Below are 141,710 nucleotides of genomic sequence, written 5' to 3' on the forward strand. Positions count from 1 at the left end.
GAGTGCTGTAGGCCGGGGCAGACACGGAGCTCTGAGCAGCAAGGTCAGGAAATGATCACCTTGGGAGGCGTTCCAGGAGCTGGAGCTCAGCCCACCACCTCCCTCCACTACAGCCTGCGTGGAAACAACTGACCTCCGCAGTGCCTGCCTCATACCTGTTCTCAGACTCCTATTCCCAGGGGCCCAGGCGTTTGCTAAATTGGCAGTTTTGACCTATCTACTGACCCCTGAGAAGCATCACTGTAGGGGAAATGAAAATCGGGAGGCTGTCTGTCTTCTCTTTCTTTCTCTCTCTGTGTCTCGAAAGACGATTTAAGCCATTTCTGGATCTAGCAGCCTTTTGCAAGGACACTGGAGTTGGGGGGTGGTGAAGAGGGAGAGGACAGTGGAAGAAGAGGCTGAGGTGCAGCTGCAGGACTTGGGGAGGAGAATCATAGGCTGACTCAAAGATTATGAAATATCTCAGCTAGAAGGGACCTTTGAGAAACTGAGGTCAGAGAGGGAAAGTAAGTTGCCCAAAGTCACAGAGCCAGGACTGGAACATGGGTAACCTAATGCCCAGCCCAGGGGTCTTTCCACTTCACCATTTGACTTCATGATCAGGGACAAACTGGAAGGGTGAGGGAAGAAGAGAGACTTCACCCCTATCCACCTGCACCACACACACACACACACACACACACACACACACACACACACACACATTTAGATTTATTCCAGATCCAGTTCCTCCTGGACACTGGAGAAAGGGAAGTGTTAAACCCTGGTCAGGTAAAAAGAACATCAAGGTAAGGAGGTATGTGGCTCTGACCCTGTCCTTCCATTGGCATGGCCTCTGAAGTCTGAGGCTCCTGGAATGGCATGGTGTGGTACATGTCTGCCAGGACCCTTCTCCCAACAGCTGATCTTACATGACTGGTACCTTTCTAAGTCCCAGACTTAGATCTTGGGGCCTCTTCATAGGAAAGAGGGACTTGGACGGTTTCCCATTCAGGGATGATTTTAAAGATAATAACATTAATAGCTAGTATTTATAAGCACATTATATGTGCCAAGTACTGTTCTAAAAACTTTTTGTATATCAACTAATCTAATACTCACACAACCCTTGGAGATAGATACTATCATTACCCCTATTTTAGTTTCAGTCAAAGAAACTGAAACACAGACAGGTTAGATAGATTGCCCAAGGCTACACAGCTAGTAAACAGTAGAACTGGGATTTGAACCTAGATACCCTACCCTTTGGGCTCCTAGTTAAGTGCTTCTCGCAATGTGACATCTTGATCCCCATCCAGTGAGGTTTTTGGTTTTGCTTTTGTTTGGAGACAGGAGATCTTGTTCTGTTGCCCAGGCTGGAGTGCAGTGGTATGAACACGGCTCACTGCAACCTCACCTTCCTGGGCTCAAGTGATCCTCCTGCCTCAGCCTCCCAAGTCCCAAGTAGCTGGGACCACAGGTGCACACCACCACACCTGGCTAATTTAAAAAAAAAATTTTGTAGAGACATGGTCTCACCATGTCGCCCAGGCAGGTCTTGAACACCTGGACTCAGGCGATCTGCCCATCTCAGCCTCCTAAATTGCTGGGATTACAGGTGTGAGCCGCAGAGCCTAGCCTCCAGTGAGTTTTTAGTTGAAAGCTACACATACTTCTACTTCCCTCTGATTCATCTCCACCCGCCTCATCCCTTACTCCCCACACCACCTAGGTGCCACGCACCACTGCCCAACTAGGAGGTAAATCTGAAGTTTGGGAGATCTGCTTCTCTCTCCTGAGTGCCCCTTTCCTGACCCTCAGAACACCCCTTCATGGCATATACTGCCACCTCCTGGCCACCAAGGGTTAAGACTGACCCTGTGTGCGTATTTCAGGACTCTGTCCCTGGTACTCAACTTCTCTCTGGGTGATGACATCCTCGCCACAGCTACGTGACCACCTATAGCAAGCTAGTCCAGCCTGCAGCCCGTGGTCTGCATGTGGCCCAGGATGGCTTTGAATGTGGCCTAATACAAATTCATAAGCTTTCTTAAAACATTATGAGATTTTTAAAACCTCATCAGCTATTGTTAGTGTATTTTATATGTAGCCCAAGACAGTTCTTCTTCCAATGTAGCCCAAGGAAGCAAAAAAGATTGGATAACCCTGATCTATACTCAGTTGACTCCCAAATGTTTATCTCTCTCTGTTTTTAAGAGTCTCACTCTGTTGCCCAGGTTGGAGTGCAGTGGTGCGATCTTGGCTCACTGCAACCTCCACCTCCCGGGTTCAAGTGATTCTCGTGCCTCAGCCTCCCGAGTAGCTGGGGTTACAGGTGCACACCACCACGCCTGGCTAATTTTTGTATTTTTTAGTAGATACAGGGTTTCACCATGTTGGCCAGGCTAGTCTCAAACTCCCGACCTCAAGTGATCCACCTGCCTCGGCCTCCCAACGTGCTGGGTTTACAGGCATGAGCCACTGTGCCAGGCCCGAAATGTTGATCTCTTTTGAGATCCAGGTCTATCCTGATGCAAATGCAAATGGCTCGAGCCCTCCAGCACCTGTAACTTCCCTCAAGTCACAGGGCTACAAAACGCAGAGCTGGAACCAGACCCCGGGGCACCTGGATACTTACTCAGTGCTCACATCACAACACCACACTGCTTCTCCAACACTAGCATGAAACATGGACACAATGAGTGCCCAGAGAGGGAAAGGATAAAGATCACATGCTCGCTGGTGGGAGAGTCAGGATTTAGATCCAAGTTAGAGTGGTGGCAAAACCAGTCTGCTTTCTCTAGCGTGCCATGTCTGTCCTGAGGGTTTGGAGAAGGCAAATAGCTCTTTTTTTCTTTCTTTTTTTTTCTGAGACAGAGTCTTACTCTGTTACCCAGGCTGGAGTGCAATGGCACAATCCTGGCTCACTGCAATCTCCACCTCCCGGGTTCAAGCGATTCTCATGCCTCAGCCTCCCAAGTAGCTGGGGTTACAGGCGTCCACCACCAGGCCTGGCTAATTTTTTTTGTATTTTTAGTAGAGATGGGGTTTCGCCATGTTGACCAGGCTGGTCTTGAACTCCTGACCTCAGGTGATTCACCTGCCTTGGCCTCCCAAAGTGTTGTGTGAGCCACTGTTTTAAGAGCAAATGGCTCTTAAAACACACAGATGTTGAGGTGAGGTGTGAGGCAAGCTGAAGGATGAGTGAGCTGTCGGTGGTCGGAAAAGGCTTTGTGGCTGAGGAGTGAGGGCAAAGGGGCATGTGCTGGCACTTCCTGCGGCCAACTGTGATAACGGAATGAAAAGTCCCCTGGAATGGAGAGGACAGAGAGTTGAGGGCAGAACCTTGGGTTCTGGCATCACAGAGGGCACTGGAAGAAGAAATGGAACAAGGGAAAGGGACTTGAAACAGTCACATGAGAAGAGCTGAAGTATCAATACTTCAGAGATGGACTCCTGCATCTTAGGGCAGGGATCAGGAAATCACGGCCTGCCTCTGTTTTTGGACTGCCTGAAAGCTAAAAATGGTTTTTACTTTCTTACATGGCTGAAAAAAAAAATCCAAAAAGAAAAACAATCTTTCATGGCACATGACAATTATATAAAAACTTGAATTCTAGTGTCTATAAATAAAGTTTTATTGGAACGCTGCCGCGTGCTCATTCACTTATGCATTGTCTATGACTGCTTCCTGCTACAATGGCAGAGTTGAGTAGCTGCAACAGAAACCACAAGGCCCACAAAGCTTAAAATGTTTATTATCCTGCCCTTTACAGAAAAGCTTGCCAACCCCACCTCAGAGGATAAGGGTCATGGGCCACAGATTCTGCCCCCATGTTGGAAGGGAAGTTCAAGCTGCAGACAGAGACAGAGGGGAAGAGGGTGGGTTTTCAGGAGGCCTTTGCCAGAACACCACCTGTCCTGATTTTCTTTTCTTTCTTTCTTTTTTCTCTTTTTTTTAAATTTTGAGATGGGGTCTCACTATGTTGCCCAGGCTGGTCTCGAACTCCTGGGCATAAGCATCCTCCTGCCTCGGCCTTGCCTCTCAAAGTGCTGGGATTATAGGCATCAGCCACCGTGCCTGGCTTTCCTGACAATGAGCCCACATCTTCCGCCCCCCCGGCTCCATGATACCTGGCCTAGAGGGACTCAGACACCCCCTCCACACACCCTCTGGCGCGGAGAGGAAGCCCAGCCCCACCGTTATGGCTTTGAGTGATTCCATACCCTCTAAGCCTTAGGATCCACCTCTGTAAGATGAGAATAATAATGCAAACCTTGAAAGGTTGTTGAGAATTCCAAAAGATAACAAAGTTCATGCCACAGTTGTTGGTGCCAGATGGCATCCTGCAATCTGTAGATCTTGCTGCTTGTTAGGCCAGGCAGTCCGCAGGCAGCGTGGCTTCAGGAGTGGGTGCACCTCCTAACTATGTCCACTAGAGGGCAGGAAGGTCCTGCTGGCGTCCAGGAGGGTGTCAGATGGAGCTGGTCCGCAGGTCCCCCTGCCTGGGGAGAGGTGCCCTCCCCTGCTGTTTACAACCCTGGCCTTTGATCAGCTCCTGTTCTCCCCATGGCCTGCTGAGGGCCAGACGGGCGCAGAGCCTCCCGCTGGGGGCGGGCCAGGCTTCCTTCTTGCCCTTTCCCCTCTCCCACTGGCAGGCCAGACTTAGGCCAGGCCACTGGATAAACACTCCTTGGCCAGTCTATTTGCAGAGTTTTGCAAAGCCCTTCCATGCACATTGCCTTATGTGCTCCTCCAACAGCCCAAGGATGCAGGCAGAGCAGGTAACATGATACCCCTTCACCGAGGTGAGAAAACCAAAGCTCAGAGAGGCTAAGTGACTTCTCCAAGATCCCACGGCTGGAGAGCAGGGTGGCTGGGATCGTAGCTGGTGTCTTCTTCTTCTCCTCCTCCTTCTCCTCTTCCTCCTCCTCCTCCTGCTCCTCCTTCTCCTTCTTCTTCTTCTTCTTCTCCTTCTCCTCCCTCTCCTTCTCCTTCTCCTTCTCCTCCTCTTCCTCCTTCTTCTTCTCCTTCTTCTTCCTTTTTTTTTGTGACGGAGTTTCACTTTTGTTGCCCAGGCTGGAGTGCAATGGCCTGACCTCAGCTCACTGCAACCTCCGCCTCCCAGGTTCAAGTGATTCTCCTGCCTCAGCCTCCCAAGTAGCTGGGATTACAGGCATGCACCACCACACACGGCTAATTTTATATTTTTAGTAGAGATTGGGTCCCTCCATGTTGGTCAGGTTGGTCTGGAACTCTGGACCTCAGGTGATCCGCCCGCCTCAGGCTCCCAAAGTGATGGGGTTACAGGCGTGAGCCACCATGCCTGGTCGTAGCTGGTGTCTTCTGATGCCAGGTTGTGGCTCTCTCCTGTAAGCAGGCTGCCCTTAACAACCGCACCCTCCCTGAGGAGGCTCTAATGTCTGCAGTTTCTTTCAATGGTCCTGCTCCTGACATCCTCCCTGGTAAAACACCAAATCACCCTTTCTGCCCTCTCAGAACTCAGAATGGTACAAGGTGCTTCCATGCACAGGAGCTCATTTCTACCAAGAACAGGCTCCCCCAGGGCATTTGAGGACAGCGACTCTTATCTCAAGGGGCTTTGGATGCAGTTGGGAATACAAAGGCAGACGGTTCTACACACACAAAAATGGGAGGCTGGGCAGTGACTCTGAGGGCCAGGCAACTGACCCACACAGTGACAGAGAGACTGTGAGGCTGGGCAGTGACTCTGAGGGCCAGGCAACTGACCCACACAGTGACAGAGAGACTGTGAGGCTGTGGTGGTCAGGGAAGGCTCCCAGGAGCATGGAGGCCTTTGGGAAGCTACAGGAGAGTGAAGAGGCAGGAACGCTCAGGGTCTTTCCAGGTATATGGTGAACCAGACAGACATCTGTACCAGACGGCAGAGTGAAGCCCATCAAGTTAGAGGAGGCTGGTTCTCAAAGAGCTTCAAATGCCAGGCGAAGGGAGGTCAGTTTGGTCATGTGAGAGATGGGGAGTCATTGAAGGTGTTTGAGGGAGGGGGGACAGGGAGCAGTGGCATTTCAGGAAGGCTGACATCCAAGTGAGGAGGAGACTGGGAGCATGTCTGGGACTGAAGAGTAGACTAATTTTTCTTTTAATTTTTGTAGACTAGAGGAGTATGTTTCTATGGCCCAGGCTTAAGGTAACTAATTGTAGATGCAACGGAGAACTGCCAGGGTGTCCTGCAGGACGTGATGTTGCGGGTAAAGGAGAAGGACCAGTCCAACATGGGAATAACTGGAGAGTCAAGCAATGTGTGCATGTGTGTGTGTGTGTTTGTGTGTGTGTGTGTGTCAGGGGGCGGGCGTGTGATGTCAGGGAAAGGACCATTAGTTCTTTTTATATGAGGGCGAATTTGAGGACATCAAGTAGAAATGCTTCGTGAACAGATCAAGATACAGGACAGGATGTTGGAAGAGAGTCAGGGCTTCAGTGTGGATGAGGAGGGAGTCAGCCACAAGGGCATGGTCTTGCAGCCAGGGAGGGACTCTAGATGTCGGGGGAACCAGTGTGGAGAGGGAGGCTGAGGCCGGCAGGAAGAGAACTAGAGGTGGGAGGGGTCAGGGCAAGGGTATGTGTTGAGGTCTCCCCAGTGGCCAGTCCCCTTCCCCACCTCAGCAGCTCCTATTTTCATTTGGAAGATCCTGGCAACTCTGGGGACAGAAGGGATCTCTGGCTGTGGAGTGGAGCACATGGTATCATGATTGATTCGAGGGGGACATGTCTCCTAAGTCTTGCCAACCAGAGACTTACAGGGCTTTTGAATGACATCCTGGGACAAGAAGCTCTTTCTATCAGTGTGTGAAGGAAGAGGCAGGTGGCACCAAGAGCAGCAGCCTGGGAGGGAGTATGAGGCTGAGGAAGACAGAGGGGCAGAAAGAAAGAACTAGCCCTATGTGACATCCCTGAGTTGCTCCATCAGTCCTTGCCGGAACCATTTGTGAATGAATAGATGTCCTGTATTTTTTAGCCTGTTAGGTAGAGAGGTTTTCTGTTTCCTGCAAATAGAAGTTTTCTAATTCCTATGGATGATGCAAGAGAGCCTGAAGAATATTGCTTTCAATAATTAAGGAAGAATATTTCAAAATGGAAGGAGGGGTGAATAGCATCAAATGCTGAGAGTGTCAGATCAGAGGCTTTTCTGAGGGGGAGCGGTTCTGAGGGGGAGCGGTCAGGGAAAACAGGGTCTTGCTCTGTTGCCCAGGCTGGAGTGTAGTGGTTTGATCGTGGCTCACTGTAGCCTTGACGTCCTGGGCTCAAGCGATCCTCCCACCTCAGCCTCCCAAATAGCTGGAACTACAGACATGTACCACCATGCCTGACTAATTTTTTTTTTTAAATTTTTGTAGAGATGGGGTCTTGCTATGTTGCCCAGGCTGGTCTCAAACTCCTGGGTTCAAGCAATCCTCCTGCCTCAGCCTCCCAAAGTGCTAGGATTACAAGCATGAGCCACTGCACCCAGCCCAGAGATGTTTTATAGTTACTCAAAAACTGTGTGACAGAAAAGGAACCTGCGGGTCAGAGTCTTCTAGAATCTGGCAGCCCCTACAGCCAGGACTCAGAACTCCCAGTCTGATCAGTTACCTCAAGGGGGAAAGGGAGCTGTTTCCCCTTGGGGGAGCTATTTCCAGAGCTCCTCCTCACCCATGTCTTTGCTGTAGCCCTCCCTCTCCCAAGCCCAGCCCCACTCAACTCCTTTCCAGGGGCTCAGTGGCCATCTCCCTGCCCCCAGGCCAAACTCACCTGATTGTACCTCAGATAGAAGAATAGCTAATATTTTTAAAACTGTTTAGGGAAAAAGAAACCAACCTTCCTCTTTACTTGCCACCCCAACACTGGGACAGTTCTTCCTCGTGTCTAACCTAATTCCCTTCAGCTTGGAGGGACCCATCAGTGCTCCCACTGACTGACCCACCCTTGTTGGGGGGCCTGTAGGGCATCTGAAGGTGACACACTGGACAAGGAAAGAGAGGCAGGCAGGCAATAGGAGTGGCTGCAGAGGCAGACGGGCTTCCTGCCCCAAATACGGCCCCCCGGGCTGCTGCGGTGAGGGCTGGGCTCTTCCTGAGCGGATTACTGCTGTGGTTTAAGTGACTGAAGCTGCTGAGAATGCTATTGTAGCAAGAGGCTTACCGAAATGTAGACACCCAGCCCTGGCATGTCTCGACACACAGATGGGAAAATAAGCAGAATAAGCTCCCCGTGCTAAGCCGCTCTATTGTCCTGTTGCTGCTAAAACACCTTGCTGGGTTTTCTGCCAGGCGCCCACCCCTCCAGCACTGCTCACTGTAGCTCTGTGGGTTCCCCTGTCCTGATGGCGGAGAGGCCGCCCTGCAGGAGGGTGAGACAGGGAGGTCGAGAGCCCAAGTGTACGGCTGCCAGGCTATGCTGTTGAGCCTGAGTATGACAGAGGAGATGCATGCAGTTAGGTAACATGCCCAAGGCCCAAGGTCACACAGCAGCGCAGTAGCAGGGCCAGGGTTCTAGCATCTGGGTTCCTGACCTCTGGTGAGAGGTCTCTCCCAGGCATCCTGGGTCCCATCCCATCCCAAGCTCTGTCTGCCACAAATCCCCCTTCCTGATTCCCCTACACACCCAGTTCTTTCCCTGCCACAGCCCAGGTGGCTGCCCTCTAGGAACCCTGATGAGCAGACTTGCAACGGATCAGTGTGCAGAGCGGCACGGGATCTTCCTCAATTCGGTGTTGGTTCACTTGACGGGGATGGAGTCACTGGCTGTGGCCACACAACGTGGAAGGAGATCAAGTCCCCACTGCTGCCAGGGGAAAACAGACTAGAAAAGTCCCATCCCAGCATCTGAGGACATTAAGGGCAGGCAGGAAATGGGGGCGGATCTGCGATGCCCACTCCACAGGAGGCGAACTGTTGCTTCAGGGAGGAGGCCCTGGTGCCACACAGGTGCAGGGCCTTGGGAACCCAGAGGAAGCACTGGGGCTTTCCAGGAATCTGGTGGCTCTAGGGTGGAAGGAGGTGGGGGGTGAGGAAGATGGGGCTGGGGGAGAGGCAGGGTGGGTGGGGAGAAGATGGGTCTGGTGTAGCAGCAGGGCTGTGGGGTTCTACTGACTGCTGTGCACCTCCACCTGGGTGTCCTGCAAATACTTCCAAGACAACACACCCCAACCTCAACTCAGCGTCACTCCGACAGCCTTTCTCCTGTGTTCGGTGGCCTGGCCGGTGGCGCACCCTCCCCCAAGCACTCAGCCAGAGATCAGAAAGCCCCTCTTCACACCTCCCTCTTCACAAGCTTTCACTTCCGGCCAGTCACACATTTTGCCAAGTTTACCTTCTTGGTTTTTCTCAAATTCATCCTGTCCTCTTCCACCGCTGCCTTGGCCCTCTTCTCACCTGCTGCAGCAACAGCCTCCTGGCTGCCCTCGCGCCTCACCCCTGAAACCCATCCTCCATGCGGCCTCCAACCTCATCCCTCTTTCCCGTTCAAACTTCCAGGGTCACCCCATCCCATGGGAGAGCATTTTAGGCTCCTTAGTATGACCAAAAGGGTGTCTATGGTTTGACTCCTGCTTGCCACAGCCGCACAGTATGGTGGTTAGAAGCACAGATGCTGGAGCCGGGTTTCCTGGGTTCAAATCCTATCTGTGGCTGGGTGCGGTGGCTCACACCTGTAATCCCTGCATTTTGGGAGGCCAAGGCGTGCAGATCACTTGAGGTCAGGAGTTCGAGATCAGCCTGGCCAACTTGGTAAAACTCCATGTCTACTAAAAATACAAAAAATTAGCCCAGTGTGGTGGTGCACACCTGTAATCCTAGCTACTCTGGAGGCTGAGACAGGAGAATAGCTTGAACCCGGGAAGTGGAGGTTGCAAGAGCTGAGATCACACCACTGCACTCCAGCCTGGGTGACAGAGCAAGACTCTGTCTCAAAAAAAAAACAAAAACAACAAAAACAAAACAAACAAAAAAACCTACCTGTTACTTTCTAGCTGTGTGTCCGAGGCAAGTCACGGAACCTCTCTGTGCCATGGTTTTCTCACCTATGAAATCGGTATTTTAAGAGTACCTGTCTCATAGACTTGTTGTGAGGATTGAATGAGTTTTTCTGTGTAGAAGCAGCTAGAACTGGGATTATTACCCCCCCACCCCTGCCAGCCTGGCTTCTTCTCCTGCCCCTCTCTGTCTCACATGTTTGCATCCGCAGCTCAGCTTTTCTTGTAATTCTCTCTCTAGCAATTGTGACATTTCTCAGCTCAGTGTCTGGGCCCCTCAAAGGGATAACTTCACCCTGCAGTCTTCAGTCCACCCCCAAGAGCCACTGGTCTCCCCCGTGGCTTGGCTGTCCCTAGCGTGTGGCTGCCTGCTTTCTTCTCTGTCTCCCCTGCTGCACTAGAGCTCCTCGAGGGCGGATCTGGGTTCCTGGTGCCTAAATCCTGCATGGTACACAGGAGGCCCTTGATATATATATGTGGGAGGAATGGATGCAACATTGTTCCTGGAGAGTTCTCAGAACTCTCTGAGAGTTTGTAGTGAGGAGTGAGGGTGCTTACGCATGAATCTTCACCCCGCCCCCCCACCCCCCACCACCCCAACCCCCTCCCCATCACCATGGTCCTGTGGATACATGTTAACCTTCATGCCGTGCCCAGGTGTGATGGCTCATGCCTCTACTCCCAGCACTTTGGGAGGTTGAGGTGGGAGGATTGATTGCTTGAGCCCAGGAGCTCCAGACCAGCCTGGACAACATAGCAAGATCCCATCTCTACAAAAATAGTCCTGGCTATGCCAGAGGCTGAGGTGAGAGGATCACTTGAGCCCAGGAGGTCGAGGCTGCAGTGAGCCAAGATTGCACCACTGCACTCCAACCTGGATGACAGAGTGAGAACTTGCCTCAAAACAAAAACAGGGCTGGGCGCAGTGCCTCACGCCTGTAATCCCAGCACTTTGGGAGCCTGAGGCAGGTGGATCACGAGGTCAGGAGTTCAAGACTAGCCTGGCCAACATGGTGACACCTCGTCTCTACTAAAAATACAAAAAATTAGCCAGGTGTGATGGCATGCACCTGTAATCCCAGCTACTCGGGAGGCTGAGGCAGGAGAATCCCTTGAACCTGGGAGGCAGAGGTTGCAGTGAGTCAAGATCGTACCACTGCACTCCAGCCTGGGCAACAGAGCGAAACTCCATCTCAAAAAAACAAGAAACAACCCCACATTTTTATCCCCCAGGCCACGTGTCTGCTCCACTAGTATGGGCATCAAGCACACAGTGATGGGCCAGGCCAGGGAAAGGGACTACAGCCTTCTGGGGGGCCCAGCAGAGGGAAGGGGCAACAGAGAAGGAAAGTAGGAGCTGTCATAGTGAGAGGTCTCCACACCCAACTTTGTTTGGGCCTTTACTGGTTCCTGTGACCCTAGGGACCTGCCCCCAGAGTGACCCAACAGTGTTCCCTGGGCTGGAGTCAGAACAGGGATCTGGTCCCATAGTTCTGCCATGTCACTTCCCAGGGCCCATGACATGGGGATAATAATACCTACTCCACTTCCCAGGGTGATTGGAAGGCTCACGTTCATCCACTCGCCCATTCTTCACCCATCCATCCATTCATTCGGCAACTTCATCAAGTCATTATCTTCTATGCCATGCATGGTACTTGTTGCAGGTGACACGACCTTGGTTAATACACACACAGCCCCTGCTCCCGGGAAACTTGGAGACTTAGGAGATAGGCAATGAAATGAGTGTGGTGATCAAGAAAGTATCGAGTATAATGGAATGAATAAAATAAATGGGGAAGAGGCCTCATTGGGACCCCCAGGACTGCCCTCTGCACATGTGGTGATATTGGCACCAAAGACAGGGTGTCTTAGCCAGGAGTAGTGGCTCACTTCTGTCATCCTAGCACTTTGGGAGGCTGAGGTGGGAGGATTGCTTGAACCCAGAGTCTGAGACCAGCCTGGGCAACATAGCAAGACCCCACCTCTGCAAAAAATTAAAAAATTAGCCTGGCATGGTGGCACCCACCTGTAGTCCCAGCTACTCGAGAGGCTGAGGTGGAAGGACGGCTTAAGCCCAGGAGTTTGAGGCTGCAGTGGGCCAAGATTGTGCCACTGCACTCCAGCCTGGGCAACAGAGCAAGACCCTGTCTCTAAAAAGAAAATTTTTTTTTAAGACACGGTGTCTTGTAGTTACAGATTCTTGGCACCATGGCCCTCCTCCCTCCCTGCCCTCCCATGCCAAGGGCCAACATTGCTGCCCTTTAGTACCTGGAAGGGCTTCGCACCATTAAGGGCTTAATACTGTGAGGCCCCAAGGCCCCTGCCAGCTCACTGTGTTTAGAGCCATATTTAAATCAGTTCAATGCCTCTGGGAAGAGAAAGCCAGCTGCCCGGTGATCCCTCACTACCTCTCCAGGCAGCTCAGAGATGCCCCCTGAGCTTCTTCCTCCTGGGTTCATCTGGAAGCAATCTAACATTGTTTAAAAGCTAGCCTTGACAGGCAGATCAATTGAGGTCAGGAGTTTGAGACTAGCCTGGCCAACGTGGCGAAACCCTGCCTCTACTGAAAAATACAATAATTAGCCAGGTGTGGTGGTGCACACCTGTAATCCCAGCTACTCTGGAGGCTGAGGCAAGAGAATCGCTTGAATCCAGGAGGTGGAGGTTGCAGTGAGCCAAGATACCACCACTGCACTCCAGCCTGGGTGATAGAGTGGGACTCAGTCTCAAATAAATAAATAGATAAATAAATAAAAGCTAGGCTTGAGCTGGACAGCTGGACAGCCTGGGTTTGAATCCTACCTCAACCCTGTACTAGCTGGGTGGCCCTGGACAAATGTGCTCACCTCTCTGAGCCTCAGCTTCTGTATTTGTAATGAGACCCGCACCATGGAGCTGTGCAACTACATGACCTAATGTACATAAAGTGCTTACAGCAGTGCCTGCATGTGGTTAGCTCTGTTTTATGAACAATGCCCTTGCTTTTACTACATTGCGTTCTGTGTTACTTGCTCTGCTCTCCTGAGTCCTTGTGGGCAGTACCCTCTAGCTTCCTCATTCATCTTGGTATCCCCAGGGCCTGGCACAGGGCCTGGCACAGTGCCTGGCTCAGAGCAAGGAGGCCAAAAATATTTGTGGAGTGACGTCTGACTTAACCATCAGAATGAGCACTGGGATGGGCTGGGGCCAACAGCCAGTGCTGCCCACAGGTAGGCGGGGGCACGCTGCCTGGGGAGGGGTCTGAGGGAAGCGGGCCAGGGCCAAGGGAGGCCCAGTCAGGGGACGCTTGGTGCTGCTTTTCCTGCTTGCAGATCCCAAGGTGCAGTGGCCATCTGCCGGGGGTGGGAAAGGCAGGCCCGTCCTCCGAAGCAGGTGCCCAGGCAGGTAGAGTCTGGAGCCAGCCTAGAGGATTTACACTTCTGCCACTGAACGCCTGGACCAGGGACAGCTAGAGGGAGCCCACATGGCCCTGCAGAATGGAGGGGGCAGCTGGCCAGGCCAGGCCTGGGACAGAGGGCACCCCTGGAACTGCCAGGGTTTGAGGAAGGAGGGGCAGTCCTGATGGTTACCCCCTCAGGGGGAAGGGCAGAAGATGTACCCTGCTGGAAGGACTCGGAATGTCAGCAGGCAGCCAGCCCTGTGCCTCACCACACTCCGAGGAGACCGGGGCCAAGGTGGGAAGGAGCCTGCTCTGAACCTTACGGGGCCGCAACAGTCCCAGGGCTCACACCCTGCTCACCAGCGTGCTCCTCACCCCACATACAGCTTCGCAGGGCACACATGGGGCCACGGGGTCTTCACCCTTGGAGCTCAGCTAGGCCTTGGCAGGTAGGGGTGGGGGATAGGGGCAGGGATCTGACAGCCTCACTCAGTTGAGGGGGATGTTGAGTCATAGATGTTGGGAAGCCCATTCTAATGGTGATGGGAGTGTTCTAAGTCCCTCAAGGACTGGCTTTCTTGCTAACAGATGAGAAAGGGTCTGGAATGTTGGATCATGGGTGAGGGGTGTCCTCTGCTCTAAACCTGCTCAGGGTTGGGCTCCATTTTCTCTTCTCAGCCTTTGAACCCCAAAAGATGGGACTGGCCAACCAATGGACGGCTGAGGATGTCGGCCAAACCCCTGCGGGTGGGGACACCCTGCAGAGTGACAGTGACCTGCTGCAGGAACCCCATACCACACACATATAAACACACTACACGTATACACACACATGCCACACATACACCACACACATACACACACACAGGCATATGTACAGCACACACCATATATATAACATACATACTACATACACACACTGTACGCATACACACACGCCACACCGCACACATATACACACACTACACATATATACACACACACCATTCACAACACACATACTACACACACATCACACACACACACCCCCAACCCCATACACACCACACACATCCCTTTCCCTCCCTCACCATCTCACTAACACACATACACACCACTCCTCTCCTTTCACAAGCTAACAATTCCAAACGGACATGCCTGCCAGACTTGATGTTTCCAGTAGGGAATGAGGTGGTGGTCGAAGCCTGGCTTGTGGGAATGGAGGTATGGTTCTATTAGCAGTTGTGTGTGTGTGACATGTTAAACGTGAGTTTGCTGTTGTTCAATATTCAGTCAGTCATTCAACATGTGTTTCCACACTGATTAAACACTTACTATGTGCTAGGCACAATTCTAAGTTCTAGGGAATCCTAGTTTAGGTTTCCCAAGAAGTGAACCTTGAGACAATGGCTTTAAAAAAATTAAAAAGCTTTATTGAGATGTAACTCACATACCATATAATTTATCCCTTCAAAGTGTATAATATGGTGATTTTTAGTATATTAAGAGTTGTGCAACCATCACAATTTTAGAACACTTTCATCACCCTATAAAGAAACCTCATACACATTAGCAATTGTTCCCATGCTCCTCTTCCCCTGACCCCTAGCAATCACAAATATACTTTTTGTCTCTATAGATTTCCCTGTTCTGGACTTTCATACCAATGGAATCATACAGTATGTGGCCCTTTGTGCCTAGCTTCATTCATCTAGCATAATGTTTTCAAAGTTCATCCATGTTGTAGCATGTATCAGTACTTCATTCCTTTCTGTGGCTGAATACTATTCCATTGTATGGATGTACCACATTTAGCTTATTCATTCACCATTTCATGGACATTTGGGTGGTTTCCACTTTCTTGCTATTATGGATTATGCTGCTATAAATATTTACGTACAAGTTTTTGTGCGGACATAAGTTTTCAATTCTTTCAGGTATAGAAACCTAGTGGAAATGTTGGGTCATATGGTAGCTCCATATTTAACATTTTAGGAGCCTGCCAAACTATCCTTCAAAGCAGCTGCACCATTTTACATTCCCACCAGCAACGTATGAAGCATTCCAATTTGAAATAAAGTTTTAACTGTAGAATTTTATTTAGGAAGTGATCCCAGGATATACCAGGGGTGGAATAGGGAAGGGAAACTGGGAAGGGAAGGCAGCCAATAAAGTATCATTATCAGGCAAATTACCCCTGGGAGTAATCAAACCTCAAACCTCAAGGCCACTGAGTAACTCTAGGAGCCAGGTTAGAATGGAAACAAAGGGGTAGAGGTATGTTATACTCCAGCTCCCAGCAATGATTAGTTTCTACCCTAATCAACCTCACCCACTGAGGCAACCAACCATAACACCTCAATCCAAGCTCATACTTCTTATTTTACACACTAGTAGGATCCCTTCCTCTACTTATAACACTTGTTTATACTCAAAATACCTCAGGTTCACTAAGTATGCTAGTAATAATACTTGCTACCCGAGAGCTATTAACTGCCATTGGTTGAGGGTTTCTGGGCTGTGTGTTAGTTTCCTGAGAATTACCTTTTGCTGGATGCAAGGTGTATTAGTCCGTTTTCACACCGCTATAAAGAACTGCCTGAGACTGGGTAATTTAAAAAGGAAAGAGATTTAATTGATTCACAGTTCTGCAGGGCTGGGGAGACCTCAGAAAACTTGCAATCATGGCAGAAGGGGAAACAAACATGTCCTTCTTCACATGGCGGCAGGAAGGAGAAGAATAAGAGCTGAGCAAAGGGGGAATTCTGCCCCTTATAAAACCATCAGATCTCTGGTGAGAACTCACTATCATGAAAACAGTATGGGGGAACCTCCTCCATGATTCGATTATCTCCACCTGGTCCCGCCCTTGACACATGGGGATTATTACAAGTCAAGGTGAGATCTGAGTAGGAACACAGAGCCAAGCCATATCACAAGGCAAGCAAAGCAGGCACAGCAGGAGAAAGCCATCTGGCAAAGAAATGCAGATGCTGGTGGATGGTTAAGCACCACTCTGTAGTTAGAGCAAAGGAGGTGAGCAGAGTACCAACAGCATCTACTACCTGGGTTCCAGGAACCAAAGTTCCTGCCCTCATGGAGCTTACACTCTAATGAAAGAGCCATAAACAAACATATGTACTGTACAGTCAGGTAGCACCAGAAGCAAAAAAGCAGGTCAGGGGATGGAGAGGGATGGGGGATACTGTGTTAGCTCAGGTGGTCAGGGCAGGCATCTCTGAGGAGGTGAGATTCTAGCTGAGACCTAAATAGAATGAGGGACAGGCTGTCTGAAGCCAGTTGCCTGCCTGTATTTTTTTTTTGAGACAAGAGTCTCACTCTGTCGCCCAGGCTGGAGTGCAGTGGCGCGATGTTGGCTCACGGCAACCTCCCCCTGCCAGCAATTCTCCTGCCTCAGCCTCCCAAGTAGCTGGGATTACAGGCACACGCCACCATGCCCAGCTAATTTTTGCACTTTTTAGTAGAGACAGGATTGCACCATACTGACCAGGCTGGTCTCGAACTCCTGACCTTGTGATCCTCCCCCCTCAGCCTCCCAAAGTGCTGGGATTACAGGAGTGAGCCACCGTGCCCAGCCAAACTAGGACATCCGAACAAGGACTTGAACCCTGGACCCTCAGATTAAAAGTCTGATGCTCTACCAACTGAGCTCTCCGGGCTCACCTGCCTGTATTAAAGTCTGGGCTGTGGTGCTAAAACACTGAGTGGGGAATAACCTTGGTAGGTTGGGACAAAGGTTGGAGCAGCTGCAAGAGGTCCACAGTGGCTTCTGCAGAGTGAATGAGGCAGAGCTTAGTAGGAAATGAGATGAAAAATGCAGCCAGGGGCCTCATAAAGTTGGGCCAGGTTGGGAAATAGTTTGAGTTTTATTCTAAAGGTAACAGAGGCCACTGGATGGGTGAGAATCAGAGGAGTTTTTAAATCTGGTTTCTGCTTTTGTTTCTTGGTATTGAAGCCATTGGATTTCAGTACTGAAACTTCCCTATCCCAATCTTTAGTGAGGCTGTTAGGCACCCAGAAGGTGCCAACACTGCTGCTGGGCGTCCAAACCCAACACTGCAACACTCATTCATTCCACTTATGTTCCCAGCACTGTCCTAGGAGTGGGTATGCAGCAGTGAACACATCTGACATAAGCCCTGCCCTCCCAGAGTATTCTACAAGGAGGAGACGAATAAACAACATAAATATGCACTATAGGTTATCCATACAGAGCCCATACTAGACAACGGTCAAGGGTTTAGACTAGAGAAAAATGAAGTACATGCAAGGGATACCAAGTGCCGGGGGGTGCTTTGAAATTTCAAACACCGGGTCAAGAATGTCTTCCCCATGGGGCTGACACACTGAGATAGCCCGTCTCAGCCCGGCTGGCTTCCAGGAAGGCTTCTCCACAGCTCCAGGGAATGTGTCCATTTCCTCCCTAGCAGAGACCCTGCGGCCAGGAGGGAGGGCCATGGTTGGATCTGCTGAGGAGAGAGAGGAGAGCAGGTACCCCGGAGCGGAGGACTGGGGTGTGCTCATCAGATGGTCCAGGCACATGGCCTTGGAGGATGCTGGGGGGCTGGGGTGGGGGCAGAGGAGGAAAGGGGCTGGGTCTGGCAAGCCACAGGGGAATATTGATGAGTTTTCTGGCAAGAAGTGACGGGGCTGGTGGGGATGGTGTAATGAAGACAGATGATCCCAGGCCAGCTCTGCTCATCTTCCTGTGGGAGGAGGAGAAGCACAACCCGGGCAGGGGGTGGGGAGTGGGCTTGCCAAGTGCCCGCTGTGCCCTCTCCTCTGGCACGTTAGCTCTCCAGCTGCCTCAGCTTCTCCCCACTGCCCCTCCTTCCTCCTCTCACCTCAGCCCACCCTCTTCTCTCCTTCCTGACCCGCTTTCTCTGAAGAGAAGGCCCTTTCCCCTTCCCCACTTTTCTCTCTTCTTTCTTTTCTTTTTCCCTGTTTCTCCCATTTGCCTGTCTCTCCACAGCTCTCTTTTCTCACTTCTTTTTCTCTCTGCCCACCTCCACCCCCAGCCTCCTGACTGTGACCTCCAGAGCAACGCACTGTCTTTCCGCTGGGGATTTCCTACAATTCTCTAAAACAGCGGCCACCACCGATTCTATCGACAATTTATTCAGTGCCCCCTGCATGGTAGGCACTTGCTGTGCCAGCCTGCAGACCAGGGCTGCACAGTACCAGGGAGGAGGGAACATGGAATATTCGACTTTCCCTGACTTCCTTCCTTCCTTCCTCCTTTCCTTCCTTCCTTCCTGCCTGCCTGCCTTCCTTCCTTCCTTCTTGCCTTCCTTCCTTCCTTCCTCTCTCTTTTTTGCTTTCTCCTTCCTTCCTTCCCTCTCTTTCTTGCTTTCTCTTTCCTTCCTTCCTTCCCTCTCTCTTTCTTACTTTCTCCTTCTTTCCTTCCGTCCCTCTTTCCTTCCTTCCTTTCTTTCAATTGTAGCAAAATACACAGAACATAAAATTTACCACTAGTGACACTTATTTTTTGTTTATTTATTTTTTTGAGACAGAGTCTCGCTCTGTCACCCAAGCTACAGTCCAGTGGCGTGATCTCGGTTCACTGCAACCTCCACCTCCCAGGTTCAAGCAATTCTCCTGTCTCAGCCTCCCGAGTAGCTGGAATTACAGGCGTGCATCACCATTTCTGGCTAATTTTTGTATTTTTAGTAGAGACGGGGTTTCTCCATATCAGCCAGGCTGGTCTTGAACTCCTGATCTCATGATCCGCCCACATCAGCCTCCCAAAGTGCTGGGATTACAGGCATGAGCCACTGCGCCCGGCCACTAGTGACACTTAGTACATTGGATGTGTGTCATCACCACCATCTAGTTCCAGCACATTTCATCCCCCCAAAAGGAAACCCCATTCCCATGAGCAGTCACTCCCTATTGCCCCCTTCCTCTCAGCCCCTGGCAACCACTCATCTGTATTCTTGTCGGTGGACTTGCCTATTCTAGATATTTCATATAAATAAACATGTGCTTTTTGTGTCTGATGTCTTACACTTAGCAGAATGTGTTCAAGGTTCGCCATGTTGTAGCATGTATCAGTATTTCACTCCTTTTTCTGGCTGAATAATATTCCACCATAGGGTTATACCATATTTTGTTTATCCATTCACCCATCAGTTGATGGAATTTGAGTTGTTTAGGACACTGAATTTTGAAGCAGAAGCCCTAGTGTTGAGTTCCATGCCACTCTTACCTGTGTGGCCTTGAGCAGCCATGTATGTCTTGGAGCACTGATAATTTCACCTATGAAATGGAACTGTAAAATTTTAAGTCTCTATGCTCTTATAGAGCATAAGAAAAATGGTCTATGAGCTTCTAGCTTGATAAGTTGAAAACTGCCTCTCACCTCTCTCCTTCTGTACCTCTCCCATTTGCTATTGAATTTGGGATCAATGCTGAGTAAAAAAATTCATGTGCCAGCCGGGTGCGGTGGCTCATGCCTGTAATCCCAGCAATTTGGGAGGCTGAAGCGGGTGGATCACAAGGTCAGGAGATCGAGACCATCCTGGCTAACGTGGTGAAACCCCATCTCTACTTAAAAATACAGAAAATTAGCCAGGCATGGTGGTGGGTGCCTGTAGTTCCAGCTACTCAGGAGGCTGAGGCAGGAGAATGGCGTGAACCTGGGAGGCAGAACTTGCAGTGAGCCGAGATCGCACCACTGCACTCCAGCCTGGGCGACAGAGTGAGACTCTGTCTCAAAAAAAAAAAAAAATTCATGTGCCAAAGTCAGATGGACTAATGTTTATTGTTGTGTTCATTGTCACCTAGACCATTTTCCTGATTTATTTATTTGTTTATTTTTATTTATTCTTTTTTAGATGGAGTCTTGCTCTGTCGCCCAGCCTGGAGTACAGTGGTATGATCTTGGCTCACTGCAACCTCTACCTCCCAGGTTCAAGTGATTCTCCTGCCTCAGCCTCCCGAGTAGCTGGGATTACAGGCACCTGCCACCACACCCGGCTAATTTTTGTATTTTTAGCAGAGGTGGGGCTTCTCCATGTTGGCCATGCTGATCTTGAACTCCTGACCTGAAGTGATCTGCTTGTCTCGGCCTCCCAAAGTGCTGGGATTGCAGGCATGAGCCACTGTGCCTGGCCCATTTTGCAGATTTAAACATGCATTATTTTTCAAATTTTGGTATCTTTGAAATTGGCACATAGTTTACAACAAATGGTTGTATAGTAACTAATAAAGCTCTTTATTTTTCTAGTGGTTTGTAAAATAATTGTGCTTATTCCAGTCAGCGGTTCAAGGTTAGTGTAACATGCTAGGAATAGGTCAGTGAACATCACCATAAACAATAAGAGAAATAAAAACTGACTTCCTAAGGAAACATTTTTGATGTAAGTTAACTGATATCCTGGTATGTGAACTCTCAGCTAGATGAGTTGGTTGGCATGGAAATATTGATTTACTTGAGCTGACATAATGTCAACATCATTTAAAACACCATGCAGACACACCTTGCTGGCACAAATGGTTCTAAAACACTTGGCCGCCGTGGTAGGGCCATAGATTCCATGAGAAAATACATGTGAATAGACTTTGTGAACTGAGACGCTAGATGGTAATGCAAAGGTGCGGTTATTAGTCTCTCATTCTCCCAAAGCCCCGCTCCCCGCCCTGCCCCCTCCCACCCTCTCCAACATGGGAGAAGTCGCACACAAATACTGAATATTTTTGCCTTCATTAAAACAGGCCAGATATTGTAATTACATCCCAGAGAGCAGAGGGCTCCATCTGAAGGGAGGAGAGGGAGGTGGATGAAAGTCGGTCAGACATGCAGAATTCATGAGATTGGCTAATTGAGCACCTCCACTAAGAACAGATCTTAGCTGACTGGGGAAGAAAACCGTATCTGGTTGTCCTGGCCCTGCTAAAACCTTGTCTTCTCCCGGAGCCTTGAGCTGGGCCAGCCTGCCTCTGAACTCCCATGGCAGGCCCTCGGTCAGGACCTGAGCACTAACTGCTCCTGTGGCTGTCTTCTGTCTCCAGCTAGACTGTGAATGAGTTGAGAGCAGAGGCGTTCTGTGAACTCTTTTCTGTGAGTTTTGTCATGGCTATGTAGCAGGAATATAGTAGAAATATGGAGAGAAGTCAGGAATCATAGCAGTGTTCTTCAAAATGTCCATCCAGACCACCTGCATGGGCTGTCACCTGCTGGAGCTGGTTACAAATGAAATTCCTGGGAATCCACCCAAGAGACTGTATTTCAGTATGCAGGGCCCCAGAATCTACCACATTTAAACAATCTACCACAAATAATTCTATGCTCAGTACAGTTAGAAAACCACCAAGTCTAAGGATTAAACTAGGTGATGCTGCAGGTGCTTTCCAACCCAACAGCCTGTGATGTACTTTGCTGTCTTCTAATCATTCAGTCCTCCTCTCTGTCCTTGAAAGCCTACTGTGTGCCTTGCTTCTGCCAGTGTAGGAAACTGATGCTCAGCCAATGCTCAAGAAAAGAGTCAAAGGGGAGACTAGCATTGCTGTCCCTGCTCCCAGCAAGAGAGCAAGGAGGGTGGAGGAGGACAAGATGGGGCTGTGGGGTGGGGAAGGGGAAGGACCAGGACAGGAGGGGGCTGAATGAGCCAGCAGGAGATGCCTTGGACCTTGGCAGTCACTGGGGGCCCTGCTGGTCCCATGGCCCCTGCACTCCCTGCCCAACCAACTAGCCCGCCCAAAAGGAGGGAACACTGCTAGCCAGACACCTTTCTGCTTTGATCACCAAGAGAACTCACTACCACCAAGAAGAATGGGCTGCTGACGTTTAACAGGACTCATGTCAGAGGATGAGGAACAACTTGTGGGGCCTTTGGCTTCACTAAGCTACCACGCAGAGCTGTGACTCTGGACCGGTGCCATGGAGATCCCTGTCCTTGATCCTCCAGCCATGTCCCTGATGCACCCCTTGTCTGAGGTGAGCATGCTCAGGGTTTAATAACGGCTGGTGCAGCTAACGTTTATTATGTCCGGCCCCCAGCTAAGCACTTGACATGCTTTCTCATTTAATCTCTATGCCGACCCTACTAATAAACCGCTTTTGCAGATAGGAAAACTGACGTTGTGATGTATGGTGTAACTTGCACAATGTCACCTAGTTCTTTCTTTTTCTTTTCTTTTTTTTTTGTGACAGTCTCTCCATTGCCCACGCTGGAGTGCAGTGGCGCAATCTTGGCTCATTGCAACCTCTGTCTCCTGGGTTCAAGCGATTCTCCTGCCTCAGCCTTCCAAGTAGCTGGGATTGTAGGTGCCCACCACTGCACCCAACTAATTTTTGTATTTTCAGTAGAGACGGGATTTCACCATGTTGGCCAGGCTGGTCTTGAACTCCTGACCTCAGGTGATCCACCTGCCTCGGCCTCCCAGAGTGCTAGGATTACAGGCATGAGCCACTATGTCTGGCCTGGTTCTTTCAACTGGTGAGTGTTTTACCTCTTCCTCAGATGTCCATCTCTATCCCTGTCGCTCTCCTCTTTATCCTCTCCGGCCTGGCTCTGTCCCTCTTATAGCAAGTGGCCTGGAACTCAACCTAGCGTGAATGCTCTAAGGGTTCTGTCCTGGCGTGGGACACTTCCCTTCTGTTGATGCAGCCCTGTGGTGGGCTTTTCTGGAAGCCTCACCACACTGGTGTTCAACCTGAGCTTGCTGTTAGGTGAAGCCCCTAAATTGATGCTTTCTGATCCTAACTCTCTATTCTATTTTTATATAGTGGGGATTCTGTGCCCAGGTACAGGAATTTACATTCATCCCTATTAAATATTTTCACCTACACACTTCTTGGTTCTGTCTGTTACATCCCCTACGGACACACAGACACAGACACACACACACACACACACAAACACACACACACACTCCTCTTTCCCAGAAGACTGATGTGTATTTTGGACAATCTACTCCATGGGGACTGTTTTCCACTCTTACCCTTAAAAGTAAGGAAACACAAGTTGTGTACATGTTTCCTCCAGGGTTTTCCTGGTCACATTGCATACTCAGGCAAGAAGACTTCATGACCAAGTGTGCAGGCTCTGGGTCAGACTGCCTGGGTTGGAATCCCAGCCTGAGCACGGAGCCTTGTGACCTTGAGATATTAATGTAGCCTCTGTACTTCAGTGTTCTTCTCTGTAAAATGGGGATAACTACATCTATCTCACTTGTTACTCTGAGAATTAAATGTGATAGTTGGCCAGGTGCAGTGGCTCACACCTGTAATTCCAGCACTTTGGGAGGCTGAGCAGGTGAGTGGCTTAAGGCCAGGAGTTCGAGGCCAGCCTGGTCAACATGGTGAAACCCCATCTCTACTAAAAATAAAAAAATAAAAAAATAGCCAGGTGTGGTGGCGTGTGCCTGTAATCCCAGCTACTCAGGAGGCTGAGGTATGAGCATCGCTTGAACCCGGGAGGCGGAGGTTGCAGTGAGCTGAGATCGCACCACTGCACTCCAGTCTGGGAGACAGAGTGAGACCCTGTCTCACATACACACCAAAAAATGTGATAGTAATTGGGCAGTAAATATGTCGGCCTCCTCATTGCCTCTTCTGGCTTCTCTGGGTCCCCCGATCTTGCTTTCCCATCCTGACACCCTCCCACATCTGTTTGACCTTAGTTACAAAGGGAAATACAGAATTTCTGTGATGAAAGGGCTTCAGATGCAGTCCAATCCAGCCCCTTTGTTGTACAGATGAGAAAACCACAGTCCCTCCTGCCATTCCTCTGTTGCTTCATTTTGTTCCAAAGTCGTTGTATTTCCAGCACTCCAGTTACCACCTTTTCTCTCTCCAGCTCACATAGCAATCAGATCAGGCTGCTTTTCCCCAGTGCAATCAGTGAGCTCGCAGCCTCCAGCTTGCCGGATTTATGGCTCTCTGCCGGCTCACGGGGTCCTTAGGGGTCTGTGCAGCTCAGGAGTTATGGGCCAGCCGAGACAGGGCTTTCAGTGCACTTGGCCCAACTTGTCAGTCACCTCCTGGGGCCAGTTGCATGGAAAAAAGAAAATCAAATATCAAGGCCAATATGCTGACCACATTTTTATGCTCTTCATTCAAATCCAAAATGTTCCCCATGGAGCATGCTGGGAGCTGTTCAGAAGAGAAGGGTAGAGAGCGTTCTCCAACCGGCCAGGAAAGGAGGACTACAGGGAGGATGCCGCATGTCTGAGCAGTTTGTGTCCCTTCTCAGAAGACGTTGTGCCCATGTGCCAGGGCAGTGCAATGACAGAGGGTGGTGGGGTAGAAGCTCCGATTTCTCTGAATTCTCCATTAATTCCTTCAAAGAAAGGTTAATAGTTATGTAACTAGCTTTTAGACAATTCCTCAACTTCCTCTTCCCAACCAAAGCACCAACTTTAGCCCCTCTAATACAGACATTCTGGGGCTAGCCCTCTGTCAGAGATAAGGAGGGGCAGCCTACCTAGGCTGTTTAAGGCAGTTTTGTAATGCAGGGGGTGGATGTTGTATAGCTAGCTTTCTTTCCAAGTAAGGAAAAAATACAATAATCATTTCTTAAGACAAAGGACATTCTAGGCTGGGCACAGTGGCTCACGCATGTAATCCCAGCACTTTGGGAGGCCAAGGCAGGCAGATCACTTGAGGCCAGGGGTTCAAGACCAGCCTGGGCAACATGGCAAAACCCCATCTCTACTAAAAATGCAAATAATTAGCTGGGTATGGTGGCACATGCCTGTAGACCCAGCTATTCAGGAGGCTGAGGTGGGTGAATCACCTGAGCCCAAGGCTGCAGTGAGCCAAGATCGTGCCACTGCACTCCAGCCTGAGTGACAGAGTGAGACCCTATCTCAAAAAAAAAAAAAAAAAAAAGAGAGAGAAAGAGAGATAAAGGACATTCTAACAACACTAAGGGCGGTGGGGAGAGAGAGAGAGAGAATGGACAAAATGTCAGACTAAGGAACAATCTTTAAATTGAATTAATTCGGCATTATTAAAATGCCAACAGATTGTCTTCGCATTTGCTTTTTGCAGTAGCAGCGCAATCCCCTGGGGCTGGAGTCTGAGATATGGAATGAACTCAGGGCCTGCCACTTAGCAACATGTGACTTTGGGTAAGTTAACTGACAGACTTGAACATCATTAGACTTGCCTTCAGTTTCCTCACCTGTAAAACAGGAAGGATAGCACTTATCTCATCAGGTGGCTGGGGAGAGCGGGGCAGAGAAAGGAATGGACCATTTCCTGAGCAACTATGAAAAGACAGGCATGTTGATATAGGATGTTTCGTTTAATCCTAGGACAACCTAATGAGGTAGGTGTTATCATGACCATTTTACAGATGAGAAAACTGAGATTCAGAGGTTAAGTAATTTGCCCAAGGTCACTCACAAACCCACAGTTAGCACCTGTGTTTGCTTGAGTGCAAAGCCCACACTCTTTCCAGAAGGGCAGGCAGAAAGGAGGAAAGGGAAGCAAATAGGTTGGGGCAACAGTTCCTGGTCCAGACCTCAGTTTTCTCTGCGAAGTAGAAAGCAAGATCATCTATTGAGATGGGGAGGCAGGAAAGTGTCAGGAGTAGTGTAGGTTTGGAGAAACTTCTGTGGCCCCAAGACAAAGAACTTACCCATCCTCAGAGATAATGTTGCTAACAAGTTGTTCAGCATCTGGTTTTCTCTGGGACATGCTCCCCAGGGGAAGGGTCACTGTCTTGTTCATAAAGAAGAAACATATTTTACCGCCGGGCACGGTGGCTCACGCCTGTAATCCCAGCACTTTGGGAGGCCAAGGTGGGCGCATCACATGGTCAGGAGTTCGAGACCAGCCTGTCCAACATGGTGAAACCCCATCTCTACTAAAACCACAAAAATTAGCCAGGCGTGGGGTGGGCGCCCGTACTCCCAGCTACTCAGGAGGCTGAGGCAGGAGAATTGCTTGAACCCGGGAGGTGGAGGTTGCAGTGAGCGGAGATTGCACCACTGCACTCCAGCCTGGATGACAGAGCAAGACTCAGTCTCAAAAAACAAAAACGAAAACAAACATATTTTACCATTTGCTTATTGCAAAAGCAATACCTAGTACAGTGCCTGGCATGTAGTAGTAAATTTATGTTATTTAATAAATAATATAGAGTCCCAGGCTGGGCATGGTGGCTCTTGCCTATAATCCCAGCACTTTGGGAGGCTGAGGCAGGCAGATCACGAGGTCAAGAGATTGAGACCATCCTGGCCAACATGGCGAAACCCTGTCTCTACTAAAAATACAAAAATTAGCTGGGCGTGGTGGCACATGCCTGTAGTCCCAGCTACTCGGGAGGCTGAAGCAGGAGAATCACTTGAACCCAGGAAGTGGAGGTTGCAATGAGCCGAGAACGCGCCACTGCACCCCAGCCTGGCAACAGAGTGAGACTCTATCTCAAAATAATCATAATAAAAAAAATAATATGGAGGCCCTACTATGTACTGACTCTGCTGTAGATATTGGGGCTCCTTACATTCTAATAGGAGAGTCGGATAGTAACATAGAAGCCAATAAATAAAACATCCTCAGTTAGAAATAAAACTATGAATAAAGTAAGATAGAGTAAGGGGATAGAGAGTGCCTGTTGCAATAGGGAGCTTCTCTCAGGAGGTAACATTTGAGCTACACCTGGAATGATGAGACAAAGTTATTCATGCCAAGATGATGGAAGGGTGTTCCAGGCAGAAGGAACAACAAGTGTGAGGCCCTCAGCGAGAACAATCTTGGAATGTTCAGGGGAGCCAGAAGGAAGGCTTGTGCAGCTGGAGAGGAGGTGAGTGTGGGGGAGAGTTGTAGTAAACGAGAGAAGAAGGGTCAGACCGTGTAAAACCTCATAAGCCAAGTTAAGAAGCTTGGATTTTATTCTAATTCCAGTAAGAAGTCTTTGGAAGGTTTTAAGCAGTGGGAGGGATGTGATCTGATTTGTGCTTTAAAACACTCACTCTGGCTTTTAGATGGAAAGTAGACTGCAGTGGGAAGAATGAGTGGAAGCAGGAGGCCAGGGAGGAAGCTGGCGCAGTCAGCCAGGAGAGGGGCAAGAACACTAGACTCAAGGGGCAGCCAGGGAGACACACAGAAGTGGTTGGATCTGAGCAATGGGTCTGGCTGATAGATCAGCTGTGGGAGGGTGAGAAAAAGAGAGGAATCAAGGATGTTCTCTACGTTTTCGGACAGCGCTGATGGTCCTATTACTGAAGGAGGAGCGATTGGGAGCAAAAGGTATAGAAATCAAGAATTCCATCATGGACATGTTAAATTCAAAGTTCCTAGTGGACATCTGTTATGGGTTGACTTGTGTCTCCCCCAAAAAAGTCCTAATTCCCAATACCTGTCAATGTGATCTTATTTGGAAATAGGGTCTTTGCACATGTAATAAGATAAGGTCATGAGGGTGGCCCAAATCCAATATAACTATCATCTTTATAAAAAGAGATCGGCCCGGTGTGGTAGCTCATGCCTGTAATCCCAGCACTTTGGGAGGCCGAGGGGGGCAGATCACCTGAGGTCAGGAGTTTGAGACCAGCCTGGCCAACATGGAGAAACCCCATCTCTACTAAAAATACCAAAAAATTAGCTGGGGGTAGTGGTGGGTACCTGTAATCCCAGCTACTCAGGAGGCTGAGACAGGAGAATCACTTGAACCCAGGAGGCAGAGGTTGCAGTGAGCTGAGATGGAGCCATTGCACTCCAGCCTGGGCAACAACCGCGAAACTCTGTCTCAAAAAAAAAAAAAAAGAGAGAGAGAGAGATCAATTGGTTGGGCACAGTGGCTCATGCCTGTAATCCCAGATACTTGGGAGGCTGAGGCAAGAGAATTGCTTAAACCTGGGAGGCAGAGGTTGCAGTGAGCCGAGATCACACCATTGCATTCCAGCCTGAGTAACAAAAGTGAAACTTTGTCTCAAAAAAAAAATAAAAAAAAAAAGAGATCAAGTTCAGCAAAAACACACAGAGAAGAACAGCATATGAAGACATAGACACAGAGAGAAGATGGTCTCACAGTGAGGAAGATGGCAGAGACTGGAGTGATGCTGCTACAAGCCTAGGAACGCCTGGGGCTAGAAAAGGCAAGGAAGGATCCTCCCCTAGAGGAGTCAGCCTGGCCCTGCCAACACCTTCATTTTGAACTTCTAGCCTCTAGAACTGTAAGACAACGCATTTCTGCCATTTTAAGCCACACAGTTTGCAGTACTTTGTTAAAGCAGCTCTAGGAAGCTAATACAACAGCTGAGTGAAGAGGTCAAATGAGCATTTGGATATGCAAGCCTGGAGCTTAGGAGAGAGCTTGGTTTCTAAAGCCATAGGAATAAAATTGCCTAGAGAGTGGGTTTGGGAGAATTGAGAGGAGAAAAGAGTCCAGGGAGAGACAGAGGTATGGCCAGTGAGGCAGGGGTACCGGGTAGTGTCTCAAGGGAAGAGTTGGAAGCAGGAGAGCGCAGTCAATTATGTCACACACTTATGACGATGGGTGAAATTGAACTGGCTTCAGCCTTTGGATTTTGCAAGATGGAGACTGTCGATGATTTTGACAAGAGAAGTGTCAGCAGGGTGGTGAAGACAGAAGTCAAACTGGAGTGAGCTGAGGAGTGAATAAAGGTAAGAAAGTGTAGAATAATTACAGAGAACTATCCTGAGTTTTGCTGTAAAATGATAAAGAAAAGGGCTATTACCTAGAAAAAGGTGTGGGAGCCAGGAAAGTTTATTTTATTTTATTTTATTTTTTATGAGACGGAGTCTCACTTTGTCACCCAGGCTGGAGTGCAGTGGCATGATCTCGGCTCACTGCAACCTCCGCCTCCTGGGTCCAAGCGATTCTCCTGCCTCAGCCTTCTAAGTAGCTGGGATTACAGGTGCGCACCAACATGCCCAGCTAATTTTTTGGTATTTTTAGTAGAGATGGGGTTTCACTATGTTGGCCAGGCTGGTCTCCAATTCCTGACTTCATAATCTGTCCACCTTGGCCTCCCAAAGTGCTCAGATTACAGGCTTAAGCCACCGCGCCCGGCTGTTTTTTTTTTTTTTTTAAGGTAGGCAACATTAAGGCATGTTTTCTGTATGTGGGGATGATCTAGGGTTGAAGGAGAAACTGATGATTCAGGAAAGACAGGGTATAATTTCAAGGAGCAAAGACACAGAAGTGAGAGTGGATGGGATCCAGTGCAAAAATGCAGGAGTTGGCCCTAAGTAGGAATGGAGACTTTTCATCTATTACAGCTGCAGGGAAGGCAGAGAATATGAGTAGAGATTGTGTAGATGGGTTGGTGGATTGTGATGGGAAAATGAAGTAATTCTCACCTGTTTGCATCCATTTGTATTTATTATGTCAGTGAAGTATGGGTTGAGGGATGGTATTGCCATGCCTGATACTGTCATCCAGGAAAGTGGATGGTCAGTTAAAGCTACACACAGTCCAGACTCTTAGGTGGCAATGAGGACTCTCCTGAAGAAAAGGATGAATGAAATGAATCCTTGTATCCATGAAGTGTCTGGTGCTGTGCTAGGCACATGACATATTCATTGATGAAAACTGTGGCTTTCTATCTGGATCCCAGAGCTAATGCTCTGGTGACCGTAACAAGAATAGGCTCTAGCCCACTGTGCTACACACAACAGACTCAGGATGCTGTGAGTGACGGTAATTTCTAAGTACTTCTGATTGGTTAGCAAGGAAAGCATTTGCATTTTGTCCCTTCTGATGTAAGTTATCCCTGTTTTCAAGACTGACCAGGGACTGGGTTACAGTGTGTTTCGTGTTAGTTAGTAGAAGAGGGACAGGAGGCAAAGGTAGGGGTCAGTAAGGTGACCTGTCCAAAGTTGGAGCTGAAGGATATCCCTGCCCCAGACTAAAACACTGCACCCTCTGCCTCCGAAGGGAAACAGAGAGCTTCCCTCCTCTGGAAGCTCAGGGCAGAAAAAGGAACAGCCACAATTTTTCTTTAGATGAAAATATGGCCACCCAGTCCTGGGCCTTTGCCTTCCCTTTCTTTTCCTTCTTAGTTGCTTCTTCTCCAGAATAAATTATTTCTATTTCTATTTCACTTTTTTTTTTTTTTGAGACGGAGTCTTGCTTGGTCGCCCAGGCTGGAGTGCAGTGGTGCGATCTTGGTTCGCTGCAACCTCCGTCTCCCGAGTTCAAGTGATTCCTCTGCCTCAGCCTCCCAAGTAGCAGGAATTACAGGTGCACATCACCATGCCCAGCTAAGTTTTGTATTTTTAGTAGATCTGAGGTTTCACCAGGCTAGTCTCGAACTCCTGACCTCAGGTGATCTGCCCGCCTCAGCCTCCCAAAGTGCTGGGATTACAGCTGTGAGCCACCACACCCGGCTATTTCTATTTCTTTTAACTCCTTTTATTTTGAGTAGAGACGGGGTTCCACCATATTGGCCAGGCTGGTCTCGAACTCCTGACCTCAAGTGATCTGCCCACCTTGGCCTCCCAAAGTGCTGGGATTACAGGCATGAGCCACCGTGCCCATCCAACTCCTATTTTTCTAGCCTTTCTGATTCCACCTGCCCTCCTCCATTTCACTGAAGCTGGGGCCTATCTTTGCCTTTTCCTCCCCAGGATCTCCCACAGAATGCTTCCTTCCTGTCCCAACCCTTCCACCAATACCACTAGATGTGAGAGCCCAAAGGGTTTTTTTTAAGATGCCTCTAAATTTCCCACTGATCTTATGCCCCAGTGTCTGAGGTGACCCGACCTAGTCTCTGTGTGGCTGAGAGAGTGTCTCTTTGTGCTGACTGATGAATGGCTGCCCTGCACTGTCCCAGGACCTCAATCCCTGGAGGGTAACAGGAGAAAGCCCACTCCCCTCCTTAGGCTCTGCACCTGCTGCTCTCAGCTTTCTTTGGGGCCACAGGGTGGCTGGGCAGGGAGCTAGCTCACTAAGCCAGAAAAGAGCAGCACCAGGTCAGCAGATCAGGAGTCTCTCTCTGCCTTATCCTCTCTGGACAGAATGGGGCCGCTGAGGGGCTGCCCAGACCCACAGCCTTTCCTCCCCATGACTCCTGCTTTGTCCCCACACATCTCCTATTACCTGCAGGGATTTGGATTCTCAATAGAAAGTGAGCCTGCTGGGATGCTATTTACCTCTGTGAACGAGGGTTTGAACTGTAGAACTTCTGGGCTGGAAAACATCTCACCTGGTTAGCCATCTTCACCCCTGCCTGAAGACACAGCACTGTGCAAACCTTCAGGCCAACATCACTTTCTGAAGGAGACCCTGTGATTTTCCTCGATAATACATCTCAGTGCTTCAAACCACAAAACTCCATTCAGTTCAACAAAAGTGCAAGGAGTGCCTATTTTAGTATTGTTTTTATGTTGTTTTACATATTATTAAAGTATTTCACTATTTATTTTGGAAAGGTAATACATGCAACATGGTACAACATCACAACTGCTAGAGGGGGAACCATGAAAGTAGGTGCCCCATCCACTCAGGTCCCCTTCCAGAAGTACCTGTCATTAGCAATGTCTTGTGTATTTTTCCATAGACATTCCACACAGATACAATTTCACTTAATCTTCACGACAGCCTTCTCAGATGGATATCTTAAATCCCATTTGGCAGATGAGGGAACCATGGCTCAGAGCATGTTGGTAACAGTGGCAATTCCCATCAAAGTGCATGTTAAGTCCAAAGCCCAAACAGTTTCTGCTATAACATGTTCCCAAATCTACCATTTAATCATTTCCTTCCCTTCTACCACAGCCACTCACATCAGCAGGGTTAGCTCCAGAGCCTGGGTGTGCAGGGCCCTGTCCTAGGTGCTGAAGGCTCTGGTAGAGGCAGGGGATTCCTTAGCCCCTACCATCACGGGCTCGTGGATAAGCTGGGAGGCTAGCAAATACCTGAAGTCTAGTAGAGAAAAGGCAGGGAGCCAAACAATTCTGCTGGCCAATGAATTTGTACATGGTACTAAGCAAGCCACTGCCTCTTTCTGACTGTTTCCCTATCTGTCCGACGGAGATAAACTTAACTCTCAGGGCTCTTGTGAGAATCTAGGGATAGTAAATGTATAGGAAAGCATACAATCCCAGAACATAGAAAGGAGTCTACCCAGTGCTATTGATAGCTTCCCCCAGGTGAAGGCCAATGGTCACTAAATGAGGAGGTAAACAGAGTGGTGCAGGCCACCGGGGAGTGACAGGTTGAAACAGGGATGTCATCATCTATGTTCTTTATTTTGGGGATGTCTTCAGCAGGGACAAAGTTGGTCCAATTGCAACCACCAGACACTAGAAGTTAAAGGGGACTACAGTGTGGGGTTGGGCTCAGAAAGAGCAACACACAGGTAAGCCTCTTTCAAAACATTAGTCTTTGGAACCTGGAGAAGTCTGCCTAGATTACATCTGCAAATACTACTCTGGGCAGCTCTCTAGTTCCTGCAGGTCCTTCCCAGGCCCACCTCGCTCTGTTGTGTGCTCCCCCTCTGCAAGTTGGACGATTCACTGCTTTCTCATGAGCCAGTTACTAGCAGCTCAAGGGCCTCTCTACAGGTTCCTTCTGACCAGAACTCTTCCCTTGCCCCTCACTATCCCATCTCCACCCAGCTATCTTTCATCCTTTAGATCTCATTCCTCAGAGAAGCCTTTCTGGGCTCCCCAGTGAAGAGTAAGAGTCCCCATTATTCACACTCCCCAAATGTCTCCTGATTAGCTCATATGGCACTAGTCAGTGTCCATCTTCTCCACCAGACTGTGCACTCCAGAGGACTGGGCACCACACGCACTGGTTCACCTGTGTATACCCCCAATGCCTAGCACAGAGCCTGGTATGGAAGACACGCTACATTATTATTGAATGAATGGCTGAAGTTACTCAATCCTGCCTTTTGGGTTCAAACCTTGCCTGTACCTTAGTTTAGCACCTCTCACACTGGGGTAACACCTCTGACTCCAGTATTTGTTGCTTTTTTAAAACATGATTGTCTCATCTGGATCTTCTTCTTTTGCATTCCTGGCACCCAGCCCGTGTCATGGCACGGGTGGTGGTGGTGGTGGGGGGATCCTGCATATTTCTTGCTAAATGAATGAATTCTTGGCAGGAAGCTGCTTTGAACCAGAGGGCATTTCCTTCCAGGCAGTTAATGAGCTGTCTGCCAAGGTGGGCCAAGGAAGGTCCAGGAAATTAGTAACAATATTGGACTGCAGTTGAGGGGGCTGGAGAGAGGAGAAAAGCAAAGATCCTTAGTGCCATCTCTTCTTTGTCATTGTGTGTGGGGCAGGACATGGGCCGTGGTCACTGAAGGGATCCTCCCGAGGGCTCTAAAAGCCCTCTCTAACTGAAGCGGGTTGGGCTCAGGTGACCAACCCCGGCTGCCCCCCCCACTTCCGCCTCCTTGGGAAGGGGGCGGGGCGGGAGAGGAGGAAAGACACTGGGATCTTCGGCCTCTGGGCCTTTTTCCCTAGTATCTTCGTCCCCAAGACCCAAGCCAGAATTGGGAGGGGAGGGGGCTGAGGCTCAGCCGGGTGGCGGGGGAGGGGAGGGGCGGGGCGGCGCGGCCAGCCGGCTGGTGTCCCCTGGTGTCTGGAGCCGAGGCCCCAGGCTCTCGGCCTCCACGAAGCGAGGCAAGCCGGAGCTGTGCGGTGAATGCAAAGAGCCGGGAGAGCTCCCAGCCCGGCGCCGCCGACGGCGTCCTCAGCCACAGCCCAATGAGAAGAGAGCAGATAATTTATTCTCTAATCCCGGTTCGGGTACCCGGCGCTGGCGAGTGGCGGGGGTAGGAGGGGTGGGTCTCCTCTTCCTCCGTCCCCTCCCCCGCCCTTGCGGGCTCCCGGCCGCACACACACACATTTCCTGACAATTAGCGAACACACCTTGGCCGCGCGGCCTCCGGCGGCGGCGCCGCAGCTTTTGTCTCCCGCCCGCCGGGCTGCGAGGTGCGGGCGCTTAGGCGCGAAGTTGCAGCTCCGACGCGCTGCTCCGGAATGCCGGCCGACCGCGGCCGTCGGGGGGGCGCGGAGGGCGGGGTGGGCCGGGCACGCCGGCCCCGGGGCTGGGGGGCTGCAAAAGAGAGAAGAGAGACAAAAGTAAGGCAGCGCTGGCCCCTCTTCCTTTGTTAAAACCCTGAGTGTGTGCGGGCGTGAGCGCGCGCGGGAGTGTCTGTGTGCGCGAGGGTGTGCATATGTGTGTGTGCATGTGCGCGCATGTGTGTGCGCGCGCGTGTGCAAATGCCTGCATGTGTGTGCGGGTCGGGACCGGCCGGGGGCGGCGGGACCCGAAGGCGCGAGGTGGCTTCACCGGATTGGGAGTTGAATCGCGTCCCGGTCTTTCTAGCTGTGCTCGGAACTCGGGCGTGCGGGCAGGTAGCCGTCCCGCTCTCGCCAGTTCCTCCGAGTACTGAGCTCGGAGTTTGTTCACAGGCTGAACCCGTGCTGGGGGTGTCGCAGCCTGGGCCCGGCCTGCAGGGGTGGGGAAGGAAGAAGCTCCGGCTGAGGGTCTGCCCCTACCGCAGAGGGCGCACGAGGGGGTCTCCCGGCAGCCGCGCGGCGCCCACGCCGCCACAGGGGCCCCTTGAAACCCGGGTAGAAGCTTGTGATAGGCGTTGCGTGCCCGGGAAGGCGCGAGGCTGTGGAGGTGGCTCGTGGGGCCATGGAGGGAGTGGGGGGCGGCGAGATGGAGTCCGTCTAAATGCCAATTCCCTGAAGTTCAGCGTATCGGTTGTCATTTCCTACCTTAATGCATATTTATGCCGCGCCGAAATAGGCTTCATAATTAACTCCTGGAGTCATCCGCAGAGGTTAAAGGGACCCCGAAGATTTGTGCATTGATTGGGTACCTCGGCGGGGGTGTGTGTGCGCGCGCGTGTGTGCGTGCGCCCCGTGCGAACCCATTGAGAAGAATAATTATTTTTCTCTACTGGAAGCTACAGCAGAGAATCGGACAAGGAGGGAAGAAAGAGATTGGTGAGGGGGAGAGAGAGAGAAAGAGAGAGAGAGACACAAAGGAAGTGAGTGCAAGAGGAGCCGGCTTAGCATCTAAACTGTGAGTACTGAGAGAAAACAAACAGGCAGAAAGTGCTGCGAGTTGGCGACCCCTTGGCCGGGTTGGGGGCCCGAGTGCGGCTGAGGGGGACTTTCCTCCCCGCCCCGGGCTTGGCTGGGCAAAGAGGGGTCCCTGAGGCATGGGCGGGATGCGGGTTCAGGCACTCACCTGAAAGCTGACCGGCGGCGGGCTGCGTCAACCGCAGCCCTAGGTCGACCAAAGAGGAAGCCCCCTCCCCGCCCCCATTGCCTTTGTTTCTTTTAAAGGATTTTGCCGCTGGTGGGATTGGGGAGTGTGAGAGGGAGCCTTGGCTCCGGAGGTAGCCGATCCTCCTGTCCCCGCTGAGTGAAACCCGCTTGGAGTGCTTCCTCCGTTTCCTTTATACTCCATGGTATGGAGTGGTATGAGGAAGGGGCTGTAAAGGGGATAGGGATCAGGGGTTTGTGACACCTGTGCATATGTTTGTCTGGTACCCTTGGAACAGAGGGCCCCAGGAGACCCCAGTTTGGGGCCTGGGAGAAGCCATGTCTGTGGGCAAAACCACCAACTCCAGTATATGTGGAGGCAAACATGGTCCCAGGCTTAGAGGAGACACCAGCTACTCCCCACACACATCAGAGTCCTTCCTAGCCATTGTGTCTGTGGGGTCTAGGTCTGGCCAGACCTATTGGCCGTAAGCCTGCCTCCCACTGCCTCCCCATCCCTGGGGCCCTTGCGTGCCTAAGAAAGACCGGAGCTGGGAGCCCACCTGGAGGAGGAGCTCGGGCCGGGTGGGGGCCCAGGAAGGCAGCTAGACGAGGATAGCTGCTCCCTTTCCTGAGAAAAGGTCCATAACAGGGTGCCCCAGGGGAACAAGAGCTGGCCAGCCCTGCCAGTACTGAGCTGGTCAGGAGAGGGCGTCTGGGGGCCCAAGGGAGAGCCCTCCCTTCCGACCAACATTCCACAGCCTCCGTTTGCAAGTGCTTGTATACTGCCTGCCTTTCCTCAACCCTCATTAACAAATTCTTCTTTTGGTCTGATTTAATCTTTCCTGATGATTTTTTTTTTTTACATACCTTAATCTGCCAGTGAACAACTTTTCTCAACTTGAGCCTTAAGAAGGGCTAACTTTGGAGGAAAAGTCAGCTCTTTTGAGGCTGGGATGGGAACCCCTGGTCAAAGAGCTCTGAATTGAGGGGAAAGGGATTGTCCTCTAAGAAACCCCCTTCAGGGGTAATTTTGGCGGCTTATGCCCTCCAGGAGGACACAACGGAGGCCTGGGGCTGCAAACAACTTCTATCTCTCAGTCATTCAATGCCAGCTTTCCATTGCCCCACTGGGGCTGCCACAGAGGCAGGAAAAGAGGATCTCTCTAACACACACACACACACACACACACACACTCAACACCAGATAACACTTCCTCCAAGTAGTAATGGGCACTCTCTGAGACTCAGGGCCCCTCCCATTGCCCATACACCACCACCCCCACCCCCATCCCACGCACTCCACACACACAAAGAGAACATCCAGGAGTCTCAGAGCTGGGGACTACCTGAGGAAGGAGAGACCCTCAACTAGGGAGGATCAAGTTCAGTGTAACCCTGGAAGAGGTGACATGAAGACTGGGTGGCGGGGGAGACCACAGTCCTGCTGACGTGACTGCTCTGAATTGCAGTCATATGCATATGGGCCTGTCTTCCCACTGGACTGCCTGCTGGGCCTCACTGAGTGCTGTCTCCTGGTGCCTAGCACGGTGCCCATCCCACTGTATATGCCCAGTGCATGTTTGATAAATGAGTGGTGTCCCTGAAGCCATTCTCCCCACCCTTCATCTCTGTCTGCCACCTCCTCCAAGAGGTACTCCACAGGGGCTTGGGAGAGCCCCAGCTCCATAGTTCTTTAGGCTGGGGCACCATCACCCCATGGGTGTTGAGGAGGGACATGGAAGAAAAGGGGTGGGGGCAGGAATAATGCTTGGGCAGACACTGAGACATTTCGATATTCATAAATTGCTCAGGTTGAAATGCATGTGAGTTTGCCAATGACCCATTCTTATATTTTTCTTTAACAGCTTTATTGGCTGAGAGGCAAAACTGTGGCCTGGGTCCTGGACTTGGGGAGGCTAGATTCTTGTAACACAAGAACCTCCCTGTGTCCTCCCTCCCACAGCCCAAGCTTGGAGCTTAGTGGAGATCAGATGCAGAAGCTGGGGGTACCCAGGCTGCAGAGACTCCCCCAGCTTCTGCCTGTCTTTGCTCTCCTGCCCCTGAGTCTCTTGCTATCTTCATTGCCTGGGACTATTGCCAGGTCTCCCGTCTCTCCCTTCCCTAAGAGCCCAGGGCTGCCAGGCTAGGACCTCCCTCTGTTTGCCTGGGAAGGCTCAGAACTGAGGCTCCTGGAACAACTAGAGAAGGCCCTTGGGGGAAAAACTGTGCTTTCCTGCTGAGTGGAGCAGTGCCCACCCCACTTTACCTCAGGGGGCTGGGGGCTCCCAAGCTGTTAAATGAGAGGGAACCTGAGCTGTCCATCCTTTGGAGTAGAGATGGAACCTGGGAGCAGAGGGGACCGGAGTCATGGGGAAAGGCTACCTAGTGGCCTTTCTCCGTAGCAAGCACACTGCTGATCTAGTGCAGGTCTGGAGGACAATGTATGTGGGAGCCTGCTGGGTCCATCTTCATGAAACTAGCCTTCTCATGCGTTGGTTCTGGGCCAGGGACTGCATCCACAGATCCGTCTCAACCACAACTCCAAATCTGCAGGCTTGTTTGGGGCAGATAGCAGAATCAGATCCCCTGAGGCTCTCTGAAGTTTCAGCAGTGCCTTCCCACCCCTATGTGAGTGGAATTAGATTTCCAGGCTTTGCTGCCCACTCACACCCCATAACCTGTTCCAGCCCAGGGACTCTCTTCCCTGAGGGGACAGGCATAAGGGAGCTTCAACCACACACCAAGCCTGAAATATAGGAGAACTTAGATCTCTTGCTGTTGTTTCCAAGCTTCATCAGCCATTCATTCATTCATTCATTCATTGAATGTATACCTACACCATTCAGCCAACATCCATAGAATAATGTGAAGTGCTTCTGATTTAGTCTTTTTGGATTGGAGTATATGTGGGGTGGTAAAAGCAAGTGGCTTTTATTTAGTATCTTCCTAATGTACTGGTTCCCTTCCACCATGGGCAAAGACAGGTCTGCTGAGCTCTAAGTCCCTGCAAAGGGTGCATAAGTCTGTGAAAGGCTCTGAGAGGACGAGTCAGCTCCAACGTAGACTCATGAAATTTTGGAGGTGTTGGGACCTTAGGTTTTGTCTGTCTAACTTAATTCCAGATGCAAGGATCCCTTCTACATTAGCTTACCATTTATTGAGCAGCCACTGTGTGCCAGGCAGTGAGTCTGAGAAGTGGCTGTGCACCCTGTGTTTGATGATCTCTGGTGACAGGGAGCCCACTGGCTCCTGTTGGAACAGTCCTACTTCTTTCCTTTCTTGGACTGAGCCCAGTTTGCCCCCCTGGCCCTTCCCTCTGTGACTTTCTCTGCTGTGGAGGGGTAATGGTTCACTTTTCTGGCAAAGGAGTTCTCCTTCTGGCTTAGCCTCAACCAGAGCCATCTCCAACCAGTGCCCTGATGTGGGCTGAGGTCCAGGGTGGTGACTGTGTGCCCTTGAAGGAAATGGTAGCACTGGGGGCTCCCTAAAAAGGGAGTTGCTGCAGCCTGCTCCCCAGTAAAACAGGCTTTAGTTTTCATGCTGGACCTGGCTTCTGCAGCTTGCACTAAGATTAAGGGACTTGTTACTACAGAGGAGGGGAGGGCACACCCGCCAGCCAATCAGGCCAGGGACACCTGAGGTCTCTTCTCCCCAGCCCTCCCTCCGCCTCTTCCCCCAGGCCCCCTCATCTCTCCCTGCTGCCTCCGGTTCTGCCTGTGTTTCACCTCTGCCTCCACTTTCTCTTTGTCAGCGTTCTTCTCTTCTGGCTCTCTGCTTTCTCTCTCTCAGGCTTCTCCTACCCTCTCCTCTAAGAGCAAAAAATGCCCATCCAGGCAAGTTGTAACCTCCATCAACCTCAGTTTTCTCATCTACTAAATGGGAATAGTAATAAATATTTGTGTTACTGAAAGATTATCATTAAGGGGGACCTAGATGCATGACACAGTTTTCACTAAAAAAAAAAAAAAAAAAAAGTTTCTTTTCCGCTTCTCTCCTTTTTTCTCCTATTGAGTTTCTTCTACATTTCCATCTGCTATCACCTCTGTCCTCTTCACAATTTCTCTCAGTGTCTCCGTTCTGTGTTTCTCAGTTCCATCTCCCCCTCACTCCTGTTTTGTCTCCCACCTCCTTTTATTCCCTCTTGGTTACCGCCCCCCGACCACACTCCGAAACTGCCACAGGCGGCAGGGCCCAGGCTGTGCTGACAGCAAGGGCAGGCAGGCAGGGCGGGTGGCTGTCTCCACTTCTCATTAGAGGCCCAAGAATGTGTGGAGTCATGAGGGACAATGGGAGCCTGCAGCAGAAAGAATAGGGCCTCTGTTGGGGCAGAAGTTTCCCAAATCCGGCTGAATGGGAGTACCTGAGGACCAGGGAGGGGTGGAAACTCCTGAAGTGGAGAGGAGGCCGCTGGTGGTAGGTGTGGGGGATGGGCAAGGCTCTAGAATTGGCCACCATGGGAATTCTTAGCATCTGTTGGCATTTCTGGGGAGAGCTCAGACCTCAAAGGTGACTGCCTCTCTCCCTGGAGTGGCCAAGGAGGAAAGGGATCCTGGGGGACAGAGCCAGGGGAAGCTAAAGAGAAAATGTTCCAGTGGCCCTGTGAGGTGGCCCTTATACACAGTGGATATCCCTTGGGCCCCTTGGGCTGCTGGGTCCCAGTTCTCACCACCAACAAGCTGCAGAAAGGTTGTGGTGGCTACAGAGGAGACAGAAATCGTGGGCATGGCCCCAGCTTGAGGAGAGGGAGTCCTCGAGGTTCTCGCCCAGCAGTGGCCTTTCACTGCCCAGGTTCTCGGGATTGGAGGAAGCAGGGTTTTCCTCGGGAAAGGAGGTGAGGCTTGACCTGCTTCCTCTTTCTCCATATTCCAAGTGAGGTTCAGTCCGGCCTAAGACATGATGGCTGTCCCCACCTCCATCCCCAGCCCAGTCCCTCTGGCCCAGACACACCTTAGAGAGAGATGCCCTACTTCCACAGCTTACTTGGGGCTTGTCAGGTGGGCTGGGATTGGTAGGCAGGCCAGGGGCTGAGCCCTTCATGTGCCCAGGGATAGGCAGCTGGGATTGGCAGGCTATGGCTGGGAATCCGAGCGCAGGACTGGGTGAGGGTGGGTGGAGGGGGCCAGGCTGGTCTGAGAAAGGAAATGGAAGGACAGACAAGTGCTGACCTTGTCCTCCCAGGGCAGGGGAGTGCTGGGAGCAGAATAGGGGTATGGGTGAGGAGAGGAACCAGGGCTGCGGAGAAGGGGAGGGGGGGCCAGGCAGGAGAGGGGGCCTGCAGGGAGCCGTCTCAGGTCTCCTGCCAAAAATTAAACTATAAAAAAGCTGGAGGGGAGCGGCAGGGGAAGGAAGGAGAGAAAGGAGATGGGGAGGGAGGGAGGGACCAAACAGCCCCTCTGCACCAATAGCCCGGCAGGGGGACGTGAGTAATACATGGCTGGTTCAGAGGGAGTGAGATCAAAAGCCAGTAGATACAAGAGGTTTGTGCTTCACCGACCAGACAGCCAGAGGCTCAATGAGACCTTTGTTACTCAGGCCCAAGTCAGGGTTGAAGGAATACCTGACTGCTCCGCCTGCCCAGCCCGCCCCCACCCCCACCGTCCTCAGGGCTGGGGGAGGGGCGGGTCACAAGTGAGTCAAGTTGAGTTGGGTACAGCTCAGCCCTGGCCGGTGGTGGGCGGGCAGGGGGAGGGAGGAGGCCTGCCCTCGCTGGGGCGTGGAGCTTCTCGGGGTGAGTGGAGGAGTGAGTGGCTGCCTGGAAGGCAGGAAGTGGCTCTGCGGGAAATTGTGAGGAGGACTGCGAGGGAAAGGGGGCCTTGTTGAGTCCGCCAGGTGAGCAGCCCTGGGACCCCCAGCCCCTGGCCCAGCATCCCTTGGGAGGGAGCTGAGGGCATTCTGCCTAGAGTCCATGGCTTTATGCAGGGCCTGGGTCTGGGGTTCTGGGGGCCCATGAGAGAGGAAGGAAAGGAGAACCAGAGGGGGTTGGGGCTGGGGCAGATGACCCAAAGTTCAGGTGGGAGGCTGCAGGTTGCCTGGTTGTTTGGCCCTTAAGGTTGGGCATGGCTGGAGTGTGTGGAGGGGCGTGCTGTGCTGTGCTGTGCTGTGCTGTGCTGTGCTGTGCTGTGTGCTGTGCTGTGCTGTGCTGTGCTGTTGTTGGGGAATGCAGGATTCCTGTCCAGTGAAAGCAGGTTGCTTCAACTAGGGTTGTGCAGGGAGCCAGCAAGTGTGGCCCTGGGGCTGAGGGTACAGTTGGGGTGGGAGTGGCAGCTACTCCCTGGCAGAGGCAGGGCCTGATCTGGGCCTGGGGCCTCTTACCATCTTGGGGGCCCCTGGGAGAGGTCTGAGGCCCCTGGGGCTTTCCTGAGCCTGGGCTAGCAGGAGCCCTAGAGGCCCACTTCTCTGAAGCTGATGCCTGCAGCTGACCCGTCACAGAGGAGGGGGTGGGGAAATGGTACTTGTGATTAGAACACACCTTTTCCAGGGCCCTGAGACGTTGGTTCCCCTCAACTCAGCTCTTCAATCCAGTCCTAGAGATGTCTGTGCTAACCCCCATGTCCTGCCAATGACAGCGGCAGGGCACTGCGCACCCCTCCCACAGCCTTGTCAGGGACGGCTCCAGAGTGAGCTGCCCTCAGCTTGGGGAGGTTTCAGCTGAAGCCGTCTTTCTGACTCCAACCAGATCTGGAGACGGAGATCTCACTCTCCTCTAAACTATGCAAGAATGGGTGTTGTCGGTAACCACCCAGACTGGTCTGGGTAGGGTGGCCCAGCCCCCACCCCTGGGGGCACTCAAGAAACCTATTTACCTCTCTAAACAAAGGGCAGGTCCTCATCGCTGCCCTCCTTTATCCAGACCCTCCTTTGCCCTCTGTGCTTCCAGTGGCTGGACTAGAAAGAGTTAAGCTTTGTAAAGAGGGAGCCTAACCTGGGGCCCCCCATCCTGGGTACTGGCAGCAGCAGCCTTGAAAAGATCCGGCCTTATTCTCTAGGGGAGGGATAGTTAAGGACCCTGGGCAGGGGGCTGGAAGCTAATTAAGGGAATTTGAGGAGGTCCTTTATGGCCAGGAAGCCACCCCTCCTCATACCCTGGAGTGAGGACCATTGTGTGAGGCCTTTGTAGGGCAAGAACGGGAAACTCATTACTGGGATGGCTTTAGTGCAGGTGGTGGAGGATGGTGAGAGAATTTAACCTGGGGGGCCCAGTCCTGGAGGGAGGCAGTGTGGGTGGGTCTGGGGTCGGGGGTGCTGAGAAGGGGAGTGAGGGCTTCTCAGGTGCCCCAGCTTCTCTCTTCCCTTTGAGATTCCTGCCGCTGGACCCCTCCACTCTGCTGTGGCCTATGGCTTTTCATTCCTATGTGATTGCTGTCCCAAACTCATGTAGGGCTAAAAGCCATGGGCTACAGTGAGGGGCAAGCTCCTTCTCCTGCAGCAGCTGCACCTCCCATGGGACCAGGTTCGGAGCCAGCCACCAAGGGGCACCAGAAGGAAGGAGGCTTTGCTTGGGGGTGGGACATCACAGGATCTGGTAACCTGGGATCGGGGCTAGGCCCTGTGACCTTGGCCCAGTCACTTCCCTTCTGGCCCTGTTTCTTCATTCTGGAATGAAGAGACTGGGCCAGTGATTCCAGAGGGAGATTCCCTCTGAGGAAGGAAGGAGACCTTCAGAGTGTGCTGAGCTTTCTGAGTCGGTTCCTTCCCCCTTGCCAAGTTACTGAGGCCTGGCTTATGGCCAGAGATTTGGGGGCTGAAGTCAAGGGCCTCAGGCCATGAAGACTTGGGCCTTTGCTAAGTGCCTCCAGGAAAACCTCACTCCTTCACTCCTTTCTCTGAGGTCAGCTGGGAATCCGCAGCCTTTTTTCTGTGTAAGGAGACCTCTGGACTCTTTCTGAGGCTGAAATGGGAACACTCCATGCCGGCCACGAGGGAAGAGGAGGTATCTGCAGAGTGAAACTAGGAAGGCAGGCCCTCCCCCTGGGCGACAGGCTGGACTCCAGGGTCCCTCGCTCCTGGTGTGCTACCATCTCCAGGAGCTGCCCCCTCCTGCGGTGTGTGAAGGGCACCAGCCCTCCCTGCCCCTGTCATGCTTGTCACTCAGCTTGCCTGGCTCCTCCCTATGCCTGTCTCCACTCCCACATTCCTTCCCCTGCCCCCTTTTAAATCGGCCTGACTTTATCCCTCCCATCCAGGAAGATTCCAACAGGTGGCTGTGGTGGAAGAGGAAGCATCCTTGTACCCTGCCTTCTACCCGCTGTTCCAGTCCCCAGTCTGTCTAAGACAGGTCACTGAAGAATCATAGAAAGCACTAGATTTGGTATTGACAATCAGAAGGCAAGTTTCTTATAATATCTCAGAGCCCTTAATTTCACCAACCAACATTTACTGGGTACCTACTATGTACCCCATGATTCTAACCGCCTTACCTGCGCTAACCCATTTCATCCTCAAGACAGTCCTATCTACTGCTAGCCTATTTTACTTACGAGAATTCTGAGGCACAGGGAGCTAAGAAATTGGCCCACGTTCATATGGATAGGAAGGAGCAGAACTGGGACGTGAACCCACATGGTCTGGTGCCAAAACCCATGCTCTTAGCACATCATGCTGCGTATTGAGAGAGTCAACGCCAGTGCATGGGAAAGTACTCTGAAAACCAGGGAGTGCTGTACCCATACGGGAGGTTGTTCTCACGAGATCTCTATTGGATGCACGTCCACAAATTGGCCCCGTGGCCCAACTCCAATCACCCTTTGTCCATCACTGGTTTTGCTTTTCCCACAGGAGGTCGGGGGGAGCGGGGGGATCAGAACAATAGGAGAAGCAAAGAGAAATCCCAAGCCAGCTGGGTTTTTGCTGGGGCTGATCCAGGCTACTTCCCCTCCTGCCCCAGCTTAGATGGTGAAAGGAACAACGCATGAGAATTGGCCAGGGTTTCTTACTTGCCCTGTGGGTTCTCTCATCCAGAGTTCAGAGATGGCTGGCACCTTCCTCCACCTCCCTCATTGTCCAGCTGCCCTGGGCCCACAGTGAGCCTATCCTATTCCCTACTCTGCTCTGAGGCTGTCCAGGCACCTGATTTGCTTCCCTTAACTCCTGATCTCCTAACTGGAAAGCCAGGTTAGAGCCATGCCCCTTTCCTGCCCCCTGCAACTGGGCCCCTCCCAGGAGTCCTGTTGTTCAGTTTGCCTGGGTAGTCCCCAGCACTGGGCTCGGCCTGGGAGGAAGGGTACAGACGAGCCATTCCAGAGATTATACCTCTGTAAAGCTTTAGCAAGGCAAGGGACTTCATAGGGATGGTTGAATAAATGTTTGTTGAATGAAGTGCGAACTGGGAGAAAAGATGGATGGGGTAAAAGAGGTAAGTTGCCACCAGCAGGGACATAGAGCAAGCCCACAGCTCAGCAACTCACCCGAGACAGTCCTCGCTTTGCTGGGGCTGGGCCTGGCTTTCTTCTGGGGGTTACAAAGGTGGATCTCCATTCTATTCTTTGTCTCTTGGCTACTGCCAATGGGACAGGCCTGGAGAAGATAAGCAATTGTATATTCCACATGATTGTTCAACTACATTGAATAAGCAAGTTGCCCTCATGTCCCTTCTCCCTGGAGGATTCACAGATCAGAGGGCTGTGTGTGTCCTGTCCCCTGCCTGCAGACGGCTGAAACTTTATTCCCAGCGATCTAAGTCTTTTTTACAGTCCTCAGATATACCCAGCATAAGGCCTCCCTTGCGAGAGTGGGCCCATGTTTAACAACACTGAATTCAGATGACTCTCTCTTATTGTATTTGTTCCATTTTTAGTGGAAATAGAGTTTGACTGCTAAGCCCTACTCCTTCCTAAATATAAAGACTATTGGGGACAAAAAAAGTCTCTGTCCCCATCTTTCAAAAGTTTGACATTAAAGTTTGACCTTCGGGGTTCATTCTGGCGCTGACAGTCTGGTCCACCAGGTTCCCAGCTGCTGCTGCCTGTCATGTTGCCCATTCTTAGAGTGGGCCAGCCTCTGCCGAGCCAGGCTGGAAAACCCTGGGTGCAGGTCACAAAGACATTTCAGGACTATTGCTGCTCTGACCTCTCCAGCTCCCAAGAATCTCAGAACCACTGAGAATGCTTGGCTGCCCTTGCAGTCTGGAAAAGTGGAGGGAGCTTTCTCCATAGGTGGGCAAGCAAGATACAAGGGCCGCTGGCCTGGCAAGCTAGGGTCTGTGGTCTCTGAAGGCCACTGGAGGCAGAGGCCTTGGCCTGTGATTCCAGAGAGCTCGGTGAGCCAGAGGCTAGAGCTCAGGCTCAAGCAGGCCAAGAAGGAGTTAACCTCCAAGGAGAATGTGGGCTTCTCCCAGACTGGAGGTCTGTGCCCAGTTTTGCTGGTGCCAACTCCGGGAAGAAGTCCTGGGATCTGTAGTTTGTGCCACCACCCACCCCTGGCCTGCCTGTTTATCAACACGGTCTTGTAGACTACAGTTCCCAGAAACCTGCAGAGGCTAGGCTTTGGGGGAAGGGGTGGGGCAGGAGGCTCCGTGGCGGCCAGAGGGAGAGGGAGAGGGAGGAGGTGGGGAGAGAAAACCCAATTCACCCCCTTCCTTTTTAATTCTTTCTCCTGGTGTGTCTGCTCCACCGCCCGAGCTAATCCCCCAAATCCGGTCTCCTAAGCCGCAGCTGCTTCCCTTCGCAGTGATGAATGGCTCAGGGAGGGAAGGTGAATTCATATTTTAATTACTGAGGCGCGGTGCTAAGGGAGCCGGGGAGGGGGCGGAGGGCTCAGCTTTGTTCTAGAGGCGTCGAGGGCACACCCTCCTTACTGGGTCACTTCTCTTTTGCCCTTTACCTGGGGTGGGGGGTGGCAGGGAGTTAAGGTGGGGGTTGCCTTGCTGAGAGTGCCTCTGCTCTCTGCCTTGGGAGATGAAGGGATGGGTCATGGGGGGCGCAATATCCCTCTTCTTGTTTATCAGAGAATTCCTGGCATGTCCCAACACTTTTAAATAGCTTCCTAGCCTTCCACCCCCGCTGCCGCCCACTTTGATGAAGGACATTGCCAAAATTCGAGACACCTAGGAGTTTGTGGTCTGCAAGCCTGGGGCCCTGGATTTCTCTTTATCTTACTTTCTGGCCTGCTCTGAGTCTCCTCTTTCTCTTGGTTCTTCCACATGTTCATGCTGTCTCTGACTCACTGCCCCATTTTTGCCAGAGGTGCAAGGGTTGGAGGACCCCGGGAGAGTATCTGGCACAGAGAGATGTGGGGGTCAGGCAAAAGGAAGGGATCAGCAGGGAGGCCGAGGAACCTCCTACTGGTGGGGGAGGATGGATGCTCTATGGATTGGCATCTCTTCTGCTTGGCTCCCACAAAGCTGGCTGGGCAGAGCATCGTCTGTGCCCCCAGACCGTAAACCGTCTTGGACCTGAGCTGGGAAAAAGCCAGAGAGGAGGATGGGGAAGAAGCCAGGGCCAACAGCTTGCAGTCAGATGCAGCCAACTGTGTGGTAGCAGGAGGTTTGTCCAGTGTCCACCCTGCCTGTCCGTCCTATTCTGGGCTTCTGTTTTTCTGGGGGCTGTTTTTCCATTCCTTAGTCCCTCCTGGACTATGGGCATGGAAAAGGAGGGGGAGGATGGGAGGGGAGTTCCCATGATGAGCTCTGATGAGTGGGGAGTGGACCCAGATGCTACTCCAGACTCCTCCCCCTCAAATAGACGCAGCAAGGGGACCTGACTTCAGGGAGCCTCCAGCTGGTACTAGAGCCCTCTGCCAAGGGTGAAGGGGTAAAGTCAGGGAAGAGAGTCACAGGACTCCTGCCCGAGTAAAGCAGAGAGGAGCAGAGACCACAGCCTGGCAGAGAGACTCCCCATGTACCTGCTGCTGGGGACTCTGAGGGAGGAGTGGGGTTCACAGTGGGCAGGGACACTGAAATGGGTTGGAATTCTCTGCCCCATGTCCCCCCACTTCAGGGGCTGGCCCAGCAATCTGCATGCTGCAGACAGAGCCCAGGCAGCCTCCAGGGCATGGAGTTGTGCACCTTACAGTGAGGACCCTTTTAGAGATCCTGTTAGAGAAGAGGAAGGATAACCAGAGCACTTTAGAGCAAAGATCTGAGCAGAATAACCAGGCCCTGTTTATGATACTTTCTGCTCTTAGATACAAGGACCCAGGAATCCCACTGAGGCAGCCAGCCCTCGAACACCTCTCGAGAGCCAGGCTGCAGCCCCTAGCCCAACTCCTGGCCAGCTTCATTAGCTCTTCTTTCCTCTGATGTGTAGGTTCTTGTTCCTGTGACCTCATACCCCATCCTTCCCTACAGTGACAAGCTGAGCAAAAAAAAGCCAGGATTTTCTTAAATTCCCCAAAGGACTCTGGGGAGGAACGGGTTATTTAAGGGGGTATATTTTGCTGTTTTTAAGAAAAAACAGTCATTGAAAAGGAACTGGGGTGAAAAGGGAAGGGGATCGATGCACCCTGGGGCCAGAGACCCTGAGCTGTACCTTGACCTGTTTGTGGGGCTGCTACCTGCCTGGCTTGTTTTAGTTGTGAGTTCCTTCCCAGATTAGCCTTGTGCCTGTCAATTTCTCCCCGTGTATTTTTCAATAATCATGGGAATGCTTTGTTGATCATACCCTTGACTTACACACCCAGCAAGAGAAGTGCACGAGTGACAATAACTGATTAGGTGGGAATCCACCTGCCCTTCCTCCCTCTTTCCTGATCAAGTTAGGATTCCAGCCCCTTAGGTTTGGGGTCTTAGTGTTAAACCTTGCCTAATCTCCTGGTACGCTGAAGTGAGGTAATGAAGGCCCAGAGAGATGTAGCCACTTGCTTAGAATGACACAGCATGTTAGCATCAGAGCCAGGAATAGAACCCAGGCCACCTAAGTCCCAGATTGGATCCCTGTCTCTCTCTAGGTTTGTCACAGGAGGGATCCAGAGATAGCTGCAGGGGATAGATCTAGAAATATAGTAGTTGTGTCTCGGCTCTATATATATCCTGGAGGTTGCTCTCTGCTAACTATATATACTCCACCAGAGTGGGTGTGTAAATGATGCTGGAAATCGGGTTATTAAATAACCAGCCTACCTACCCAGGCTGACTCAAGCTGGGCCTCCTGCCCATCCAGCTGGCCAGTGGAAATGCATTGCACCTATTAATTACAGCTATTAGCTGTATTACTGGGACACTGAGAGGCTGAGGGAGGGGAGAATCTTGACAGGACTTGGCTCCACCGGGCACCGTGCTCGGTGTGGGCCTCGGCTCTGTCTGGAGAAACACAAAGGAAGTTTTTCCAAAAGGGCAAGGTTGTCCAGACCAGTGGAACTGTCCAGAGAGCCGCCACCTGGGCCATGCCACGTTCCTCAAAGGCAGTGAAACCACTTTGCACATGTGCCTTGCTAGGGTAGCCCAGGACATCCTATGCAATCTCTATTGCTTGAGATTGGAATTGCTCTATTGGAATAGGCGCCTCTTGCTTCCCTATTCCAAACCTCTCTGGCATAGCCCTGTGCCTCCCTCCTTCCCCGCAGCACTTGGGCTTCACTCACCTGCTTGCCCCCATGTTCTTCCTGGAGAGAGCGGTGATTCAGACCAGGCCCGGGCCTGACCTCCATGCAGGGCGCTTTCCTTCCTTTGTTCTCAGCTTCTCCGCTTGAGTGGCTTGAATGCACTTCTGCTCCCTTTCCACAGGCCCAGGGGCAGAGGAAGGGCAGAGAGGTGAACTGGAAAAATCTGCAGGTGGCTAAGGCTAGGGAAACCTAAATGAGCCTTTGGAGAAAGGGATACTCTTGCAGACTGAAGCTGAGCTCCCGAAGCTCCCTCTCTTCCCCAGCCAGACTGCCACAGATACCAGAGCGGCCCCTGGCTCCTGCTGAGGGCCGGGTCAGCCAGAGGTGGGGGACGACGTGTCCAGCTGGGGCAGATCCAGCCTCAGCCTCTACCTCAGACTTATGTGCCAGGGAAGAAACCATGTCTTTACCCTTTTGTATCTACCTCTCAACCCCTTTGCCCAGCATAGGTGCTAAATAAAAGAGCCTGTTGGCTAAAAGAACCCTCTTTGCTGTCTGTTCTCTGCATGGTGAGGATGGGATTTGCATTGCTCTGAGCAGTCAAAGGAAGGGCATACTTGCTCCCTATAGGCTTTCCTAGGGTGTCAGACAACTTGGGGTTGTTAAGGAAGGGAGGAATCTGACTCGGTCCCAGGTGTCAAAGTAAAGCTACACTGGATGAAGGGGTCCGCATTTGGATGGAGGAGGGCCTGTCGTGTGTGCAACCTGCAGAAGCGAGTGGAAGCCCCCAGCTGGAACCTGGTGGAAGGTGGCACAAGCCAGAGGCTATTTTAAGCCAGCTTGCTTCCTGTTCCCCAACCACAGGTGTATGGTGATGAGGTGGGGCAGAGCGGGTGGGAGGGGAAAAAAGGAGGCAGCAGCTGGGCCTTCTCTTTCCTCCCTTGGACTCACCCAGTCTCCAATGTGAGGAATGACATCAGCTCCACACAGATCAGGAAACACTGAGGTTTCAAAGAGCTGTTGTTTGGAGGCCTGACTCCTCCCCCAGCCGGTGTGAGAGACCTAGTGGGCCGCCTCAGGGAGTGGCAATGGCTGGGCCAGACCCAGAGGGTTGTGGGAGCATTAACCCCAGCTTGCTTCTCTCTTCCTGCCTTTCTCCTTCCCCTCTCCCTCCCCTGCCTTTCCCTGCAGATCTCTGGTGAGTGTTCCCCCAGCCTGGCGTAGGGCATGCCCCAGTTCACTTTCGCCTGCTTCTGTGGTCTCCACGGCTTCTGCAAAATGAAGAGGAAGAAGGAGGAAGTTCACAGAGAGCGGGAGACGGCGGTGTGATCAGAACCAGGGCCCCTCCATCAAGCCCCCAGCAGGTCCCAGGCCTGATGGTGCCCGCTTCTGGCTGGGGCTTGGAGCAGGAAGCCATGTGTGTATCTTTAGTCTTGATTTAGCCAGTGCTCTTCTCAGCCTGACTCTCACCCGAGGGCATCAGCCTCCTGTGTGCCTCTCATCCTCCTCATGCCCACACCCATTAGCTTCCAATTCTCAGCCCTCCTTGGAGAGAGGCCCCAGCCACACAAGGGGGAACCCCAGGACCTGCCGCATGCCTTCCAGAGACTGAGAAGCCCCAGGGAGGCCAAGGAGCGAAACTTCTTTCCTGCCCTGACAGCTTCGGGGGACTCTTCTCAGGGTAACCGCATGAGGGATGTGCCGCCTTGGGCTAGGAGAGCTGTTGATAAATGGGAAACTGGCTGCTCTAGCAGAGAACCTCCAGCAGCCCTGACCCTGGAGAAGGCCTCCAGGGCGGAAGTGTGAGACTCTCCGGGGATTCCAGGACCTGGGGCAAGAGTCCTTTTCCAGCCCCCTGCCAGCATCCTCCTGGGCCAGGTGGGGCCAGGCCTGAGGTGGCCAGCCCGGTGAGGAGGAAGGCAGAGGTGGCCAGCGGCTCCGTGGCTCCCTCTGTTCTTGCTCTCCAGAAAGCAGTGTTTCCTCCAGCCCCAGTCCTGACCCACCCACGTTCATGATGCCTGTGCCTCCTTGCCAGCATCACAGATGTTGGGAGGCCTGTTCCCCAGGCCCTGACTCCCCTCCTCAGGGACTGTCTTGCCGTGGCCAGACCAAGGGACCCCTTTCCTGGACTGAGTCGTGCCCTCCCTCGATTATCCTGTCTCCCCTGCCTTTTTCTTCTCTCCTCAGAAGCCATAGAGGGAACTGCGATCGTATGTAGTGCCTTCAGTGGAAACTCTTGGGGTAGGGGGACCTCTAGGACCTTCCTCGACTTTTCCCCTCATCTCCCACCCCAGCCAACCTTCCAGCTTCAGCCTCTACCCTTAGCCCCAGCCCATTTCCAGGAGGTAGGAAGCAAAAGAAAAAAGCATTTCCTTCTCTCTTTCCTTCTTTCTTCCTTCCTCTCTCCCCCCATTTTGGTATAATTTAGCCTTTTGTCTTTGATCCTGGAGTTCTCCGGGGCTAGAAGACATGCAGAGAGGAATGCCAGCGGCAGAGATGCTTCAGGCAGATTCTGTAAGCCTGTTCTCCCTCATCAGGAAACAGCTCAGCCAAGGAACAAAGTCAGACCCCCTCTAGCTCCCCAGGGACAGAATAGCCCTTCTGACAGATAAACAGGTGACCTGGGTAGAGAGGTCAAGGCCCCAAGATAGGAGAGTCTGGGCTCCTCTTTCCTTGGAATGTGGGCCTCTCTGGGCAACTAGGGAGGGCAAAAGGCTTCCTTGGCTGGTTCGCCCAGAACCTGGGAGAAGCAAAGGCACATTCTATGCTGGCAGCCTCTGCCTGCCCAGCTCATGCCCACACTCAGGGGCCTTTCCTGGGCTTTGGGCAGATTTGGTGGGATTCAGGTTGTCTTTATGAGGCTTGAGCACAGCTTGAGTTCCTCCTCCCATCCTCCAACCCCTTCCTTTGCCCCTACCTCCCAGCCCCCACCTTCTACAATGTTATTTCCTTTTATATCCAAAGAATTATAAACAGAAGTCCTTCCCTCAAGGGAACAGTGAGATTCAGCAATAAAGGCCAGTGGGGTCACAAAGGACAGAAGAAAAACTCCCTGGTTCTTTGTCCTCTTGGATAGTAGAGGCCTTGGATGAGGCAAAGAGATGGGCAGAAAAGTTACCTTGATACAGAGGCCAGAGAGCCTCCTGGAGGGCATGTGTGTCCCTAGTGGTCACCTGCGAGGCTGCAATCCTAGAGAAGTCACTTCTGTGGCAGAGGATGAAATTGTATCCCCGGAGACTCAGAGGTATTGGGTATTATGTCCTGACCACACGGGCTCACCAAGAGGACAGGTCAGGAAAGTGGAGAAAGTACGTCCTGGGGAGCGGGTGGCCAAGGAGAGCTTTCCCCATGTGTGCCTCTCAGATCTTGGCAGGGATTGCAGCTGCAGGGGTTTGGCAGTGAGCCCATCCAGAGAGCTTCCTCCCCCGGGAGAACTCCCTTGGCTCTAGAGGGATACTAGATATCTTGAGCCCTGGCTTTGGGAACATGGGTGGGGTCCCAAGGTCAAAGTGTTCTGAGTGGAGGTCCAGTTGTCCTCTGCCTCCAAGCTGGCAGCCTCTTCTTCACCCAGGGCTGAGGTTGGGGCCAGCACTGCAGCTGGAATTGTCTGAGTAGGAGATAGCAGCCAGGCACACCCCAACCCCACATTCTGTTGTCCCTCAGTTTCCTTCTCAGGGAAATGGGGACTTTGCTCCTTTTAGCATCTCAGGAAGCAGTCTGGACACCTGTGCCCTCCTCTAGGCCCTTGGATGAGCCCAGGGAATAGGAAAAGGCCAAAGCAGCCCCAGCATTTGCAGACCCTGCGCCCTGGGCCTCTGACTTCGGGCCAGGCTTCTGCTCCTTCTGGGGTGGGCCTGGCTGCCCTGCCTCCCCATCCTCTCTCCATGGTTCTCTCCCAGAGACTCCACCTTGAGGTGGGGGCCCTGAGCTCTTGGGGTGAGGGAGGGGCACATGGGTAGACGATTCTGTGGAGGAGATCAGGCCTCTTGTTCTTGCTGTGTGGCACTGATTCCTCCTTGCAGATGGATGAGGGGGTCAGTTTTCCCCATCTGTAAAGCGAGGACTTCCCATGGCCATTTTCCCTCTTGGGCTTCAGGCTGTTGAATGGAAGATCGAGAAGTGTGAAGGGTGCTTAGGGTCTTTGTGACTTGAGTGTTGCCTAGGACCCTGGTCCACAGGACCCAAGGGGTTTCTTGTCTCAGGTTGAAACCTTTTCATTAGAATGTCATTTCCTTCTCTGCTCCCAGGGAAGGGCTTTTTGCATGTAGCATATGGGTTCATAGAAATATATAGGGAGACTGTTATTTTTAGAAAAAAAAAAAAGAGCAATAATTAACTAACTGAAATACACATGAAGTGTTAGAGTGGGATGCAAGGAGCACTGAGCTGGGAGCCAGATCTCCTGGCTTCTAGCCCTGCTTGGAAACTAATGACCATGTGACCTTAGACTAGTCATGTCTTATTTCTGAGACTCAGGTTTCTCAACTATAAATAGAGGATTACATGAATTTCCTCTTAAGTCTCCTTTGGAGTCCAGGGCTCTGTGAGTCTGGGAAGTTGAGCCTCAGTGGGGCATAGGGTTGTGGAACCAGAGGGTCGCAGGTTTCCTCTGCCCTCATAGATGCACTCTGTGCAGACAACAGACATACCAGGAGGGTAGATGGAAGTGGTATGGTGGCTCTGAGAAGTGAGAGGGGGAGTGAGAGGGAAAGGCAAGTCATCCAGAGCTTCTGCTAGAATCTTCCCCTAGCCACAGCCCAGGACTCCTTGCAGTTCTGCCTCTCTTCCCTTCTACAGCCAGGCCCAAGGGGAGTAAGTCAGTTGGCCTAGACTCTGACTCCAGGTCCTGTCTAGGCCATCACAGGTGCCACTCTTATGTACGTTCTCACTTTCTCTCTGTCACATACACACAGCATCACCACCACCACCACCACAACCACCTGCAGATAGATGCTTAAGTGATTCTAGAAGAGATCTCAAGGACTGGCGTTCTGCTCCAGTTATGTAACCTATGGGCTTCCCTTTGCACAGCTCCTCATGTGCCCATCTCCATGCTGATCAAACCACCCCACCTCATTCCTTGCCTTCTGCAAGGGGAAGTACCTCAGGCTGGAGTTTGTCCTGTCTACAGACTGAATATGCATTTTGCCCAGTGGCTGGGGATGTGCTGGTGGTGGAATGTGCTGGTGATCATTTCTGGATGGAGAGCCACAACCCCCCAGTGTTCTGCCATGACTGACTCCTGACCTTGGCAAATTGCCTCCTCCCTCCCAGCCTCCTCCATAACAGGTGGCGATGAGTCCCATTTCCTCCCTACCTCACAGGAAGGCACGCATTATAAAGGGCACACTTATCAGATGTGCCCAGATGTGGCTGGAACTTTTGGAGACAGATACTTGGTTCACAACTGCAAAGGTGGGCTTTCGCCAGAGAAAATCTCTGGGCTGCTGAGTTCAGTGGGCTCCTTGCAGGCTGGTCTAGGAAGTCTGGTGTTCCTCCTGAAGGTGGCTGCTATGTCCAGCAGGTGATCAAGCTGACAGTGCCACAAGAACCAAGAAACAGAATCTGTTCCCAAGCAATGAACGTTCTATCTCTCTGACCCAAAAGCAAGAGCAAGAGAGAGCTATCACCATCATCACCCTGCTCCCAACACAAACACAGCCCCCCAAGTCCATATTGCTGACAAGGGTGTCTGGCTTGTCAGGGTGAATCCTCTGGACCCCCAGGCCATCCCTGGAGTGGTCAGTGCCCACTGTGTCGGGGTTGTTGTGGCCAGTCTGCCTGGGTTCCCTTCTCTAAATTTCCATGGGATAGGAACTATAGATCATGAAGAAGAAACAGGAACCTTGACTCTTCACAGAGGAGCCCAGGAGGTCAGAACCATCCACCAGGAGGGTGAGCGGTAGCTGCCCAGGGCATCCCTGGAGGAAGTCGTCATACTGAGGAAGAAATTGCAAAAGCCAAGAGCTCCCAGACCTGGGCAGCTCAGGAGCTGGCAGAAACCCAGCCCCCCAAGTCTGGAGTTCAAGGGTTTTCCTCGTGGGCTGCTGGGCTGTCTCTTTCCCTTCTGGGGCAGCTGTCTCTCCTCCTTCAGCTCATTCCAGTGTTCCATCTGAGGGGCGGGAGGAAGGCAGGAGGGGGAGATGGCAGGACCCAGACAGATCCTCAGGACTCTCCCAGCCTCTGTTGCCATGGCAACACTGCTATTTTTATCCCGTTGTTCATGATGCTCAAAGCTCTAACTTTCTCTGTTCCAGAGAGGCCAGGCTGGCTTCTGCCCTCATCCTTTAACACAGCATCTTCTCCCAGAGGCCTGAGGATGCGAAAAAGTGATGGAGAAAAGGGGAACCCCTTAGGTCACCTCTCAATCAGAGGGAACTGTTTAACAGGGGTTTGTCTCTGCCCTTTTGAGCCTTTGGTTTTCTACCTGGCTCAGGCACCCAGATTTATGTTTTCTAGATCAAAACTCCGCATGGTCTCCCTGAGAGACTGCTCCAGAGAAAAAAGAGCTGCCAATCAGGATGGATTTTTTCCTACACAGGTATGACACTGCAGCCACTTCCCTTCTTGGGAAAATTAAACTTCATTCTGAAGAATGTCCTGTTGGTGGTATAAGCCAACCCCTGCCCTCCTAAAAGGGGATAGATAATTAAATTTGGTTAATTAGCAATCGGATTCACTGGGGAATTGAAACCAGTACTTCCCTTTCTTCTGTCCCTCCACCAAAGAACCGGAACAAATGGCTTCATGTCTTTGTCCAGTCTTTCTGCCTAAAGCAAAATAGCATATATTCTCCAGGCTGAAAAGTAGATTCCTCCCCACCCCTACTCAAGACGGCCACATTTTAATCCAGGCTCTTGAAGACAGGGTCTAATGAAAGGATTTCTGTTCTTTCTCTGTCTGTTCCCTCTGGCCCAGCTTCCAGTTCTCTCCTTATGTCCCCACATGGCAGTGGCAAGAGACCCCTGAGAGTCAATGGTGCTAACGTTCCCCACCTATATACCCCTAAGTAGTTTATCGAGATTTGAACCCAGCACCTAGGTGGCTGTGTTAGGTGGATACATTTCACATCCTCAAGACCATGACCCTGGCGACAGGTCTGGATTAATTCTGTAAAGTAGCAATCTATATCATGCTAAATTCCTGCACTGAGGTTCTACCTCGTCTGAACTGACTCGTGGATGGTTAAGTTTCCTGGGGTGGCTGGAACCCATTTACTAAGCCTCTAATTGGTTTCATTTTGGCTCAAGTTGCATGGTTTCCCGAATCTATGCACCTGGAGTAAGCACTTTTCTGGTTGCCACTGAAAAGCATGCCGGCAAACGCTGCTCTGTTAATTGCTGTAATAAACAGACTTTATTATATCCCTTTGCAGTAAATGGATTATGTTGTCAGGGTAGAAGGGGCATCCGTGTTTATTTCGCACTGTAATACACTGCAGCAGCAGAAGCTAAACATTTGTTTCCATCAAATCTGCTGAGAGGAGGGAGAATGGAGACTGGGGGGAAGAGTCAGGAGAATGGACATAAAGTGAGGTTTTGGGGCCAAGAAGGAGGCTTTGGGAGACACCCCAGGTCTCCTGGAACTCCGTGAGCCTCACTTGTGCTATCTCTAAACTGAAGGAAGCCAGGCCTCATGCCTCTTACCATCTCAGAAATAATAGTGGGATAAAGCCAGCTAGAGTGGGTGGGTGTGGGGAACACGGAAGGTGGTTTAGGACTACAATGTGATCATGTAGTCTTAAAGGTGCTTTTAAGAAAGAGAAGGGGCCAGGTGCACTGGCTTATGCCTGTGAGGCCAAGGTAGGAGGATCACTTGAGCTCAGGAGTTAAGACCAGCCTGGGCAACATAGCCAGATTTCGTCTCTACTATATATATATATATTTAAAAATTAGCCAGTCATGGTAGCATTCACCTGTAGTCCCAGCTACTTGGGAGGCTGAGGTGGGAGGATCCCTTGACCCTGGGAAGAGATCATGCCACTGCATTCCAGCCTGGGCAACAGAGCGAGACCCTGTCTCAAAAGAGAAGAAAAAAAAAAAAAAAAAAAGAAAGAAAAGAATGCTTAGTTGGGCTTCTCAGAACTGAAGACTGTATTCACAGAACACATGGGAATTTTCAGACATAAAAGAGAGAAAGATGCTGTAAGATGGCATAACATTAAGAACAAGAATTATTACATCATGTATGTGATTATATATCCATAAAGCTGTTTGAAAAAGAATTATTATGTCATAACTCCACTTGGATGGGGGGAACAGAGATTCCAATGATCTATGAAGCAGGAAGCCCTGAGAGAGGGCAGAGAGATCAGGCCATCAAGTCTAACCCCAAAGCCAGTCTCCTATAAGGCAAGAAGTGATTTGGGGCAGGATGAGACTCAAGTATCACACAGGCAGCTGTTGTTTAGAGCGGTGGATTGACTGCTCCTGAGAGGGCTGGCTGCCTCTTTTGCAGGCTCGGCCACCATGACGCCTAGCACAAAGCACTCACTAAGTGTTTGTTAAGTGTTCTGGGGCAGATATGACCCCAAGCCTTTCCATCTTCAGGAGTCCGCCAAGATGCCTGTCCCAGTCCCTCTGCTGTCTGCACCCCAGCCTTCACCCTCTTGCATGGGGAAATGTATGCTGTGCACTGCTGTTGACTGAATCTGTTCTATCAATATTGAGTCCCAGCCCTATGCAAAGCCCTGTGGGAGGGGCTGCAGGAGAAATGTAGGAAAGCCAGACATTGCTCCAGCCCTCGAGAAACTCACAATTTAATATTATTTTTCTTTTTCCCAAGACAGAGTCTCACACTGTTGCCCAGGCTGGAGTGCAATGGTGCAACTTCAGCTCACTACAACCTCTGCCTGTTGGGTTCAAGCCATTCTCCTGCCTCAGCCTCCTGAGTAGCTGGGATTACAGGTGTGTGCCACCATGCCTGGCTAATTTTTGTATTTTTAGTAGAGACGGGGTTTCACCATGTTGGTCAGGCTGGTCTCGAACACCTGACCTTGTGATCCCAAAGTGCCTCCCAAAGTGCTAGGATTACAGGTGTGAACCACCACGCCTGGCCAATTTAATAATAATTTAGAAAACAATGTGGCAAGCCTCAAAAATGCCTCAGCTAAAGTACAAGCAAAGTGCTCCAGGGCTTCAGAGGCCTGAGAGAACACAACTGTAGAGTAGGGAAGAATCAGGGAAGGCATCACAGAAGAGGTGGAATTTTTATATTTTTTATTTTTAGAGGCAGGGTCTTGCTCTGTTGCCCAGGCTGGAGCGCAGTGGCGCAATCATGGCTCACTGCAGCCTCAACCTCCCAGGCTCAAGTGGTCTTCTCACCTCAGCTTCCTGAGTAGCTGGGACTACAAGCATGTACCACCATGCCCAGCTAGTTATTTGTAGTTTTTTGTAGAGGCAGGATCTTACTATGTTGCCCAGGCTGGTCTTGAACTCCTGAGCTGAAGCTATCCTCCTGCCTTGGCCTTCCGAAGTGCTGGGATAACAGGCAAGGGCCACTGTGCCTGGCTGAGGTGGGATTTCCCAGGGACCCTCCTCTCTTCTTTGCCAGCGTCTACAGACTTCTGCCCATGGCTGTATGTATGCACGGACAGAGCTAGCAATGACCCTGCCGGCAGGTATGATAGGAAGCCTCTTCTGTCACAGGTGAGCCATACTGTTCCCAAATTCCTCTCCTCTCCAAAGTCTGACATCTGAAATTTCATGAGTGCTTCCTCTCTTTGACTTCAGCTTTTGATCTCTTGGGGTTTGTAACCCAGAAAGGAAGCAAACACTGGGCAGTTTTCATGCACTTGTCCCACAGCATCAGTGATTACCTCAGATTCCCTCTTGGAGCAGGTTTTGTTAGGATGAGGGGAAAGAGCGTGGGAGCAGTGCACACCGGGCCAAGGAGGGAGAGGCCCCACCCGGTGGGAGACCGGGAGCACACAAAGGAGGAGTGGCTGGGGGCTCTCTGAACTTCCCCATCTCATTGCACTACCTGGCCAGGCCATGCATGTCTACACACACTTATGCTTGTCCACTCTTCAGCCCTCCTCCCTCCTTTTCCCTTCCTCTTCCTTTCTCTAACTCTTCTCCTGCTACCTTTTCCCTACCCTTCTTCCAGAGAGACAGTGAGAACCTCAAAGACATCACATGGTGTCTGTCACGCCCCACCACATTGCCTGGGGCCAGAAGATTGGGAAGGGACTGCAGGCTGGTAATCCTAAAGATTCTGTGTTGGCCGGGCGCGGTGGCTTACCCCTGTAATCCCAGCACTTTGGGAGGCCGAGGCGGGTGGACCACGAGGTCAAGAGATCAAGACCATCCTGACCAACGTGGTGAAAACCTATCTCTACTAAAAATACAAAAATTAGCTGGGCATGGTGGCGCACACCTGTAGTCCCAGCTACTCTGGAGGCTGAGGCAGGAGAATCGCTTGAACCCGGGAGGCGGAGGTTGCAGTGAGCCAAGATCGCACCACTGCACTCCAGCCTGGCAACAGAGCAAGACTCAGTCTCAAAAAAAAAAAAAAAAGAAAAAAGAAAAAAGCTTCTGTGTTGTTGTTCTGGCTTTGCCCCAGCTAAAATGTGTATTGGTGACCAGACAGACATGGGACTTTGTCTGGACCTCAGTTTCCCCTACTTAGAAAGTGGGTGGAACTCTGCCTCCACCACCCTTCCACTCAATTGGCTACGGAGGGAAGAGCACAAGACTTGTTGTCTTTACTATCTGTGGCAACCTAGAGAAGTCACTCAATCTCCCTAGACTTCTGTTTTTCATATGGAAAATGCAGATAATAATACCCACAAGTTTTTGCAGGGGTCAAGTCAGATAGCCTGTGCTCAAGTGCTCACCTAGCTCCCGGCCTGGCACAAAGCAGGTGTTCAATATGAGTTAACTGGAAGGTTCGTTGAAAAAATTAGGAATCGCAAGTGTGCATGTTGCACGTGTCACATGTTCCACTTCATCTAGCACGGTGTTGGGTACGAAGTAGACATTCAGTCAATATGCACAGGTCAAATTGAACTGAAAACAGGGTATGGAGAGGTCAGGAATGATTAAATTAGTTCACTTGTGTGTTGGCTAACGTCTCCTTTTTCAGGTAATAGACAAGAAATAGTGTGTAAATCTGCTTATCCCCAAAAGGCGTGTGACCTGTGCGGTGAAAGTGAGCTGGGGTCCTCCGCCCCACCCCCAAGCTCGCTGGGCGCTCTAGGACAAGTCTCTTCCTCCTGCTGCATTTTAGGGAGCATCCTGCAGACGGCGCTCTCCCATCATCTCAGCCTCTGCCGAATTGAGCTGGGGTAGGGAACGAGGGGTGAGGGGAAGTGTGAAGGAAAAACAGCCCCACGCGTCACTCACATATTTACATCTGAACTGTCAAAATAGTTATTTTTAAGTCGAGTTCCGTCTGCTGCGGGTTTAAAACTGAGCGGCGCGGGGGCGGGGCGCCCCACTGCGGAGGGAGGGCGGCTGGAGCGGCGGCCTGAGTGCTCGTGCGCAGTGCGCCTCGCCGGCTGCTTGGGGGTCCCCCGGCTGAGTGGGAAGCTCCTGGGGCAGTGTGGGCGGGGAGGTGTGCGTGTGAAAGACCGGCTCTTCCTTTGGCCACTTTGCACCTAGCTGGGGAGCTGCGTAAACTGTTGGCGTCCGCGTGATCGGCCATTCCTGGTCCTCCAAGGTGATGGGCGGCTTTCTCCTGTCTCATGGGAACCACGCATCCCATTCCAGGAGGGAGATCTGTCTTGTTCTTACCTCCTCTGGATGACTTTGGTTGTCCACCCCTACCCCACTCTCCCACGCAGTGCCTGACAACCCTCCGTCTGGAAATTCTCCATAGCCTCCCTCTATACTTCCTAGTTACAACTGGGGTCCATGCCCATCTCTAAAACAAGACTTCATGGGCTCCATTCAGATCCAGGTCTGATTTGAGGATGCCCCTCCACCCAGCCGTCTGTAGCACAGCCCTTCCTAACAGGGAAGGAGCTGGGGGCTTCTACGGGAGCTGGTCAGCGCTTGGGCGGGCCTGAAGCCGAGGACCCTTGGGTGTGCAAGCAGCAGAGAGAATGACTTGGCCTTCTATGTGGCAAGAATTCATTTTTCTCTGCAAAGTGAGGAGCCTGCTGGTTTGACACTCAGGATGCTTCTTTCTCGCTCTCTCGATTGCTCTTTCAGGGGCAGTGGGATTTGAGACAGACGCTGGCTGGCCCTGCTGCCATTAATATGTGTCCCAGCCCTGTCCAATGTCTGCTCTGTAATGAGTAGTGTTTCGGAATGTCACCTCTGTTAATGGGGAAGCGGCACCTGTGCACAGCCGGAACCACCTCTCTGTCTTCATTAGGCAGTCCGCGGCCTGGCTGCCGGCTGCCCTCGCTGGGTGACAGATGATGGGGATGAGGAGTGAAAGCAGCAGCCTCCTGCTGTCCAGGATTCATTCCCAGACAATGACCCCAAATGCCTGTCCCTGCTCCCCCCACCCCCCCAACATCAAAATAGCCGAGAAAAATGCCCTTCTCGGGCAAGGTGCGGCAAGGACAGATAATAGCTAAAAAGCATGCTAAGGAGAGTAGAGGAGTCATTTCCAGAAACAGAGACCTGCGCTAGCCACTGTGATCTCCGGTTTAGATTGCATTTGGGGGTCTCTTCCTCCCCCAACCCCGGCTATCTCCACAGGCCATCTTTTATGCCTCTTCTAATAAATCTGTCCACCATGCAAAAGTCACAGTGTGAGGGCATAATGGATGTTCTAATTCCAGATTTCCCTCTAGCCCAGACCTGCATATGGCCTCCCAGCAAAATCCTGATCCTTTTAAATCTCAGCCCTCATGTCTGCCTGATACAATGCGGCATTGAAATGAGCCAAGCCACAAAATGTCCTGAGACATTGACAGGGCTTCAGAGGACCCCTACCATCATGATAAGATCAGCCTTTGAAACACACCACCAGCGTGGATATCATATTCCTCTGGTTCAGTTCAACGTACCCACCCTCCTCACAAGGCTGTGTTAAAATAGGTGCAGCATCTCCTTCATCTCCTCCGCTGCCCAAGCAAATTAAACTGGACCAGAAGTGTCCTTCCACACTCTCTAGGTCATTGGAGATGGAGGTGGGTTGGGGCCACCTGTGGAGGGTAGAGATGGTGGTGATGATTACTTGGAATTGCTTGAGGCAACTGTCTGATCCAGAAGCTGCATGGATAGCTGGTTACTTGACTGGGGCTGGCAGTGGAAGTGGCTTCCCATTGCCAGGCCCTCACTTTGAAAGGCTGTGAGGGAGCCATGTGGAGATCTGGACTTTTCCCATGATGTCTCTTCCCTGTCTCAGGGAAGGGCACCTCAGTTTACTGAGATATTCAAGCCAGAAATCTGACTCACTCCTGACACTCTCCACTCTCCACCCCACCTTTGATAGGTCACCAAATTCTCAAATCCTATTGGTTCTCCCTCCTAAATCTCCCTCAAATCTATTTCTTTTCATCCCCACCTAGTTACTTAGACCAAGCCAGCATCTTTTCTCACTTTGCTCTCCAGTCTACCACCCTCTCTCTCATGCTACGCCAGCCTCCCTGACTTTTCTTGCCATTCCAGGAACACGCACATGGTCCTCCCTGACTATCCAGTCTAAATCAGAGCGCTTTCCTCCCAAGCCTTTCCCTGTCACATCAGTCTGCCTCGTTATCACATTCTGAAAAGCTCTTGTTCACTCCATTTGCTTGTGTGTCTGCTTTTCCCTCCTAGGACAATACGCTTCAGGAGGGCAGGAACCTCGTTTGCTTTATTTAACCTTGTATTCACAGCACCAAAATTAGTGCAAAGCATGTGGTAGGGTTCAGGAAATATTTGTTGAATGAATGAAGGAATGGTTTGCTGCAACCTAACGATATTCCTGTACCCAGTCCTGCACCCTCCTCTCATCCCCTCCATAGCACCTCAAGGGCTCTTTCTCAAAGATAACTGTCATGGCATCACTCCCCTGCTCCAAGCTTTTTGGTAACAGGATTGGCAAAATGTTGACAACTGTTGAAGCAGGGTGAGGGGTATATGTGGGTTTCGTTATGCTTTGACTTTACTTGTTTGTAATTGACTTCTGTTTGTTTTAAATGTTTTAAAATTATGGAAACAAAAAACCACCATAAAATCTTCAGTGGCCCCCACTGTCCTTAGGATAAAGCCTAAGAGCTCCTTATCCTGCTTCCTAGGCCCTTGGCCGTCTGGCCCTCTGCCAGACTTCCAGCCTCACCCATTGCCGATCACCCAATTGCCTTCCACACTTGGGATCCTCAGGCAACATCCACACTTCTCCTTAGTACCAGGAGCCATTATAATGCTCTGGAACAGTTGTTTGTTTCCATTTCATGAGTATGGAATTGACTAGATTTTTTCTGTATGGCTGCTAGAAGGCCAGGTCAATTCGGAGATCCTCCTGCACGTACAGACTATGTATCAGCCATGAGAGTTTCCATCTCAGCCTCATTCCTTCTCCATTTTATGCCGCTGCTTTTTCTGTCTTCTTTTTCTTCCACTTTTATTATCTTTCTGTGACTGTCTTCAGATCCCTGCAGGTACAGAGTCTCCTTTAAGCCATGGGAATGCAACACTCCTGGATTCTAAGGACAGAAATGGATGTCCCACAACCTCCTCGCCGTCTTGGTTTGTGTGGTCTCCTATTTCATAACATTGCTCCTTACCATGTGTACTGCGGTGGAAACCCATTCCCCTGAGTGTGCTCTCTGTCTGTCTCTCTCTCTCTGTCTCTGTCTCTCTCTCTCTCTTTCTCAAATGTTCTTTTGAGAAAAAGCAGATCCTGACTGGCCTTTATTACGAGAAGCTACTTTCAGTTTCCCTGAGTTTCCAGGTAAAGGGGTGAGCTATGATATCAAATGAGATGGGGAGATGCCCCAATCATGAGTGATGTCCTCTCGTCAGCAAGAATCCCAGTGCAGGACCCCAGAGCCATGTTGTCGTACTGGGGCCTTACTCACAGTTCACACTTGTGAGCACTTACTGTGAGCACTTATAGAAAACAGTGTTTTTAGCTCCTGAGATGTGTTAACTCAGTCCTTAAAAATTCTGGAAGGAATGTACTGTTATGACTATGTTTCCATTTCACAGATGTGAAAGCCAGGGCCTAGCTAGTAAGTGACACAAATGGAGGCAGTGATACAAAAATCCAGGATACAACCTGAGGCAGTATGACCCCGGAGCCTGTTCTCCTAACCACTCTGAAATTGCCTCTCAAGGTCCCCTGGGGTTTCCTGAGCTCCTGGTTGGTGACTCTGGTAATCGAAAGCCTCCCGGCATCTCCTCCACTACTGTTCATTATCATTTCACAGAGTGACTGGGGTGAGGGACATACTTGGTCTCCTTCCCTGCCTTCTTTCTCCCATCCTGCCCTGCCTTGCTAGATTACTCTTCCTGACAGCCCTGAACACCCTCCTTCAGAAGCCTCCAGAGTGGCAACCCATCATCAGCTGCAGAGGGCCCCAGACTGGAAGGATCCTGGAACCTGAAGGGACCTGGGGGCCTAAACACCCTCAGGGAAATCCTGGAGCTCTCTGTAAGCTAGTTCAACCATATTCATCCACTTAGCTAAAGCACATCCTTTGCTGAAGCCAGCCTGTTCTCATCCCCACTTCTACCCCCAAGCCTTGTTCATGACATGCCTTTGCCTACAATGCCCATCTTTCTGCTTCCTGCCAATGCAGACCTTACCTGTTCTTCCCACTCTGAGTTCCACCTCCTCCAGGAAGCTTTCCCTGAACAACACCACCCCCAACCAGGGGAGATTTTTCTCTGTTTCTGACCTTCTTCGGCATTTATGGCTACCACTGTATTGGTATATGATTATGAACTTTCACTTCTTACCTTTGCCCATGTGTGTTTCTGGTTGGTTTCTCCATCTAGAATGTAATCCGTTTGAAGAACTACATCTTACATGTTTATCTATCCCTGTGGGTTGTCCAAAATTTCTTGCATGCGGTTTATTATCATAAATCTCTGTATGCAGGACTCATAGGATACCAGGAAAGGAGCCCCCAGCTCATGTTTACCAGCATCAAAGGTCTGATTTGCCTTCATGACAGGACGGGAGGCTAGGACCGTTTAGGTTTTAAGCAGCAGCTCAGAAAATAGGGTAGAAGGATATCTTCCTAACTTTGTATAGCAGGGAAAGTGTTCCTTTAAGTGTACTCTTCTTATGAGTCCAGTGTGTAAAGCAGGTGAGGGTGGAGTTGTTCTGGCTCCCCTGGAGTGGAGCTGCTCTGTGTCCGCCACCCCTCCATGGCAGCTCCAGGCACTACGTAAGAAACCTTGGGACTGGAGTATCATAGTTTCAAAAATTGCTAGGAAAAATCACATCTTACTCCATATAAAAAGAATTTACTAATTTGGATTATTGAAAGGGGAAATTATATGCACTCATTTTATTAAAAGCATATTTGCTATTATGTTATAGAATGACAATTAGGCAGCATTTTCCCCTTTGTTATACACATTTGTTGTTTTTTTCCCTCCGTCAACCTTGTTCATGCCTCATGCTTTTGAAGGGAAGATGCTTCTGCCAGAACCTTCACTGCATTTGAGTAAAAGCTCTGTTTACTCTTCCATTTCCCCCACTACACCGGCTGCTCCTTGTGAGTAGAGTAGAGTCTACTGGGCTCACTCGTTTCCTCATCTGCAGCCTTAGCAGGGTGCCTGGTATGTAGTAGGTGCTCAGTAACTGAACTCCCAAGGGGTTTGAGTCTTTAATTATACAGCCACCTCTCAACGAGCTAGACCTGGCTCACGAGCTCTGCGGATGATCCGTGGTGAATTTTAATGTGGTGTTGGCATCCTCCTGCTGCTCAGCTTAAGCCTGAGCTACTTCCCTGTCCTCCCCCTCCCCACGTCCCCACTTCCCCTGCCCAGCTGGCGTGGGCTCAGAGAATATTAGTTAATTTTAATATTAGCCTAGGAAAGATTAATTAGGAAAGCAAATTTGCTCTAAAAGGTGTAATTAATTCCTAAGCCAAATAGAAGAGGGCTATGGATTATCTGCATTGCTGCTGCCTTCAAGTGGTGTGGATAATCAAGGGTTGACTAGGCAAGTGCAGAATAATTTTTAAAGTGTCAGTGCTGTGTAGACCAAACTCCATATGGTTCCTTATGTAAGCAGGCTCATGGCTGAGACAAAAGATTTGTACTGAGATGGTGCCTATGCAAGTGAAGTGAAGAGGAAACACATAATCAGCCATCCTGTTGTGGCTATTCTGCCTTCTAAATCATTCATGAATCGTGTATCTTCCTCTCTAGTCCTCCCCAAAATGGAATCATCTCTTTTCTAGAGTGTTGTAATAACCTCGAAGGAGTCCTGTAGCCTCCAGACTGTTCCTTACCAAATCATCCTCCACTCGATATCAAACTAGGTGTAATTATACCATGAGCTACTTATAAACTTCTACGTGTGCCCAGAGGTGAAGGCAGAGCCCTTAGCATGACACACCAGATCCTTCACAAATTGGAAGGATCCACCTATTCAACCTGACTTATTTCTCGTCTTGCTCACCACACCCTAGAATGTCTGTCCCCAGCCCCTTGTTTATAGGGCAAACTGTTGCTCATCCTCGAAGTCTCAGCTTCAATGTACCTTTGGACGCTTACAGTTCAGATTCTGGGCTCCTGCAGCATTCTTTTAACACTTTATCTTATTTTTTTGTAGCTATTTGTTTCCTTTTCTCTTTAAGGAGACAGCTCCTTGAAAGAGGGGCTATAGCTTTTGCATCTTTGTATTCTCCTCTACCTCTCCTTGATTTAGGCCAAGCATAACCCCTATCCCACAGGAGATGATCAATAAATAATTTTTGAAAGAAATTGATCAGCTAATGATTTCAACAATGATGCCAACCAGATCAGCTCACTGAAACCCAAACTCCTCCCTTTTCCCTCCCGTCAGTAGTAAATTCAGCCTGAAATATCTGGGGAAATGCCTCTGCTTTCCACTTCCTTTTGCCTGCATAGTGGAGACTCAGAGGCAGGTGGCTTCAGGAGGAAAGTTATCTTTGAATGGTGAGTGATGCGGGCTTTAGACTGACAGCTGCTGATCTTTGCTTTAGTTGATTTCTCCTTTTGCAAATGGTTATTGGCAATTGAAACTGCAAATCTACTATCTTCTCCCCTATGTAAATTGCATTTACATTTAAATTGTGCATTCTTCCAAAGAATGGGGTTAGTAAATAACTCGAAGATTAAATTTGAGGAGAGGAAATTGTGCCCCACGTCAAACCTGAGACTGAAGTGACATCTGGCTTTTACTATTTCCGTTATTTCACTTTAATAACAGCATGTGGCATTAAGGGAAGAGAAATTGGATCTACATTTTAATGAAAGGAGGAAGCTCTCAGGGTTTAGATACCTTATCATGTTGAATACCTACTCAATTGGCAATTAAAACTTGCTTCCCTCAAGAAATGGAATAAAATATCTTTGCAGCCATGGGGAGAGTGAAAAATAAAAAACAAGCTAATGCTCAGGACTGCACAGATAAAACTGAGGAAGATGGTGTGCTGCAAACAATGAAACCAAATATTTCAGGATAGCACAGAGTACAGAATTCATAAATGGAATAATGCTGACAATAGAATCATAACTATGCTGGTGGATTTTCAAGAGAATAATTTCAAGCAGAATAGTTTGCACATAATATAGGGGGCAACCCATAGATATTGACTGAAATCATCTGATTTAATCCTTCTCTACCTAGCTTGTTTTAAACCCCAGAGATTTAACCAAGAAAATATTTTAGAAATGTCTGTTTCATCCCAATAGTCTAACTGTTTAAATGGAAGCAGTTCCACCTGCTGGCTGCTTTTTTGTTGAAAGCAATTCTGGGAAATGTAAACAAAATGCTTGTGCCTCCTAATAACCCAAGCCTATCATTTATTTGCTTTGATGGAAACAAATGTGTCAATTTTCAAAGTCTTTGTTTGGTGAATGCAATGTTTGGATGTTGGTAAATGTTTGCATTACATGTTTGTTTGAAAACTGATGCTCTATTCAGAAACTGTGGAGCCATAGCCCTTGGAGCTACAGCCTGGGAGACTCAATGAGCCTTCATAACCACCCACCCAAAGACGTTCAGCTCTTTCCCAGAATCTGGAAAGGACTGAAACTCCCATGGGCAAGTGTAAATGAGATGAAGCCTCCTGAGGAAGATACTGGATGTGGAAACTTTCTGGGGCTAGGGCTCATGAGTAGAATAATGGAAAACATTTGTATAATGCTTTCTATGTGCCAAGCTCTTTATGTGTATTAAAACTCGTTGAATAACATAGCACTTTGAAACAGGTACCATTTTTATTATCCCCCATTATGGACAAAGAAGAGGAGACACAGTGAAGTTAGTAACTTACCTGATGTGATGTCACCCAGCTGGTAAATGACAGAACTGGGATTTGACTCTAAGCAGGCTGTCTCCACTGTCCTCTTCACCCCTTTCAGATCATTCCCTCTATCCTGCAACTTAATGAAGGCATTATGTTTTCTCACAGTTACATTTTGTCTTGCACATGTCTTTAAAATCTAAGCAGTTTTTCTTGAAAGATGCAGGCTAATAGTCTCACAGATCTTTCCTTCAACAAAATAAGACAACAACAAGAAGTAGGCTTTAGCGATGTAGGTGATAATATCTGTCTCAGCTGTCTTATAAGAGTATCCAGAGGATGAAATAAGATGATACGAACATGCTTTGAAAAGGCCAAATCCATCAGACTTCTGCAATGTATTATTATTTATCTGCCCTCCATCCTGATTTCTTATTTCTTAATTGAATAATCCTTAACAAATTAATATAGGTTTCTTCCACTTTCCTATTTTCCCTGGAGTATATGGTCAAATTGCCCAACTACTAGTATGGGCCTTTTGATGGGTGGTCTAGACAGTTGAGTTTGTTTGATTTCTCCTTTCTCTTCCTCGTTTCTTGACACCATTTGGTCTGGTAGCAGCTCCTTACTTGCTGTGCATAATGATAACTTCTCTGCATCTCTTGACATTTTATCACGGCAGTGTGCCTATGAAGTCGACCAGCACCTCCTTCTGTTTGAACTTAGGTTAAATTAATCATCTGATTTGCACATCAATCTGTTGCTATGGGGGTTACTGATGTCACACTGTCAGTATTATGATTACCGTAATATCTAACAGGCAAAAAGGGACTGGTTGCTAGTGGAAACCTCAGGGTGAAACTCACCCAGCTTTAGTAACCAACTCGATTGCATAGACTTTAGATAACCATGTGAAGGGGTAAGTGAATTAATCATCCAGTTGGATTCCATTTGAATATTTTTCTTCCATATGTGTGTTCCCTCTAGGCAATTGTCTAGTGTCACTTGAAATTGATGAGGGCTCTATTGGAGGTTATTTTTGGGAAGCTGGTGAAACAACAGACAGCTGTTCTCAGGAACAAATGTCATAGGATCTGCCGAAGGAAGCTTCCAGTAAAAAAGAAAGAAAAAAAATCTAAGGTGCTGAGATGCATTGTCCTTTTTCTTCCTAGCATTAGTTTGTTTCCCACTGGCCTGAAAGTGTTAAGTCAGTTTCCCAAACACATAGAAAAGGAGGAAACTAACATTTACTAGGTACCTACTATGTGTGCTAGAATGTAACTCTCTTTAAGCATGGCTTTAAAGTAGAGAACTGTCAAACTAGGCATTCCAGAACAACCCTATTATATATAACAATTCACGACTTTTTCTAGCTTGTATACAGTGTTCTTCCTAATTGGACATTGATTGATCACCAACAAAAGCAAAGTCATTATTTAAAATTGGTCTAGATCCTCCTATGCTGAATAATTATCTTGCTGTTGTTTTCACTGCAGTATTAAAAAGCCTTGAAACATGATAGAAATGTGGTACAATAAACTCCAAAATTTAAAAATCTCCGTTAAAAGGTTGGACAAATGGGTCTGTGTTTTTGCGGATTTTGTTACGTAGGTAGAAGGGTCAACTTAGGGAGATCAAGGGATCAACTGGATAAAACTGATTGAATTTGAGGTTGTGCAGATTTGGAAAGCCATATCAAGATTTGCATAAATCTATATGAATCAATTTGTGGGCCAGAGAATGAATAGCTGACTTTTTTTCAAATGCCAATTCAGCAATTACTAAGTCTGCTGGTGGTTAATTAAAAACTACCATCTTGTTATGTTCAGAGTTAAATTACAAGTGTGAAAGCTGCTACTGTTTGCAATAACTGAATGCTCTGTACTCTCTGTCCTGTCATCAAAAGGAAGGCAGGGATAAATAATTTTATTTAACTCACTAAAAAAAAAAAAAAAAACCTCTCAGCTCTTTCATATTTAATTAACTTCTTATCTTCTCAGAGCTTGAGTTTTACTCAGAGTTCCTGAGCAGTAATGGAAATATCTGTTTATTTTGTCCAGAAGATTTTTCTCATATTCATTGAACAGAACAGTTATAAATAATTGAGCCCTAAAGACACTGGGGAAAATGACACCCATCCAAAGTTTTACATTGGAGGCAACTAATCTCAGCAGAACTAGAAAGTGTTGATTTTTGCTTTATTGCCTGTGCACCTAGGAGGTTGGGGAGATAGGATTATAAACACTTATGTGGATTGGTAACATTTTAGTACTTATTGGTAAGGCTGTCTTAATGAATTTAATGTTTTGCTATTTCAAGGATTCTACCATCAGAAAAGAGGCCAAACTTCTATCACCATGGTGGATGTGAAGTGTCTGAGTGACTGTAAATTGCAGAACCAACTTGAGAAGCTTGGATTTTCACCTGGCCCAATACTACGTATGTACAATATGCAGCAAATATTACAGACTTGTCATTTATGGTTTATAAACAACTTACAATAGAAGGAACATATGCAATAAATCCATTAAAATAGAAATAGGAACATAGAGAAAACAGAAAACCACAAAGAGGGAAGAGGCAGTAAGTATACCCAAATCCTATTTACAGATTAGGAGTGGGTATTTGTCTTACTGCAACCTCTGCCTCCCAGATTCAAGCGATTCTCCTGCCTTAGCCTCCCAAGCAGCTGGGATTACAGGCACACACCACCATGCCCAGCTAATGATTTTGTATTTTGTAGAGACGGGGTTTCACCATGTTGGCCAGGCTTGTCTGGAACTTCTGACCTCAAGTAATCCACCTGCCTTGGCCTCCCAAAGTGCTGGAATCACAGGCGTGAGTCACCACACCCAGCCCATGGATTGGGTGTTTTTCATCAGTGAAAAACCAGTTACTCTTTATTATGCTGTTCAATTTTTTGTTTTGTTTTTAGTATGTAGACCCTGTTAACTATTTATTTATTATCTGTATTCCCCATAGATAGGATGCACAGCCTTGTCTGTGTTCTCAGATGTGTCCAATGCCTGACTCTGTGGTTAATCCATACAGGTATCACCTAAGTGTGTGGAAAGGAAGGAGAGAGTTGAATAGCTATGAGTCTACCTCATTTAAAAAGCCATAATTGGGCAGGGCACAGTGGCTCATGTCTGTAATCCCAGCAATTTGGGAGGCCGAGACGGGTGGATCACTTGAGGTCAGGAATTCAAGATCAGCCTGGCCAACATGGCGAAACCCCGTCTCTACTAAAAACACAAAAATTAGCCAAGTGTGGTGGCGCACACCTGTGGTCCCAGCTGCTGGAGGGGCTGAGGCAGGAGAATCGCTTGAATCTGGGAGGCAGAGGCTTTAGTGAGCTGAGATCATGCTACTGCACTGCAGCTTGGGAGATAGAGTGAGACCCTGTCTGAAAAAAAAAAAAAAGCCATAATTAACCAATAATGTAAGGGATAAGAATAAAAGTCTGAGTTATGAAATACCTTGAACCTAGTAGGCTCATATACAAAAAACAGAACAATTTAATTTGTTCTCCAAATTCTTCCTCAGCTTCCACCAGAAAGTTGTATGAAAAAAAGTTAGTACAACTGTTGGTCTCACCTCCTTGTGCATCACCTGTGATGAATGGACCCAGAGAGCTGGACGGAGCTCAGGACAGTGATGACAGTGAAGGTACCATCATAAGCTGTACTGCTAGATAGCAACTTTGCACTTATTAATACCTTGTGCAGCATGATTTATGCAGCTTTAAACAGTGTGCAGCCTGACCTGTGAAATAGCCATGTGGCCTCTTTGCACAAAGAACCTGGAAAATAGGCCCCTGGGCTGTAAAAAGAATCTGTTAACTTCACATCTGTATTCACGCCGGTGACTTGACTGGATGGAAAGTTGGGGGAATGACTGCTCAACGTGCATGTCCTTTTACTATCTAGAGCCAAATGTGTGGTGATGCCTTACAATCAGAAATTCCTACAGGTGAATTCTGGGCCTCCTTTGAGGTCTCAACCTCTGCTTTGCCTCAGTCAATAAATCTGACGATTATTTTGGGGGGATTAAATGATTTTATGCCTATTAAGACAGATGAGCCACACTGATGGCTCCCACCTACATGTAATCCCAGCACTTTGGGAAGCCGAGGCGGGCGGAGCACCTGAGGTCAGGAATTCAAGACCAGCCTGGCCAACATGGTGAAACCTCGTCTCTACTAAAAATACAAAAATTAGCTGGGAGTGGTGGCACGCACCTGTAATCCCAGCTACTCGGGAGGCTGAGGCAGGAGAATCGCTTGAACCAGGGAGGCGGAGGTTGCAGTGAGCCAAGATCGCACCACTGTACTCTAGCCCAGTGGACAGAGCAAGACTCCGTCTAAAAAAAAAAAAAAAAAAAAAAAAGATGAACCAGATTATACCTCCCTGAAACCCCTCCTGTGCTGACTGCCCTCCTGATTTATATGACAACTGACAGCAGCTGGTCTCTTTCAGGTCACGGAGTGAGTAGGGAACAGGGGTCTCCAGGATCTCTGGGCTTTGCTGACAGTGGCCCCTGCTCCGGGTACACCATTCTCCTGCAGTGGTTTCTAGCTTCAGGGATCTTAGGGGAAGGGCTTGGAGATTCCCACAACACATTCCAAGGTGTTTCCATTCAACAAATATTTATTGTGAGTTCTCTATGAGCCACAGTAGAATGACAGGAACTACCATTTATTGAAGGCCACCAGTGCAACCTGGGCTGAATGCTCATCATCCCATTTAACTCGCACAGCACTTAGTAGAAGCTCAGAGAGGCCAAGTGACTGGCCCAGCATCACTGAGCTCGGAAGCAGCCCCAGAAGACAAGCATACATTAGCATGGGCCATGCAGAGCAGGACCCATCTGTCTTTGTCACCACTCTGCGTCCAGCTCCTGGAACATAGCGGAACTTGGTGTGTTTGTTGGATGAAAGAAAGTGAGAGAACTGAGATTTGGACCCAGTCTGGCTCTCCAAACTTTGCTCTTTCCACTCCATACCCTACATTTTTCTCATAATTTCTATTGTGAGGATGTGACCACATTACATTTTTGTTTTTACCATGTCTGATCTACAAAAAAAGGACAATATCATATAGTACAAATTAAAAACTGGATAAACCATGCAAGTGCCTGGGGCCCTCTGAAAAATCCTGTAATCCCGACATTGGAGGTGGCACAGATACTGAAAGCTTTCCCTAGGGGTTTAGCACCACTGGCCTCACTTGAAAAGGATGGCAAGGTTTAGGGATAAACTTCACTGGCCCTTGAGCAGGCAGTTAGCATGGGGGTGCCTCAGGGAAAGTGGCTACTCCAGGCCTCTCCTGGTTGTAGATTGTGTTCAGAGTCCTGTCCCAGATCCAAGGCTGCTTCTGTTTCCTGCCCTGGGGAGAGGCTCAAGAGACCAAACCAGCACTCTGGTGAAAAGCAGTGCCAGGTTGAAGATTTCAGAACTGTTCACGACTGCCCAGGACTTTGGGTTAAAGCTACAAAACTAAGCTGTTGTGGTCTCAGTCCCCGCCGTCCTGGGTCCCAGCATGTAGCCCTCCACAGAAGTGCGTTGATGCTAGGGCTAGGAGAAAATTGGTCCTTCTGTTTATAAGGTTTGCCACTGCTTTAGATAGTGCCTACCTGATCTAAGCCAACTACGGGCCATCAGGTCGAGGTGGAAGCGTTGATTCAGTCCTACCCTTGTAATGCAATTCTGTGGTCGCCACAAGTAGCAAACCTGGTTCTCCAAGTGAGGTTTGAACCAGACATTTGAATTTGCTCATTGGAAAAGTCTCATAGCCACTGGTACCACTAGAGTGGAGGAGTTGTAATGAACTGGAGGGGGGTATCCCGTGGACTCAGCCTTCTCCTTTCATGGAAACACCTAGTCCTGGAATGGGCTTATAGTGGAGGTGGAGGTGAAGGGAGTCCTACACCTGAGGCTGAGTATGAGGTCATCCAAACAATCAGTGGGTTTGATTTTTCTCATTTTCACTAACTGACTGTCTTGTCGGCGGGGAGACACATTTTAAATTATCTAACTGCTTTCAAACTTTCCAAATATTTTTAACTTGGAGAGCTCATTTAAAATGGATGTGCAACTCCACCATTCCTCTAGGTTTATCAGAATTCTTCTTTGCAGGCTAATTAACAACATCCTTTTCCATCCCTAGCAGTTCCCCCAATTTTAAAGGCTTTTAGCACAGGTCTGGCCTTGCCTTGCCTGGGTGCCTTTTTGGATCCAGAAGGAGAAAATCCTCCCTTCCTATCTTGGCATTCAGGGATGCATGGGGCTTACAGCTGGTTCAAAGGGACAATGACTAGACTGCAAACAGCTGCCCAGATGGGCAGCCAGCGTGTGTATTTCTCTTGGAGGCATGCAAACATGACAGGCCTTATTCCCAGAGGAAGGCCCAAGTCTGTTTCATGAAGGCTGCTGCAGCTCAGGAGAAATGTTCTTTCCCATCAGAAGAGCCATGTGAATTTTCATCCCCTTGCAAAAATGTCCTCTGATTGAGAGAATTCACCCTGATGATTGATGTTTTTTCCCTTTGCTAGCTCAAATGTTCTCATGGCCTATTTTCCTTTTGTTTCCCATGATCCAGAGCTTAATATCATTTTGCAAGGAAATATCATACTCTCAACAGAAAAAAGCAAGAAACTCAAAAAAGTATGTACCATTCTAATGCCTCAATACTTACACCCATATATTAAAAACAGGGAGTAGCTCTGTTCATCTGTATTAAGAAAGGGGATAGCAAGTCACTACATTCTGTTACAGTGGTAAAATCCTAGTTTAAAGAGGATCATTTTAATGCAGATTTCTGTATGATGAAAAAATTTCCATGATCTAGCAGAGGACCCAGAACGACAGGGTCCCTCCTGCCCCTTCTTAAAAAAGCCACCACTCTGGTTTCCCCAGCTGTCACCCCCTCCTCCCCATTTTCATTATCTGTTGTCTACATTCACATATAGCACTCAGCTCGGTTCTGGGCCCACAGTGAACATAGAATAAATGTGAGTTTCCATCCCGTTCACTTTTCTAGCCCCTAAGATCTGGCTTCTATCCCCAGCACCGTATTGAAGCACATGGCCAAGTGTGTGAGGGTTACAGGTTTTGGGGTGAGGCCTAACTGGCTTAGGATTTCTGCCCTCAGCTTCCTGGAAGCGTGATTTTGGGGAAGTCAGTGAACAGATCTAAGCCTCCTAGCACAGTTTAACAGCAGTGCTACCCTCACAGGGTGGATGCTAAGTGAAAGGCAGGTAAATCTCTGAGCATCAAACACAGCCCATAACTAGTGCTTAATAATGAACCCCAAGGTGCCAACTCTAGTGACTTTTTCTGTCTTTTGACCTCTGACCGTTTTTATTTGGAGATGCCTGCCTTCTTAGATTTCAGAATTCTGCCACTCCTTGGTTCTTGGTTCTGTATCTCTGTTTCATTCTGACTTTTTGTCTTCCTCTTGGCTCCCAATGTGCCTGTGCCTGAGACCTCCTCCTTCAGCCTCTGCTCAGTGTCATTCACTTACCCCATCTTTGTGGCGGCCCCACACACGCTTCTCTCCTGAGGCACAGGTCTGCATATCCAACTGCCTAATGGGAAGCGCCTCCCTTTTCCTTCTCTTTCCCTTCCTTCCTCACTTCTTCCTGCGTTCATTTGACAAATGGTTACCTAACATCATGAACATTTTGTGGGTTACACAGACATGTTCACTCTTCTCCCCATGGTTATCCCCCTGTATCTCAGGCTCAGGTGTCCAGGAATGACCATGCACATTTCAGCCCACCCTAAACCTGCATCTGTGACCTGGGTTTATCCTGATGGTTCCACCACCTCCCCACTGTCCAGGCTCAAAGACTTGGAGTTACTGGACTGCCCCCTCCCTGCAGCTCTTCACATAGAAAGAGCTGCCAAGTCTTAGGGATTTGAATGATTTTTAAAAATCCATCCCTTCTGTCTCTTCCCCCTGCTGCTATCCTAGCTTGCACCCACATTACTTATTTATTTATTTTAGAGACAGGGTCTCATTCGGTCACCCAGGCTGGAGTGCAGTGGCACCATGATAGCTCACTGTAATCTCGAACTCCTGGGCTCAAGCAATACTCCTCCCTCAGCCTCCCAAGTAGCTAGGACTACAGGTACACTCCACCACAGCTGGGTAACTGAAAAACAATTCTGGCCGGGCATGGTGGCTTACCCCTGTAATCCCAGCACTTTGGGAGGCCAAGGTCGAAGGATTGCCTGGGCTCAAGAGTTCAAGTCTCAGCCTGGGCAACCTAGGGAGACCATGTCTCTACAAAAGAAAAAAACTGGCTGGGTGTGGTGGTGCACACCTGTGATCCCAGCTACTGGGGGGGCTGAGGTGGGAGGACTGCTTGAGCCTGGGAGGTTGAGGCTGCAGTGAGCCATGATCACACCACTACACTCCAGCCTGGGCAATAGCATGAGACCTCATCTCAAAAAAACTTTTTTTTTTTTTGGAGAGACAAGGATCTCACGCTGTCGCCCAGGCTGGTCTCGAACTTCTGGCCTCGAGTGATCCTCTTGCCTTGGCCTCTCAAAGCACTGGGATTACAGGCATCAGCCACCTCGCCCGGCCTCCATATTATTATTTTATTTGAACAATTGCAAAATCCTCCTGTGTTTGCCTCTAACTTTTCCCAATTCCAGTTCAGATCTACAAGCAGAGATTTAATCATGTCACTGACTTGCCCAGAGACTTTCAAAACAAGATGCAAACTTGCTATACACTATGAATCAACTCCAGTATCTCCTGTAACTTAATCTCCCTCATCATCCAACCCAACAAATGCTTACCTTGTTTCTGCACCTCTCACACTGTCTTCCCATGAACATTACTTCAACTGTTCTTTATGCCTGAAATTCTTTTCACTCTTTTCACCCCCTACCACATTTTTCTTCCTGTTACAACCCTGTGATCTTTTAAGGAATATCTCAGTAGCCACTTCTGTGAGTCCTTTTAAAATGGCATTAAGGTGGGTGGATCACTTGAGGCCAGGAGCTCGAGACCAGTCTGGCCAACATGGCGAAACCCTGTCTGTACTAAAAATACAAAAAATTATCCTGGCATAGTGGCATGTGCCTGTTGTCCCAGCTACTCAGGAGGCTGAGGCACAAGAATCACTTGAACTCGGGAGGCAGAGGTTGCAATGAGCCGAGATTGCGCAGCTGCACTCCAGCCTGGGTGACAGAGTGAGAGGAGATTCTCAAAAAAAAAAAAAGGCATTTTATCCTGGGCAACATAGCAACACTTCATATCTTAAAAAAAAAAAAAAAAAAAAAAAATTAGTTGGGCATGGTGACACACACATGTGATCCCAGCTATTCAGGAAGCTGAGGTAGGAGGCTGGCTTGAGCCCAGGAGTTTGAGACCAGCCTGGGAAAGATGGTGACACTTCGTCTCTACAAAAATTGTAAAAATTAACTGTACATGGTGATGCGCACCTGTGGTCCCAGCTACTCAGGAGGCTGAGGTAGGAGAATCTCTTGAGGCTTGAGATGTCGAGGCTGCAGTAAGCCATGATGACACCACTGCACTCTCGCCTGGGTGACAGAGTGAGACCCTGTCTCAAAAAAATAATAAAAATTAAAATAAAAAATAAAATGATATTTTATCCTCATTTAGTAGCTATCACAGGGTCTTGCACATAGTAGGAGTTCAAAGTTCACCTCACCAGATCTACCAAACAGCTCCAATGGCAAAAAGGTTAGTTTGCAAATATGGTCTAGTATTTAAACTAGTTGCTAAGTTTAAACAAATGAAAAGAAATCTTCAAGTAAACATTGCCATGTATGCTATAGCTTCTCAGCTTCCCGTTTAAACATAATTCAAATGTGATGAAGTAATTCTGATACCATACCAAAATTTCTAAAAGTATATTTTAACTTCCAAATAGCTCATTAAAGGAATCCTTTCCATTCGGTAAACCTCAGTTCTGCAGAAAACCCTTTAATATAGTTCCTGCAAAGATGCTACAGCAGAAAAAGCAACCTGAGTATTGAAAATGCATCAGGTAGGACCAGTGGCCTTCAGTCTCTGCTTTACATAAAACTGAAATAAAACCACATCGATATTTTGAATTGGCAATAGAATTAAATAGGAAGTTTGTGATGGCATAAAATGTTTTGATTTGAAGGATTTATATAAGCCATTTTCATTCTCAGAAGGGCCTCAAGACATCTGTTCATCCTTAAATCTGAAAGTAAATGTAAATAAGCACTCGCATTTCCATGTAAAAGGTGATAGAAGGTGTGTTTATTGAGATACTTGTCTAACGCTGTAGACTTTAATTACTTAAGAGCATTTGTTTGTACCTAACAGTCTTCTGAGTGCCTGGATAGGTAGTATTTGCATTTCTTTGAAATACCACATTTTCCTCTCATTTTTAGTTGGTTTCTAGTGGAATACAAACCACTTAGAGATATGGAATATGCAGTTTCTGGACTCTGTTTAACACTGTATGTGTCTGCTTTATCAAATCACATATGCAGCCCATTGGATTTGGTCGTTAAAACCACTCATTAAGCCAGGTCAAATTTTTTTTTAATTGGGGATTTTTTCCATCAGAAAGACACTAGACACAGCTTATGTTACCAATAACGGAGTGGGACATTAAGTCAGTATGTGTAACTCAGTCTCTAAGTGCCCTTCTACCAAAGAGGGGAAAATGGGATTTGGGATTGGTTGGTAGGGAGGCAGAGTAATCTACAATGTTAGGCTACATAAAGTGGGCTTTGAGTAAGGCGGCCATATAATTTATCATCCTGACTAGTATGCTTTTGAAAAGGGACACTAACCTGAAGGGATGCTGGAACAATAGGAGTAAACTGGGACTATCTTGGGCAAATGGGGGCATATGGTCCTGGGTTTGGGAGTGGTTCCAAGGGTGGAAGTGTTTATATCTGTGTCCCATCTTCAGAGGGCTGCTGCATCCAACAACCAGAGGGCAGCTGGCCCTGGGAGGTGTGTACTCCTGAGCCCTCCTGGGCCACCTGGGTGTTTCTTTACCCTCTCCCAGACACAACATGCTCATCCCTGCCGGAATCTCAGTTTACTCTGTTCTCCCAGCCTGCATGCTCTCTTCTCATCTTCCCTCCCAGCCTGCACATTCTGTGGGTCTGGGCCCAAGAATCTTTCTTTCTTTTTCTTTCTTTCTTTCTTTTCCTTTCTTTCTTTCTTTCTTTCTTTCTTCCTTCCTTTCTTTCTTTCTTTCTTTCTTTCTTTCTTTCTTTCTTTCTTTCTTTCTTTCTTTCTTTCTTTCCTTCTTTCTTTCTTTCTTTCTTTCTCTCTCTCTCTCTCTTTCTTTCTCTCTGTCTCTCTCTTTCTTTCTCTTTCCCTCCCTCCCTTCCTTCCTACATTCCTTCCTTCCTTCCTTTCCTCTCTAATTTTTTTTTTTTTTTTTTTTTTTAGACGGAGTCTCGCTCTGTCGCCCAGGCTGGAGTGCAGTGCCACAATCTCGACTCACTGCAAGCTCCGCCTCCCGGGTTCACACCATTCTCCCGCCTCAGCCTCCTGAGTAGTTGGGACTACAGGCACCTGCCACCGCGCCCAGCTAATTTTTTGTATTTTTAGTTAGAGACGGGGTTTCACCGTGGTCGCGATTTCCTGACCTTGTGATCCGCCCTCCTCAGCCTCCCAAAGTGCTGGGATTACAGGCGTGAGCCACCACGCCTGGCCCTCTCTTTCTTTCTTCTTTCTTTTTCCTTCCTTCCTTCCTTTCTTTCCCTGCCTCCCTCCCTCCCTCCTTTCTTTTCTTTTTCTTTCTTTCTTTCTTTCTTTTCTTTCCTTTCTTTTCTTTCTTTCTTCCCTTTCTTTCTTTCTCTTTCTTTCCTTCTTTCTCTCTCTTTCTTTCTTTTTCCTTCCTTCCTTTCTTTCCCTCCCTCCCTCCTTCTTTCCTTTCTTTCTCTTTGTTCTTGCTTCTTTCTTTTTCCTTCATTCCTTTCTTTCCCTCCCTCCCTTCCTGCCTTCTTTCCCTTCCTTCCTTCCTCTCTCCCTCCCTCCTTCTTTTTTCTTTCCTTCCTTCCTTTCTTTGTTCTCTTTTTTCTTTCTTTCTATTTCCTTCTTTCCTTCTTTCCTTCTCTGTTTCTTCCTTTCCTTTCCTTTCTTTCTCTTTTCTTTCTTGTCCTTCCTTCCTTCCTTTGCTTTCTTTTCTTTTCTTTCTTTCCTTTCTCACAGAGTCTTATTCTGTTGCCCAGGCTGGAGTGCAGTGGCATCATCATAACTCACTGCAGTCTTGACCTCTTGAGCTCAAGTTAACCTCTGGCCTCAGCCTCCCAAGTAGCTGGGACTACAGGCACGGGGCACCATGCCCCACTACTTTTTCATTCAGTCTCCACCCCACCCCTGCCCAGGAGCTTTTGCCGCAGGCTGTAAAATGTTGTAGGTGAAAACCCATACTTTGACTCCTCTGCATTGAATTCCATGCCAGGCATTTGGGGGTGGGGCAGGGAGTTACTCAGTCCCTGTAGGCTGAACTGAAAGGAGCTTTCCTCTACTGATGTTGATGATCTCTCTCTTTCTACTTCCTATTCTGTACCACATACTTTGTCTCTTAGATGTACCTTGATGTAGTCTTTTGAGAGATGACGCTTAGATCATTGTGAATGGATGACCATTCAGGGAAAGGTTGCAACAGAGTTTCCACCCCTGGGTCTCAGCTTGTGAGTCAACAATTATTTATTGAATACAGGACATTGTGCTAGATTTTCTTGATGAAGAAAATAAATGCAGAAAAAGGCATAGATCCTATCATGAAGAAACTTGAAAATGAGCTCTGGAAACAAAGAATATGCGTATCAAAAATATGGACTCTGCTGGATGTGGTGGCTCATGCTTGTAATATCAGCACTTTGGGAGGCTGAGGCAGGAGGATCACTTGAGCCCAGGAGTGCAAGACCAGTTTGGGCAACATGACAAGAACCCATCTCTACAAGAAAAATAAAAATAAATTAACTGGGGGCTGGGCACGGTGGCTCACGCCTGTAATCCCAGCACTTTGGGAGGCCAAGGCGGGCAGATCACCTGAGATCAGGAGTTCAAGACCAACCATGGCCAACACGGTGAAACTCCATCTGTACTAAAAATACAGAAAAATTAGCCGGGTGTGGTGGTGCATGCCTGTAATCCCAGATACTCCAGAGGCTGAGGCAGGAGAATCACTTGAACCCGGGAGGTGGAGGTTGCAGTGAGCTGAGATAGTGCCATTGTCCTCCAGCCTGGGCAACAAGCACAAAACTCTGTCTCAAAAAAAAAAATTAATTAATTAACTGGGCATAGTGGCACGCACGCCTGTGGTCCCAGCTACTTGGGAGGCTGAGGTGGGAGGATCACCTGAACCCAGGATCTCAGATCACGCCACTTGCACTCCTGCCTGGGTCACAGAGGCTTTGTTTTTGTTGTTGTTGTTGTTGTTTGTTTGTTTAAGTCATATGTGCCCTCCCAGTATTTGGGACTCCTTCTTAATCTTATACTTAAATTTAGCTGAGCTTGATGGCTCACTTCTTTAATTTCAGCGCTTTGGGAGGTCAAGGAGGGGGGATCACTTGAGCCCAGGAGTTTGAGACTAGCCTGGGTAACATGGCAAAACTCCATCTCTACAATAATTGCAAAAAAATTAGCTGGACATGGTCGTGTGCACCTGTGGTCCCAGCTACTTGGGAGGCCGAGGTGAAAGGATGGCTTGAGCCCAGGTCCAGGCTGCAGTGAGCCGTGATGGCGCCAATGCACTCCAGCTTGGGTGACAGAGTGAGATCCTGTCTCAAAAAAAAAAAAAAAAAAAAGAAAGAAAGAAAGAAAAAGAAAAAGTTCTTAAATCTTTTTCCACACCTCTCGAAATATTTTCAAACTTACAGAAAGCTGCAAGGATAGTACAAACACCCCCCACATTCCTTCCACTCCAGTTCCTCAGTTGCTACCTTGTACCACATTTGAGGTGTGTGTGTGTGTGTGTGTGTGTGTGTACCCTACCATTGTCTCTTTCTGAATGATTTGAGAGCAAATTGCAGACATGAAGCCCCTGGGCTCCCCAGTAAGTATTCTGCCTACTAAAGGGCACTGTCCTACGTAACCACCATACGACCCTCCAGATAAGGAAATCCACGCGAATTCAATGCTTCCAGCCAGTACTCAGGTCCCATGCAAGTTTCACCAACTGTCCCAACGATGTCTTTTTGCTTTCTCACCCACAACCACTCCAGGAACACATGCTCTCTTTAGTTATCATCTCTTCCTTCTCCTTCGATCTGGAGCCACGGTGCCTCAGTCTTTCCCTGTCATTCCTGCCCTTGACAGTTTTCAAGAGTACAGGCCATTCATTCTGTAGGGTTACTAGGAACTATCTCTACCCACAGAACACTTTTGATGCCAAATGTGTGGGTTTTTTTCCTCATGCCAACCAGTTCTCCAACTCTCCAGACACCAGCCAGGTGTCCAACAATTCAGTAGAATTCTGACACTATAGACCTGGAGTTAGCGTCAGATCCCACAGGTTAAGGGGCTCAGTCTCACAAGACGGCCCCCAACTTAAAATGCCAATCTCAAGTCCTGGGTCTCCCATGCTTCTAATTGACTCGCTAAAAATCAAGGGTTCCCACAACACCTTGGATTTGCTAATTTGCTAGAATAGCTTACAGAACTCAGGAGTGCTCTTTCCTTACCAGTGTATTTTAAAGGATACAGCTCAGAAACAGCCAATGGGAGAGATGCAGGGGGCAAGGTCTAGGGCAAGAGACGCAGAGTTTCCATGCTTTCTCTGGGCGCGCTGCCCTCTAAGTACCTTAATGCGTTCACCAACTCAGAAACTCTCTAAACTCTGTCTTTTAGGAGTTTTATGGAGGTTCTGTTACTTAGGCATGATTGACTAAATCATTGGCTATCAGTGATTAACTCAACCTTCAGCTCCCCTCCTCTATCTGGAGGTCGGGGGTGGGGCTCCAAGTTCAAATCTTTTTTTTTTTTTTTTTTTTTGAGATGGAGTCTTGCTCTGTTGCCCAGGCTGGAGTGCAATGGTGCGATTTCAGCTCACTGCAACCTCCCCCTCCCAGGTTCAACCAGTTCTCCTGCCTCAGCCTCCCAAGTAGCTGGGATTACAGGCACGTGCCGCCACACCCGGCTAAATTTTTATATTTTTAGTAGAAACAGGGTTTCATCATGTTGGCTAGGCTGGTCTTGAACTCCTGACCTCATGATCCACCGGCCTCAGGCTCCCAAAGTGCTGGGATTACAGGTCTAAGCCACCATGCCCAGCCCCAAGTTCAAATCTTCTAATCGCATGGTTGGTCTTTCTGAGGACCAGACCCCATTTTGAAGCTATCTAAGGGTCTTTGGGCACCAGTCAACTCATTAGCATACAAAAAGATAACTCTTGTAGCTCCAGAGATTCCAAGGGTCCTTAGAAGTTCTTGTGTCAGGAACCTGGGACTAAGACAAAAATACTATAATAAAAGATGCTTCTATCACACCTATTACTCAGGAAATTACAAGGGCTTCAGGAGCTCTGTGCCAGGAGAGGGGACAGAAGACCAAGTGTATATTTCTTATTGTGTCACAACATCACAAGGGTGAACCTCAAATTGGATTTGTCTGATTTTTCCTTTTGATTAGTATTAGAGGCCATGCGTTCTCAGCAGGAATTCTTTAGAAATGGCGCTGTGCTCTTCTCATTACATCGCCACTGGACAAACAATGTCACTGTGTCCCACTGCTAGTAATGTTAACCTTAATTACCCGGAAAAGTTGATGTTTGTCAGGTTTCTTGGTCAGGCATAGTGGCTCAAGCCTGTAATCCCAACACTTTGGGAGGCCAAGGCAGGTGGATTGCTTGAGCTCAGGAGTTCAATAGTGGGCAACATAGTGAGACCTCTTCTCTACAAAAAACACAAAAATTAGCTGGGCATGGTGGCGCGTGCCTGTAGTCCCAGCTACCTGGGAGACTGAAGTGGAAGGATGGCTTGAGCCTAGGAGATTGAGGCTCCAGTGAACTGAGATTGTGTCCTTGCACTCCAGTCTGGGTTGACAAAGTGACCCTGTGTCAAAACAAAACAAAACCCCCAAAACATTATTTTTGCCTTTGTAATTGAACAGCATTCTGTGGGGAGATATTCTGAAATGACACCAACATATTGTTCCTCATAGACCCTCACTCGTTAGCCTTAGCATCTGTAGAACACTCTGCCTGAATCAGCTTCCACTGTGATGATGGCCTGTTGAGATTTTCTATTTCTATCAGTCCTTCTACATTTATTAGTTGGCATTCTACTGTAAGAAGCGTTTTCCTTTCTCCCTATTCATTCAATAACTTGCTCACTCATTGGTTCATGTAAGTATGAATTCATTGATTTCTTTTCATCCAATGAGTTGTATCCATTGACATCACTATTTTCATACTCAAATTTTCCCAGATTTGGCTAGTAGGAGCCCCTTCAGGATAGATACTGTGTCCTTTTGACATGTCCTCATCATTCCTCATCATTATTTGAGCACTTCCTTGGTTTCTGGCATAAAAAGATGTTTCAGACTCATCTTATACTTTTCCTGCCCCAGGAGCCTTGATTCCTTTCACAAGATGGTGTTTGAAAACCAAGATCTAGGCCTTCAGTGAGGGCCTTTCTACTGAGTATCATTGCTTCTAGGCCCTTTTCAGTGGACAGAGCTAGAAAATAAGTGTATGTATCTATGTACATATACACACATACTTCTCTATTTTTATGTAAGTATACATAAAATTAAAAACTGTGAGTTTTGATTTATCTCCAATTGCAATCTAACAATCCAATGTTCTTTCTAATCATTCACTTTTATAAAATCACTTCTCTGACAGTGATTCCATTATCCTCTGATTATAGATTCCATTAGCCTCACTGTATTTACATTTTCACTCAGTTTTCTAATTTTTTTTTTTAGATGGAGTCTCGCTCTGTTGCCCAGGCTGGAGTGCAGTGGTGTGATCTCAGCTCACTGCAATCTCCACCTCCTGGATTCAAGCAATTCTCCTGCCTCAGCCTCCCGAGTAGCTGGAACTACAGGCGTGCACCACCACACTCGGCTAATTTTTGTATTTTTAGCAGAGATGGGTTTCACCATATTGGCCAGGCTGGTCTGGAACTCCTGACCTCAGGTGATCCACCCGCCTCGGCCTCCCAAGGTGCTGGGATTACAGGCGTGAGTCACCACACTCAGCCTCAATTTTCTAATTTTTTCAGTGTAACTAATCACCCAATCACAATAACCACTTCCTTCTCTGTATCACCCGTAACTACGTCCTTGACCACGGAACATACCAACACCTCCTTGCAGCCCCTACTACAAGAGAGCCCTCTTCCTTCCCCTCACTGTCCCTCTTCCTTGCCCCAGGGCACACTAATGTGTCCATGCTGATCCCCCTACCCCGTCCACTGCTCTAATTCTTCTACTACCAGGCAGGCAGAAACCCTCCACAACCTCACCACTCCATTTCTTGGCCTCCAGGCATGCCAACACTTCTATGTTCATGTCCCTTCTGCCTCCTTTCTTAGTGTGCAGAGCATACTGACACCCCAGGGGACGATAAAGGAAGGGAAGGAAAACTTCAGGTCTCACTTTTCCTTTCAAATTGTAAGTTTATTTCAATGTCTTTCTGCCAAAACTTTAATGGGATTTTAACTCTCTGTGCCTCAATTTCTATTGTTGCTTATGAGATACCTTGTAAGCCTACATTAGCATGTGCAGGGCCCACCCCAAAGGCTGCCACCCGCTGGCCTAGTGTATCATGGGAATATATATTAAAGGACTACCAGTAAGTAGTGTGTGATTCAAGTAGTATATACAGGTTTTAGAAGACCTGATGTTAAACATCTCTCTAATAGTTTCTTAATTAATTGAAAAACATCCTTATTCCCAATAGTAGTTGTATATTCAAGTTGGGTCAAAGTGAAGAGAAAATTACATAGTCTCTTAACTACTTAATAAGCCCTTTCTTCTTACCTTTGACGTGTGCTAAGGGGGCTGCTAAATGCCATCTTTACAAGGAATGTAATTTAACATTCTTTCTCTAAAAATATTGACCTCCTGGTAGATGTGATCAATATATCTTGATCTGATTGATTAAATGTTGATTTCTTTTCATGTAATAGAACCCAGTTTTTGAAATTCAAGAGCAGTAGGAGGAAATAGTGGAACCAAACACTGATTATAATGATTGCAAGATGATAATAAAGGTAAACTTACTTATTTTCATAAAACTGAATTATGAGCAGTGGTGTTCTCCTGTAGAAAAAAATATGGATTTGTTTAGAAAACTCAGCTTTCTTTTCTTTTTTGTCTAAGAATACACCAGTACGGGCTTTAGCTAAATTATACTTTGCTTTGTGAGTAGGGATCTATGTCTTCATTTTAGGAAGAGGAGTTTCCTGTTGTACCTCCCATATGAGCACCCCTGAGTTATTTTTAATCTCTCAGACTTGTCAAGGCTTTGTAAGCACTAGGCATTATTCATTACAATTCATGAGTCCAGGAATGATTTATTATAGATAATGTTTTTTCTTGAGACAGGGTCTCGCTCTATCTCCCAGATTGAAGTGCAGTGGTGTGATCACAGCTCACCATGGCCTTGAGCTCCTGGGCTCAGACTTCTGAGCAGCTAAGACTACAGGTGTGTGCCACCACACCCTGCTAATTTTTACATTTTTTGTGGAGATGAGGTCTTGCTGTGTTGCCCAGCCTTCTTGGAGGAGGCTATGTGATTTATCTTACAGATGAGGAAACAGGCAGAAAGGGAATATGACTTGCCCAAGACCACATAGAGGATTAGAGGAAAATTGGAAATAGAAATCTAGTGTCCTAATTTCCATTCTGTTGCCCTCTCCATTATATCAGAAGGCCACAGGGGAGGAAAAAACGACCAGGCACCTGAGTGATGAAATAGCTCCCCTCAGTGTCCTTTCCATGGTATTGCAGAAGGACTCGGGACATCTGTTTTCCCATGGAAGCAAAGGCTCGTCTTATGATTGCTACGTAGTGAGAGTCCATGGGAGGCACTTCTTGGTGAACCTTCCAATCACAAACTAGAACCATGGCACAGAAATCAGCACAGTTAGAAATGGGCTGACATATGCAGATTGGTAGCTGGAATTTGCCCGAGTGGGGAGGAAAAAACTGTGTCTGAAAATCTTTTACAATAAAATACATTATGCGTATGAAAAGGAATAAAGAATTACGTAATGAGAAGTTGGATTCCCACCCAAACGATTGAAAAATAAATCATTGCTGAGTCAGCTGAAGCCCCCAGTGTATCCCTCTTGGGACGTCTTCCTTTTCCCCCATGGCAACCACTAACCTGAATTTTCTACCTATCCTTCTTTCCCTTTTCTTTATAGTGTCCACAAACTTTAGTTTAGTTTTTCATGAGTCTATACTTTATTTAAATGATATTATACTGCAAGTTTTCTTCTGCAGCTTCCCTTACCATGGAGCATCATGCTGTGAGCTTACATGGTCATTATTGGTAGCTTTAGTTCATTTATTTTCACTGCTATATAGAATTATTGGAGAAGCATTTTTATTCATTCCATATTTGTTGGACATTTGGATCATTCTCAAATTTTTCTAACACAAACAATGCTGTTACAAACTTTGTGGTTCAGGACCCAGTGTGTATATGTGTAAGAATTTTTTTTCTGGTTGCGTGAGTGTACCTACAAGTACGACTGCTGAATGGAAGGGGTCTACACATGTTCAACTTAAGAGATTATATTAAATTGCTCTACAACATGGTTGCACCATTTTTTGCTTTCCCCAGCAATATATTAAGAACTCCAGGGGCTGGGCATGGTGGCTAATGCTTATTATCCCAGCACTTTGAGAGTCCAAAGGGGGAGGAGTTCAAATAAGGAGTTCAAGACCAGCCTGGGTAACATAGCAAGACCCTGTCTCTAAAAATAAAATTTAAGAAAACAATCAGCTGAGCATAGTGGTGCCCAGCTGCAGTCCTTGCTTCTCAGGAGACTGAGGCAGGAGGATGGCTTGAGCCTGGGAGTTCAAGGCTACAATGAGCTTTGATCCTGCTACTGCATTCTAGCCTAGACGACAGAGCAATATCCTGTCTTAAAAAAAAAATGCTCCATTGTTCTAAATCTTCTTCAGAATTTAGCATTGCTAGATTTATTTTTGTCAGAGTGGTGGGTGTAAGATGGTATTTTATTATTGCAATTTTTATGTATTTTATTATTAATAAGTTTAGGCATCTTTTCACATTTATTGGTCATTTGTGTTTTCTCATCTGTGAAATGCCTATTCATGTCTTTTGCCCATTTTTTATTAGGTTGTTTATCTTTTTCTTGTTAATTTATAGGAGCTTCTTATATATTGTGGTTACCAATCTTTTGTTAGCTATATGTGTAGCATGCATCTTCCAGTAGTTTTGGCTTGTCTTTTTACTCTCTTCTTGGTGCTTTTTAAAAATTAAATGTGCTTATGTTTGTAGTTTTTATTTTGAAGTAATTTTTTTTCTCTTTTTTTTCTTTTTTTTTTTTTTTTTTTTTGAGACAGAATTTCGCTCTTGTTGCCCAGGCTACATTGCAATGGCATGATCTCGGCTCACCGCAACCTCCATCTCCTGGGTTCAAGCAATTCTCCTGCCTCAGCCTCCTGAGAAGCTGGGATTACAGGCGTGCACCACCAAACCTAGCTAATTTTGTATTTTTAGTAGAGACGGGGTTTCTCTATGTTGGTCAGGCTGGTCTTGAACTCCCGAACTCAGATGATCCGCCCGCCTCAGCCTCCCAAAGTGCTGGGATTACAGGCATGAGCCACCATGCCTGGCCTATTTTGAAATAATTTCAAACTTACAGAAAGTTTCCAACAAAGAATTCTTACATGGTCATATTGAATCTAACCATACCCAAATTTACCAATGGTTAAGATTTTTCCATCCGTGTTTTACAATTTTATCTATCTTTTTTCCTTGACCTATTTCAGATCAAACTGCAGACATCATGTTTTTTTGACCTCTGCCCAAAATTTCAGTATGTATTTCCTTAGAATAAAGACATAATATCACTTATATAGTCATAGTACAATGACAAGAACCAAGATTTTTAAAAATTGAGATGACATTTACACAACATAAAATTAACTTTTTTTTTTTTTTTCTGAGAAGGAGTCTTACTCTGTCACCCAGGCTGGAGTGCAGTAGCGCTGTCTCGGCTCACTGCAACCTCCGCCTCCCTGGTTCAAGCGATTCTCCTGTCTCAGCCTCCTGAGTAGCTGGGATTAGAGGCGCGTGTCACCACGCCCTGCTAATTTTTGTATTTTTAGTAGAGGCGGGGTTTCACCGCGTTGATCAGGCTGGTCTCAAACTCCTGACCTCGTGATCTGCCCGCCTCGGCCTCCCAAAGTGCTGGGATTACAGGCATGAGCGAGACTGTGTCTCAAAATAAAATAAATAAATAAATAGGCTGGACTTGGTGGCTCATGCCTGTAATCCCAGCACTTTGGGAGGCCAAGGCAGGTGGATCACCTGAGGTCAGAAGTTCAAGTCCAGCCCGGCCAGCATGGTGAAACCTCGCCTCTACTAAAAATACAAAAATTAGCTGGGTGTGGTGGTGGGCGCCTGTAATCCCAGCTACTTGGGAAGCTGAGGCATGAGAATTGCTTGAACTCTGGAGGTGGAGGTTGTGGTGAGCCGAGATTGCATCATTACACCCCAGCCTGGGCGACAAGAGGGAAACTCCGTCTCAAAAAAATAATAATAATAAATAAATAAATAAACAAACAAATAATACAGTTCACAATCCAGTGGCATTTAGTACATTAAAAATGCTGTGAAACCACCACCTCTATTTTAGTTCCAAAACATTTTTGTCACTCTAAAATAAAATACCCATTAAGCAGTTACCCCCCAGTAGCTCTACCCCCACCCCACCCTACCCCTGCAGCAGCTATTAATCTGCTGTTTTAATGGATTTACTTCTTCTGGAGATTTCACATAAATGGAATCATTCAATGTGTGATGTTTTGTGTTTCGCTTCTTTTGCTTTGTATAAGGTTTTTGAGGTTCATCTATGTTGTCCACGTATTTGCGTCAGCACTTCATTCCTTTTTATGGCTGAATTATATTCCATTATATGTATATACCACAATTTATTTATTCATTCATCCATTGGTGGACATTTGGGTTGTTTCTATCTTTTGGCTGTTGTGAACAGTGCCACTATGAACATTCATGTTCAGGTATTTGAGTACCTGATTTCCATTTTTTTGGCTAGGTACCTAGGAGTGGAATTGCTGGGTCATATAATAATTCTACGTCTGACTTTCAGAGAAAGTGCCAAATTGTGTTCCGCAGTGGCTGGGCCATTTTACATTACCACTAGCAATGTATGAGGGTTGCAATTTCTACACATCCTTGCCAACACTTGCTATTTTCCTTTTTTTTTTTTTTAAGACAGAATCTTGCTCTGTCACCCAGTCTGGAGTGCAGTGGCACGATCTCGGCTCGCTGCAACCTCTGCCTCTTGGGTTCAAGGGATTCTCCTGCCTCAGCCCTGCAAGCAGCTGGGATTACAGGTGCCTGCCACCATGCCTGGCTAATTTTTGCATTTTTAGTACAGATGGTGTTTCACTATGTTGGCCAGGCTGGTCTCAAACTCCTAACCTGAAGTGATCCATCCACCTCGGCCTCCCGAAGTGCTGGGATTACAGGTGTGAGCCACCATGCTGGCCTTTTTTTTTTTTTCAGTAGCCATTCTACTAGGTATAAAGTGGTATCTCATTGTAGTTTTGATTTGCATTTCCCTAATGACTAATGATGTCATTATCTTATGACATCATTATATCAAGATATGTCATTATCTTATTGTAAGGAATCTTATGTGCTTATTGGCCACTTCTATATCTTCTTTGAAGAAATGTCTGTTTAAGTCATTTGCCCATCTTTAGACTGGGTTTTCTTTTTCTTTTTGAGTTGTAAGAATTCTTTATATATTCTAGATAATAGACCCCAGATATATGATGTGCAAGTTTTTTTTCCAGTCTATACATTGTCTTTTTAACTATGTTGCCCAGGGTAGTTTCAAACTCCTGGGCTCAAGTAGTCCACCTGCCTCAGCCTCCTGAATAGCTGGGACTATTCTCATGCACCACCACACCCGGCTACTTTCTTGATAATGTCCTTTATTGCACAAAAGTTTTCAGAAGTTTGATTATGATGTGTCTTGGCATGGATTTCTTTAGGTTTATCTGATTTGGGTTCGTGCAGCTTCTTGATCTGTGGATTTATGTCTTTTGCCAAATTTGGGACATTTTCAGCCATTATTTCTGAAAAAATTTTTTTAGCTCCACCTCATTCTTCTCTCCTTTAGGGACTCTGATGACACAAATGTTAGGTCTTTCATTACAGCCTCATGAGACCCTGAGACACTGTTTATTTTTTTTTCTATTTTCTCTCTGTCATTCAGCTTGGGTGATTTAAATTGTTCTATCTTCAAATTCATTGATTCTTTTCTCTGTCTTCTCTATTCTGCCATCGAGTCCATATTTTGGTTGTATTTTTTTCAGTTGTATTTCTTTCAGTTCTAATTTGTTTTTTTTTTAAGGCAGGATTTCACTCTGTCACCCAGGCTGGAGTACAGTGGCACAATCATGGTTCACTCTAACCTCAAACTCCTGGACTCAAACGATCCTCCTGCCTCAGCCTCCCGAGTAGCTGGGACTACAGGCACACACCATCATGCCTGGCTAATTTTTTTTATCTTTTATTTTTAGAGATGGGATCTCGCTTTTCTGCACAGGCTGTCAGTTCTAAAATTTACACTTGGTTCTTCTTTATATATTCTACTTCTCTGCAAAGAGTTTATATTTTTTCGTTTGTTTCAAACATGTTCATATTGTTCATTGAAACATTTTATGACAGCTGCTTTAAAATCTTGGTAAGATAATTCCAACATTTGTGTCATCTTGATGTCAGTGTCTATTATGGTCTCCCCTCATGAGACCCTGGATGGTTTTCGTTTTTTGTTTTTTGTTTTTTTGAGACAGAGTCTCGCTCTGTTGCCCAGGCTGGAATGCAGTGGTGCGATCTTGGCTCATTTCAACCTCCGTCTCCCGGTTCAAGCAATCCTCCTGCCTCAGCCTCCTGAGTAGCTGGGATTACAGGTGCCTGTCACTATGCCTGGCTATTTTTTTTTTTTTTTTTTCGGTAGAGACGAGGTTTCACCATGTTGGCCAGGCTGGTCTCTAACTCCTAACCTCAAGTGATCCACCTGCCTTGGCCTCCCAAAGTGCTGGGATTACAAGAATGAGCCACCACACCCAGCCTTCTGGGTGGCTTTTAAATCTTGTTTTAGCAGACCTTCTCTGACTCTATGCTGGTGGGAAAAGAGGGGCACTGCCTCTTTGCTGCCAGGTGGAGGTAAAAGTCCAGGCTCCCACTGGGGACACCTTGGGGTGTGCGTGGAGGCGGGGGATGCCTCCTTACTTCTGGGCTGCTGGGAGGGCTCCCATGTGGGCTCCATTGACACCACCCAGGCGGGGAGCAGGAGGGTTTGCCACATGGGGGTGAAAGTCCAGGCTTCTCATGCATCTTGGCTAGTAGGGGTGGAGATGGGCAGTTTGGCTGCCACAGGGCAGTTAACGTCAAAAAGTTTTTTGTCTTACTAGGCTGCCCTTTTCCTTGTCTTTTGGCTTTTCCGGGAGCTTTTTTTCACCTGCATCCCTGGTGTTTCCAGGTTGTCAGCTCCTTCAGCCCTCAGTCCGGGATATATAAGGTAAAAAAAAAAAACCCGGGAACTCGCCACCTTGTCTTCTCTGAGTCTCAACCTCCCTGGCCTGTGGACCTTCTCTCTATATCTTTCAGAGTCTTCATAGGCTTGTTATAGGTATAATGTCCAGGGGGATTGGCTGTACTTAGCAGAATAAATTGAGAGAAGTACATCCACCCCTATTTGTTCCCAATACTGTTTTCCAATGGTCCATTTTTTTTTCTTCTGAGCTGCAATGTTAGTTCTTGTCATATATCAAGTTTCCATATATACATCGGTATTTTTTAATGGATTATTTATTTACTTTAAAATTTTAGATTCAGGGGGTACATGCGCAGGTTTGTTACACAGGTATATTGTGTGGTGCTGAGAGTTGGGCTTCTAATGATCCCATCGCCCAGGTAGTAAACATAGTACCCCATACTATGTTTTCAACCCTTGCCTTCCTCGCTCCCCCTTTTGGAATCCCCTGCTTATTGTTTCCATCTTTGTGTCCTGTGTATTTAAATGGGTATTTTAATGTCTTTACATTTATTGATACTTCCTTTAATGTCCTTCAGTAAGATTGTATAATTTTCTTAGTAAAGGATATGCTCATCTTTTGTTAGCTTTATTAGTAGGTAGGCTTTTAATTTTTGCTCCATTGGGAATAGGACCTCTTTTAAAGCATATTTTAAATTGTTACTGGTGTATAGAAATGAAGTTGACTTCTGTATATTGATTTTACGACAATAAACTCTTTGCAATTATAATACTTTTTCTGCAGATTATTTTGTAGCCTGGTTTGTATGTCTTTAATTTCTTTTTGTTTTACTGTGCTGGGTAAGACTTTTTATTATACTAGTGAAGAGCGATGACAGTGGACATTCTTTCCTTGGTCCTGATTTTAAAGGAAATACTTCTAATATTTTACCTTTGAGTATGACTTACGGTGTAGGTTTTCGAACATGTCTTTTATCAAGTTAAGGAAGTTCCTATTCCTGGTTTGCCAAAAGTTTTTTTTTTTTTTTTTCTTGAGAGAGAGAGTGTAGCTCTGTCACCCAGGCTGAAGTGCAGTGGCGTGATTTCAGCTCACTGCAACCTCCACCTCCCGGGTTCAAGCGATTCTCCCACCCCAGCCTCCCAAGTAGCTGGGATTACAGGTGCACACCACCATGCCCGGCTAATTTTTGTGTTTTTAGTAGAGGTGGAGTTTCACCATGTTGGCCAGGCTGGTCTTGAACTCCTGGCCTCAAGTGATCCACCTGACTCATCCTCCCAAAGTTCTGGGATTACAGGCGTGAGCCACCTCCCCTGGTTACTAGAAGATTTTTTAAAAACCAGGAATGGAGATGATCATAAGGTTTTTAACCTTTCTTTTGTTAATGTGGTGCAGATAATTTTTAAAGCCTTTTAGTTAATTCAAAATCATTACTTGGGTTAAGAGAACACAACGTTAAAAAAAAAAAAAGAGAACACAACGTTTTAAATAAAAGCTTTATCATATCAGGATTCAGGCAAAAACAATGAAGTAAAATCTGCTATGATTATAGATCTTTTACTAACTTAATAATTTTTAGTCAATAAAGGGATTTGGAGTTAACTCAGTTTTAAAGGTCTGTAAATCAAAAGGAAGTTTTTCTTTTTTTCTGCCTGTAAGCAGGTCAGAACTTCCAGTTTGCTATGTCATTTGTAAAAGTGTCCAATTCTACATATAGGCCTTTAAGAAGTAATTGCATTATTGAATTAGAGCAATTGGAGAATGAATTATGTTTCAGTTTGGAGAGAATGCCATCTCTAAGCTTCAGGGACATCCCTGCCTTCTGACTTCTCCAAGTCCAGCAGTAAGGAGTCTTGGGAGAACAAGCGAAAGAAAGGGTAGGAAACTGGGCTCTCAGCATCCTTTTCTTGACTACCCTTAATTGTAGGTGTCAGCCTGTGAAATTTTGGCCAGCTTCAAGCCTACACGGTAAATATATGTCTTGTGGAAATGCAAAGAAACTTGTATTTCATTATGGACAGTTAGTGATGGCTTTAGTCAAGGTAGATTATTTTTAAAAAACCAAATGTAGGCTGGGCACGGTGGCTCACGCCTGTAATCCCAGCACTTTGGGAGGCTGAGGTGGGTGGATCACTTAAGGTCAGGAGTTCAAGACCAGCCTGGCCAACATAGTGAATCCCCATCTCTACTAAAAATACAAAAATTAGCCAGGCATGGTGGCATGGACCTGTAGTCTCAGCTACTCAGAAGGCTGAGGCAGGAGAATTGCTTGAACCCGGGTGGCGGAGGTTGCAGGAGAATTGCTTGAACCCGGGTGGCGGAGGTTGCAGTGAGCCGAGATTGTGGCACTGCACTCCAGCCTGGGCGACACAGCAAGACTCTATCTCAAAAAAAAAAAAAAAGCAAATGTACTTTTTGATGATTTTAATGAGAATACAAAATGATTATTGTTCTTTCTGGCTCTGGATGTTAGCCCAGTGTTTTGTAGTTAACTATAATGTGATACAGTATGACATAAAATATCATAGCAATATTATTTCAGACTGACTATGATATACCTAAGTAGGCCAGAATTAGCACAAAATAGTCCACCTGGAAAAAAACATCCTTATGAAAATGTCAATTCATCCGAGATAATTAAGAATGGAACTACTGGCTAAAAATGTTACTTCCATAGGAAATTAATGATTTTGATAATTTATTAATTAATGAAAAGTTTTTAAAAACATGTTTTGACATATTTTCAATGATGAGTTCTTCTATAATAATAGACATATATTTTTTACAGCACTGGAGCCAGAATATCTGGGTTTAAATTATAGCTGTGCCTTTTATGAATTGTGTTATCTAGGGCAAATAACTCAGCTCCCTAAGCCTCTACTTCCTCCTCTGTAAAATGGTGACTGCAATAATTACCTCCTAGAGTTGTTAGAAAGATTAAGTGAATTGGCCAGGCATGGTGGCTCACACTTGTAATCCCTGCACTTTGGGAGGCTGATGCAGGTGGATCACAAGGTCAGGAGATCAAGGCCATCCTGGTGAAACCCCGTCTCTACTAAAAATACAAAAGAATTATCTGGGTGTTGTGGCTCGCGCCTGTAATGCCAGCTACTCAGGAGGCTGAGGCAGGAGAATCACTTGAACCCGGGAGGCGGTGATTGCAGTGAGCCGAGATCACGCCACTGCACGCCATCCTGGCAACAGAGCAAGACTCTGTCACAAAAAAAAAAAAAGGAAAGAAAGAAAGATTAAGTTAATTGAAGTACGTTAAATGCCCAAGATAATAGATGTTCAGAACATGGTATTTCTAATTCCCTCCACTATCATGCTGCAGTACCATGTGGTGATTATGGGCAGGGACTGTGGGGCTCTTGGCTCCACTGCCTCACCAGCTGTGTGAGCATGGGCAAGCTACTTAAATGCTCTATGCCTCAGGGTTCTCATCTGTAAAATGGGCACAATAAAAGCACCTTTCACATAGGGTGGTTTTGAGAATGAAATTAGTTTACTGATGTAAAATGCTTAGAATGGTGCCTGGTGCACAGGGAATGCCATATACGTGTTAGCTAGTGTTGTAGTGAGACAGTCACAGTTTGTTGTATTGGCATATCTCTGACTTACTACTTTTATAACTAACTACAGCTGTGGCCAGCAATATGCTTCAGGCCTTGGGAGTGTGGTGCAATTTTCAGACTTGAATGCCGAGGTATAACGAAGAGGGTGGAAAAGCAGAGAGGGTCACATATTCCCCAGCTCTGGGCTCCAAATGCTTTGCTAAAACAGCCGTCTTTGCAGATTCTAGCTCTGGGCCTAAGGAGAAGAGAGCAAAGATATTATGTGTCTCCTGGATGCCATTTACCCTCGCTGAGCCACTGCTTTAATAAACATCAATATTTTTTAGCTCCACTGTAAATGTTGTTTATAGTGAAAATCATATTATAACAGCATTAATGGAATTTTTTAAAAGATGAAATATAAATCAACTGCAAACACACCACTTGATGCAAAAACTGATTTTATTTTTTCAGTTTACCTCTAGTTTTTGTTTACATGCATATCTAGTATATGTTTACACAGTAGACATCACTGTTTATGTACAATTTATACCCTGTTTATTAACACTAATCAATAACCCTTTTCCCTGTTATATGGTCTTTATAATAGTAATCATTATTGATAGCTGCACAGTGAGGTAGATAGGCCATAATTACTCCATTTTTGAAAATGACAATGTCCACCTTCTACATACTGCAGGAGAACTCTACATATGAATGATAACAAAGAAAACAAATTGTAAAAGAAAAGGAAATAAAAGGCGTAAATCTCCTTATGGCACAAGGGGAGTACTTGATTGCCTAGGAGCTGTGAAATTCTATCATTTGATTTTGCAATGAACTTCTACCCCAAATGCTTTATTTCACGTATCTATTTTTAAATTTAAGAGAATTAAAAAGAAGTTGCATGTGATGGATATGTAGAGGTTCATGATACTGTTGTCTATTTTTGTATATGCTTAAAATTTTCCATAAGTAAAAAAAGAGTTTGCTTATAAATGATTTTTTCCAATACCCTTGGAAATAGCTTGAAATATCTCTTGGTGAGCATGCCAACACTAACCCACATAGCACCTTTGTGGGAAATTGAAGTATCTCTTCCTCAAGAGCCTTTGCTTCCCTGTTCCTGGAAGGGTATGTGGTAAGGGTATGTAAATCTATAGTGTCTACACGGGGAGATGTGCTGTTTGCATGTGGCACTCTTGCATGGTGCACAACTTCCCACATATGCAAAGGCCTTGCTTGAGTATCGCTAAACCACTGTTGAGAACATGTTTAAGAAGTGGGGCACAGGGGCCGGGTGCGGTGGCTCAGGCCTGTAATCCCAGCACTTCGGGAGGCTGAGGCGGGTGGATCACAAGGTCAGGAGATTGAGACCATCCTGGCTAACACAGTGAAACCCCATCTCTACTAAAAAATACAAAAAATTAGCCGGGCATCGTGGCAGGTGCCTGTAGTCCCAGCTACTCGAGAGGCTGAGGCAGGAGAATGGCGTGAACCCGGGAGGCGGAGTTTGCAGTGAGCCGAGATCGCGCCACTGCACTCCAGCCTGGACGACAGAGCGAGACTCCGTCTCAAAAAAAAAAAAAAAAAAAAAAAAAAAAAAAAAAAAAAAAAGAAGGGGGCACAGGGAGTACAGGAGAAGGGGAGGAGGCTGTAGCTGTTCCATCATTGGTGACCTGTACTGGGTAGATGGTGACTAGCAGTGCGTGATGCTACAGCAAGCCGTGCCCTCCCCAGCCCACCCTGCACTGGGACCCTTGGGACTGCTGTAGGTCATAGTCCACACTCACTGGAGGGGTCCACTCTATTGTTGTGTCCTGAGCACATCCTTGCTAAGACCCAGGCTCTCCTTTCTCCTGGTAGCTCCGTGATGAACACAAATGCCCCTCTCCTGTCGGACCCTCCAGACACTCCAGTCCAGTCTACCTTGGGATTGCGGTCATTACTCTCCTCTTGACTTTCCTTGTGCTTCTTGTTCTGTCCTGGTCTCGGTCAGTCCTTTCCCTGTCTGACGCGAGTCCCAGCTCCTTCTACCACTCCTGGGAATTCCCCAGTTCCCGACTCACTGTCTGCAGCCTGCAGGCTCTGACAGCACAGCAGGTGTCAGAAAGCGCCTCTTATGTTCAAGGGTCCTGGGCTTCCAGCATGGGAGTAGACGGCAAGTTACCAGTGGCCCCAAATGTTAGATACTGTGGCTTGATTACAGAGAAACAAGAGACAGCTCCATGAGATCCAACAGATGGTCTGATTAGGGAAGAAGGAAGCCAGTGCAGAACACTTACAAAATAACCATGCTTGGTATTGAGCTGTTTTGGACAGGGACGGTTTGGCAGGCCCTTCTGAAATCTTCACAGCCGGCGTCAGGCCTGGCACTCAGCAGCACGCAACAAATAATTGTTAAATGAATAAATAAAACATAAGGGCTGGGCACAGTGGCTCACACCTGTAATCCCAGCACTTTGGGAGGCTGAGGCGGGTGGATTGCTTGAGGCCAGGTGTTTGAGACCAGCCTAGCCAACATGACAAAACCCTGTCTCTGCTAAAAATATTATACAAAAATTAGCCTGGCATGGTGAAGTGTGCCTGTAATCTCAGCTACTTAGAAGGCTGAGGCAGGAGAATTGCTTGAACCCAGGAGGCAGAGGTTATAGTGAGCCAAGATCGTGCCACTACACTCTAGCCTGGGTGACTCTGTCTCCAAAAACAAACAAACAAACAAAACACTACAGTACAAAATGTGTATATTAGGGCTGAAGAAATATAGCATAGAAGAGTGATCTGAGTGGATGAGAGTAATCAAGATTTCCTATAGGGGGAAATTATTTTTAGAAACTGAAGGGTAGAGAGAAGTCTAGTGGAGTAGTCCAAGCACATAGTTCTCCACTGATAATACTGTGTAGCCTCTAGCAAGTTACTTAACCTTTCTGTGTCTCAGACTCATTTCCAAAACAGAATAGTGCTTACTAGATAGGGGTGGAGTGCTCCCTCGCAGGTGGTGCTCACTGGAAGGCCTCAGTGAGTTAATGGGTAAATGGGGCTTAGCGCTTGATCAATAGAATTAGCAACATCATCTGACACCCCATCTTCACATTCCCAGGAGTCCCCTACAATTGGTCCTACTTCTCTTACAAAGCAACATTTCATTTTCGTAAATTATTTTCTAGTCCTTGTTCATAGTCAACTTGTTTTGTTAAAATTACTTTATTCTTTGTAGAAAATGATGCATGCTCATAAAAAAGAGCTCCAAGCAATAAAGTACAAATAAAGCAGCAAAATAGAGCTGATATTTAAGAACAGAGTGCTGTTCTCATCACGTGGCCCTAGTCCCTTGTACGTGTATTGTTCTCATACGAGTCACTGAAGTAAAATATTACTCCATAGAACTTGGATGTTTTTGCTAATTCTTGAATAAAGACAAACAAGTTTGTATTATAAAGTACCAAACTACCTAATGTGCCAAAAACTTTTGGCACATTATGTGACTTTTTCTAGAATAAAAACCAAGGTTATCTGTACAAGACATTGGAAACAAATTCCTCTTGACATTTTCTTTCTGTTTATCAGTGGCCTGAGGCTTCCACCACTAAACCCAAAGCTGTAGATACCTATTGCTTGGATTATAAGCCTTCCAAGGGAAGAAGGTAATGATGTTTTTTTAGCATATGTGGAAATTGATATTATTGTATTCTGTAGCTCTGGAAAAAACTAATTATTCAGATTTCTGTTAAGGGTTTAGCCTGAAAATAATCTGTTGAGAAAGGAGAAAGATTTGTAATATCCAACAATTTCAAAGCCAAAGTTTCTAGTTCATTGCTCATATTTAGAGATAAGGAAATAGGCCCGGGAGAATTGGGAGGACAGGGCAAAAGACACAGTGGACTGAGATCACAGCCCAAGTCTCCTGATGTGTAGCCATTTGGAAACATTTCTTTCTATTTGTGTCTTGGAATATGGGCAAGAGGCAAAAAAAAAAAAAAAAAAAAAATTTAAACGATATAAGGCTGGGTGCAGTGGCTCTTGCCTGTAATCCCAGCACTTTGGGAGGCCGAGGCAGATGGATTGCCTGAGGTCAGGAGTTCGAGACCAGTCTGGTCAACATGGTGAAACTCCATCTCTACTAAACACACAAAAAAATTAGCCAGACGTGGTGGCATGCGCCTGTAATCCCAGCTACTCGGGAGGCTGAGGCAGGGGAATTGCTTGAACCAGGGAGGCGGAGCTTGCTGTGAGCCGAGATCATGCCACTGCACTCCAGCCTGGGCGACAGAGCGAGACTCTGCCTCAAAAAAAAAAAAAAGAAAAAAAAAGGATATAAATACACCGTTAAATAGGATAAATAAGACCTAGGGTTCAGTAGGTCAGTAGAGTGGCTTTAGTTAACAATAACCTATTGAACACTTACAAAATAGCTAGAAGAGAATAATTTAAACATTCCTAGCATAAAGAGAAGACAAATATTTAAGGTGGTGGATATCCCAATTACCCTGATTTGATCTTTACACATTATATGAAGGTATCAGAATAGCACATGTTGGCTGGGCACAGTGGCTTATGCCTGTAATCCCAGCATTTTGGGAGGCTGAAGTAGGAGGATCACTTGATGCCAGGAGTTTGAGATCAGCCTAAGCAAAATAGTGAGACCCTGTCTCTACAGAAAAATTTAAAAATTAGCCAGGCGTGGTGGTATGTGCCTACAGTCCCACTTACCTGGGAGGCTGACACGGAAGCATTAGTTGAGCCCAGGAGTTCAAGGCTGCAATGCAGTGAGCTATGATCACGCCACTGCATTCCAGCCTGGGCGACAGAGTGAGACCCTGTCTCAAAAAAATAGGTATGTAATATGAAATTACATATACCTCCAAATATGTAAATCTATTATGTATCAATTTTTAAAAACGAATAAAAAGAGTAGGTAGTTCAAATAAAAGCTCAAGACAGGCAATTGTATTAGTCAGAAAGTAAAGCTTTCTGGAGAGTTTCCTAACTTCTGAATAAACTTCAGCAGGTTTTGCAGAATTAGACTAGTGGAAACATAAGGCTCTCCCAAAAAAATTTCAGAAAGTACTCTTGCCCTTTTAAGTGCAAAATAAGCAGATTGCAAAGGCGCTTCTCCTCTCCACCCTGAAAGGTGGTGTTTGTACCTGAGAAGGGAGGAAGGAGGGGGCCTGAGTACTGAGGCTTCCCATCCACTTATACAATTTCCCAGCGGGGACTTGGGGATCTGCAAGGCCTGTGCCAAGTCAGGCTTTATGCCGGCATTAAGAAGTGGTACACAAGTGGGTGGAAACAATGAAGAAGAGAGACCTCATATCCCCCAATATGCTGTTAATATCACTTGTTGAAATTAGAGACTGGGCACAGTGGCTCATGCCTGTAATCCCAGCACTTTGGGAGGCTGAGGTGGGAGGATCCCTTGAGCCCAGGAGTTTGAGACCAGCCTGGGCAACATGGTGAGACCTTGTCTCTACAAAAAAATTTATTTTTTAATTTTTTTGGAGACACGGTCTCATTCTGTCACCCAGGCTGGAGTGCAGTGGCACAATCATAGCACACTGCAGCCTCGAACTCCTAGGCTCAACTGATTCTCTCATCTCAGCCTCCATTCCCAGCTAATTTTTATATTTTTTGTAGAGACAGGGTTTCAAACTCCTGGGCTCAAGCAGTCTGCCTGCCTTGGCCTCCCAAAGTGCTGGAATTACAGGTGTGAACCACCACACCTGGCCTACAAAATTTTTTTTTTTAATTAGCTGGGTGTGGTAGCATGTACCTGTGGTCCAAGCTACTCGAGAGGCGGACGTGGGAGGATGTCTTGAGCCCAGGAGGTTGTGGCTGCAGTGAGCTGTGATTGTACCACTGCACTCCAGCCTGGACAACAGAACAAGATCCTGTCTTAAAAAAAAAAAAAAAAAAAATTAGGATAGGTTTTTAGTGAGGAGAGGCTACCTCTAAAGCCCCACCATGACTGCACCCTTGGGCTTCACTTTAAGGGGGTGCTCAGGTGCACCAGAGCTGTCCACAATCCTAAGAGCCACTGATGTTTTCACAGGTGGGCTGCAAGAGCACCAAGCACCAGAATCACACATGGGACTATCACCAAAGAGAGAGACTACTGCGAGGAAGACAAGACTATCGAGAGCTGGAGAGAAGAAGGTTTCCCAGTGGGCTTGAAGCTTGCTGTGCTTGGTATTTTCATCATTGTGGTGTTTGTCTACCTGACTGTGGAAAATAAGTCGCTGTTTGGTTAAGTAATTTAGGAGCAAAGCAATGCTCCAAGCGAGGCCTCCTGCTTCGGGAAAGAACCAAAACACTACCCTGAAGGGCCAGCCTAGCCTGCAGCCCTCCCTTGCAGGGAGCCTTCCCTTGTACTGTGCTGCTCTCACAGATCAGTATCTGGTCTCAGCCAGGTGAAAGGAACCAATGGGAGAACCAGGCACCTGTGTTAAAAGCATGATGGTTAGGAAATCCCCCAAGTCATGTCAGCTCTCATTAAAAGTGCTTCCATATTTGAGCAGGTGTCAAACAAGGAAACTGTCTGGCGTTTTTCTTTCTAACTATGGTGACAAGCCATAGGTCGCATTTTATTCACTCTTCCAGTTGTATAGCTAACTCTGGGAAACAGCTAATTTACAGCAGAAGAACGTGTCTAGTTTAGTAAACACAAAGAAATGTCCAACACCATGAAAACAATTTAGAACAGGATAGCATTTTTGCCTTTGAAACTTAGCAAGGTTCTAAAAAATTACCATCTGAAAAAGGAATGTAATAACCATGGCCTCAGGGACCAGGCAGAGCTGTGTAGGCACCCGGCTCCTCTCTTTATCGGCCCCGTGACCTTGGGTGAGTTAGTTGTCCTCCTGGAGTTTCAATTTCAGCTTTCAAAAATAGGGGTAGAATAGGCCTCTTAGGGTGCTGAAGAATTTGAGGAAATAATGTGAGTAGTGGACTTAGTGTGGTCCACACCTGACTTGTAGCAAGCACTCAATAAATGCTTAAGCAATGTTACACTTTGGCACAATATGGGAGGAGCTAATTCTAGGTACAAAAAAGCACCAAAGGCTGGGCATGGTGGCTCATGCCTGTAATCCCAGCACTTTGGGAGGCCGAAGTGGGTGGATCACTTGAGGTCGGGAGTTCAAGCCCAGCCTGGCCAACATGGTAAAACCCTGTCACTACTAAAAATACAAAAAGTTAGCCGGCTGTGGTGGTGCACGCCTGTAGTCCCAGCTACTCGGGAGGCTGAGGCAGGAGAATCACTTGAACCCAGGAGGCAGAGGTTGCAGTGAGCAGAGATCGTGTCACTGCACTCCAGCCTGGGCAATAGCCCAGGCTCATGATCCACCCGCCTCGGCCTCCCAAAGTGCTGGGATTACAGGCGTGAGCCACCACGCCCAGCCTGAAAATGCTTATTTAAAAATTTTTTTAAAAATAGCTTTATTGTGGAAGGCTGAGATAGGGGAATTGCTTGAGTCCAGGAGTTCAAGGCTGCAGCGAGTTGTGATCACACTACTTCACTCCAGCCTGGGCCCTGTCTCTTAAAATATATATATATAGAGAGAGAGATAAATAATTTATATGCCATATAATTCACCTACTGAGAGTTACAGTTCAATGATTTTTAGTATATTCATGGAGTTATGCAATCATTCCCGCAATAAATTTTAGAATATTTTCATCATTCCAAAAAGAAATCCTTAAGGTGCTCATTTTAATGGTAAACAAAAAAGGACACAAATTTGTTGTACCATATTATCACAACTGCACAACACTGGAAGAAAATATGTCAAAATGTTAAGAGTACTTCAGTGACTGGAGCTCTAATTTTTCCCCCATTTCTACTTTTTAAATATTTTTAGAGATTTCCGTAAACAGTGTGTATCAGTTTGCTAATGAGACAATATAAATATTAATTTTTAAAAATTGCATTCCGTCTGGATGTGGTGGCTCATGCTTGCAATCCCAGCACTTTGGGAGGCTGAGGTGGGCGGATCGCTTGAGGCCAGGGGTTTGAGACCAGCCTGGACAACATAGCAAGACCCTGCCTGTAAAACAAAAAAACAAGAAGAAATTTTTGAAAAACTGCATACTGTATTACAGTTTGAATGCAAGGATCATAAAACTCTAGTAAGAGATTTATTTTTATCTCATAAAAAGAAATCTAGGGCCAGGTGCTGTGGCTCAACCCTGTAATTCCAGCACTTTGGGAGGCCTAGGTGGGCGGATCACCTGAGGTCGGAAGTTCAAGACCAGCCTGACCAACATGGACAAACTGTGTCTCTACTAAAAATACAAAATTAGCCGGGTGTGGTGGCACGTGCCTGTAATTCCAGCTACTCAGGAGGCTGAGGCAGGAGAATCACTTGAACCCGAGAGGTGGAGGTTGTGGTGAGCCAAGATCATGCCATTGCACTACAGCCTGGGCAAGAAGAGTGAAACTCCACCTCAAAAAAAAAAAAAGTCTAGAGTTTAAGATGTCCAATATTGTTTAAAATGACCAAAAATGTAATATAATTCTGATTCAAACAAACCAACTGCAGAAAAAGTTATGATCAAGGAGATGTGAAACTGACCCGGTTCTTGGTGGTATTCAGAGAGGTTTGGTCTGACTGAGCTGCAGCAGCTGTCCGACTCCCAGGGTTTTGTAAAAGCGAAAGGTTGAGAGAATCCCAGACACTGGCCTGACACCTTGGAACGGCTGAAATTCCATGAAGGATCCAGATAATGGCCATCACATCACCATTTAAAGCAGGACATAAGGACTAACCATGTCTCTTCTCCAGCTCTACATATTTCATCCTGAGCAGCAAGGGAGGCTGAGAAAGTGGGCTTTGGAGCCTTGGCAGCCTCTGTGTTAGACAGACGAGAGAGAAGAGGATTGGTCTTAGGAGTAAGCACAGCCAACCTACAGTGGTGGCCACATGCACTGAAAAGAGAAAACTTCCGTTGTGTTGTTTTGTTTGTTTGTTTTGAGACAGAGTCTCACTCTACTACCCAGGCTGGAGTGTGGTGGATCACCGCAACCTCCACCTCCCTGGCTCAAGCGAACCTCCCAACTCAGCCTCCCGAGTAGCTGGGGCTACAGGCCCGCGCCACCATACCTGGCTAATTTTTTTGTATTTTTTATAGAGATGGGGTTTCACCATGTTGCCCAGGCTGGTTCCGAACTCCTGGGCTCATGTGATCCTCCCAAAGTGCTGGGTTTACAGGTGTGAGCCACTGCGCTCCACCAAAACATCTGTTCTTAATAAAACCAAACATTATAAAAAATAAAACTCCTAGAAAGTTTCCTCCATTCTTTTCAACTTTTCCCAGTTCTTTTATGTTAGAATTCTGGAATCAGTTTAAAGAGACTGCACAAGACAATTACTTTTGTGTCTGACCATTCAAGGTGTGAGTTCCCAACCAGCAGTATCAGCATCTCAGGCTCCATCCCAACTACTGAGCCAGAATCTGCATTTCAACAGGATCCCAGGTGATTCCTACCCAAATTAAAGTTTGGGAAGCATTATGGTGGTCCATCCCTATCAGATGCTGTGATATAGTGATATAATAAAAAATTTATATTTTGTCTCTGCCCCTGGTTCCCGGCACAGAGTTCCTAAAACCCTTGGAATCTCCCAAGTGGTAAGAGTGTCTTTTGTATGCTATTTGAGATGACTGGTGGCTGGGGACCATTAGATAGCTTCAGGATGGGGACAGGTCACCAGAAAGACCAAAGCAGGATTCTAGGGTAAGAACTTTCAGTCCCATCCCCCCAACCTCCAGGAAAGGGAGATGAACTGAAGGTTAAGTCAATCACCAGTGGCCAATGATTTAATCAATCTTGCCTCCATAACGAAGCCTCTATAAAAACCCAAAAGGACTGGGTTCAGAAGCAGGTTCTGGGTAGCTGAACCTATGGAGATGCCTGGAGGGTGGAGTGCTGGAGAGAGCATGGAGCTCTGCGCCCCTTCCCACATGCTTCGCCCTGCGTGTCTCTTCCATCTGGCTGCTCATCTGCACCCTTTATTATTAAACCAATACATGTAAGGAAAGTGCTTCCCTTAGTTTTGTGAACCACCCTAGCAAATTAACCCAAGGAGAGGGTCCTAGGAACCTTGATTTATAGCCGGTTGTTCAGAAGCACAGGTCACAACGTAGGGCTCGTAACTGGCATTGGAAGTGGGGGGCAGTCTTCTGAGACTGAGCCCCGAACCTGTGGGATCTGATGCTGTAGGCCTAGGCAGACGGTGTTGGAATTGAATTAAATTATAGGGCATCCAGTTGGTGTTTGATGGAGAATTTGGTGTCAGAATTGCTTAGTGTGTGGGGAGAAAACCCACACATCTGGTGTCAGAAGTGTTGTGGTGGGTGGGAGTAGGAGAAAACACTTTGGTTGGCCGGGCATGGTGGCTCACATCTATAATCCCAACACTTTGGGAGGCTGAGGCGAGCAGATTGCTTGAGCTCAGGAGTTTGAGACCAGCCTAAGCAACATGGCAAAACCCTGTCTCTACAAAAAATACAAAAATTATCCATGTGTGGTGGTGCATGCCTGTAGCCTCAGCTACTTGGGTGACTGAGGTGGGAGGATCGTTGAACCCTGGAGGTTGAGGATATAGTGAGCCATGGTTTCGATACTACACTCCAGCCTGGGTGACAAAGTGAGACCGTGTCTCAAAAAAACAAAACAACAACAACAGAAAAACCCAAAAACAAACAAATAAACAAAAAAACACTTTTGTTTTTTTCTTATCTCTAATAGATCCATATACAGGAGGAGTCTCTAAAACTCAGGCCAGAGGACCAATGAGGTAAGTCTATCAGGAACCTAAGTGCAATGGGGACGTGTTCCTTCTTGGAGAAAAACTTGTCTTAAAAGAAGAGACTCAAGGCATACAAGTTTGGTCCCAGGCAATGTGCACCATCCATTCAACAATCGATTAGCAACTCTTGTTCTCTTGCAATAAAATGACAAATAAAACCAGCCAGGCATAGTGACTCACATCTGTAATCCTAGCGCTTTGGTAGGCAGAGGTGGGAGGATCACTTGAGGCTGGGAGTTGAAGACCAACCTAAGCAACATAGCAAGACTCTGTCTCTACAAAAAAAAAAAAAAGAAGAAGAAGAAGAAAAAAAGAAAAATTAGCTACTCAGGAGGCTGAGCCCAGAGGATCACTTGGGCCCAGGATTTCGAGGAGGCTGCAGTGAGCTATTATTGTGCCACTGCACTCCCCCTAGGTGACAGAGCAAGACTCTGTCTCTAAAAAAATTTTTTTAAATCAGTATAAGATATAGTTCCTGCCCTTAAGGAACACACAGTCTGACAGGAGAGATGGAAAAGTCAACAGATGTTACGGTGTTAAGTGACATCCTTTTGATGGTGGCATAGGGTACCCTGGAAGCACAAAAGAGCAACCTTCTCCTATATTGGGAGTAGACAGGGGTAGCTTCCTAGAAAAAGTGGTATCACAGCTGAAGCCAGAAGGATGAGTAGGACTCAGTCCAAATAAGGGAAAAGTGGGCGAGGCTAAAGGAAAAGCCTGCCAGGCGAGGGAGCAGTATTTACAAAGACTGGTGTGTGAGAGACGCATGGCAGGTTTAGGGAGCCACAAGAGAGTGTAGCGGGTGGGGAGAGATGCGGCTGGAAAAGAAGGTGGGATTCAGATCATGGAGGGTCTTGGGACCATAGGAAGGAAAATATGGTCCATGTTAAAGTTTGAGCTTTAATGGAAGCCAATGCATAAGAAAAGGAACTCTTCTAAGGACTAACAGTGTCTGCCTCCCTGAACGTCTTCTGTGTCAGTTGCCACAGTCCCCTGCCTGAGAGCTGGAGAGGCAGGCTTCTAAGGAGGGGCCAAACCAAGGAGCTGTGTGCTGAATCCCTTGAGGGACTTGGGACAGGGGAGAGACAGGTCAGTTTGCAGTGTATTGGCAGCAACAGATGTGGGCAGCCCAACGTGGGTGCCTTTGATACAGGCAGTGAATGGGTCAATGCTACTGGAGCAAAAGCAGCAGACAAGGAATAATGAGCTGCTGGCCGGTGGCTGAGATAGCTTTGTGGGGCTCCCAGGGAGAACAGAATTGTGGCTGCAATTGCTCAGTGCAAATAGATAGGACAGGGGAATCGGGAGTGAAGAGGAACAGTTAAAACCTCTCTGCTTAGAAAACTCTAAGAATGCACTTGCCCTGTTTTTTGAGTATTTGTGATGTGACCCAAGTGTTTTATGATCCTTTTTTTGTTTGTTTGTTTTTTTGAAACAGAATCTCACTCTGTCACCCAGGCTGGAGTGCAGTTGCACGATCTCAGCTCACTGCAACTTCCGCCTCCTGGGTTGAAGTGATTCTCCTGCCTCAGCCTCCCAAGTAGCTGGGATTACAGGAACTCATCGCCGCACCCAGCTGATTTTTGTATTTTTAGTAGAGATATGGTTTCACCATGTTGCCCTGGCTGGTCTTGAACTCTTGACCTCAGGTGATCCACCCGCCTCGGCCTCCCAAAGTGCTGGGATTACAGGTGTGAGCCGCTGCACCCAGTCCATGATCTTCTCTTTAAGGCTCCCCTGTCCCTGGTAATTTGGGGAAAATAGGTCCAGGGAGTGGGGACTGACTGACGTCCTAGGATCACTGCCATCAAGCTGACCTCCGCAGACAGCTGATGCAGGCCAGGCCAATTCTCCCACTGCTGCCCTGTCCCTACATTCTCCACAATACAGTGACACAGGCTGTGTTACATGTAACAGGCTTTTCTGACATTTTAGATGGAAGGGAAAATGTATATGAAATTGAAATGTGGGGAGGGAAGAACCTTAACACCGAATGCTAAATGAATCATTCCCAGAATCCTAGGAAAATAAAAAGTGCTAATCCCATTAAAAGTGCTTTGAAGCAGCTAGCTTTGCTTTCTGTTTCAGAATTCATCCTTTTCCAAGGGCCTCACCTTTAATCCTTCAGAGTGATTCTCCACCCTGAGACCCCCATACAGGGCACAGCCATACCTCCCTCCCAGCGGCCCACAATGATTCAGACGTAGTGCTGGTCTCAGACACAATCCTGCCTGAATCTATATAAAGACAGAGAAAAATCTCCCTCACTCCACAACAGCATACTATGCCAAGATTTCTCCTGCTTCCAACGTGTGGAGTGTATTTGTTTGTTTTCAAATCTTATGCTTCGTTCTGTTTCTGCAGTTTCTAGAGCACAGCTGGGGACCTGGTACATAAAAAACTGGCCTTACCTCAGTGCCTTCTCCAACAACAGAGTCATTGACCCACCCCCATCCCAGCTATCCAAGGACCCGTGATCTTGAGATTTTCTTGACCTTGGGCCAAATCAAATTCCAAGGCAGGGCTCTAGTCTCAGCAATAGGAAGAGAATCAGTCTAGAGATTGATTTCTTCTTGTCAAGAGCAAACTCCTAGCCAGTGAGGTGTTTTATTTCTTCAATTTCAATGACTCGTCTGCCTCCCCTACAAATCCTGGAGCTCCTTGTGTGGAAGACTGTATCTTAATCATCTCTGGATCTCCTCTTGAAGTGATGTCTGTGCTACCTCCAGAAAGAGCCCATTTCCATTTTGAGCAGTTTCCAACTCAAATAGACATTTGAAACCACAAAACCAATACCCCAGATTTTGCCTCCTGTTTATCCCTGTGATGAGAGGTCCCTAAAATGAGCAAACTGCTGTTGAAAGGCATTCCCAATCAACCTCATTATGCAGTGTTTAGCCTTCTAACACGCTGTCATTCCCATGGCATCCAAAGTGCTCATTCCTATAAATGTCTCTATTTACAGCAGGGTCAATCCTGCCACCCAGCAAAGGTGTTCTCCATCCCATGGCCAAACAATGAAGTGGAGCCCTGGCTGGAGAAACAGGATTGAGCTACTTGCATGTCACACAGACACACTGGATTTCACAGGCTTGTGTTCTACAGATGGGGCAATGAGGCCAATTCTGTCACATGCATGTTGTTTAAATCTCTACCCAGTCAATATTCAGGGTGGCAGATGGAAGAAATTCTTAAAGGCTCTATTTCTGTTCTTCGACATTCAAAGAAATACTGTGCTACCACCTCTTAAAAATAATTGGTTAAGTACCAAGTTATTTTCATTGCCACAGTCATAAATAAAGAAGTGCTAGACTACAATGTTTATATCTATAGTAGTTGCTAATCTTACATGCAAGAAAAATGATTGTTGATGTTTAGGAGATTGTTTTTCTTGCTTTTTTTCCTCCCTTCCTTTCCTCCCCTAACCCTACCTCCCAGCCAAGAAAAGTCTTGTTGATTAGAGTAACAAGAAGGGGCTGATTTGGAAGTAAAATTAAACTTGACTCTTTCCTGAAGCAAGAACGTAATCTCAAGACTAAAATAAGAAAGTGCCTAACCAACTTGGCATTTTATTCTGAGGAAGATTCCCGATAGAAACTTGGATGGAAGAAAATGAAAGGGAAGCCAATTAGCCTGTGTTAAGCAATGCTAACTTTTAACAAGCTTGCTCAAGAAGAAATGAACCTGTTAAGAGGGTCATCCAGGGCTTCCTTGCCGCCTCGGTGCACAGCCCAATCATGCTTCCTTCTTGTTCATTTTGACAAAGCAGGTGAGTGAGGAGCAGGAAAAAAATATGCGGAGGTGTTGCAGCAACTCGCTAATCAGCACTGCTACAAGATCGCCAGCATTTACAGGACCGCATTCACTGAGAAATGATGGCTTCTATGAATGTTCTCGTGTGTGGGCGTCACCTAAACACAACCCTGCCTAATGAATCAATCTCTGGAGAGCCAGAGGGGGCTATTCTAGGTACTGCAGATGTGGATGAGGACAGCTCTCCTCATTTCCTGGCAACAGGAGACTGGTGTGACAACTCTAATTCCTGGAGAGCCATTGGTAAAATCCTCCTTGGGTTCAAGAGTTAGCTAAAAATATGTGGAGGCGAAAGGATGAGTTTGTCCTTTTTTTTTTTTTTTTTTTTTTTTAGTTTATTGCTACTGGGTTTTTTAAAATTTGTCCCTTGAAGGAGAATGGATTATTAATGTTCATTACTGTTCTGATTAGGAGGCAGCTCTTTTTCCCTTCCCAGATTAATGTTGGGCAACCCTTCAAATTGGCAAACAGAGAGAAGGGCAACTCCACATGTATGAACAGGGATGGCTTTGCTGCTGTGAAGAACACGTTGCTCTCACTTGCATTACTAGAAAAGAAAGGTGAGATCTGGTCTAAGAAGGGCTGAGGCAGAAATTTGAAAATAAATATGCATTCATTCACTCCAAGAAAAGTAACAAGCAAGGCAAGGGTTAAAAAGAAAAGAAGCAAGTTTTCCTCTGCTTAGCAGCTCACTTCAGGGACAGTTATAAGATAACGCTGTCCGAAAAGCCAAGGCCAAAGGAATGGGTTCCAGACACCCACTCTTTCCTCCAGAGCAAGGTTGAAAGGAAAAAAAAGAGAGAAAGACAAATTCCTTTACTGTTACTCCTTTCCCTGGCTTCTTAAGCATAACTGTGTTTTACAAATGTCTGTATTTAGCTAGTTCTTGTTTTTCTTTTGACTCAGCTACAAGGCCACCAGCTATGCAAGGCCACAAGTTATGCACTATATGGTTAACTGCCTTTGTATTCCTTTTGTAAGCCCGCTTATAAAAACCCCGCTCTGTCTTTTTCAAAGCTCAGCTTTTTGGATGTGAATCCACTGAGCCGGTGCATGCCTTAAAATAAATATCCTCCTGTTCTGCCATATTGGTCTCTCCATTCCTCAGTTTACCTCAACGGGGCAACATTGGGGAGAGTGTCCTGAGCAGAAGATCCAGGATCCAATTCTACCTCTGCCCTGGAAGGCTCCTGTGGGGCCTCAGCTTCCTCATCTGTAAGATGAGCACCAGAATGATCTGAGCCAGAAACTATGCAATGGGGAAGCTTAAAGACATTACGTTAAGTGAAATAAGCCAGTCAGAAAAGGACAAATACTATCTGATTCCATTTACATGAGTTACCTGGAGTAGTTGGATTCACAGAGATAGAAAGCAGAATGGTGTTGCCGGGGCTGGAGACTGTGGGGAATGGGGAGTTACTGTTTAATGGGTACAGAATATCCATTTTGGAGAATGAAAAAAGTTCTAAGATGGATGGTGGTGATGGCTGAATAGCAGCATGGATGTGCTTAGTGCCACTGAACTGTACCCTTGAAAATGGTTACAATGGTAAATTTTGTTATGTATATTTTACCACTATTTTTTTGAGACAGAGTTTTGCTGTTATTGCCCAGGCTGGAGTGCAATGGCGTGATCTCAGCTCATCGCAACCTCCGCCTACCGGGTTCAAGCAATTCTCCTGTCTCAGCTAGTCCTGAGTAGCTGGGATTACAGGCATGCACCACCATGCCCGGCTAATTTTGTATTTTTAGTAGAGATGGGGTTTCTCCACGTTGGCCAGGCTGGTCTCGACCTCCCGACTTCAGGTGATCCGCCTGCCTCAGCCTCCCAAAGTGCTGGGATTATAGGCATGAGCCACCGTGCCTGGCCTTTCACAATATATATTATAAAATAAACTAAGCAACTATACACAACATTCACTCAAAGTATCAGGAGTCTCAAATTCAAGCACCCATGGGGGTCGGGTCATTTGTATGAGTGAGCCCACAGTCTTGCCTAGCGTACAGAGGAGGTAGTAGCTCCCAGCCCAGCCAAGCCATGCCATGCAGGAATGTGATTAGACTTTTCAAGAGGAAGGGAATATTCTGGATATTTATGTGAAATGTCTTAATTATTTAAATTGGCAACTAATTCAAAATTTTAAAAAGCAACAAACTGTGGGCAAACAAAATACATCTGCAGATGAGATTCTGTTTTCTACCTCTCTATAGGTAACCAGTCTGTATCATCTACTTTTCATTTTTTCTTCGTTTGCCAGCATTCCCACCCCCACACATCTCCCTTAATAACAGGTTCTGGCCAAGACAAACTATCTGGGTAAGTCTATTGACCTTCTACATTGTGTGCCTATGGGAGCCCAGACAGAATATGCCAGCATAGGCAGGGTACACTCACCTATAGGCAGGTGCAATGGCATCAACACTGCCATCATTCTGGCAGAGCCTATCAGAGATCTGGGGTACACATGTGCATTTTCTAGCCCCAAACTCACTTTTACCTCAAGAATTCTACTAATTCTTATCATTATTTTCTTAGTTTTCTCAATGGAGACCTAGTGAAACAGTTCTCACCTCCTCTCCCATCACACTCTATGCCTTTGCTCTCTTAATTTCTGGTGTAAAACCAGCTTCCTTACTACATCTGATGTCCACACTCACTACCATATTCAGAAGTCAGATGAGGCCGGGTGCAGGCCTGTAATCTCAGCACTTTGGAAGGCAGAGAGGTAGGCGGATCACTTGAGGTCAGGAGTTTGAGACCAGCCTAGCCAACATGGTGAAACCCCGTCTCTACCAAAAAAACCACAAAAATTAGCCAGGTGTGGTGGCACATGCCTGTAATCCCAGCTACTTTGGAGGCTGAGACAGAAGAATTGCTTGAACCCGGGAGGTAGAGGTTGCAGTGAGCTGAGATTGTGCCACTGCACTCCAGCCTGGGCGAAAGAGCAAGGCCCTGTCTCAAAAAAAAAAAAAAAAAAAAAGAAGAAGTCAGATGATATCATGCATCTTTCTTGATTTTTGACAAGTGTGGAAAATACATCCCAATATGTAAGCTTCTAGAGTACAAGGGTTTTACACTTTATGGGAGGAGTAGCAGCCATGCAGATTCTAGAGGTCGCCTGTACTGTATTTCACTTATAAGCCTGATACTGCAACTTGGCACAACAACATAGGCAGCATTCTGCATTTGCTAGCAGCTTCATTTAAAGGTGGCACGTTGCTTGCAAAAGCAAAAGTAGGCCATTTGGAGAAGTGTGGGGAACATATCACTAATCATCTGCCAGTTCGATGCCTGCTTATACCAAATCTGGTAGCAAAAAGGAGAAACTTGAGCATTTCCTTAGGCTAGACTTTCTACAATTAATTCTCAGTGACAGCGCAGATGTCACTTGCTTGTAAGAAGCCATCAAAAGGTTCTTTTGGATGTGCTATGCTCTCCCTAAGTAGGGAAGCAGAAGTACTGCTTAGATAAACAGATCTGCATTCTCAGGAAATTCTGCTCTGCTGGCTATGGGAAGGCTGTAGGCTCTGTATTCAGTGAGCCTTTCTGCCCAACCACCCATGTGGTTCAGTGTGGCCCTATGCCCAGCAATGCCTCTTTTGATCAGCACTTTTCCCGAGACAATTACAGTTTATCTGTTTGAGAGCCATGACAATTTTTCTCCTGTTTATCATTCTGCTGGCAAGTATAGAGAGCCTACTATGTGCTGCGCACTGTGCTAGGAGCTGGGATATAACAACAAGTAAGACACTCTCCCCTCCCTCAAGAAGCTCACCAAATAGTGGGGGAAGCAGAGCCATAAACAGATGATTATAACCTGTCCTGAGTGTTTGGATGGTTGCAGTTTTGGTGCTCTACCCAGATCCCCTTCCCTGGCTCAGCATACCCACCTCGGCGGCATGGGGGTTGGCTGCTAATGGCTCATGGGTGCCCCTCTCCTCCTGAGAGTTGTCCTCAGATGATGGATGCTGCCTCTCCTACTCCCTTATACCCACCCACTCCCTTATACCCTTTGGCAGCCCACAGCCAAAGGATGGACTGATGTGGCCTGGGCACAGTGGCTCATGCCTGTAATCTCAGCACTTTCAGAGGCCAAGGCAGGAGGATCACTTGAGGCCAGGAGTTCAAGACTAGCCTGGGCAACCTAGGGAGACCTCATCTCTACAAAAAATAAAAAAAAAATCAGCCAGGCATGGTGGTACACACCTGTAGTCCCAGCTCCTCGAGAGGCTGAGGTGGGAAGATTGCTTGAGCCCAGGAAGTTGAGGCTGCAGTAAGCCAAGATTGTGTCACTGCCCTCCAGCCTGGGTGACAGAGTGAGACCCTGATTTTTAAAAGGGGGAGCATTGGCTGGGCGCAGTGGCTCATGTCTGTAATCCCAGCACTTTGGGAGGCCGAGGCAGGTGGATTGTCTGAGGTCAGGAGTTCAAGACCAGCCTGGCCAACATGGTGAAACCTCTCTACCAAACCCTCTCTACCAAAAATACAAAAATCAGCTGGGCATGGTGGCAGATGCCTGTAATCCCAGATACTCTGGTGGCTGAGGCAGGAAAATCGCTTGAGCCTGGGAGGCAGAGGTTGCAGTGAGCCAAGATCGTGCCATTGCACTCCAGGCTGGAGGACAGAGCGAGACTCTGTCTCCAATAAATAAATAAATAAATAAATAAATCAGCATTAAGGTGGGGAGAGGATAATTCTGCAATATTATTTATGCTCCAGAAGACCCCACCCATCCACTGTGAATCAGGCCAGGGCTAGACTTTACCTGGGACCACAGGTCTGTTTGGCTCCTTCCCCTTATAGGTCTTTCTGGAGAGACTACTGCAATAAATCATATGCCTGGATCCCTGTCTGAGGCTCTGCTTCTACAAAACCCTACACATGACAGTGTTATGGGGGCAATATTTGGTGGAAATCTTCCTGAAATTTATACCTTTCTTTGAGGACATTGAATTAGATGATATTCCTACCAACTCTTTTTTTTTTTTTTTTTTTTTTTTGAGACAAGTTCTCGCTCTGTCACCCAGGCTGGAGTGCAGTGGCACGATCATGGCTCACTGCAGCCTTGACCTCCCAGACCCAAGCAATCCACCCACCTCAGCTTCCTGGAGTAGCTAGGACTACAGACATGCACCAACACACCCAGCTAATTTTAAATTTTTTGTAGAGCTGGGTTCTCCCTATGTTGCTCAGGCTGGTTGTAAACCCCTGGCTTCAAGTGATCCTCCCTCCTTGGACTCCAAGTATTGGAATTACAGGCATGAATCACCTTGCTCAGTCCTTGCCAACTCTTATGTGTTTTTGAAGTTATAACCATGAGCATCATTTCAGGGACGCAGTGGAAAAGGGAGACAGACCTGGGTTCGAATTCTGACCCCACACCTAGCAACTGAGGGCCCTTGCTGAGCTACAGATCTTTCATCTGGAGTGGAGAAGCAACATCAATCTCATAGGGTGGTTGTGAGGACTAAAGGATATAGTCTATCCTGAAGCACTTAGTACAGCACCTAGCAATAACTCTTGCTGTAATTATTACAGATGTTATTTTACAACCATACTAAAATAGGGATGTCTTCAGGGGACTACAGAAGCCTGTAAGACACTTGCCTCTACACTAGCCGGTGCCAGGCTGTTGTGTTTCTGAGTTGTTGGTTTTGTTTGTTTCTTCCCCTGCTTCCAGGCGGTCAGCCATCTCAAACAGTTTTTCCCTGCATGTGAATTTTCTGACTCTAATCTGCTATTGGTTGGAGAAATCCTCTAACCAGACTTAGGAGAATCGATTGGGTTTTTATTGTCATTATTGTCTCTTGGCCTAGCCTGACTTGTCACGTGGTAAATTGCAGATGTGTAGCTTTCAACTAGATTGTGAGCTCTTAGGGCATGAGGATGATGTCTTAATTATCTATCAATCTCTTAAATGCCCAGCCCAGGGCCGGCAGATAATAGAGATCAATAAAGGATATTTGGGATACATTTGAAAATATAATTTTAATAAGAATTAAAATGAAATAGGCCGGGTGCAGTGGCTCACGCCTGTAATCCCAGCACTTTGAGAGGCAGATACCAGAGGACTGCATGAGCCCAGGAGTTTGAGACCAGCCTGGGCAACATGGTGAGGTGAGACCCTATCTCTACCAACAAATAAAATAAAAGAATTAGCCGGACATGGTGGCTTATGCCAGTAGACCCAGCTATTCACATGCCACTGAACTCCAGCCAAGGTGACAGAGCGAGACCCTGCCCCTCGCCCCCACTCCAAAAAAACAGAAAGAAATCTGAGAGACTCAAAATGAGGGCCTAAATGTTTGCTGCATGAGTCAAAGTTCATAAATTTTAGTTCTGGATGGTTGAGGCTTCTGGGTCAGTTATTTTGAGATTAAAAATAGGTATTAATACATATGTGGGGCCAGGTCTGGTGGCTCAGCACTTTGGGAGGCTGAGGTCAGTGGATCACCTGAGGTCAGGAGTTCAAGACCAGCCTGGCCAACATGGTAAAACCCCATCTCTACTAAAAATACAAAAAATTAGCTGGGCATGGTGGCTTGTGCCTGTAGTCCCAGCTACTTGGGAGTCTGAGACACGAGAAGAACTTGAATCCAGGAGGCAGAGGTTGCAGTGAGCTGAGACTGCACCACTGCACTCTAGCCTGTGTGACAGAATGAGACTCCGTCGCAAAAAAACAACAACAACAACAAAAAATACGTGGATACTGAAAGGAAAAAGGGAGGATGGATTTTTTATTTTGATTTATGTTAACATGAAGACTAAAACTCAGAATATTAAAATTCTTTTCTTTTCCATGATCCCCACAATGGGCAGAGTGTCTTAATATTGTGGTTTTTGCAAACAATAGAGAACCCCAGAGGAAAAGCCACGTGGGTGTTTGTCTCCTGCAGCTCCTAATCATACTCCCCTCATTCTCCTTTGATGTCTTTCTTGTCTATTTCCTGAAATGACACCGATTCTCCCAGCCTGTTTTGGAGCTTAGCCATCCCTTGCTCTTGGAGGACCAGACAGGAGCCAGAGGAAAGAGCACTAGGATGCTTAATCAGCTGTCTTTACTGTTCAGGCCACCAGGCAGAGGTGAGAGGAGAGCCGGTCCCTCTGAGATCAAATTCCAGAAACTGCTGCAGTGGTACATTTTGTTCACACAACAATTAAACTGGTTAAACAATCGCCTGACCCTGGGATTGCTGGCTTGGAGCCCGGGGTTTGGGTTTCTTATCTAACAGGAGCCTACGACAGGAGAGTCGGCTAGGATGCCTTAGATATGGTAAGGGAACATTTTCCTTCTTTATCTGAAAGACCCAGCATCTCACTAGTGAATCTGATCTGGCCAAAGCTAAGTGGAATCAGGGCGCTTCCTCGGAGTCCTTCATGATGCAGGTTTGGACTAAAGGCATGGAATCATTACTGCACAGATTCCCCTAAGTGAATGGTTCTCAACCTTGCTGCCCATCAGAATCTTCTGGGGACCTTTTAATGCTCTCCGATGCCCAGGCTGCAGCCCTGACCAATTACATCAGCATCTCCAGGAGAGAGACACAGGCATCAGTGTGCCTTGATGAAGACCACTTTAGAGAAGGTTAAACATTTTCAACTGAGTTTTGCTCAGACAAAAAGTGAGAGTATGACTTTAAGATTCTTCGTCATTGGCAAATCAGGCCAAGAATTACTGGGGCCTGGTGTGGTGTAGTAGAAGGAGAAGCTTCTATATGGAATCAGACTCAGGGGCCTCAGGGTCTGGTGCTGCCACTTAATACCTCTATGATTTTGGAAAACTACCTCTAGGCTTCCACTTTCTTATCTATATAAAATGGGGGGGGACCAGACATGGCTCACACTTGTAATCCCAACATTTTGGGAGGCCAAGTCAGGAGGATCACTTGAGCTAAGAGTTCGAGGTCAGCCTGGGCAACATAGTAAGACCCTATCTCAAAAAAAATTTTTGTTTTTTTTAACTAGCCGGGCATGATGGTGCATGCCTGTAGTCCCAGCTACTGGGGAGGCTGAGGCAGGAGGATCACTTGAGCTCGGGAGGTCAAGCCTGCATGAACTGAGATCATGCCACTGCACTTCAGCCTGGGCAACAGAGTGAGACCCCATCTCAAAAACTAAGTACATAAAATGGGGATTAAAATATATCCCTTGCGGCCGGGCATGGTGGCTCATGCCTGTAATCCCAGCCCTTTGGGAGGCCAAGGTGGGTGGATCATGAGGTCAGGAGTTCAAGATCAGCCTGGCCAAGATGGTGAATCCCCGGTCTCTACTAAAAATACAAAAATTAGCAGGGCATTGTGGCGGGTGCCTGTAATCCCAGCTACTCAGGAGGCTGAGGCAGAGAATTGCTTGAACTCAGGAGGCAGAGATTACAGTGAGCCGAGATCGTGCCACTGCAATCCAGCCTGGGTGACAGAGTGAGACTCCATCTCAAAAAATAAAAATAAAAATAAAAATAAATAAATATATATATATATATATATATATCCCTTGCATAAGTTTTGGGCAGTAAATAATATATAGAAAACATCTTGTAATAACTAGTCAAATAGGCCAGACATGGTGGCTCATGCCTTTAATCCCAGCACTTTGGGAGGCTGAGGTGGGTGGATCACTTGAGGTCAGGAATTTGAAACCAGCATGACCAACATGGTGAAACCCTGTCTCTACTAAAAATACAAAAATAAGCCAAGTATGGTGGCTCATGCCTGTAATCCCAGCTATTCAGGAGGCTGAGGTAGGACAATCCCTTGAATCTAGGAAGTGGAGGTTGCAGTGAGCTGAGATTACGCCACTGCACTCCAGCCTGGCCTTGGCAACAGAGTGAGTATCCGTCTCAAAAAAAAAGGGGACTAGTCAAATAATAATAATAATATGTGCCGAGTGCAGTGGCTCAAGTCTGTAATCCCAGCACTTTGGGAGGCTATGGTGAGTAGATCACTTGAGGTCAGGAGTTCAAGACCAGCCTGGCCAACATGGTGAAACTGTGTCTCTATTAAAAATACAAAATTAACCTGGTGTGGTGGTGCACACCTGTAATCCCAGCTACTTGGGAGGCTGAGGCAGGAGAATCGCTTGAACCCAGGAGGCAGAGGTTGCAGTGAGCCGAGATTGCACCATTGCCCTCCAGCCTGGGCAACAAGAGCAAAACTCTGTCTCAAAAATGATAATAATAATAATAATATGCAGTTATTACCTCAGTAGTTATTATTAATGCAGGTGATACTTTCTTATCTAGATTCAGTCTCCTTTGGTTGTTTATCTTCTCTTTACTTGTAAGCCTTTCCTCACTTAAGTTGGACAAGAGGATTAATAAAAGAAATTTAAACTGTGAAAGTTGCTACTTAAGATTTTTTTTTACATTATTTTCCAATCAAACTAGTTAACAAATCTTTTCATATGTTCACAGGCAGCTGTGCTTTCACAGTATAACTTGTATGTGTAAATACAAGTATTTAATTTTTACAGTTCACATTTAGATGATGGAAAACAAACATATGTGGAAGCTATGAAAATTATGACAGAACTTTTTCTTACTGCTCTGTTCCTGGTTATACCATCTTTTAGTCAATCACATATCTACCTATCTTCACAGAATTCCATTCAAAGGATGTGAAGTTAATATAAATACCCCCTACTGAGTTTGGCTATCAAAGCCAGAATTGGTTTAACTCTGAGTGTCGTCTAGTTTTGGTTTTTAATTCTGAGGATTGTGTTTTAACAACTGAGAACTCTATTTTTTGGCTTTGAAATGATATGTGGGATTGCACAGCTGTTACTTCCCTAAATGTATACCTAGTCCCATGAAGTTTCCAGGGAACACCCTTGTATAACTTAAGGTGCTAGAATTAAGGATGGTCTGTGGTCACACACTAAAGTTGCTAATCATCCAACCTTACTAGTATAAGTCACATTAATTAAAAGCTTATTATAGGCTGGGTGCACTGGCTCACGCCTGTAATCTCAGCACTTTGGGAGGCTAAGGCAGGAGGATCACTGGAGCCCAGGAGATTGAGACCAGCCTAGGCAACATAAAACAAATAATAAAGCTTATATGCCTGGAATTGTGCTAAGTATTTTACACACATTATTTCATTTAATCCTCTCAACAGTCCTGTGAAATAGGTACTATAATAATCCGATTTTACAGATGAAGAAACTGAGACTCAGAGAGTTGATTTATTCAAGGTCGAGCAGAGAACTAGGATATGAACCCATATCTATCTGATGCTCAAGCCTTTGCTCTTTAAAAAGAAAAACAGCTTTGTTGAGAAATAATTCACACACCATACAATTCAGCCATTTAGAGTGTACAATTCAATGGCTTTTGCCAAATGGATTTGTGCAACCCTCACCACAATCAATTTTAGAACATTTTATCAGCCCTAAAAGAAATCCTGTCAACTGATGAATAGATAAATAAAATATGGAATATTCATACAATGAAATATTGTTAGGCAAAAAAGAAAGTACTGATACATGCTACAATGTATCTATTTTTTCCTGTTGTTGCTTGTGCTTTCCTGTCATATCTAAGAAACCATTGCCTACTCCAAGGTCATTAAGATTTCTGCTTATATTTTCTCCCGAGAGTTGTATAGTTTTAGCTCTTATATTTAGGTCTTTGAAGCTCTTTCTCGAAACCACTATGCTTTACTGTTTTGTGTGTGCATAAAGACACAAACACAGTCATAACCCATGGATGAGAGAGAAGCATGAAACGCCTGAGTAATTGGAATTTGGGGTTATCTCTGGATTTTAATGATCTGTTTTTCTCCTGCTCCAACTATGCTTGTAATTAAGAGTCAAATCACGTGATCATATCCTGAATATATTCTAAAATCTCGCTTTGCAAAAACATCATACATTCCCATTTCCATGACCCTAATTTAGGTCCTCATCTTCTCACCAGTAGGCTATTTTGATAATCTTCTAAGTAGGCCAAGTTCTTCTCTGATGAAATGCACCTCCTTTTATTGAAATCAATTGCTTGTTAATTTATTCAGTCATAAGCTTCACTAGGACAGGAACTGTTAATTTCTTTTTCACCATCATGCCATTGGTGTTTAGCATTGTGTCTGGCACATAGTAGGTGCCCCACAAATAATCACAAAGGAAGACTATGTGGTCTCCTTATCACGAGACTCTTCTCCTGGACTAAACACTGTTTATGCTGCTGCCAGATTAATATTCCAAACACTGCTCTGATCATTTCACTTCTTGGCTCAAAAACTTTCAAGGACTCTCTACTGCCTTCTGAGAAGCTCTGCTCTTTTTTTTTTTTTTTTTTTAAGAGACATGGTCTCACTCTATCACCCAGGTTAGAATGCAATGATGTGTGATCATAGCTCACTGCAGCCTTGAACTCCTGGGCTCAAGTGATCCTCCTGCCTCAGCCTCCTGAGCAGCTAGGACTACACGCACATTGAACTGTCCCTGGCTAATTTTTTTTGATAGAGATTGGGGGTGGGAGGTGTTGCAGGTGTCTCACTATGGTGCCCAGGCTTGTCTAAAACTCCTGGCTTCAAGCATTTTCCTGCCTCAGTCTCCCAAGTAGCTGGGATTACAGGTGTCAACCACAGTGCCTAGTCCTCTAACATGACATCCAAGCAAGGGCTGCCATTCCCAGTTCCTTTCAGAACTCACAAGGCAGCTTTGGAGTTGGGCAGGCTGCAGGAGACTCCAAGTATGAGAGTGGTCATTTGCTCTTGTCATGAGGTTGCCAGATTCAGGAAATAAAAATGTTGGGCCAGGCATGGTGGCTCATGCTTCTAATCCCAGCACTTTGGAAGGCTGAGGTGGGAGGTTCAATCGAGTCCAGGAGTTCAAGACCAGCCTGGGCCACAAAGTGAGATCCCAACTCTACCAAAAACAAAAAGAAATGTCTAGGAATAATAGACAGGGGGTAAAAAATAGACAGTGGGTAAGAGATACTCACTTAAATCTGAATTTTAAACAACAAGTCATGTTTTGGTATATCCTAAATATTCAAATTTAACTGGGCATCCTGTGTTGTATCTGGCAGCCCTACAGTTAGTCTCAACCACATTCCAGTCTGCAACATGGATGCACCATATCTGCTTGGAATGCCCCCAGCTCAATTTGGCCCAAATCTGACACCTCTTCAAAGGCCCCGCTCAAAGACCATTTCTCCCACAAGGTCTTCTCTGGCATTCTCTGATAGTTATGATTACTTCTTCCTCTCCACTCCCAAAGTGCAAAGAGCGGACCCATCGTGTGTCCCGTAACACATGCCTCCTTCCACTCTGCGGAGGCGAGCCCTGTGTCTTAAACCCCGCCTGAGCCTGGAAGCTTCCTGAGCACCAGACCAATGTGCTCTGCCAGCTCATGCTGCGTACTCAGGAGGTGCCATTAGCTGGTTGTTAAATGAATACGTAAGACTCGATTGTCCTAAATCAGAACTACTTTCTATTTTTATTTTCAGAGTGGACTTTTCTCCCTAAAGTTCTAGGCTCAGTGGCACATGGGCATCACAGGCAAATTACATGACTTCTAAGAGACTGAATCTGAAATCTTCTAATTTAGGGGAAAGGAAGGAAATGTGAATCTTTTTCTTCTCTAAACAAGGAAATAAGAATTTGTTAAAAAAAAAAAAAAAGATTGAGCATTGACAATTACTGATTACAAAATAAAATAATATTATAGTTTTAAATGAAAACATCTCCATGTGAACAAACTTCGCTTTGTATTTTAGCATCTATTTGAGTAGTTTTGTACTGCAAAGTGGAAAAATGAAATCTCCCAGGCACCATTTGCCAAGGGATTTGCTCCCCTTCTTTGTCTGTTCAGATTAATCCGAGAGTGGCTGAGAGCTGCCCATTTTATCTCTGGGTTGAGGCAAAAGGGAGCAGTGTTTTCCAAAATAGCCCATGAGATGGCTGGACTCCCTCAGACAGGATTTGGGGGAGGACAAAGGAACCATGTGGGCATTTTATGTAGAGTATCTGGACCGGGTGCCCTGTCATTTGGAAGGCATCTGTTCCTGCCATTTGCACATCTTCCGGTAATCCTCCATTGATCGCCACCCCGCGTTCCTTCCTGGCCACTTGTGCCGGCCCTCCCCGCAGTGCCCTCTGACGTGAGGCCCTTCTTTCACTGCTCTAATTCAATGGCTTCTAATTGGATGCTCTGCCTGGCTAATGGCTTCTACCCAACTGCAGGGCTGACATTTACTTATTTGATTTCCACCCCTCCCTCTGCTCTCTGGCCTCCTTTGTGAGCAGAGCTTAAATTAGGCAGGATTTTAGATCAAGCACCTTTTTACATTTCGGTGTAGGCCTCTTGTTTTTTGAGTGGGGAGGGGTGGCTGAGTAGAGAAGAGCCTTAGAAATATACACTGAGCTGATCAATCCTGAACCCTGCAGATAAACCCAGCTTTGTGACTTATCTGTGTCCCAGAATCCCAGCTGCCTCTGGGCTGCTTTCTTTGTTTGCATTTTAACCTGGACCCTAGCCTGCTAATTTCGGCTGGAACAAACTTTATTCTGTCACTGAATATCAGACCAATGCCAAAAGAGTCATTGTTTGTTTTCATCACTGGAAAGGTTCTGAGCTAAATGTTAGACCTCTTCATCTCCAGGGTTTGACATTCAGAATTGTAATGTAGGGCTACAATCATCTTAGTGATTATCTTAGTTATCACAATCTGAACTCATCCTCCTTTCTTCCCTGTCCCTAGATATAAACATTTCTGGAGGGATGAGAGCCATGATCCTGAAAGGATTTCATCTTTGAAGCCTCTTCATCACCATCTTTGCATTTGCCTCTTTTTCTTTCTTTTTGAGACAGAGTCTCGCTCTGTCGCCCAGGCTGGAGTGCAGTGGCGTGATCTCGGCTCACTGCAAGCTCCGCCTCCCGGGTTCACATCGTTCTCCTGCCTCAGCCTCCCGAGCAGCTGGGACTACAGGCGCCCGCCACTATGCCCGGCTAATTTTTTTTTTTTTTGTATCTTTAGTAGAGACGGGGTTTCACTGTGTTAGCCAGGATGGTCTTGATCTCCTGACCTTGTGATCCGCCCACCTCGGCCTCCCAAAGTGCTGGGATTACAGGCTTGAGCCACCGCGCCCGGCCACAGTTGCCTCTTTTCCAGTCTTGTAACCCCAAACAAAATAGAAGAGCCATCGCCCATCCATACTTGCTTAGAATGGATATTTACAAATTGAGTTTAAATTGTTCTTGGATGTGAATTATCTAATTTATTTATTTATAGACTTCACCACATAGAACAAACAGAGACAAACAGCAAGCTTCCCTTTGGTTTGGGACCACTTGGCAGCATGACTCCAATCTCCACTATCACCCAAGCAGTTATGGTTCAGGCAAGCTGTTAGCTTGAGGTCTGTAGTCTATCTCCAGGGATGACTTTTACTTGATTCTTGATTACATACTATTCTCCATCCTCCCTGTCCCTTCACACACACACACACACACACACATACACACACAAACACACACGCACACAATTCCTCTTTAATTAGGTTGTAGCAGTCTCTTCCAGGTATGTCTAACTCAGTTCATCGTGGGCTGTTCTGATGGACAGCTGTCTGCCCTGGCCAACACTTCATTAGGTGTGACACCCTGCAGCCAATGGTCCCCAGGCCGCCTTGTTCAGGAACCAAAGTGCAGCCCAGCAGGGAGTCTGGGAGACAAAGGGATAGTTGTGGTGGAGAAGTAATAGTGATGAAAAGGCTTCCAGAACAGATGTAGGAAGCACCCTGCAGTGCAGTTCACTTTCTTATACTAGGATATGAAAATAGGACAGGGTTAAGAAAGGCAACTCAGTTACCCAGGTGTTGCCTTTGCAGCTGACAGATTGATATTGAAGACTCAGGAAATAGCCAGAATAACTGAGTCTCAATAGGTGGCCCATTACCTACAAAATCAATATGGCCTCTTTCTTATGCAATGCTCCTTTTTACTTTTTTTTTTTTTTTTTTTTGAGACAAGGTCTTACTCTGTCACCCAGGCTGGCATGCAGTGGCATGATCTCAGTTCACTGCAGCCTTGACTTCCTCAGGCTCAAATGATGCTCCCACCTCAGCCTCCCAAGTAGCTGGGACCACAGGTAAACACCACCATACCCAGCTAATTGTTGTATTTCCTGTAGAGGTGGGGTTTTGCCATGTTGCCCAGACTAGTCTCAAGTGATCCTCCCACCTTGGCCTCCCAAAGTGCTGGGATTATGGGCATGAGCGACTGCACCCAGCAATTCTCTATTTTACTTCTTACTTCTAACGTTCACTTTCTCTTTCCTCTCTTCCTGAAAAGATGGCTAGGGAGGAAGAAGGGAATAAATATTTCCTGTGTTCTAGACACTCATGGCTGCTTTACCTGGTGATATAAACCTATACTTTAAAAAATTGAGGTTATAAATTACACACAATAAAACCCACAGTTTGATGGTTTTTGACAAATGTATACACCCTTATAACCACCACTCCATCAGTTATAATGGCATGATTAATCCTCATACTTAATCCATGAGAGATTGGTGTCACTGGCTCAATTTTACAGCTGAGGAAAGGGAGGATCAGAAAGATTAACAACAATAGCAATAATAATGGCAAATACTATGAGCCAGGTACAGTTCTAAGCACGTTACACATATTACCTCATTTAATCCTCTCTACAACCCCATTGGTCCCATTTTACAGACGAAGAAACTTGCCCAAGGTCACACAGCTAAAAAGAGCAGGATTTCTGGTGCTCAGATTACCTTATTTCCCTTACAGTACCTCCAGAGAATTTTTTTAAGTTCCCTCATTAGATTTTCTTTTATCCCAGAGAGAAAAATCTCCCCAAACAAAACTAAACGCCATCGGAAGGAAAGCCATATCGATGCTAGCCCCCACTCCATTCCCAGCTTTCTTTAAACTATGGGCAGTCAGCTTTAACATCATGGATAGAAAGGTTAGGCTTGAAGAAAAGCCTTGTTTTGCTACCCATTAAACACTGGGCTTTTCATCTAAGAAAGTCCTTCAAGCCATCTGCCCAAGTAAAGTGATCAAATTCCCCTGAGGTTCAGCTTGACCTGGTAAAACACGTTGCTTTGTGGAACGAGTTTCGCTTTGCCAGCAGTGCTGAGCATTTCCTCAGGAATCTCGAACCCAAGCTGGACCACACTGATGCCTCCTCTGTGCATGGAAAGGCAAAGGTATGGGGTGGCTGTTTGGGACCTTCATATAAAAAGGTCAACCCACCTCTCTGCCGTTTACCCACAGCCCCACCCCAGAGGAGGGAAAAATCTGCAATTGTTGGATTAGGGCTGAGGTGCACATTTGCCCTTTGCATAACTGGCAGCGTTGCAAAGGACAGCCCCTTTCTCTCTTCCCTCCATTCTCTCCCATCTGGCAGAGGAGTCCGGCTCCCTAAATCTTCTTTTTGTTGGTTAGTTTCCATGGCAGTTATTGTCTGTGTGTGTGAGCGTGTCCGCCCCCTCACCCGCTCTCCTCGCAGAGCGGGCCTTTGCAGCTGAGACTGGGTGGAGGGAGAGGCGCGGAGACAGTGGGGCTCTGACGAGCTGGCTGAGGCCCTCTCAGTAGGGGGGTCACGCCTCCTGGAACTCAGGGACCCCAAGTTTCTGTGCATTCAGGGCGGGGCTGGCCCCATGCCCTGTGCATAGGGGCCTGGCTGCATCCCAGTCGATCAGCCAGAGGCAGCAGCAGTGGACTCATCAATTGTGGAGGAAGCCCTGGGGACCCTGGGGACCTTGCCGACTCTATTCCTAGCCGGCTCCTAGGACGAGCCTCAGAGCCAACACCTGCTCGACCCTCTCCCGGCCCCTCCCCTTCTTTGTCTTTTGCAGATGATCGCCGGGTGTCCTCCTTTTCCCCCTAGTCAGGTAAGTTTTATTTCAATCCATCTATGCAGAGTGATGTCTTGGCATTCTGAGTGCCTGCTGGTGGGGAGACAGGCAGTGGTGTCTGTGAAAGGAGGGCTGTCCAGGTCAGACAGGTTGGCATGGGGGTCAGGAGGGGCAAGGGTCTCCAAGGGCCTTTTCTCCTCAGCTGGGCCTCTCTAGATTTGAAGTTAAAGGTTCCTTCCTATCTGGTTTTAACCCAGCTAATTAACTCCAAAGATTGCTGTCCAGGGCACAGACTGACCAACATACAGCCAACCTCCAGAACTTCTGGCTTCTGATCCGAATTCAGCTCAACTTTATGGAATATCAAACAGAAAACCAAATATTGCATATTCTCACTTACAAATGTAGGAGGTAAACCCTGGATGCAGATGGACATCAAGATGGGAACAATAGACACTGGGGACTCAAAAAGGAGGGAGGGAGGGAGGGAGGGGGACAAGGGCTGAAAAACTTCCTATTAGGTTACTATGTTCACTACCCAGGTGACGAGATCAATAGAAACCCAAACCGCAGCATCACGAAATACACCCTTGTGACAAACCTGCGCACATGCCCCCTGGGTCTAAAATTAAGATTTTTAAAACTTATGGACTATCTACTATGTACATACACATTGCTGGGCTTGGCTCCGAAGGGATTGTGCTTTAACAACAATGGCACATAACATGGTTCCTGCCTTCCGATGCTTACCAACTGGTAAGAAAGAATATCTACATAGACAGGTATGGGGATTCTGGGGCCAGGCAAGCTAGATGTCCCATCCCCGTTCTGGCTGTGTGACCTTGGGCAAGACATTTAACCTCTCTAAGTCTCAGTTTTCACCTTTGTAAAATGACAATAATAATAGTACCTAGTTTATAGGCTAAATTATACACACACACAACTCACACACACATCAAACTCTGATCAGTTCATGATGTATATTGAGCACCACGTACTTGTTAACGATTATCATTATTGTTATTATTATTGACTTTTTATGAGGTTCAAATTATACAAAATATGTAAAGAATGTAGTGTGGTGTTGAGAATAATGAGTGGTGGTCATTACCATGCTAACACAGTTACAGATGGAGTTCTATAGAAACGGGAAAAATGACTCTTGCCTACAGGGATCATGCAAGGCATGGAGGAGGTGGCATTCAGGCCAAGCCCTGAAGGATGAATAGGATATCAACAAGCAGGAAGGAGCATATGAAGCAGAGAGCACAAAGCCAAGTATGGAGGCAGGAAATGAAAGGCCTATTGGGCATCAGGCAATAGAGTGGTTTGGCTGGAGCCCAGGCATTAAGCCTGGCTGAGAGGCTGGACTGGACTTTGGGCACCCAGCATCTTGAGGACAAGGGCCAAGATTAGGGTGTGACACTGTGAACACTGGAATAACCAGCCTAGCACCAGGATGAGAGGGAGTGATACACTTTACAGAGAGCCAGGCTCAGAGCCTGAGACCAGCGTTTGGGTCCTGGCTGAGCTTCAGATTGAACTGGGTGCTCTGAGGCTAATCGCTTCACCTCTCTGAGTTTGTTTTGTCACCTATGAAATCAGTAGGTAAAATACCAAGTGCAATTCTTCAGAAGAAAGGAGAATTTGTGTGTCATCTGCATGACTCTGGGAAAAATCCAAAGGAATCAATCATTTAACAAAGAGACTTACGTAAATTATCAAGTGCAATGCCTGACTCGTTATAGTAGTTGAATGAATGATCTCGCTCATCATGATTAATTGCCTTATTCATCCATTCATTCATTCATTCCCTCATTCATTCAGCAAATATTCCTTGGGTCCCCACTGAATGCCAGGCATTAGTTTTGGTGATGGGAAAGAGTGATAAATGCACCTGCCTTGAGACACTTATAAGCAACTGAGGAAACTGGCAACCTGAGGACTTCTGGGTGCTCCCACCCTATCCCCAGCAGCTTCCATCCCACTGGCCATCTTCCAGTTTCTCTCAACGATTATTGCTTACAGATATTTATTTTTAGCAGATTTTAGGCTCCCAAGACATCTCCCATATAGGTCTTGAGAACATCTCCTGTCTGCCCTCTGCTGGTGAGGGATTGTAAGCGCTTTGCAATAAACAGCTCAATATTCATTACACACCAATACCAAGCATTTCTGCTGCTGTCCATCACCCCTGAGATGAACTGAAGTGCCTTAATATTTAAAGAGGAATGAATTTGTAATTAGTACCTAAAGTTACATCAGAGTCATTCAAGAGGTTTTCTATTTAAATGCAAATTTAATCTTTCCAAAGAAAGCTAAAAGGTGATGAAAATAGATAGCAAAGGTTGAGGAAAGAGGCAAGAAAAGGGAGATGGCACTGATGTGGAGCTGTCACTGTTGTTGACTTGTCTGTGGCCCATCCTCAGGACCAGGCTCTGAGGTGGAGGGAGCTGAGGTGGGGCCTGGGTCCCTAAAGCCTAAGTCCCAATTGCCCTGCCTGCTCATGGGGGTAGCCCAAACCAGCAGCCATTTGGGTGGGTCCTCGCTGGGCTGCTGGTGGTCATCTTAGAATCATGGTGGCCTGGAGAGGATGTGGGCTGTGGGGTTAGGCAGATCTGAGTTTGAATCCAGGATCCTGTTCTGCCTAACTCTAACAGCTTTGGTGAGTTTCCTAATCTCCCCCATTCCTTCCTTATGTAAATAGACCTCTTAGTGCTTGTTTCTCTCAAGGTTGTTGTAGAGATTATGTGATAAACAGAGTAAATGTCCCTGGTATACAAGAAGGGCCCTCAAAATGTTCGTTTCCTTTTATTGCCACTAGATATTGCCGTGTCAACTTAACATGCCACAGTGGTGCGAAGCACGTTGTCAAGAATAAGGTGGCAAGCTGGAAGTGGTGCGTGTCTCTAGTCCCAGCTACTCAGGAGGCTGAGGCGGGAGGATTGATTGGGCCCGGGAGGCTGCAGTGAGCCACGATGGTGCCACTGCACTCCAGCCTGGGTGACAGAGTGAGACCTTGTATCACACAAACAAGAAAACAAAAAACAAAAAGAATAAGGTGGCATTCCCCTTGTTCCCTTAAAACAGCCTAAGGTGCGGGGGAGGGCACAAACATTTTCTGTAAAGGGCCAGAGAGTAAACATTTCATGCTTTGCGGGCCATGCGCTCTCTGTTGCAACTACTCCACTCTGCTGTTGTAGTGGGAAAGCTGCCATAGACAACACGTAAATGAGTGAGTGTGGCTGTGTTCCAATATAACTTTATTTATAGATGCTGAAATGTGAATTTCATATCACTTTCATGTATCCCAAAATATTTTTCTTTTGATTTTTTTCCCCAATCATTTAAAAATGTAAAAATTGTTCTTAGATTTCAGGCCATACAGAAACAGGCAGCAGGCCAGGGTTGGCCCTCAGTCATAGTTTGCTGACCCCTGCACTGAAGTAGAATCTGTGATTTGGGGAGGACTTGTATCAAGGAATCTCTCAGAACATAACTTCCAAGACCGGGACCAAAGCAGGGAGATGTCATCCAAGGAAGAAAACAGTCCTTTCTGGGCCAGGACTAGAGAGGAACAAAGGACACACTAGATCCCTAGTGGTGGTTCCTCGCTGGGGGCAGCTGTTAGGTCTGGGTGTGAATAAAAGTGTCACTCTGTTTCTTGCCTAGTGATGTGCAGGGATGGAGTGGCGGCTCCTGGGTGCTAAGCAGGCAGCCACATTCTCCTGGTGACAGGCTACAGGAGGATGCTCAAGGGTCAAGGCCCTGCCACTCCCTCCTTCAATGAGAGAGAAATGCAGGCCTCCTGGGGCTCCTTAGAGATCCTCAGGTGCACACCCACCTGCCCCGGGAGTGCCGAGTGATGAGGAGAGGCAGATCCTTTGATTCACCCAAAGCTTGGCCTGGTTCTCACCTTTCCAGACTCTCACGGCTTCTTAGACACACATACACACAACGCACTCACAGCCAGCCCATCACGCGTCCCCGCCCTCTCCTGTCTCCAGCACAGAGAGCACAGGTCAGCACGCCAGATGGCAACCTTGCTGCTGCAGCAGATTGCCGTCTCCCTAGGGAGCGGGGGTGAAAGCAAAGCACTGGATGATGCCTGAGCTCCAGTCCCCACCCCCTCCTCTCCAGTGTGCCTCTGCCTGGTCCTTTCTCTGGGGACAAGGGGTGTGTGTGTGTGTGTAATGTAAAGTGCCAGAGGAGAAGGGGAGAGGTGAGGAGAGAGCAAAAGCCACTCTCTACCTCTGTACAGGTCCTGCCCCAGTGACCTGGCACCTCCTTCCATCTGGAGAGTGAGCGGGACCTCCCTCTCTGGCGCCCAGGGAGGCTGGGGGGATCTTAGAGGTGAGTAGAGGCATGGGATGGACAACAAGCCTGCCCCAAGGCCTGCTGGGAGAAGCAAAGAGGCCTGGGACCTTTCAGGGTGACTGCTGTCACTTCCCGGCTCTCTGGTGGGCCCGGGCTGAGTGTCATGCCAGCCTAAACGGCCTAAACTGTGAACCTCATCATCCCCTTCCCAGCCCCATAAAGGGCCCAGAGCCTTGGATCCCACTGGATGTCAGGGTCAGACAAAATTTAGAGTTAGGAGGGAGGCAAGGAAGGAGAGGCAGGCCATGAGAAAACCTCCTTTTTTTTTTTTTTTTTTTTTTTTTTTGAGATGGAGTTTCACTCTTGTTGCCTAGGCTGGAGTGCAATGGCACGATCTTGGCTCACCGCAACCTCCGCCTCCCAGGTTCAAGCGATTCTCCTGCGTCAGCCTCCCAAGTAGCTGGGATTACAGGCATGCACCACCATCCCTGGCTAATTTTTGTATTTTTAGTAGAGACGGGGTTTCTCCATGTTGATCAGGCTGGTCTCAAACTCCCGACCTCAGGTGATCCGCCCACCTCAGCCTCCCAAAGTGATAGGATTATAGGCATGAGCCACCGCGCCCGGCCAAGAAAGCCTCCTCTTAAAGTGAGCAGTGTTGATCAAATAAAAGCCCAATATATGCTATGTACCAGGTGAGGAATCTCTATGTGGAAACAAGAGGAATCTTCGGGGAGTGGCCCCTTCTCTCCTGGGTGGGGATGAGACAACAAATGAGCTTTTGTCTTCCAGATAAGGCAGTTTTGCTAGGAAGAGGGACTCCGGTGAGGGTGAGCACAAAAGGCTAAACTCCTTTTGTTTAACCTTTTGTTTCTAGCGGGCCCTCTACCTCTAGGCCTGCAGAGCTCCATGGGGCTGGACTGTAGGTCTGTGGCCCTGCTCATTCAGAGCCTGCCAGCAGGAGAGCCAGCTCCCAGTGCCTCAGCACACACACACACATGCACACACACACGCGCGCACACACACATGCACACACACACATGCATGCGCACACACACACATGCACACACAGGCACGCACACCATCATGACAGGCAGGCTGGCCCATCTGCCGATCAATCTTCCTTGCTGATTTCCCAGCTGGAAGCAGCAGGGCTGGTGTGTAAATCATTCAGAGCCCTCTCTCAGCTCTGCCAGGACGTGGAGCTCTTTTTAATTAGGAAGAATGGAGGATGCTGCTGACTTTGGAAGTGGCAATATTAACTTACTAATGGGCATTTAAAGAGCCGCGTCTGAGTGGTCTGCTGCAGCCTTCCCCAGCCTATAGCCTTTTCTCCTCTGCAGAGCTGCCCCCATAAAGGCTCTGCTGTCCTCTACATGAGAAGGGGTGAAGATTAGGCCCCCTAAGGGCCCCAGCCTGGTGACCTGGGACAAATGGGCACATTTTCACTTTTAGAGAAAGCCATGTCTTGATGACCTGAGCCCTTGCATCCTCTGCCACCCTTGCATACTCTCCTGGCAGTAAGCACCCCAGAAAGGTCAGAACCCAACAGGAAGCAGGTGGGTGCCCAAGGTCTATAGCGAGCCAGCCCATTCGCCACAGCTGCAGCTGTCATAAGACACCCCCTTGTCCTGGGCCGATTGGAGAGAAAGGAGGGTGATGGTAGCAAGAGAGGGTGGCCAGGGGAAGCCCTGATAAAGTCCTCACTGGTGACTGGACCTGGGGTAGCTGGCAGCGCTTGTGAGAGCTGGTGGGGCCAGACCTCTGCGATCGTATCACCTGGCAGAATGTGAGGATGTTCATTCTAGAATCTGCTGCTTTGTCACTATGGCTAAATGCTTCTTTCTCTAGGGCTCCCCGCCTGTATAGCACCCCAGGAGTACAGAATAATCCAGCTGGGAGGGACCCCAGCTGCTCTCTTCTTCACCTTCCTTCCTTCTAATTTGACAGGCACCAGAATGGATATGACTTGCCCATAGTTGCACAGCCCGGTTACAACAAAACGTAGGCTGGAGGTCATAGCCTACATCGTAACAAGACGTAGCAGAGGTCTTCTGACTGTCCTGTGTTTTTCTAGTATGCCCCGGGCGGCAATAGAGGAGGTGGCTCCGTGGCCTCTCACCTCACCTCATGCTGGTGTTTCAAGTTTCTGACATTGCTGGTCAGGAAGTTCTTCCTTGTTTATAACTCAAATCCTCAGGCTTTATTGTAAGCCCCATTTCCTCTTACGATTTCCTCAATAAGCACAGGGAAGTAGCTGAGGTCTTTGAAAACCATCCCTTCCCGCACACACTAAACAGCAGAGGAGCATGTGGCTTCCCAACCCTTCCTCTCTACGTTGTGCAACTCCTGAGTCTGAAAACGAAGATGACCCCCTCCCTTCACCCATCATCCCGTATCTGGGGTCCACTTTCCAATGTCCCAGTTTTACCTAAGTAGGCAGGAAGTTGCTTACAGATGAACAGATGCATTCTTTAATAGATACCCACTAAGCCCCTCTAGGTTCCAGGCACCAGCTATGCACTGGAGCCGGAGGGAGCAGGGAGGATAGCTGAAGGAATGTGGCTGATTCAACTCTCCAATCAAGGCTGCGTGGTCAGGAAGGGAACCTGAATAGCTGAGGCCATTCTGCGGGACTCTAGCCCTCCACCTGCAAGGCAGCAGTGCCATGTGATCACATACAGATCCCGGTTCTGACTGCTGGCAACTGTGTCATGCCATCTCCCTTCAAGTCCACGTGAGCTCTAAATCCTTCCTCTGGGCTGATGTTGGGACTGGTGGGGAGGAGGCCCTAATGAGGCTTCTCTATGCTGGGGGAGGAACTACCCTTTCATTGGTCTGCTGGCAGCTTCAGTCCTAATTGGATGAGTCAGCCTCACTCCCCACTCCCTGAATAAGGACCACGCTTCTGGTTAGGAATGAGAAGGTGATTAGCTAAAGGAAGGGCACAGCTGTTCTCCAGATTAGAATGCAATTTAGGTTGCAGCAGATGAGATTTCAGCTAGCTAGGAGAAAAGATATCCTGTCTAAGACACAGGCCCAGAAGTGATCGGCTACAGGAGGGTATGGGCCCTGGTAAGGCTGCCTGTCTTGTGAAACTGGCACCTGCTCTGGGGGGCACACTAGCCTGAAAGTCAGAGGTACAGAAACTTGCCATCACAAAGGGAAGAAAGAAACTAGTCTTTATGAGGTACCTACCACATGCCCAGGAACTATGCCTGGCATCTCCTTCCTCCTACAACTCTAGAAAGTAGATTTTCTTATTCCCTTTTTCACAGATGAGGACACTCAGATTCAAGGACATAAGTGACTTGTGCATAGTCACATAGCTAGGAGGTGGCTGCACCAGGATTCAGATCCAGCCTGTCTGATGCTGACCACATGGTCTGTGGGGTGCTGCAGAAAGAAAACTGCGTAAAGAAGGTGATCCTGGCCTCGGGGAGTTCCTGGTGTGTGCCTCCAGCCAGTGTGGTACCCTGCAGAGGGCACTCCGGTAAAGAGTATTTCTGGGGAGGGATAAGGAGCAGCTAATCACTAAACAACTCCTCTTCCCTCCTATCCCCCCGAAATGTTCCCTACACTTGGAATTCCACCAGACCTTGAAAACCTTCCCACAGTTATTCCATCCATGGCCTGCCACACTGAGAATCTGCCTGGTTTATTGGGAAGAAACTGTTCCCCACAACACCCTCAACTTCCCCCTAAGGTACCACAATTTAGTGAAGGCAGGATCCTGCTGAATGCCTACCAGACAATAGAGACTGAGTAAAAATGTGCATTTCATTGTATGTAAATTAGACCTTAACAAATCCAAGACTTACTGAGCCTGTCAAGGTGGTGCATGCCTGTAATCCCTGCTACTCAGGAGGCTGAGGCAAGAAGATGACTTGACCTTAGGAGTTCAAATCCAGCTTGGGCAATATAGCAAGACCCCATCTTTTTAAAAAGAAACAAAACCCAAAACGTACTGAGTGACTTTTTCTGGGGCTGAGCATCCTCAAGTTTGATTGATGCACCAATATCTATAATAAAGACTCCACAGCACCAAAGGCGTAATCTTTAGAGGCTTTTATGACTTTTCCCTCCCCTAATTCCCCAACCTCCCACTCCTACCTTGTAATCAAGGGGAAAAATCAAACACTTTTTTTTTTTTAGAAAGACAGGGTCTTGCAGTGTCACCTGGGCTGGAGTGCAGCGGCACGATCTTGGTTCACTGAAGCCTCTACCCCCTGGGCTCAAGTGATCCTCCCACCTCAGCCTCCCTAGTAGCTAGGATTATGTGCCACGAAGCTCAGATAATTTTTATTTACTTTTTGTAGAGACAGGGTTGCACTATGTTTTTGAGGCTAGTCTCAAACTCCTGGACTCATGTAATCACCTGCCTCAGCCTCCCAAAGTGCTGGGATGACAGGCACGAGCCACCTCATCCAGCCTAAAAACTCAAATGCTTTTTAAGGCAAAAGAGAAACCCCGGCTCAAAGTTATGCAAGATTTTAGAGCAAGAAGGATTTAGATTTAACATGAGGAAGAACTTCCTGACCAGGAAAATGGTTACACACTAGAATAGGGTGGGGAGGGACCAAAGGAGTCACTGGACACTCTCCCTCTGCTTAGCACTCCTTAAGGCCCCATCTTGGTGCACTCAGCCCAGGCAATGGAAACCACAGGTGACTCAGGGAATCTTAAGTGGCAGTTGCTAGGTTACAAGCTTCCTCGATGTGCACTCCGTGTAAGCACTAAAGGATGTTACCTGGCGGAGAGGAAGAGAGATGGGGGAGATGGAGAGAAGCCAGGACTTCCAGAACAAGCAATTAGGTCATGGTCTGGAAGACATCCTGTTCTTAGTACTTTTCCAAGGGTCTGAGTCCCTAGATCCCACGGTCTGCATAGAAGATGGTGCCTGTAGGATATGAGCCTTAGTTTAGAATGGGGGCCTATTCTGGGTCTGGATTCCAGCACTTCCTTACCTGCACTGCCTGGCACAAATAGTATGGGCAGCCGCTGGAATCTCCTTGGTGGTCTGGGCTCCTTTCTTCACTGCAGTGGAATAAAGACCAGAAGCCAGGTGGGGAGTGGACCCACTTGGTTTCCTTCATAAGGCACAATTCTTTCATTTGTGATTTAATTGTGATAAAGTGAAGGAACACTGGATTTGGAATTCATACCTTGGACCCACCCCGAATGGCCTGCATGGTCCTAAGTAAGTCATTTCATCTCATTAAGGCTCAGATTCCTCATCTGTAAAAAGTGGATACTGATACCTACCCTGGGAACCCCTCCCAGGGCTGTTTTAAGATTACAAGAAAATGGACGTGCAAGGGCTTAGATGATCTCAACAAGTGACACAAATATACAGAGTGGAGCTCTGTCTATCTGCTTATTAAGCTGCCCCAGCTGGGGTGGTGAGGGCTCATTTAAGAAGCCTGGCCTCACTGCTTTGGTAGAAGGCTCAAGGCTCAGTGGGCAAGAGAAGCTGAGGATGGACTCCAACAAGCCCTTTTGAGGAAGGTCTATGGCTTTAAATCTTCCCAATCATCTGTTCTGATTTTGTGAAGACAGTTCAAGCTGAGGTAAAGGTGCGTTCCCTATTTCTCCAGGCAGATAGAGACTCCTAGGAAGAAAGGGAAATGTTTAGTGTTTCCATGAAATTTCATGAATTCACACCCCATGCTTTTGGAATTTATGAGTTCTGATTGAATAGGGAAAACAGACACAGCCTTCCTCTGTGAAGGTTCTAGAGGCACTTACTTTGTAAGTACAGAGAATTCGAACTAAAAAACAGCGGAATTTTTAAGCCAAGAACTCAAAGTAGTAAGATGGGCCCATTGGATGGAGTGCAATGGTGCAATCTCGGCTTGCTGAAACCTCTGCTTCCCGGGTTCAAGTGATTCTCCTGCCTCTGCCTTCTGAGTAGTTGGGATTACAGGCATGCGTCACGGCACCCAGCTAATTTTGCATTTTTAGTAGTGATGAGATTTCACCATGTTGGCCAGGCTGGTCTCGAATTCCTGACCTCAGGTGATCCGCCTACCTCGGCCATCCGAAGTGCTGGGATTACAGGCATGAGCCGCCAAATCTGGCCTCGATTGTATAATTTTGGGGGTGGAAGGTTTATTTTGTTTTGTTTTGTTTTTGAGACAGAGTCTTGCTCTGTCACCCAGGCTGGAGTGCAGTGGCGCAATCTTGGCTCACTGCAATCTCCGCCTCCCAGGCTCAGGTGAACCTCCTGCCTCAGCCTCCCGAGTAGTTGGGACTACAGGTGCATGCCACCATGCCTGGCTAATTTTTTTGTATTTTTAGTAGAGATGGGGCTTCACCATTTTGGCCAGGCTGGTCTGGAACTCCTGACCTCAAGTGATCTGCCTGCTTGGGCCTCCCAAAGTGCCTGGATTACAGGTATGAGCCACCGCACCCGGCCAGAACTATTGTATCTTGACCGATCAATTTCAAAACCCTGGTTGTGATATATACTGTGCTATAGTTTTGTAAGATGTTGCCACTGGGAGAAACTGGGTAAAGGGTATTTTTTCTTACAGCTGCATGTGAATCTACAATTTTCTCAAAATTAAAACTCTAGTTTAAAAAATATATAGACATAGATCTATCTATCTATCTGTATAAGAAACTGAGGCTCAGAGTAGTTAAATAATTTTCAGCGGCAAGATTCAAACCCAGGTCTTCCAGCCTCCCAAGCCTGGGTGTTTCAAGACTTGGCTACATTTGAGAGAACCAGGTAGGAGGAAGATCCCATCGGCCTTGCAGTCCACCAGACCAGGTGGTTCTCTGGCCTCATGGGCACCTTTGTTACTGGGGACTACTGTCCTGTAAACGGTATTAGAGGGTGGCTCGCAAGGATTGTCTGTCAAGCCCTGCGAGTTGGTGCCGAGGACGGAGATTTGATCATCAGGTTTCCCCTTTCTGAAGCTTGTGAAGGGTGATGGTGGCGGTGGTGGGTTGTGCATGTATGTGTATGGCAGATGGAAAAACTGCCCGTGTGTGTTTGTCTATGTTGGTGTCTCTGGCTGTGTCCACATGTCTCTCTGTGCATCATTGGTCAGTGTCTCTGTGGATGTGTCTATTTCGGTGGGGGAAGGGCGATGTGTAAGTTATGCTTCTATGTGCAAGTGGGTGTATATGTTATATTTGAAAGTACCTGTGCCAGGTCTGCGTGCATCACACCCACATAAGTTGTTTCCATGAGGTTAAACTATATGATAATACCTCACCCCAAGCAAAGCTGGCTATTGAGTTAGCTGGTCAACTGAGTCTGTGTACTGTAGATAAACTGGGTAATTGGCCTCTCCGCCTCTTCAACCAAAACAAACACAAAAGCCCGCCCCCACACCGGAGGGAGTCTGTGCCCGTCATCTGGGTGCTTGGTTCTAGTGCCCTGCTTTCCTTGACCCCCTGTAGACAAGGTAAGCGCTTCCGCGGCGGGGCTTCTGTAAAGAGGTCACAGCACGCTGTGTCCCGGGACGCACGCGGATTCCTGCACAGGTGTGGTGGCTGCGGATGGGGACGGAGTGGAGCAGGCTCGCCGACCTCCTCCCTGGCGGCGGCTCCGCTTCTCCTTCCTGCTGTTCACTTCATCTCCTCATCTGCATGTGTGACAGCGGCGCGCGGACTGGGGAAGGACAGAGCGCCCTCTCCCCGGTTCCCGTGCAGCCGGGCGGGGGCTCCGGGCTCCCCGGTGATGCGTCGTCTGCGCCTCGCCGCCGCGCTCCCCGGGCCTGGCAGCGTAAGTGATGCGGGGGCGGGGGCTCCGAGACTGCGGGGAGGGGGCGCTGGGGAAGAGAGGCGTCGACGCCGAGAGACGCTAACTCCTTCCTCCGCCCGGGGACTGCCCGGCACCCCAAACCCCTGAAAGCCCCGGCCCGCGGCGCGCTCGGGCAGTGTCCGAGCAGCGGGTGGGGAGGGGGCGGGGACCAAGCGGTGCAGGGTGTGGTGCCGCCCCCGGGGGGCGCCCTCCGCCGCCGCGTCTTCCGGGTGAAGTTGACCAGGGGCTGCGGAGCCGGAGGGCTCATGGTCCCGGCTGCCCTTGATTCGCCGCGTTCCCCCCGCAGGGCCAGGCGTGGACGCCGCCGGACCGCTGAGACTCGGGGCACGGTGAAGCACTGGCCCGCGTCTGGCTGGGGCCGGCGCTCGGGAGCCAGATGGAGGTGGCGATAGGGGCCGTGGGAGCCGGCGCCGAGTAGCCGGTGGACCCCCGCGCTCGCACCTCTCCCGGCGCCCGGGCGCTCCCCGAGGCTGCCATGGAGGTGCCTAACGTCAAGGACTTCCAGTGGAAGCGCCTGGCGCCACTGCCCAGCCGCCGGGTCTACTGCTCCCTGCTGGAGACCGGGGGCCAGGTCTATGCCATCGGGGGATGTGACGACAACGGCGTCCCCATGGACTGCTTCGAGGTCTACTCCCCCGAGGCCGACCAGTGGACCGCCTTGCCCCGGCTGCCCACAGCCCGGGCAGGGGTGGCCGTCACCGCCCTGGGGAAGCGGATCATGGTGATTGGGGGCGTGGGCACCAATCAGCTGCCCCTGAAGGTCGTGGAGATGTACAACATCGATGAGGGCAAGTGGAAGAAGAGGAGCATGCTGCGTGAGGCCGCCATGGGCATTTCTGTCACGGCCAAAGGCAAGTGGGGCCAGGGCTGAGGGCGGCCAGAGAGAAGGAAGTGGGGGGCCAGGAGGGAAACAGATGGAAACCAACACGCATTTGCTGTGGGCTGTGGAGTTTAGTGCCATATTTCTGTAGACCCCATGCGTTCAGCAGAATGCCTGCACCTCCCGCCGCCACATCCCAGCCCCTGAAACCTGCCTTGCAGGTGCCACCACCCCCAGACACCTATTTGGGGTCCTGACAATGCTCACTCCATCCTTGTAGCGTCACCAGGCCCCACTGAGAGGGCTTTGGGACCTGATTCCAGGGGCCTCTTCCACCTTCAACCTCCCCCTCTGCCTCCCAATCTCATAGACGCTCAGTGGAGACCAGAATGTTCCTGAGGGTTCACATCTTGCCCGTTTCACTAAGTCCTCAGGGCATGCATGTCCTCACTGCATGGTTTTGTGATTCTCATTTTCCTTTCTCAAAACCCCTCATCTCATTCTTTTCACGCCTAGTACAGCCCAGAACCTAGAGCTCCGAAAGCTCTTTTGCTGAAACACAAAGGGTTTTGTGGGAGATGGTTCAATGGGAATTAGGAGACACCAAATTCAGACACACCTGAGCAGTACAGGCTTGCAGTGGGGTGCAACCTTCCCTCTGTCTCCTCTTCCTCCCTCCGTCTCCTCTTCCTCCCTCCCTCTTCTACTAAACCATACTAGCTGCATGTCAAGTCTGCTATAGA

General features: G+C 47.8%; 4 protein-coding genes and 1 non-coding gene across 21 annotated transcripts in view; 3 read left to right on the plus strand and 2 right to left on the minus strand.

Moving 5' to 3' along the window:
* Positions 1-16,939: 16,939 nt before the first annotated feature.
* TRNAK-UUU (transfer RNA lysine (anticodon UUU)) lies at positions 16,940-17,012 on the minus strand. Its single transcript has one exon. It is a non-coding gene; the product is annotated as a tRNA-Lys (tRNA).
* A 4,111-nt stretch (positions 17,013-21,123) lies between these two features.
* LOC129040164 (uncharacterized) lies at positions 21,124-35,246 on the minus strand. The gene is made up of 3 exons (XM_054494205.2): positions 35,018-35,246; positions 34,160-34,346; positions 21,124-24,638 (listed from the first exon to the last, which is right to left on the minus strand). Exons 1-3 carry the CDS (start codon positions 35,053-35,055, stop codon positions 24,456-24,458), a joined length of 408 nt encoding a protein of 135 aa, XP_054350180.1. The 5' UTR covers positions 35,056-35,246; the 3' UTR covers positions 21,124-24,455.
* Positions 35,215-56,355, plus strand: BLACAT1 (BLACAT1 overlapping LEMD1 locus). 3 transcript variants are annotated; one of them, XM_063646752.1, is made up of 2 exons: positions 35,215-35,327; positions 50,183-56,355. In XM_063646752.1, the coding sequence occupies exon 2, from the start codon at positions 50,219-50,221 to the stop codon at positions 50,318-50,320; it is 102 nt and encodes a 33-aa protein (XP_063502822.1). In that variant the 5' UTR covers positions 35,215-35,327; positions 50,183-50,218; the 3' UTR covers positions 50,321-56,355. The 3 variants fall into 3 exon arrangements, with proteins under 3 accessions (XP_063502822.1, XP_054350265.1, XP_054350268.1); XM_054494290.2 differs by lacking the exon at positions 35,215-35,327 and adding an exon at positions 41,255-41,344; XM_054494293.2 differs by lacking the exon at positions 35,215-35,327 and adding an exon at positions 45,018-46,204.
* LEMD1 (LEM domain containing 1) lies at positions 41,248-111,511 on the plus strand. Of its 13 annotated transcripts, none has more exons than XM_063646723.1 (8): positions 69,150-69,246; positions 70,647-70,766; positions 71,874-71,996; positions 74,927-74,991; positions 100,177-100,253; positions 102,659-102,795; positions 107,354-107,402; positions 109,779-111,511. In XM_063646723.1, exons 2-8 carry the CDS (start codon positions 70,685-70,687, stop codon positions 109,783-109,785), a joined length of 540 nt encoding a protein of 179 aa, XP_063502793.1. In that variant the 5' UTR covers positions 69,150-69,246; positions 70,647-70,684; the 3' UTR covers positions 109,786-111,511. The 13 variants fall into 13 exon arrangements, 12 of the variants coding, with proteins under 12 accessions (XP_063502788.1, XP_063502806.1, XP_063502793.1 ...); XM_063646705.1 differs by having other exon boundaries at positions 110,853-111,511; XM_063646713.1 differs by lacking the exon at positions 69,150-69,246 and adding an exon at positions 69,343-69,467 and having other exon boundaries at positions 110,853-111,511.
* A 16,189-nt stretch (positions 111,512-127,700) lies between these two features.
* The window catches only part of KLHDC8A (kelch domain containing 8A), a 22,708-nt gene continuing 8,698 nt past the window's right edge, over positions 127,701-141,710 (plus strand). Inside the window, exons 1-4 of one of the 3 annotated variants that reach the window (XM_054494304.2) lie at positions 134,979-135,107; positions 135,649-135,863; positions 139,784-140,108; positions 140,434-140,998. In XM_054494304.2, the coding sequence (XP_054350279.1) occupies positions 140,623-140,998 (376 nt within the window). In that variant the 5' untranslated portion in view covers positions 134,979-135,107; positions 135,649-135,863; positions 139,784-140,108; positions 140,434-140,622. Of the gene's footprint in view, positions 128,090-134,978; positions 135,108-135,648; positions 135,864-138,825; positions 140,109-140,433; positions 140,999-141,710 lie in introns of those variants that run through there. The other 2 variants (XM_054494315.1, XM_063646763.1) reach the window with 2 other exon arrangements.

This window comes from Pongo pygmaeus, chromosome 1 (assembly GCF_028885625.2).
Source record: "Pongo pygmaeus isolate AG05252 chromosome 1, NHGRI_mPonPyg2-v2.0_pri, whole genome shotgun sequence".
NCBI lineage: Eukaryota > Metazoa > Chordata > Mammalia > Primates > Hominidae > Pongo > Pongo pygmaeus.

Coding starts and splice junctions, on each gene's coding strand:
- BLACAT1 (XM_063646752.1), top strand. CDS start 50,219: ATGCCCCAGTTCACTTTCGCCTGCTTCTGTGGTCTCCACGGCTTCTGC.
- LEMD1 (XM_063646705.1), top strand. CDS start 70,685: ATGGTGGATGTGAAGTGTCTGAGTGACTGTAAATTGCAGAACCAACTT. Junction 71,997..74,926: donor GGACAGTGATGACAGTGAAG/GTACCATCATAA, acceptor CCCATGATCCAG/AGCTTAATATCATTTTGCAA. Junction 102,796..107,353: donor CTTGAAGCTTGCTGTGCTTG/GTATTTTCATCA, acceptor TATCTCTAATAG/ATCCATATACAGGAGGAGTC.
- LOC129040164 (XM_054494205.2), bottom strand. CDS start 35,055: ATGAAGCCTATTTCGGCGCGGCATAAATATGCATTAAG. Junction 34,347..35,017: donor CGGCATAAATATGCATTAAG/GTAGGAAATGAC, acceptor TCTCTTTTGCAG/CCCCCCAGCCCCGGGGCCGG. Junction 24,639..34,159: donor CCGGAGGCCGCGCGGCCAAG/GTGTGTTCGCTA, acceptor CTTTCTTTGAAG/GAATTAATGGAGAATTCAGA.